The following is a 144,179-nucleotide window of genomic DNA, read 5'->3' on the forward strand; positions in this document are numbered from 1 at the left end:
TCCATTCTCTAAATAAAAAATCATAATAACTCTTCTTAAACACAGCTAGATGTCCTTGGCCTAATCTTTCCTAATTAATATGCATTAGGAATATTCTGAGAATTCTCTGCATCTCAGTTATAGTCCTCAACAGGATTTAAATATATATATTTTTATATAAATTTAAATAGTACTTGGGTGGCCTATTAAGAATAGTTTGAGAGGATTTGAAAGGAAACATAGTGGAGTGAGAGACATTCCCAGATCTCCCCTTGAAACAACAATAAGCTGAACATCTAAAACTCATCAAAAACACCCAAACCGCACACTAGCATGTCTGAGTGTTGGATCTGTGCATAAGAGCTACCTCAGGTCAGAACACTGGGTGTTGGGCAGTGGACTGAAAGAAATAAAGAAGCTGCCTCCTGCAATGCCAGAGCTCCCTGTAGGGGGAGGGGAAAGAGAGAAAGAACAGTGAGTTCCCTAAACAGCCATGCCTGGGAGTGCTGTGAGCTCCACGCAGCGAGCGGAAGGGCTCAGTCATCATGGCAGAAGACAGAGAAGTGGCCGACAGAGAAATAGTTGATTTTTACCAGCCAGGGTTGCAAAATTGAGGCTGAGATGCAGTTCCAAAGCCCCAACCCAAAGAACCTGTCCCTCCATACCCTCCAAAACCTAACACCACAGAACCCCAGGGGATTCTGAGCAAACACTACTGAAACTGTTGCTCACACTACAGGGACTGAAAATGAAAATAGCGAGCATGATTAAATATCTACAAGAAAATAAAGGCATTATATAAAGGCATTATTAAGGCATTATATAAAGCAGGGATCCAAGAGGTTTAGACGCCAGCTACTGGAAACCAAATGAAAAGCGTCTTCTTTGCAGCAGACTAACGAGAGACCTTTATATAATAAATCTACTTTTTGGAAAAACAGCAGAATACATTTCCATTAATGCTCAGGTGGAGAAATAGTCCATTAAACACTATAAACAAGCAAGGTGACAAGGCATCTCAGAAAGAAAGAGAAAAATCTCCAAAAAATAAGCTTACAGACATAGAAATATGCAACTTAAATGACAGAGGATTCATGATTGTACTTCTGAAAAAATTCAGTGAGTTCCAAAATGAGTCATATCAACAATTTTAAGAATTGAAAAAACAACTAAATGAGCAGAGCAAAGAGATTAAAACCCTCAAAAAGAACCAAATAGAAATTCTGGAGATGAAGAACACACTACAAGAGTTGAAAAATAAAATACCAAGCTTGGGAAATAGAGTCGACCAAATGAAGGAAAGGATCAGTGATATCGAAGACGGAAATCTAGAAATAAATCAGAAGGAAGAAGAGAGAAACAGAAGAATAAAAATGTTAAAAGAGAAATACAAGAACTAGCTAATACCATCAGGAGAGGAAACATAAGAATAATGGGCATTATCAAAGGTGAGGAAAAGGAGCAGAGACTAGAAAGCATTTTCAGACAAGTAGTAGATGAGAATTCCCAAACCTAAGGAATGAGCTGGAGCTTGGAATTCAAGAAGTCAACAGAACACCCAATAATCTCAACCCAAAAAGGCATTCACCTAGACACATTGTATTAAAATTATCAAAAATCAATGACAAAGACAGAAATCTCAGCACAGACCTTACAAACCAGAAAGAAATGGAATCAAATATTTAAACTATTAAGCGAAAGGGACTACCAGCCTAGAATAACGTATCTGGCTAAGCTCTCTTTTAGATATAAAGGAGAAATTAAGACCTTTCCAGACATACAAAAATTGAGGGAATTCTCCACTATGAGGCCTGTGCTATAAGAAATACTGAAAGGGGTCAGATCATCTTAAAAAAAAAAAAAAGAGAAAAAAATACATAATTAGGAGTAAGGTGACTATCAGGCAACTAGAAGCAGAGGAGTGCAATTCTTACTAAGAACAGGGCATTATAAGCTTAAACAATAAAAAGAGAATTGCTATAGCAAGATAGTAATGAACATTCAGCATACATAGGGACAAACTGAAACAACAATGATTGAAAAGGGGAGGATTCAAAGATCCGAAAGTGCAAAGGGGAATGGAGATAAGTCATGAACAAAAGAAAAGATTCGACTATATATATATAGCTATCCTTCACATATTCGTCATGGTAACCAAACACAGAAGATTCAGAACTGAAGGATATAACATAAAACAAGAAGAACCAGAGGTAAAACCCACAAAAGCCAACCAAAATAAAGAAGACAGAAACACAAGGACAAGTGAGCAATGGAAACCCCGAAATACCAGAAAGCAAAAGATAAAATAGCTATATAAAGACCTTATATTTCAAGAATCACCATAAAAGTAAATGGATTGAACTCACCATTAAAAAGGCACAGAGTTGCAGAATGAATTAAAAAACAAAACCCAACCATATGCTGCCTTCAGGAGACATATCTCAACTCCAAACTCAAATATAGACTCAAAGTGAAAGGGTGGAAAATGAAATTTTAAGCAATGGCATTCAGAGAAGAGTGGGAGTAGCGGTATTGATATCGAATGAAATAGACTTCAAAACAAAAAAAGGTAAAGAAAGATACTGAGGGACACTTCATAATGATAAAGGTAATCATGCACCAAGAAGACATAATACTTATTAATCTATGTTCCCAGAGAGCCCCAAAATATGTAAAGTAATTACTAACAGAACAAAAGGGAGAAACAGACAAAAACACTATCATAGTAGGGGACCTACATACCCCACTGTGGAATATAAACAGATCATCTAAACAGAAAATCAATAAGGAAATAACATCCTTAAATGACACATTAGACCAACTGGACATAATTGTCATTTACAGAGTCTTCCATCCCAAAACACATGCTTATACATTTTTCTCTAGCACGCATGGAACATTCTCAAGAATTGACCCCATACTGGGACACAGAGATAGCCTCAAAAAACATAGAGGATTGAAATCATACCAACCATACTCTCTGATCATAATATTTTAAAACTAGAGATCAACTGCAAAACGAAAGCAGGAAGAACTACAAATACATGGAGATTAAACAACATGCTACTGAAGAATAACTGGGTCAGAGAAGAAATAAAAAGAGAGATCAAGAGATACATAGAAATGAATGATAATGATAGTACAACATATCAAAACTTTTGGGACATGGCAAAAGCGGTCATAAGAGGAAAGTTCATATCATTACAGGGCCATCTCCAAAAACAAGAACGAGCCCAAATAAACGACTAAAGCTTCATCTTAAAAAACAAGAAAGGAAGAACAAATGAAGCCTAAAGTCAGCAGAAGGAAAGAAATAATAAAAATGAGAGCAGAAATAAATGAATTTGAAAACAGGAAAACAATATAAAAAATAAAAGCAACAAGGAGCTGGTTCTTTGAGAAGGTTAATAAAATTGACAAATTCTTGGCTAGACTCACTAAAGAAAAAAGAGAAAAGACACAAATTAACACAATCAGGGATGAAAGAAGGGAAATTATGACAGACACTGCAAAAATACAAAGGATCATAAAAGAATACTGTGAAAAAGTATATAACACCAAATTTAAGAACCTAGAAGAAATGGACCAGTACTTAGAAAAATACAACCTTCTTAGACTGAATCAAGAAGAACTGGAAAATCTGAAAAGACAAATCAGCATTATGGAAATTGAAACAATCATCAAAAAAGTACCAAAAAGTAAAAGTCTAGGACCAGATGGCTTCATGAGTAAATTCTACCAAACATTCAAAGAAGATTTAATACCTATTCTCCTCAAAAAGTCAAAGAGGAGGCAATACTTCCCAACTCATTTTATGAGGCCAATATTACTCTGATACCAAAACCTGGTAAGGATAACACAAAAAAAGAATACCACAAACCAATATCTCTCATGAGCACAGATGGAAAATCCTAAATAAGATACTAGTGTACCAAATACGGCAACATATTAAAAAGATTATACACCACAATCAAGTGGACTTCATCCCAGGGACACAGGGATGATTCAACTTATGCAAATCAATTAATGTGATACATCACACAAACAAATTAAAAAAATAAAAATCATATGATTATATCAATAGATGCAAAATAAGCCTTCGATAAGATACATTTATGATCAAAACACTTAATAAAATCGGTATAGAAGGAAAGTACCTTAACATAATAAAGGCCACGCATGACAAACCCTCAGCCAACATTATACTTACTCGTGAAAAACTAAAAACCTTCCCTCTAAGATCAGGAACAAGGCAAGGCTGTCCACTATCACTACTGTTATTCAATATAACGTTGTAGGTCCTAGGAGTGCAATCGGGCAAGAGAAAGATATAAAAGGCATCCAAATAAGAAACAAAGAAGAAAAACTGTCACTATTTTCAGATGACATGATTCTCTATATAGAAAACCCTAAAGACTCCACAAGAACACTACTAGAAATAATAAGCAAATACAGTAAAGTTTCTCGATATAAAATCAACGTTGAAAAATCCATAGTGTTCCTATATTGTAATAATGAAATGTCAGAAAAAGAAGTGGAAAAAGTAATTCCTTCTGCAATTGCAACAAACAGAATAAAATATCTAGGAATAAATTTAGCAAAACAAATGAAGGACTTATACAATGAAAACTATAAGACCCTATTAAAAGAAATCAAAGAAGATACAAAGAAATGGAAAGATATTCCTTGTTCTCAGATTGGAAGATTCAACATAGTTAAATTGACCTCATTACCTAGGGCATTATACAGATTTAATGCAATCCCCATCAAAATCTTATCAGCATTTTTTAAAGAAATAGAACAAAAATTCATCAGAAGACCCTGAATTGCCAAAGCCTTCCTGAGAAAAAAGAATGAGACTGGAGCATCACTCTGACTGACTTCAAATTATACTACAAAGCAACGGAAATCAAAACGGCATGGTATTGGCAGCAAAACAGACACATGGAGCAGTGGAACAGAATCGAGAGTCCAGAAGTAAACTCATGTTTACATGGGCAAATAATTTTTGACAAAAAAAGCCAAAAACATACAGTGGAGAAAGAAAACCCTCTTCAATAAATGGTGCTGGGAAAACTGGAAAGCCACCAGCAAAAAAATGAAACTAGACTGTTGTCTATCACCACATACCAAAATTAACTCAAAATGGATTCAGGACCCGGATATAAGACCTGAAACAATAAAACGCATTGAAGAAAACATAGGAACTAAACTCAAGGACTTTGGACTTAAAGAGGATTTTATGAATTTGACCTCAAAGGCAAGGGAAGGAAAAGCTAAAATAAATGAATGGGGCTACATCAAACTAAAAAGCTTCTGCTCAGCAAAAGAAATTATTAACAAGGTAAAGAGACAACCATCCAAATGGGAAAATATATTTACAAGCAATGCCTCCGATAAGGGCCTAATATCCAAAATTACACAAAGAACTCATACAACTCAATAACAGCAACAAAAAAAACCCCAAATGATCCAATCGAAAAATGGTCAGAGGACCTAAACAGACTTCTCCCCAGATGACATACAAATTGCCAACAAATATATGAAAAGATGCTCAATATTGCTAGTTATTAGGGAAATGCAAATCAAAACCACTATGAGGTACCATCTCACACCTGTTAGAATATCTATAATCAACAGGACTAGTAATAATAAATGCAGGAGAGGATGTGGAGAAAAAGGAACCCTCATACACTGCTGGTGGAACTGCAAATTAGTACAGCCACTATGGATGACAGTGTGAAGGTTCCTCAGAAAACTAAGAATTGATCTACCATATGATCCAGCGATCTCTCTACTGGGTATTTGTCTGAAAGATTTGAAAACCCATATCCAAAAAGATATTTGCACACCGATGTTCATAGCAGCATTATTCACAGTGGCCAGGACATGGACGCAACTGAAGTGTCCTACAATAGACGATTGGCTAATGAAACTGTGGTACATATATACAATGGAATATTATTCAGCCATAAGAAGAGATGATATACTGCCATTTACAACGACATGTATGGACCTTGAAATAATCATGCTAAGCGAAATAAGCCAGACAGAAAATGTTAAAAATCACATGATATCACTTATATGTGGAACATAAACCTAAAAGCAACAAATGAACAGGACAAACAAATGAACAGGATACTCATGGATATGGACTATAGACTAGTAGTTACCAGAGGGTAGGGGGTGAGAGTGGAGGGGTTAGGTAGATGGGGTAAAGGGGGTCAAATATAGAGGGTAAGAGGAAGGGTAAAGTGAGTAAAGTGGATCAGATATATGGTAGCTGAAGGAAACTGGACTTTGAGTGGTAAACACACACTAGAATATACAGTTGTCAAATTATAATGTACACTTGAAAATTATATAATTGTATTAAGCAATGTTATCCCAACAAACTTATTTTTTTAAAAGAACAATAGTTTGAATATATAAGATGGAAATTTGCAGATAAAATATTGGAGAAACCTCATTTTTGTTCTCTTTCTTTCTTTCTTTCTTTTTTTTTTTTTTTTGTTGTTGTTGTTGTTGTTGAAGATGCAAACACCTGCACGGCCATCACAGAAAATGAAAAAGCAATGTGAAGTTCTGAAACTTATACACATTCTCCAAATACTGTATCACAAAGGTAGTTATATGTTACAATATATAGGTAAGTAAATTCCTGTACTACTCAATTATAATTTTTTTCAAGTTCATGACCATCTCTTTCTGAAACAGATCTTTACTCAGGAAAGCAGAGTTAGACTTAAATTTTAACAGGCTGATGCTTCTTTGTAGATGAGACTGAATGGAGAGTGCCACTCAATAGGAATGATGAAAATTAGTTAACCAGTCTATTCACTCCAAAATATGTGTTGGAAAATGAAGACTAGAGTGAAGAAATAGAATCAAGTAACTATAGTCAAGCTGTTAAGTCAAGTTGATATATGTTGAAATGATTCTTTTCTTGTTTTAACTAGCCTGGGAACTTAAACTTATGAACTTTCTGATTCTATGTCAATGCCTGGCTATACATCAAACCTCCAGATAACCCTCTCATTAACCCCCTGAAGGACCAAGAAAAGAACGTTCATGTAACAAGACCACCTGGCATCATTATCCAGACACTGGTCATCTAGAGGATCACCATCTCAGACCAGTCCAGAGGCTTAGAATGTAGGACTTTTTCTCAAAAATGCACTTTTTACTATAAGAACTCTTAACTTTTCTTTCTTCAGAAGACTGGTTATCTCCTAGTTGTTTCTGGTTTGCAAACCCTAAGACCCTTGAATAAATTTCTATTAGTTATTTCTAGTAAAGCCTCCATATTCTTTTTGAATTTTTTTAACAAAAGTAATGAGAGGAATGGCCAATTAGGAGAAAATGAGAAAGAAATAATTGCTGAGTGATTTGGTAATGTGGCATACAACCGCAGTCCTCATTAGATGAAGAGAATAGAAAAGTAAGGTATCCTAAGAATTACAACTGGTTCACATTAAGTTAAAGACTAATTTAAGAAAACAATTACTTTGTTTTATTTTTCAGTACTAATATATGTTTACTAAATATATATTAACATCTACATAATGAATCAGAAGAGCACTTAAAGCTTTCATCTGATCACCTGTTTAAATTTTCATTCTTCTATAAATGTGGTTCTCCTATTTAAAATATTCTTCCCTATTCATTATGGTTGATATATATCACTCAGAAAGAAAATCTCAAATGTAATCACCTTCCTAAAGATTAGGATTTTCAAAGCAGGGTTTAAGGATCTTCCCACCAGATTGAAACTACATTTACATAGCTTGTTCATAACATACATCACATTATGCCATGAGTGTTTAGCGGGAGGAGAACCTGTTTGGTTTTTATTTTATGTCAAGTACTATAACACTTGATATACATGAAGTGCTAAATAAATGTTGGTTGATACATGTCCAGATCAAGTATAATTAGAACATAAATGTGTTTACTCTTTACTAATGTAAATTTTATTCAACATTTTTGAAAGTAATATTAGGGTACATTTCTAAATTTCATATTTGATACTGAACTTTAAAATCTTAAACTGTAGATTAGAGTGCTGATATCTTTAAGATCCTGATGTTCACTGAAACACTATTTACAATATCCAAGATATGGAAATAACATAAATATTTATCTATGGCTGAATGGTTAAAGAAGATGTGATATATACATACAATGGAATTTTATTTAGCCTTAAAAAAGGAAGGGAATTCTGCAATTTGGTACAGAATGGATGGACCTTGAGGATATTATATTAATTAAATAGCCTAGTCAGAGAGGGACAAAGGCTACATGATTCTTTTATATGAGTTATCTAAAATAGCTGCCAGGGGTTGAGGGAGAGAGAAATGGAGAATTGCTAATCAACTGGCATAAAATCTGTTAATTGAAAAGAATAAGCTCTAGAGGTCTGCTATACGGCATTGTACCTATAGTCAACAATACCATTTGTATGCTTTATAATTTTGTTAGGAGGATAAATCTCTTGTCAACTGTTCTTACCAAAAATAAAATGAAATTTAAAATGAAATGAGAAATAAAAAGCTATAAGTTAGAAGATAATCATTATTTATTTAAACAATACTTTTTTTTTGCTTTAGAAACCATGTCAGTTCGCAGCAAATCTTAGGCCAAATCACATGTAAAATTGCTAAAAATCCACATTAGATTCAGCTGGGAACATTTTGAAGTACAATATAGTTAATCATCCACAAAGATAATGACACAAAAATGAATGATTGCAAAGGTATAAAGTGAATAATGTTGTCATCAGTGTAACAGCTAAGTGATCTCGGAATGATAGTCTAGTCTCAACTAATTCGGCTTCACTTGGTAGGAAACATCACAGGAAAACATATGGTCTTTTGAAAATTAATCTTCAGATTCACTCATAGCTTGTAATTCAAATACTCTTTATACTTTACACAAGTTCTTCTTGCAATATATGCAACACAGGCTTCGATGTTCAGGTCAAGTCTAAGCTGTTCAATGGGTAATCTCTACTACCTTCTACTCTCGCTAACATCTCTTTTTCTCTGAATTATTGCACCATGTGTGGACATATTGTTTTAAATTTGCTCAATCCAGCAGTTTTTGGTGGAATACACTATTGAGCATATAGAATGTGATTTAACAATTTTTGTTGATTCTTTTTGTAAAATTTTAGGAACAAAAGGTCATGCTAATAACATATTAATGCTATACTACTACTAAAAATACAAAACCATTTAAAAGGATTGAGGTAGAAATCAATGTCTGTGATATTATATCATCCCTTTTTTAACTAGCCTCAGAAATAAATGTAGAAAAGCTTAACTAGTAAAGAAAAAGAGGAACCTATAGAAGTTGATATAACTCTTCACCTCTTTTTAAATAAAAAACATTCTATATTGTTAGCAGAAACAGTTTTTCCAACTAAAAAACTATGTTTCTCTCCTCTGTCAACATCTCCTCCTTCTCTTCTTCTTCCTGATTTTTTATTTTTATTTTTGGTCAATTTAGTAAAAATTTAGTATAATGGAGCATTATACAGTCCTTTCTTGGTATCTGTCAAGGATTGGTTCCAGGACCCCCCATGGGTACCAAAATCCATAGATACTCAAGTTATATAAAATGGCATAGTATTTTCATATAACCTATGGATATTCTCCTATATACTTTAAATTACCTCTAGATTGCTTATAAAACCTAATACACAGTAAATGCTATATACATAACTGTTATACTGTATTGTTTAGAAAATAACAAGAAAAATTCTGTACATGTTTAGTACACATACATTGTAAACCTAACTACATAGTACACATCAATATAATGTAACTTTTTTTTCAAACACTTTTTAAATATTGATTGAATCTGTGGATACAGAGGACCAACTGTGGTAGGACCAACTGTCGCTCTGTCAGACAAAAATGACAGAGGAACAAAGGAATAGGCGCCCAGCCTAGATACCTCCCAAAGAACACCCCAATGGTAGTAAAATTCTAAGTAAGCACATGTACATGGGCAGAGTTGTATAGGAGCCAGGTGTCAATCGAAATGACCTCACTTGCCAATTACCTAGGAATGCTTTTAGAATCACTCATTTCAGCCCAAATGTAAAGCAGACATTCCCACTTCTGAGTGCTTTTTGCCCTTCTAGGCTCCTCTTTTTGCCCCTTTTTTCCCTTCTGGGTTCTCTCTCTTTTTGGTGGCCTTTTGTGGGCTTTTTGACTTTTTGTGGCCATTTCGGCCCCTTTGTGTTAGTTACAGCGCTGGGACCATGTGCCTCCTTGAGGCATACTTTGTCTTTCTCCATGTGCCTCCTTGGGGCATTCTTTATCTTTCTAAAATATATTTTTAATAAAACTATTAAATATCAATGACCTATGATTTTTCATTGCTCTCATCTGAGGAAGAACCAAAGGAAATGCTAATTACATTTCTATGCCATTGTTATCCCTCTCCCTCCCTGCTACCGTTGAGGTGACACCAAACTCCAAACAGCCCCAACAGTGACAACTGTATTTAGGAATACTTCCTGAAGGTGAAGAGGAAGGTGACTGGTTCATCTGCTTTGTATCTCTTTCCAGTTGCCATTTCTTTTCATCTGCATGAAATATATGGGATTGCTGAACCGCCATGAAATCATGAGGCAAATCTAAGGGAGAAACCATCACTAAGAAAGGCAGAGTAGACAGGAGAAAATATGTCTCATTGATAAAGCTATTACTAGACTCGAAACATTGACTTCATTTTTTTTTAACTTGGAAGAAAAAATAAACCTCTAAAATATTTAAGTATCACTAGAATTACCAGTGAAATGTAATTCCTAATTGGAATTACATCATGTACAGTTATTAGAACTAGAAAATGGGAGAAAAAAATGTTGCATTTTAACTTTCCACTTCCATTCATAACTCTCATATATTAATAATTTGTTAAGTATCTTAGCTAAGGTCAACCTTGACTCCGGGTGCATTGGGAGACTATAGGAGAGAAAACAGAGCATCTCAGCAGGTAGAATCACATTTTTCTTCAGTTGGAATAGTTCTTGGAGCAGTCCACAGAACTATCCAGAAGTGATTCTCTATGACTCTTCAACTGATTAATTCAAAGAAAAGAAATAAAATTTGCCAGGCAGGAGTAGAAATAATAATATGAAGCTACATGGTTCTCAGAACCCAATAACTCTCGTGACAACTTCATAAACAGCTTCAAGGTTCCTGCATGGGACATATCAGTTACAAAGATTATCAGGTTAAAAGAAGCCCAAAACTATGATCTATCTGGCATTTTTATTTTTCTGAGTTCATATACAGACTGACAAACTTGGATTATTTTTGCAATAACTATGGCCTAGTAGCATAGTTAACATCTCATTTTTATCAAGTTCCAAAGGGAAAAAAAAGATGAAATACTCAGAAAGAATGAGACATGACTACTTTTAGTGATTTAGCCACAAGACATTATGGTAGAAAATAATAGTTGATTTTTAAAATGAGGAGATTCTTAAATACTAGAATAAGGAGGTTACGATGTATTCTGTATACTCTGTTGACCCATGGAATATTAAACACAGTTTTAAGAAAAAAAAAAAAAAAAACTGAATCACCTGACGTATGTAATTCTGACCTAGTATAGAACTTCCCTGGATTTAGGGCTCTAGAAAATTAAAAAAATGTCATTTTCACATGTAACTTTAAAAGTGTTTGATCTTAAGACTTGACTGGACTAAGGGATGCCTAGATAGCAGGTAAAACATTATTTCTGGGTGTGTTTATGTGAGTCGTTCTGAAAGAGATTAGGATTTGAATCATTAGACTGAATAAAGATCTCTCGCCAATGTGGGCTGGCATCATCCAATTCATTAAGGGGCTGAATAGAATGAACAGACAGAGAGGAAGGGTGAATTCGCTCTCTCTACCTGAGCTGGGACATCCATTTCCTCTGACTTCAAGAATCAGAGTCCCTGGTTCTTGGGCCTTTGGAGTTGGAAGTAAACACACCATTGACCACTCCCCAACCCCAGTTCTCAGGGTTTTAGACTCAGATTCTTACTTATGCGATTGACTCTCCTGATTTCCAGGCTCTCAGACTCATTGAATTATGCCACTGGCTTTCCTAGTTGTCTAGTTTACAGACTGCACATCATGAGACTTCTTGGCCTTTATAATCATGTGAGCCAATTCCTGTAATGAATCTCTCCTCTCTTTCTTCCTGTCTCTCTTCTTCTCTCTCTCTCTGTATATGTACATAGATATAGATAGATATAGATATAGATAGATATAGATATAGGTAATATAGATATAGATTTAGACAGATATACAGATATATAGATATATAGACCCTATTGATTCTATTTCTCTGGAAAATCCTGACGAATACACATTCTCTGCCCTTCTCTATCCTACTCTCTATCCCGGAGACTGACCTGTCAGATTGTAGCAAAGGAATCCCTCTTGCTCTGGCTTCTGACAGAGCTCAGCTAACTAGGGCACTTGGCAGGAGACTGAAGGAAGAGAGAAGGGTGAGGTTAGATTATGTATCTTTTTGACTTTTTTCCTGATGAGTCGCCATTGTGTAACTGTATCCCTTGATTGAAGGTCATAGCTCCTCTTAGGTGTCCCTCTGTATATGACTCTCCCTTGGTTTTCAGAAATGACTCCCACTCTCATTCTTTCCAGCCTTGGGTGGTTACGATTCCACTATTACAAGCACAGCAGTACTGAACAATCCTCTGTAGTTTCACTATACTGTGTCTACATTTTTATATAATAGTCCCTTTATTAAAATCTCCCTCTAATTTTCCTTTGTTGAGTGTGTTTCTGGTTCCTGCTGAGACAGGTAACAGAAATCCCCTACGCAAATACTCTATTTTGTCTATACTACTCTATTTATGATGATGGGGCCATTTAAAAACCATCCTCTCTCACACGATATAGGAAAACAGACTTCTCCATATTTTATATGAGTTATCCCCTTAATAACAGGAGGTTAAGATAATAGCTTTTGCCCTAAAGAGTGGAAGATCATTTTCTACCCATTTCCTAGTTCAAATTATAATAATACCAAATTTCAAAAGATTTTTATATTATTTCATCTTGTTTTCAGGGGAAAAAATAAATTATTGAGAAATCCTACGAATATACCAGACTTTCATTTACTTCTTATAAATGGGAACACAAATTTAATGAATAATTAAGTTGTTTCTCAAGGAATAATAAATACGATGGTAATCCTAAAAAGGTTAAATGATTTCAATATTTAATAATTTCAGCTTCCAGCTATTTTTTAACATATCAAAATACAAATACATGTATATGCCATGCAAATTTATATATAAAGTAGTAAAAATGCAATTTTAGTGTAACATTGGCATTTATTTCATAATTAAAACACATCCATTTTACTCTTTGTGCTGTGGAATTTTACTTTCTTGTTCTATGTTCATATAAATTCTCTAGCTTACAAAATTACTGAAGTTTTTCTAATATTGGCTTACTATTTATAGCTTTCAATTAACTGCTCAGATTTAAATGATTATTTTTCTACCCCTGGATGAAACTGTACATTTTATGCTTTTAGTCATTTTTTTTCTGATGATGTATGCTTCTTACTTCCTCCTTAATTTCTTTAAGGAAAAATGTAGAGTCCTCATAATTTTAAAAAATGCCATCTTAAAAATAATTGTTATGCTTCATTTTATATAATTTCCTTTTTGTAAATCATGACATAGTTTGAAAATAGTAGATTATGCTCCTTGAAGTAATGAATGAAATTACATAATTTAATTTACCACATTATAATATAATGTATTTGACTAAATTTAAAATCATTGTTTTCTGAATTCACACACTGCATTTACTTGACATGGGTTAAAATACTGATTTTCTTTTACTTCAGTTCTAATCTTATCTGTTTCTAAAAGTGAATTCCCTTGCACAGTCTTGTTTTTGACAGACTTTCTCCAACTAACTTTCTTTATCTTGCTAATTCTTTTCCATTCAATGGTTATAACTATTCTCTTTTTGTTTGGAAACAAAAAAAAAAAATTATTCAAAGACCCCATCCATTATATCTATATTCACTGATATCTTTTTTCTTTATATGTTCATTAGTTTTCTTTCGTGAGCACTATTTATTGTTCTTTTTTCTAATACAGTATACACTGCTTGCTCTACTTTCTTTTTTTTTTTTTTACTTTATTTTTCACTTTCAATTCCAATTTTTAAAGTGAAGAACAGACAATCTGGAGTGTTTGTGAATGCCTACAATTTTAAATTTCTGAAATGTTACATTAGAATAAGATTTATTTCTTATGTATTGTTAATAATGAACTAAAACCTAGGTTTTACTGAAATTTCATATGAAAGGAACTACTTTATAGTTATTAATAGTTGATCTTATCTGAATATGAATCCAATGGAAGTATCACCATTTTTGGTGGAAAGAATAGTTATTCCTTAGGCTTTGATTGAATGTCATATCAATTGAAATGTAATACTGTACGATAAATACTGTTTTATAATATGCACCATTATCTGTTTAAAAAATATAAATCTGAGTACAAATGAACCTATGTATATTTGCTTTCAATAATAACCAAATGATATAGGATTTTTTCTTGTATGTTTTATGAAGCCATAAACAGCAAACTGAATAAAACTGAGTTTTCACTAAGTTTCCATGAAGAGAATGATAAATATTAAGTGGTCCCTTTGCCAGAAATTAAGAACTTAAGAGATACCAGGTGTCTCTACCCAGCATTTTTGGCTGAGGTAGAACTAGACTGCCATCTGGAGACTATTTAACCAAGATGCATCTTAAATGGCTTTTCTTTTTTATATAATTAGGGCATTGCTATTATAGTTTGTGTCTTTATTTTGTAATTGTATTTGTCGTGTGTATCTCATATTTTGCTGATCATGCTTTTGGTAATTATTATTTATCTTTAAAAGAAACATGGAATTTAATAAATTTGAGCACTATAAAATTTTTAAAGTATCATTTCCAAACTGATACATAAACAATACCTACTGTACATCATGTGATAACATTTAATTCTACAGTCAACGTGATAGACTTATGCATAATTTACTAGAGAATGTCATTCCATTGGCTACAACGATTGGTTTTATGTAGTTTGTTTCAATTGTTGAATAATTTAAATTTATATTTTGAAATAAATATAGAAGTTAATCTTTCACATATATGTTATTTTCTAAAGTATACAGTTCTTTACAAATCTTACTCTGGTAATAGTGCTCAAGTTCAATGAAAAGACCTTAATTAAATTTGTATTTATTTAGCACCATTAAATATAATTCCTAACATCAAAATGCTTACAGTCTATTAATATAACATGAATCTATGTATGCTTTGTAAAAGGCAAGTAGTTGCCTTTTCACTGTTTATGAGCATTTTTTGTCGGAAATTTGTTTTTAATTATAATCTAGTTAAATTGATCTATCTTTTCCTTTATGTTTTGTGCAGTGTCTACTTTAACAAATCTTTCATTACACTGATATTTTGCAGATACTACCAATTCCAAAATCAGCAGTAAAAAACTAATTAATTTAATTTTTTTTTAAGAAAAAAAAAGAGAAGTATTTTCCAGAATCACCAGAAAGGTGGAGAATCATGGAAGCTCTAAAATATTCCCAACATTTTCCTTGGGTCCCATTTATATGTTTTATTTACCTAATTTTATCACTGTGATTCTCTTTGACATTGGTAGCCAAAATCTATCCCTCAATAAAACAGCATTTCTCTCTATTTTGGCTGTGCTATAAGAAAGCAGAGCTGATTGGGTGGTAGTCACAACTTTTAATCCATTTGGATTATCTTCTGATAGAAGTATTTCACATTTGGATTCTAAACCCTTCAAGAAGCAGAGTCTAGAGTGACAAAAACGGATGTCAGAAATGTTGAAAATAGACAAAGTTGAAGTTTTTCCCTTCTTTCTTGTAACTCAGAGTATATGTTGGCCACAGTATAAAAAGTAATATATATTAGTCATTGAGTCAGAGAATACTTTGAAATCATTAGAAAAGCACCACATATTTTCAAGATGTCCATTTTTTTTTCTGAACTGCTGCTGTAATGAGCTTTAATAGATCATTACAGTCTTCTCTACAGGCAATGGTTTGGGGGATAAGGGAAATAGAAAACTATGGGCTTTAATTGATTGTATTTAAATTTAATTAAAAATAATTTCCTTGGAAAGAAGTAATACTATTGTATAAGAAGCAATAATAATGAATAAAAATATTTTTAAAAAACTCAAAAATAATGTATGTTTTTAGATAAAGAAAATATAAATCTAGACTAATTTTTGATTCCAATGGGGACAAATATCTGAAACTATGAAAAGTTTCAAAAGTAACCAACTTTCAACTAATGCTAGTTCTCCTATCATGTGGTTCCATATTGGAGTGTAGGCTTAAATGTTGATGCTAGTTAAATGAAACATCAGCAGTAAAGTGATTTAGTTCATGTTGGGTGGTCATTTGTTGTCTCAGGTATGTTATTTACTCTCTATTAGGTTCATATATCATGTTTCTCAAAAGTGATACATTTACTTGCCTAAAAGAACTAGAAACTCTACTATACTTGTTTTATTAGTACTTGCCTCAGGCTATGTCTGCCTTCTCATTTGCTACTGTCAGGTCAACCTCCATTGATTCTTTAGCTATTAAGATAATAAAGTTGTATTGCAGCCTATATTTACTAGAGAGACCTTTCTTCTAAGCACCATTAAGAATCGATAGGCTTTGAGTCAATTGTGCAGTGGGTAAGAATGGTTTACATACATATTACATACAAGCATGATACACTGAAAGGCATGGATGATTGGAGGCCAGCTGTTCGACTAGTTACCTGACTAGCTATCAGTTTGAAATTTTGGTTTTGCTTCATCCTTGCCTCCTCACCAATGATATTTCGAAGTTCTGGCTTTAGTTAGAAATCTACAGATGAGAGACAGTATTATGGTACTTGAATATAATTGAGTATGTGAAACAGAGAGGAATTTTTAAGACAGTGAAAATATTCTGAATGATGTGCATTAGTGTATTCATGACACTGTCCATTTGTTTCTGTAGAACTTTATAGCACACACACACACAAAAAAGTGAAGCTTAATATATGTATGTTAAATAAAGATCATTTAAGAGATCTGGGGATCCTGGGAGGGAATGAAGATGGTGACAAAAGAATGTTACTATTTTTCTAAAGAATGAAATAACCTCACTGAAGAAGGTGGGGAGAAATGTGCTGACTTAAATAAATGTGGAAATAAGTGAAATCTGTAACCCTGAAGGCAAAGCAACTGGATATAAGCACTGTGTTCTAGTTGATAAAGTTGTTTCCCAAAGTGTAAGAGTTAACAATTTTGACACCATTATACTGAAACTAAGTATATTGAAACTGAACAATTAATAAATGGATAGCAGTTGGTGGAAGCAGATTTCTTACTGTTGGAGTGAGAAGGAATGGAAAAAAGCCTAGAATGATCTATGTGGTAATAAATTAAAGACGGTAACAGGATTGTGCTTTTTAGCTGATTCACTTCTATTTAGGAAGGCTTCCCAGATGTCCGACATAATCTTTTTAATCGTATTTCACAGGTATAAATTTATTTACTTGACTACTTAGCTGCAAGGAAGGCTTGCATGTATGTTTAGCTGTAATCTTTGTCAAATCCAAATAAATTCAAGATTCCCTTATTGAGGAAGAAAAATATAATTTATATTGAATCATACCAAATCCTCTCTACCATAGATCACTTACTCAAATCATACAACAAATAAATTCTAAATTACTTAAAGATATAATTTAAAAAGACATAAATGAATAAAAATATAGATTACTATTTTCCTAATTTAGAATTGGTCACATACCTTTTTATGTGTAAAATAAATAATTTTTTTTTGTAAAACAAAGGCTGATAAATCTGATTACATAAAATTTAAGATTATTGATGCTCCAGCATGTTTAAAATTGATAGTAAACACAAATTAGAAAATACTTGCAGTATGTGTAAAAGACAGAGTATATTCAATATGCTAAAAACCCTGAAGAATTACTATAGAAAAAATATCAATAGAGACTATTCCAAAAGACTTGGGACTCTTCTGAAGTTTTAGAGATTCTATAGCATAGCATCTGGCATCATAGCACTCATCAGATTCATTATAAAATATATAAAAATATACAGAATTACTAAATAATGCTATATTCTTCACTTACTGAAAGTAGTTCCTCTTTTGTTATAATAACATGTTTTTATTCATTTATTTATTTATTTAATAAAGATTTATTGGATGTCTATTATGTGGTTCGAAACTATGGGTTGATTGGGGAAAGAAAAGTTGAGGAATTAATCATAATGAAAATGGATTAAGAAATCCTAATAATATGAAGTCACATTTTCTCATAATGTTGGGAAAGGTGTGCAGAAAGATCACAGATCATCTGAGAATAAGATCTAGAATTATAAATTTTCTCCACTTCTCATGTTACATTAACATGGTCATATTATATTTGATACTCTTGATTATTTCATATATCTAAGTTCTTTCGCTTATCTGGATTTCTTAACTTTCACTCTTCAAAATCATGACTTCTGATTTTTTTGTTTAATTGTTTTCACGTGCTCTAAGTCCTAACTTTTCTTATTTTCTCCTTCACTTTTGTTTTCCATCATCTTTCAAAATGGTTAAGGCATAGTTTGCACCAAACTTTCATTAAATGACTTTATTGACTATGTTTCCTCCTTAAAGCAAAGAACTACAAGCTAAAACAAACAAACAAACAAAACAAAAAAAAACTATACTTTCTCAAAGCAGATATTTTTCCTATCTCACACAATTTAATAAGAACATCTTTGGAGTGAGATCAATGACCAAGATTAAATACTGCGAGAAAAAGATTTGTTCAACATTGTTTCATTAAAAAGATTTTGTTTTGTTTTGTTTTGTTTTGTTTTCCTTCGGAAACATTTGGGTCTTTAGTAAGAAGCCCAGGATAACAGAATATGACGTCTTTTACATTTGTGTAACACTTGTAATATAGAAAAGAGGCATGAGAACTACACAAATTAACTAAATATTAAACCAGGTTTATCTAGAGACTGCTCTATGCTGCTTGACATGAGAACCTGGGTGAACAACATACAGACAGAGAATTTACAGGAAGATTCCTGCTGATATTACAAACAATTCCCTATGCCTTCAAGGCTATATAACCATACCATGAAAGGAAAACAGATATAAAACCAACTCCTCAAACAGTAGGGGTCTCATTCTCCGACTTTGAGAGAAGACCACTTCTCTTTCTGTGGAGCTGTTATTCCTTCTCTAACAAACTTTCCTTTTGTCTCTAACTCAAGCTTGCTCTTGACTTCTTTCTTTCTCAGAGTCAAGGACCCTCTCTCCTGTGGGAGGAGCATGAGTCCTCACTTGGGTTCACACCATCTTGCATGACTTCAACAAAATGTCATTTTTTTGACATAAGAATAGTATATTAATAACTTTTTTATACTTAAATAATTATATTTGTTAGTACTGTGATAGAAAAAAAATGAATCCACATTATGTAGCAAAAATAAGCTTTAAGAATGATCATACCTCTCACAATAAAAATATACAAAGATTTCTCTCACAGCTAACAAATTTTCAACCTAACGACAATCTTCAGTTGAAGGTAGAACTGAAGACAAGTACTTTAAATCAGTTATGCACTAGACTCAAGAAAGCAAGGACATTACCATGATGCAAGCAGCAAAAAGCTGTTTCATTTTACCATGTTAGAAGTTAATTTTATTTTGTGAATTAGAAAAAGTAAATCATTAAATCAAGAAATCTCATAAACCAAATATGGCCATCCCCAAAAAAAGCCAACAGAGGAAATGAAACAAGGCATTCCCATAGGTGTGCTGTGTATAAAAAGAATAATTACATAATATATACATTAATGACTAGGGTAATAAATAAGTGAGATAAAAGTAACAGTCATTGGAACAATTTATTTATATTTCACCACTTAAGAAATATATTGCCACTAAGTTTCTGTTTCAAAATATGAAGTAATACAATTTAACTAGCATCTAAGACTGCATATTTTGAGTATATTTTCTTTGGATCCGCTTCTAAGATATTAACTAAAACTATTAATGTTAAAATTTGACTGAATATAAATTATCAAAACCAAATATGACACAGTTGTTATTTAACTTCCATTTTGTATCGGCACAGTGGAAATGCGAAACTAGGGGAAAATGATGAAACAGACTGGTCAGAATTTAAATTTCAGACTAATCCATGATAAAAATCTAGAACAGAAAAAAAAAAGCAAAATTTACTAAACAGATATAACATGATAAACTTTCTATATTCAGTAGTCTACCACACAGCAAGCTCTAAACAAAATGATTATCTTAAAAGTAAAAGTAAAAAGAGAAAGAAAATGTAAATATCTTTGAGCTTCCGTTGGAGTTAATGTTCTGAAAGAAGGTTGTTATTAGCTGGAACTGCAACGCTTTTTAAAAATAGTATCTTTGTTTTATTTAGTTATTAGTAAGGGTTAAGAGAAAATAATGATAAATTTAAAAACTGTGAGTAAGTATATATGGCTGTTCATGAAATACATTAAACTAAATGAATCAGTTGGATCAAGAATTTCCTACCATGTTATTGTTTGTAGCTACCCAGCAAACAATAGATGTCTACTGTTACTAATAGCAGTTTTAATTTTCTTTTTTACTTTCTTTTACCCCTTGCCAAATAAATAGATTAACTATCTGACAGGAAATTTCATTTTGCAAAGTCTTTGTTTCGATTACTGAAAAAGTGATTTAAAACACAGATGTATCTGCTAAACCTGAGATGATGGTGCTAACATTACTGTTGCAGCGATCTGAGTTCCAGTAACACACAGGTCCTTATCACTGATGAAGAAATGAATTTGAACTCAGTGAATTATGAGAAGTATTTGTTTATTAAAGGCACGTTATGAGGTACAAGACAGGTCGAGCCTAAAATTGGCTAACCATGTGGAAATGGGGATACTTACCGGGGGTAGGGGGTGGGCACGGGTTATAGCCAGGAAAGATAGAGAGCCGTAATAATCTAGAAGTAGGAATGTCTGGATTAAAGTTGGACCATGATGAGTGGTTCCAAAGGCATTCCTAGGTGATTGGTATGTTTGGCACTTGAGGTCATTTTGCTTGACATTTGGCTGCTATATAACTCTTTGCCTAGTGCGTATGTGCTTACCCAGAAGTCAATCTGTTATAATTAGATTCATGAACTTCCAGGCATAAACATGATATTACAATGATGGTATAATGAGGTTTAGATTGTGGGCAAGTTAGAGTAGTATCTTCTGTGCAGGAATCTGTGGCTGGATTAAACCAGCTATGGATTATTGTCCTTCCTGTCCTTTGTCTCTGGGGATTCAGGAGAGAGTCTCTAACTACCAATTGGGTGTTCTTTGGGTGGTCTCTAGGCTGGGCCTCTATTCCTTTGTTCTCCTGTTGTTCATATCTAACTAGCTACCTAACAGTAATGATGTTGATGCTGTTGCTGCTGCTGCTGCTGCTGATGATGACGGTGATGATAAGAAAACTAAACCTAGAAGTAGGTATTTTTGTTCTGTTTTAGCTTTTGTTTGTGAGTTTTATTATACTTTTGTTTGTGTTGTGTTGTGTTGTGTTGTGTTGTGTTGTGTTGTGTTGTGTTGTTGTGTTGTGTTGTTTTAGGATGCTTGGCAGAAAGAAAGAATAGTCAATATCAGAAGAAAGACTGAGATCCAGGAAACAGCTTCCTCTGCTGTTATAAATTGGTAGGGTTTTATTTCTGCTTTAATTGCTAAAGTGTTGCAACAGATAAAACAAAACATAGAAACACAGTAAAAAAAAAAAAAACAACCTTGTTTTTAAAAATTAAAATTTTTTTTGTATATAAAATTTTTTATAAGAATACATGATTTACATCTTGGGGTAAAAAAACACTAAGAATTCAAATCTCTAAAAGAAATTAATTGATGCTACGTAGAAATAAAATGATTTTTCTATTTCAAAACTGTGAATCCTTGCTAGTAGTATTAGGTGGAATCAATAGCATTTTCTACTTAGAGAATCATATCATCTATGAATAAAGGCAGCTTTACTTTTTTTTTTTAAGTAGATGTATTGAGATATAATACCATAAAATTCATCCATTTAAAGTGTACAATTAAAAGATTTTTAGAAGATTTGCATACTTGTGCAACATTACCATAATATAATTTTATTACATCTCCCTTTTAAATTTTATGCCACTGATATCTTTTTATTAACTTACTGCACTAAGATTTATAGTAAAATATTTAATAGAAGTGGTGAGACCAGTCATCCATGATTTATTTTTGATCATTGGGAGAAAGAGTTTAGCCTTTTACTATTAAGTATGTTGAACCCTATAGTTATTCTTTTTAATATCTTTTATTAGGTTTTTGATTATGTTGAAACTTTTTATTACAATAATTTTAATATTATAGATAAGAACCATACTCTAAAAATTATTCATCAATTCTCAGAATATACTCAGTTTTGTTCTTTTTTAAAAGAGCCTATAATTTTACCATTGACTATAGAAGCACAAAAAGAAATACAACCTTGTCCCATGAATATTCATTTATATTGATATATGCACATAAATTGATTTAAATAATGTATAAACTTGATGAAAAATATTGCAAATAGGCTAATAATGAAAACAAGTGTGCCTTGGCCCCACACTACCTAGTAAGAAAATATTTTAATTTTTAAAGATTACTTTATTGAATTTCTAACTCCTAACCATATGCTTAAATCACTGTTTCTTGACTTATTACTTTTAGGTATATTCTATTAATTTTCTGATATAATAGTTGAGGGTTTCACACCATCTTTTTCTTCTACCTTCAGACCATTGTTATAACATGACTTTTAATTGTTCCATGTGCTTTACCTGAAATTACAAAATTTAAAGATTTATTTATTTTTCCATCATTTCTTAAAAAATGTATATGAACTCTTTATTTATTAAGTAAGCTTATTATTTTTCTTTTGTTTTATATGCAACCCTGCTTCTCAATTGTGAATTCACTTATTTCTGCTTCTACTTTTAATTTTCAAGCTTGCTATCATTTATATTCATTTGTATAATATTAGTTAATACTTAATATTGTTTGTTTATGGGTTACTACTAAGTGTTCACAACACTTTTAATGTGCTCACAACACATTAAAATACATGTTTTTGTGGTGCAATGACATTTTTAATATTATTCACTGCACAAGTAATGTGCTATGATTGCTTCCCTCACCATCCTCCTCGCCCCCAAACCATCCCCCCTTCCTTGACACACACACGCATCTGCCAATACGGCAATTTGCATTTTCTAAAGTTTTGGATTCATATTCTTTTTAAAAAAATTAGAATTAACAACTTTATCATCTTTTTAAGTAGTCTCATATTGTCAAGGGTAATATAAAAATCTCTAGACCCCTCTTTGTTCCTTGATTCTTACACCGTGGTACCCTAAGTATTTCTGTTTCTATCTGGTGCAATTATTCCTTATGACTGCTAAACATCTCTTAGGAATTTTCCCCCTACATTTTGTGTCTTCTTCTTTCTCAGTTTAAATTTTGCAAAAAAAAAAAAAAAATCCTTAAACTGTGGGAAGTGAAATTTCTGAGATCTTGCATGTCTGAAACACTTGATTAATAGATTAACCTGGTAGATTATCCGAAATCTAAATTAAACTTCCTTCAGTCTATTAAATTTATCGTTCAACTGTATGCAAAGTTTCTGAAGGTTATCCCTTTGTGGATCATTTACTTTCTGGAACTTTTAATATGTTTATCATTGATGTTCTGAAAAATTCTAATATGTCAATATGCTGATATTATTTAATTTGGGGGGATTAGGCCTTTACTGAGTTTATTATAGTCTAATACTCTCATCCTTCAGCTCTAGAATTTTTTTTGCTTTTTTTGAAAATTTAATCCCCTTATATTCCTGTTTATTTCTACCAAGAAATTCTGTGAGTCAGAAAGTAGACCTTTAAATTGTATTTTCATGTTTCTTACTTTGGTTGGATATATTTGTTTCTTTTTTTCTACACTTAAACCATATATTTTGCCAGAATTTTAATTTACGAGATATGCATATGTTTTTTGTTTATTTTTAATACTCTTTACTCTTTACAGATACAATATTTTCATTAATATTAAGATTGTCTTAGGGGTTTTTTTTGTTTGTTTCTCTAGAGATTTTATTTTGTTTATTTTTGACTATATGTTTTGTATTCCAAGCTTTTCCTAAATACCTTACTTCCAGTTTATTAATCTTTTAAATAGCAGTGTCTGCTGATGGTTTTGCACCCCTTTACATTCTTGTGAGCTTATACGATTAAAAAGATTTCCATATTATCATTTGTGATCTTTGGAGACAATTACCTACCATTTTGAACATGAAGTTAAGTGTTCCTTTTTAAATGGAAGGCTTTCCTTTTATAAAAAAAAAAAAAGCCATAATTATGTAAATAAAAATAAAAACACTTTATGACCATGCTGTACACAGACCAATGTGGACATTAAAAAATATTAGTAAGTATTAATGTCTACCCACTCAATGTTTCTGGTTATTACTAAGATTTTGATTAGTTATATTTCATCAACTTCTTTGGATCCTGTATGCTTAAACACTTACTGTAAAGAATGCTACTACTCTCAGCATATCTTAATGGTTAAAAATATATTTATATAAAAAAGCAGAAAGTATCTGAAAAAAATCATCTGGTTCAAGCAGTCTGTCTAATGAAAATTTCTGAGTAACAAGAGCTTTGATTTACTGAATATGTTTTGCTATCAGACCTGTTTCGTGTTTTACATTTATTATCTTATCTTAATTTTTGTGGTAATCCTGAAATTAAGAAATATTATTCTTATTTACAGATGCACAAAATTAGCCTTAGATAAACAGCTTTGCAACTTCTATCCATAACCACATCATTATATTAAAATGCATTAAATTCAAAGAACAACATTTAAGTAAGCTTATAATTAGTTTTCTGAACTGATAATCAAAATTCTAAAACAGTATGCAATAAAGTATATTTTAAAAATGACAAGTTAGTAAAATATAAGTCATATGTTGTTTTTTATCTTCTAATTGAAAAGATATCTTTACACTTAATTATATTTACTATGAAACTCAATTGTCAGTCTTTCTATCATCTATCCACTTTCAAACACATAACCATGAACAACATAAATATAAGACAATTAAAATATTTTATTTAAAAATCAGACAACTACAAAGATACCAAACAGAAAAATACATGTGTCTGTTATAAAAGAAAAGATACCGTGTGATTAAAATAAAGATAATAAAAATTCCTAAAAATAATAGGAATGCATTCACACACTTACATAGTAAAGCCATCAGTTCTTGTTCATTAAAACAAATAATGGTAACAAATTTTGAAAATATATAACTAAAAGTTTATTATTCTAGCCTATACCACAAACATTCATAGTAACACTACTTATTTCAGGAACTGTAAATACATGTATAAGAAAATAAAGTAATTGGACAACGTAGTAACTTGATGCTGAACACAGTCATGTTGGCATTTTTCATGACATAACTACTGAAGTATTGCTTTGGAGAACAGACTTTTCTGCAAGTGATATGTCATGTGGCAAAAAGAATGGGCCCACTGAAAAATGCTCATTCTTTTTGCATTCATTATATCCTGAGATTGTTGATACCTTTAAGGTTTATTTTTTCTTATTTCCACTCGAACTATGCTCTTTTTTGTAATGCAGCTACATTAGCAGACACAGTTTCACACTCTTCATGCTGACAGGGATGCCGAAAATATTGTTGCTAAGCAACTAGATGCTGCACATTGAAACTCTATTTTTTCCTGATGAAAGTGACAGGAGAAAGCGACATCAATAGGTTTCTGATTTTTTTTTTTTTAACCTAACAGCTGCAGTGAAAAGAGAAGATGATAGGCACAATGAAAGAAAAAGTCAGAGGACTTAAAAAAGAGGAAGTCTGGACTTAAAAGAACTATGAAAGGAATCCTATGAGAAGATTTGATTTGTGTAAATGGGTGAAAAAGTTTTAGAAACTAATCCAGAAAACTTAATGAGAACTGTGTATGTAGAAACTGTTTTTATAAATTAGATGCTCTACTAAGGAAGAAAAGCAAAAATGAAGTACAAAGTTTTGATCCTGAAATTGAATTAGTGCACTGAAAGTCTGTAACCATTCCAAATTCCACCTCTTTTCTCTTATATTATGCTTCTAGGTATGACTTTTATTTTAGAATCAGAAAATATGTCTGAAGTGAACATTTTTGGCCTTTGAAATTTACCAGATGGTAAAAAAATGAGACTCTGAAGGAATAATGAAAACGTAGCAGGGATAGATAGCTTTGAATCTCTCCAAGGAATTGAAAATCTGCACTCTTATTCAGCCCAATGAAGAGAGACCATCTAAGTAAGAATGGCCTAGAAAAAAGAAAAGGAAGGCTTTAAATGGTTTTGAATGCAATTGGACACGTACTGAACTGCAGAAAACGCAGAAGTGATGATAGATGACTCTTCTTTCATTTCAACTTGAGTGATTATAAAAATCAAGCCAAAGTTATAAAAAACATTTGACATAAATACCACTAATGGTAAGATTGTAATATAATAAAAAACTATACATTTATCCATTTGGTGTATTTTAGGTATGTATTCAATTCTTAGTTTTAGAATTTCTGTGTGTTACTTAACTTTTCTGAACTTCAGTTTACATCTCTGTAAAAGGGCAATGGCACCTAATTTTTAGGGTTTGAGGTGTAAATGAAATATTATGCCAAACACACCTAGCACATGCTCTGATTTCTTATACCAAGAAGTGCAACATACTCAGTAATGCTTGTAGAACAAAAATTGACTGTGAAATGTGCCATTTTTATTAATTTAAACCATCAGTTGCACATTCTACCACTGTTAGTTCTGCTGAGCTGCTAAGAAAAACTATTCATTGATAATCTAAAACTGTAATTTTTAATGAAAAGCTTCTTCCCATTCTTCATTTGGTGAAAATGGAAAACAAACGAAGAGCTAAAATTTTCATTTATGAAATACTACATGCCCAACTCCTAGATTTTAAATGGCTAAATTATAAAGGTGACCTGGGAACTTTATCCATTTAGTCGGTACAGCCTTGCCTTGCAACAGTGATTGGTCCATGTCTGTGTTAAGGTGAAAGAAAATTAGAAACTTAAGGAAGGAAAATAGCAAACTATTGATTCCATTCTGGTTGTCTTTGTGCTAGTTAGTTTCTGGCCTGGGTTGGTATCGATTGCACCTTGTGCTAGTATTGTATGTTCCTGAGACACGACTCCTTTCACTCAAGAGAAGATTCATAGAATTAGGGAATTTAATTCTGGAAGCCAGATTCTTTGATTGGAGGTTCATATGTTACTATAAATTTAAAAATTGTCAGTTTCTTCAAGTTAAGGCTTAGAAATATACGATGAACAAGAAAAAAATAGAAAAAGAGGGGTTAGCATAGGTACAAAATAAAAATAGCAGACTGAGAAGATTTTAACATTTTTTCATAATTATTTATAAATATATAATTCATTTTTGCTAATAAACTAAAGGTAGGAGTTACATTAGGGCCCTGCCCCAGAGCCACTAAAATGAAAAATATCCTTGAACAATAGCTTTGATGTGGTGAAGCAGTTTTGTGGTTTAAAACTTTCTACTGAAGTGTAAAATCAAGGGGATAGGGAAAGTTCTCAATATCAATGCTCAGGACAGCTGTTGTGACCTAGAATTCACCTTTGCTTCCTTATGCAATCATTATAATAAATCAGCATTGCAGTTAAGGCTATACCCATCATGCACCTGATGCCATGCCAGTTCTGAAAAGCACAAACATGGCAAGAAAAGGGACATCTCTTTGATTCTGGAAAATACCATCTTCTTTCCACAAAGGAACCACCCCAAATCATGAATATTCCATTTCTCGGTTAGATTAGTGGATAAAATCCCCAAATCCACAACTGGAAGAGGCAGCAGCTCTCTCCTGAGCCTGCTCGCTCCTCCGTCTGAGTATACTTTCACTTGTACTTCAAGGCTGACCACTCTTGGCAGCCTACTCTTCCTCCTAAGGTGTACTTGCACTTTCAATAAAGTTAGCTTGCATGCAATTGCTGGGCATCTGCCTTCAATTGTTCATCGACTGGTCACCAAGAACAGAGGTCTAAGAGTTCCAGGACTCCCCAGAACTAGTAACAGTATAAGCTATTTTTTATTTTTACTAAAAGACAAGAAAGAAATCTAGGGAGGAGACTGTTTTCTGCAAGCCTTTACTTTTCTACTTTCTAAATATGCTTTGTTTTAGCTTGTGTTACTTCGCTTTGGTAGTTTGTGGGGTGTTTCCCCCCTTGCCCTAAGATGTAAAAGCAATTTTTTCATGTATCAATTAACAAACCATTTACTTTGCTAAACAAAATCACTGTTCTCAACTCATTCATTCTTCATATCACCCCCTCCAGATATAGTAACTATTGTTACTGTCAATTGATAGAGAAGTAACTGATAAAGTAACTCCTCCAAAGTCACAGTTAAGAGGAAAAAGCAAGAGAAAATTCATATAATCTGCCACCCTAAAAATGTTTTTAGGTATTCTAAATAGCAAGTTAAGGAGTTGCCATAGCTAAGATTTTGTAAATTTCACAGTCTGCTTTTCAAATCTCTGATGCTATACATATTTTATTTCTATTCCTTTTGATATCATAATATAATCAAGAGGTTGTACTTGTTTTCATAAACATCAGAGATTATTTTCCTTTTGTGTAAGTAACTCTCTCTTTTATATTAATTAATGTTAATAGTAATGGCAGTGAGTAAAACAGTAGCACGTAAGAGTGCCTGACTCTGTTACTGGAATACAACATGTACTCTTTATTCTTGTTTCCATCTGGTCCATTTAATCAAGTGCATCCTCTACCTAATTTGCTCACGTCTTTGGGAATGTGAATTAGAATGAGTTCCTAATTTTAAAGTACTCCTCAGTTTCTAAGGGACAATAAATTTGAAAGCAAATAAGTACAGGAAAGTGATACTGGATTATAATCATTGAATATATGAATATAGTGATAATTTCTTTGTCAACTTGACTGGGACACAGGATGCCCAGATATTTGGTTAAATATTTTTCTGGGTCTGCCTCTGAGGGTGTTTCTAGGTGAGATTAACATTTGAGTTGGTAGACCAAATAAAGCAGATTATACACCTCAATGTGGGTGGGCTTCATTAGATCTGTTGGAAGCCTAAATAGAACAAAAGGCAACATAAGAAAGAATGCTCTCTCTGACTGACAGGTATGGCTGGGACAGGTCTTCTCCTACCCTCAGACTGGGACATCAATGTTCCTGGTTCTCAGGCCTTCAGACTCAGCCTTGAACTATACCCTTGGCTTTCCAGAGTCTCAAGCTTACAGACAGAATATTGTGAGACTTCTCTGCCTCTATAACTGTATGAGCCAGTTCCTTATAATAAAGCTCTTTATTATATATATATCTACCATTTGTTCAGTTTCTCCGGAAAACCCTAAGTAATACAATGGAAAAGTAAGAACACAGAAAAATAGAGGATCAAGTGTAAATCTTGGAGAATGGTAGAAAATTATAAGAGTGGTCTTTATGGAAGAAGGAAAAAATGAATTAAATTTTAAAGCTGAATATTTATTGTCAGAATTCCTTTCATACATGTTTGCCTTTTTAACCTTCCTTCTTTCTTTCCTTCCTTCCTTCATTTCGTCTCTCCTTTTTCCTTCCTTTACATTGACCGTTCCTTTGAGTTTTTGGTAAATCACACCATAGTGGACATGCCCTAAGGTGAGTCCAATGAGTTAAAAGGTTATGTAATCCCCTCCTCTTTGTGAAAACAAAAACTGTGATTTTCTTCTAGCCAATAAATTATAGTAAGGGTGATGGATTTTGAAGGTAAAATGAAAGTCTCAAATCACTTGTTTTTAGATCACTAAAAGAAATGCTATCCTGGATGAGCCTATCTTAGTCAGGTGAAAAATTTTTAAGAGGGCCAGAGGCCCTGCCTGATGTCAGAGGCCCTCTTGGTGGCTAGATGTAAAGGAGCAAGCCACCATGTGTTCTAAAAACAACCTGAAGAGCTTGAAAGAGGAGATTTCCCCAGCCAAACCTCTAATAAGAATACAGCCTGGCTGACACCTTGATTGTAGTCTGAGGAGACTCTGAGCAAAGGATCCAGTTAAGCTGTGCCTGGACTCCTGACCGACAGATGCTGCGAGATCATAAATTGATGTGTTTGAAAGTACTGACTTTGTGGTATTCTGTTACATAGTAATAGAAAACTAACACACACACTTTGAAACAAAGCATACTCTTACATGTGCAATTTAATTCAACTCTCAAGCCAGTCATTCTTAAATATTTTCCTCTCTCTCTCTCTCTCTCACAGAAGTCTTAATTCATGTAGGAAACTACATGAATGGACACTCCAAAAAAACAAAAGAAAAAATATTAAGATTTAATAAAATATTACATAAAAAGAAAAAATAATATTCAAATTTATTGTAAATATTATTATTTGACCTAAAATCTAATTCACATTTTAGCACTATTGATTTATATCCTATTTTATAGAAAGGGAATAGTTAAGATACAAAAATCAAAATTCTTATGAGTCTTAAAATCAAATCATTTTTCTGAATCTTTCACACATCCCATAGAAATAAGAAAATGCATTCATCATAATTGGATATGCAATTGCTAACAAGAAAATTAAAATAACAGGGGTGGCTCTATAGTGTAATGGTTCACGCTCCAGGTGGAGCCATGGACTATACTTTGGGTGCGCCAAGCCCCAGGTGCGCCAGGCCCCTCAAGTGCGTTGGGAGTGCCAGGCCCCCAGGGTGCAAAGTGAGAGCAGGGGAAGAGACGTCCAGCCTTCAGAGGTCCAGTTCTTAAGAGGAGACAGCAACATCCGTAGGTCAGGGGTGGAAGGGGGGCAAAATTAAAGAGAGGGGGGAAGAAAATTAAAATAATGTATTTTATTTATTTCAATAAAAAAATCACAAGTCCCCTTTCGAAAAGCTGGAGGAGAGATTAATGTAAATATCTATCAGTGTTGCAGGATTCTTTTTTTAAAGTGACATGACCTCCTCTTCATTCAAGGAGTTCCAGGTCTGTGAATTGACAGTTTGAGAATTTATTGGAACTATGACTCTATTCTGGTGATATAAGCCAGATTTCTGTTCACTAGATCTAGAGGTTATCTGCTTAAATACATTAAGTTGGACTTTGGTAGGTTGCCCAACTATTTATTTCTTAGGATATCATTATCAACTAGTCAAAGCCAACAGTCTCTGAAAGTCAGATTATTCTAAATACTTCCCTGCTTTGTGGAAATGAAAGACCAACCAAATGAGAAAGGCAAAGTATAGTTATTGAGGACTTACTAGAGCAAGAGAGCCACCCATCATCACCTGTTTTGGCAGACTCAAAGGTAGGCAGAGGAGTGGGAAAGCTTTATAGTGGAAAAAAAGAAAGGCCTCAGGTATGGCCTGACTGGAGACTATTGGCATGGGGACTCTGGAGGCAGTCTAACCAGATGCAGAGTGTTCTATATAATTTGTAGGAGCGAGTACTTTGGTTGGTCCTATGTTGGAAGCAGAAACAAAATTAAGGGAAGCCGTCAGGTATTAATCAAGTCCTCACAATTTGTCTCAAATTGGGGGCCATTTGTCTCAAAAGTTATTGTCTAGCTTCCTGGATTGTTATTAGAGATAGTAATCTACCTTTCCGCAAGTTTCATTTAAAGCAAGTTGGCTTCCTGGGCTATTTATTATAGATAATGGGTTGGTTTCCTGGGTAGATTGCTGCTCAGCTGCAGGTTGTGGATCAGAGTTCTATTTTTATATATGATCTGGCTATTGTCCATTTGTATACTTAGTTTCTCAGCTTCACTGTCCATTATGCTAAGCAAGCTCACATTTTCCTTAATGATTAAGTGAGGTCCTGACTACCCCAGGATTCCATCATCCCTATTAAATTCAGGGATCCCAGTGTAATGGAAGCAGATCCCACCCACTACAATACTTGGCCTACAGAAAAAAAAGCCGCCACAGAGGTATAGAAGAGTTCTGGGGCTCCCCTAAGGAATTTATCACAGCCTTGATGAAATGAATTCTCTCTGGACTTTCCCAGAGGACATAGTGAAGCAATAAGTCGAACAGGTTTTGTATGATAAATCAACTTCAGCATTCCAATCCCTCTAAGACTTTGGATATCTTTCTAAGTAACTCCTGACATTTTCATTTCTTCTAGGTAATTCTTGGGTTGGTAATTCAGTCAACCAATCAACAAAACTACTAGAGACATTACCAGGTCATCAAGCCTAGCCACTGAATTCAGAATTTCTGTTTATGATGCCATATTGATAAATAGTGGTGATTTGATTTAAATCCTTACACTCCGATTCAACATCTTTAGCATCCACAGAATGTTGTCACTATATACTGGCAAAGTCATACAATTCTCTTGTTATATAAAACATCTTCTCAAGGGTCACATTTTGTAACTCACTCCTTAAGGCATGCTGGGAATTTGGTCTAGTTAAAGATACAGGAGCAGGAAAATGAAGTGGGGATAGATCCTGAGGAGGATTAGCAATCTCCTGTAATAAAACCACCACTGCGGAAGCTATTACAAGTTCTTCAGGAAAGCAGAGAGTATGGAAGTTCCATCAGTTTATGTCCCTGAGATAATTGGTGGTGATTTTCATGCATGGCCTAAACTTCTAGGTTTCTTGAAGGCAGTGTTTTGGCTAGCATATTTGTCATTTCCAATGGTAAAAATAAGCCCTTAATTCTTCCTATTAAGTGGTTCCCTCTGTTTTCACTTCTACTTTTCTAATTAAAAGATTGGCTGATATTTTAACATTTTATAAAATACCAGTCTGGAAAATTTTAAAGTAATGAATATAAAGTCTAACATGTACATGTTTCACAAAAACCGAGATAGAAAGGTTTCCTTGAAAATTTTTCTCTACCTGGTAGGGATGTTAAAGGTCTAGAAATTGCCTCAGCCAACAATCTGATGGCTGGTTCTGTACTCTTCATGGTCAGAGATGAAAACATAGCAATCACCATTTGTATAGACCTTTCTTATATTTTCTCATACCATCTAGATTGGCTCTGTTCAACACAGGAATCACCAGTCACATGTAGCTATTGAGCATGTGAAATGTAGCCATTGCAAACTAAAGTATATTTTAAATATAAAATACACATTGAATTTTAAAATTTTAGGACAAAAAGAGATCAAAAAAGAATGTAAATATCTCATTATTTTTTTTTAATATTGCGTTTGTGGTGAAATAATTTTGATATAATTGTTCTAATAAAGTATATAATAAATATTCATTTCATCTATTTCTATTTTAGATTTTTAAGTGATTTTATGAGAAAAAATCTAAATTATGTATTTGACTCTCATTACATTTCTACTGAATAACATTAGTCTAGACTTCGAAGGTCAAATATTTCTATTATCTATACAATGATTTCTAGAGACTTTTTCATTAAGTAATCACCTTACCAAAGTTCCAACAGTTTTTTGTTACTTCTTCTTAAATAGAAATTTTTAAAAGATTTATTTATTATTGAATGTAAATTAATATTTACATATTTCCACAAATTCTATAAGGATGTTTTTTTTGCTTACTTAGTTTTAACACTGACCAATTTATTTATATATATGTACATATATATATATACACACATACACACATAAATGTGTATATATACACATATATACACACATAGCTGTTATGTTTATAGAGCATTTAATAGAGATAATATTTGATATTTTATATTAGACATCCTAAAAATTGCTATTCTTCAAGGTTTTATTAAAAATAAGATTAAAGATACTCAAGGTTGGATTTTATGTCTAGCGTTTCAATATCAGGCTTTTAAAATGTAAATTTCATTCCTTGTCACTCAAAAATATCTTTCAATGTGATTTAAAATTTATGACTTTCAAATTTGATCAGATGGCTGAAATTGTTTCTTATCCTCCACTGAACTTATTATAACTCCATAGCAGAAAGTTAGTGATATAAATAATCGATCCAATTTCCTCTCTTTCTCAAGCACATTGGCCTATAACCTATGTGCTAAAGCCCTTCAAATTTGAATTTTGCTAAGAATATAGTGCTAGGAAAAGAGGGAATAATGTAAAAAGTATCTGTTATCTGATAACAAGTGATGAAGTCCATGAAATCATTTCCAAATCTTTTGATAATACTATATATGTGATTTATATCATGTGTATGTAGTAAAACTATTGATAATTTTTGAAATTATTCTAATGCTGGATAGAGATGAACATATAAACAAATAATCTGGGCTACTAATAAGAGTATCTTCTAGAAAACAAAACATTCAGTAAGTTTTATTTTTCTATGATATTTTGCTTTTCAAATTATTTTCACATATTTTCATAAATAATTCACTTTTAAAAAGCATTTGCAAAGAGATAATAGATATAATAATTAAAAACAAATGTTCATGCTTACTATATGATAGGCATTCTTCAAATTAGTTTATATGTATTAACTCATTTAATTCCCACTATAATTTTAGATATCATAATTATCTATTTTACAGATGAAGGAACTAAGGAACAGAAAAGCTAAATAATTTGCTAAAATTTTCCTAGCTGTAAATAATAGAACTAGGATATAAACCAGTCAATTTAGCTTTGTGGTCTATGTTCTATCTAAAATGACACTAATTTTATAGAGAATGGTAAGTGCTTTGATAAAAATCCTATGATTTATAGGTATAGCCATGACCACAGGACTGCAATCCAGATTATCAGAATTAAAGTTTACTATTCTTTTCATTACATGGGAATCTATAGTGAACAAAAGATGGAACAATGGAAGGAGCAAAAGTGTAAACAGTTTGAACAGTATAATATTACTATACAAGTGCTTACATTTTTAAAGTTTTCAACATCAGTACTGTACTTCTTTTTTAAGCTAATAATTAAGATATGAATCAAGTACATACAACCTGGATAATTAGGTTTAATTTTAAATTCTATATAATATCTCGAGTAGAAATGAATTAATATTACATTTGCAATTCATTGTCTAAGTGGTGCTGTGGATTCATCCAATTTAGCAAACACAGTGTGACTGGAAATTACATTGAAAATTTACTAATTTCTTCTTCTGTCACACCCAATTATTGAGCTACCCAGTGAAGTTTTCATTGGGGTTACTGTAGCTTTGATTCTATAATTAGGCTCTATATTTCTATTTTTTGCTAAGATTTTCTATTCTTTTACTTCAAAAGTGTTTGTAACTGTTAGTTAAAACATTTTTATAAATGGTACTTAAAATTTTTTTTAGATTATTTCTACACATGAGTCATTTAGTGTTATTTTCTGTCAATTGTCTTTTAATTCAAGTTGTGTGTGGTTTTTTTTTTTTCCTGGCTCTTGATATATTATTGACTTTCAGTTGTTTCCTGGCCTTTAGAGTATTTTACTATGAGACTTTGGACTCTACTTAATTTCTAGTTTTAGCAGTCAATCACCTTACTTAGTTATTGTATTCAGGTCCAGTTGGGGTGGCTGTTCATCTCCCGACTATGACCTTGGCACCAATCCAGCAAAATTGTAACATCGAAGTAAATATATTGACTCATTACACATGGGTGAATATAAGGTGAGGTCCTCCTTAAGTGTCATGGATACTCTTCGGGTAAAAACAGGGGAGTCACTTGCCTCCTCGTGACCATTATCTCTGAATGTGCTGGATGTGAGCTCAATTTCTCTGCTGAGATCTGCTGATACAAGATGGGGGATGCTTGGGATGGGGGGAACAGGGCCAACTTGCACTGCCTCATTGCTGTTTATTTGTGGAGAAGAGAAGGAACTTTTTTATACTGATACAGCTTAGGAGTCTTTGGCATGACCCTAGACGAGTTAAAGTTAAAATGAGCTATTAGTTTAAAAGATAGATAAGAATTCGTGGTTACTAAACAAGGCAAAGACAGTCAAAAATGGGTTCAATTCTAAGAGTAGGGGTGGTCATGAGGAAGGAGAAGCCAGGGATCTTCCTTTATATTGTGTGATAAGCTCTCTCTATAAAGGAAGGCATAACTCTTGGGATAATGAGCCTTGACTCTAACAGGAAATGTCTGGTTATATAATGTAGCTAAGGAAAACTTATGTAGACGGAAGAATGCCTGCATCTCAGACAGGCAAATGAAGATAGATATATTCACCGTAAATCAAGTATTGACCCTTTCTTGTATAACCTAGCTAAATCAGGCACTAAAATTCTAAACATTGTCTTACCATTCTAACAGTCATAATCCTTAGTATTCACCCAACTGATTTAAAAACTTATATCTGCATATATATATTTACTCTGTTTATAATAGTTTTATACATAATCGCCCAAAACTGGAAGTGATCAAGATTTCTTTTAAGAGATGAATAGATAAAGAAACTGTGGTACATTCCTATAATAGAATGCCTCTCAGCAACAAAAAGAGATGTCACCAAGTCATACAAAGAAATGGTTGTAAATGCATTTTGCTATCTGAATTTAGTCTAACAAGGCTATATATTTTATTATTCTAGTTAACATTCTAGAAACAGCAAATACAAAGACAGTAAACAGATCAGTGATTGCCAGGGTTTTCTTCAGCAGGAGGGATTGAATAGTGAGGCAGAGGGGATTTTTTAGGGTGATAAATCTATTGTATATGATACTTTAATGGTAGATACATAAAACTATTCATTTGTCAAAACTCATAGAACTTTATAGACCAAAAATTAGACCTTAATGTGTGCAAATTTTAAAATGGCACTGTGGTGGTTGAGCGACACCAGAATGGAATGCAGAAAGTGACACAAGAATCTAATTGTTTTACAAATATATGAAATTGCCTCACTGAAGTGCGTAGAGAAAAAACTGCTTATCTAAGCATGTTTGGAAATGAATAATCTGTAAGACTAAGGGCAAAAGGAACTGTACAAAGGAACTGTACTTTAATTGATAAAATTGTTTCCCAAGAGGTAGTTTAACAATTCAGTTGAATTGAATTCAGTTGCAACTGAAATATAAAAGAAAACACAATGCATTCATACTGGCATAAACAATTAATAAATGGAGGGCATGAGCCAGATTTCTCATGTTGGATTGGTCGGTTACAGAAAAAGGAGGATAAAAGGCTAGAATGATTCATGAGGTAATGGAGTAAAATGGGAGACATCATTATGAACTCATACTTATCTTAATGTAGATACAGGTTATTGCATATAGAAATATTTATGAATATGTGTATCTATAGGTATTAATATATATACATATATTTTCTTATTCTGTCAGTTGCAGTGGCCTAAAAGAAATACACTAAAGTAGCAATAGGCACTCCTACACCCGGATTTTGGTTTCCAATGCCATTCTCCAATAAAAAGAACCTGGGTTTCTTGAACATATGGGATATTCTAGAGCTGGGACATATACAAAATGAACATGGAACATTTTACAGTGCCAGCAAGTAAGAGAATATTAAAAAAAACAAAAACAAAAAAAAACCATACAATGATAGGTATTACAGAAGGACACAGAAGCTAACTGAAAAAGCTCCCATTTGTTGTGTTACATAAGCAATTAAAACCCAATATAAAAAAGTCTATATGATATAAAGACTTTTTTACTGAATAAATAAATAAGTGGGGAAAATGGACAAATCATCCATGCAGAAGGTTTCCAAATAATTGATGTAGTTATTCCCCCTCAAATCAGTGACACATAACTCCCCCATTCTGTGCATAGTAACTTTCTTCCAAAGAGTACAGTATAGCAAGAGTGAAAAAAGAACGACAACACCTCCACAGCCACATGATCAAGGTCAACATTAACAGTATCAATCATGATGAGTCATGTTCATAGTATGTATCCTTGATATGATGTGATTAAAATGACACTTTACCTCTGTTGTCTTCTCCCCAAAAACCCATAATCCCAGTGTAATTATGAGGGAAACATGAGACCAGTTTCAATGGAAGGTCATTCTACAAAATATCTATCACTCCTCAAAACTGTCAAATCATAAAAACAAAGTCTTAGAAATTGTTATAGCCAAGAGAAGTAAAGAGAGACATAAAGAATAAATGTAATATTGTATTCTGGATCAGAAAAAGGGTATCATGATAAAATTAGGAATTCTAAATAAAGTACAGATTCTAGTTAATAACAATATATCAAAATTGGCTCATTACAAATGTACCACACTAACGTAAAATGTTGACAAAGGGGAAATTGGATGTGGGTTATACGGAAATTCCTTGTACTGTCTTCAAGACTTTTCTGTAAACATAAAACTCTTCTAAAAATAAAGTTTATTTAAAAATAAAATTACAGTGACACTGTTCATAGCATTCTTGTGCTGTGTGACACTTAAAAATATAGTGTACAGGTCACAGAGATTCTATTCATTTCATATCAAATCCATGATAACATACTTTAAAAAACTGAACATTTTTCTTCATTATTAGATTATGCACACAAAATTAGTATAGAATTTTACCTAACTGTATTTATATATTTCTAACTTTTAAGTGATTTAAACATTAAGATTTAGTATTAGTTCTTTCGATTTCTTTTTTATTCCCAGTTCTGACAACACTTTGAAATGAAGCTTTTCAATTGCTATTTTCTGTCAATGGTTCACACAAGAAAGGATTCCATCATCCATAGCAACTGCATAGAAATGAATGTCAGGCACTCTTCCCACCCACTTTCAAGGTGATCACCGAATGAGGAGGGTATATTTGTTCTCATTTTAGTTTTTTACTCAGATTCCATGTCTCTGGGAGGAAATTGATTTTGACTATGTGGCTGAATGATCAGAGAATGGAATTTATAAGACTTTTAGGGAAGCAACTGAAATATAAAAGATGATATACTAGTGCTTTACAGCAAAACTCCTAGCAACGTAAATTCTCTAAATAAATTACAAATGCCTTCTTATAGAGAAGCAATTAAACTTTTTTAAAAATCATGTCTATGGTTACAAGGAAATGTTACTGATAACAAATGATATCATAGATTTCTCCAATTTAGCCACAAAACATATTAATGACGATAATAATTAATATATAATACCATTAAAAAGACCATGAAAAAATTCATGAAAATATTTGGTAAACTGTAATACACTATAGTAACAGATGCTGAGTAAGAGTTTTCCTCTTCCCCAGAAGTTACTAGGACTTAAAGCTGAGAAGAAAGAAGAAAGTACAATTTGGAGTTTCCTCTGCTCAGCCAGAGGCGGAGCAAACTGGCTTAACAGATTTCAGTAAAAGGCAGAAAAGAATGCCTGAACATTGTCTGCAGTGCCAGTTTTACTGTTCTCCAAAGTAAGCTTAGACTTAGATAAATGGAAAGAGTAGGCATTGTTGGGGTCTTGGGGTCTTCTTTAGCACACAGTGTTGGGGGTTTTCTCTCTCTACTGCATGAGGAGGAGCAAAAGTTGTTCATTTTTCAAGGGACAAGTTGAACATTCTTAACATTACTTGTAAAGATCCACAGTTTGTATATTAAGAAGAGAATAGAACCTTGCTCCACTGTTAAAATTTTATTGGGCTCTTGAACTTCTAAGTCAGGGTTTCTCATAACCTTGGCAGTACTGACATTCTTTGAATGGATCTTTTTTCCTGTGGAGCTGTCTTATGCACTGAACAATGTTTAGTAGCATCTCTGGCATCTACCTCTCGATACCAGTAGAACTACGTTTTCCCTAGTCATGACAATCAAATATGCCTCTAGACATTGCCAAATGTCCCACGGAAGAAAATGTCACTCCAGATAAAAAATTGCTGCTCTTTTTCCACCACAGTTCTGCCAAAGTAGCATAGTTCAAAGTTTGAGGGAGATTAGGAGGTCGTAAGCGAACACAGACACAAGTTGTCTGTAAAAACCAATATCACTCAGGAATATAGATAAAGATTCTTAATTAAAAATAGTAAATGATATCCAGCAATATATGAAAGGATGATACAAAATGACCAACTCTGGATGTAAATTATTTCAACATATAAAATTAATGTAATAAATTACATTAACAGATTAAGAGATATTAGATAAGCATTTTGACAGATGTAAAAAAAATTTAACAAAATAGAACACTCAGTTTTTAAATGTTCAACAACCTAAGAATAGAAAAAAATTTCCTAAACCCGACAAAATGTATGGAAATCTCACAATATGCATACTGGTGAAATATTGCGTGCTTTGCCTCTAAGACAGAGGCCAATACAAAAATGTACAATCTCACCATTTCTATTTAACATTGTACTGGAGGTCCTAGTCAAAACAATAAGAAAAAAAAAAAAAAAAAGTCAAATAAACTAGAAAGGAAGAAGTAAAACTCTCTTGATTTGCAGATAAATCCTAAAGAATTTACAAGTCTACTAGGACTGATAGATAAATTCAACATTATGTAATTGACATATACAAATCAATTTTATTTCTATATACCAAGAATTAATAATTAGAGTATGAAATAAAATGCTATCTGTAATATCATCAAAAACTATAAAACTTATGGAGAAATATAACAAAATATGTGCAAGCTCTTTACATTAAAATCTGTTAACACATTCCCATAGTCATAGATTGGAAAACTCAGTATTTTTGAAATGTCGTTTCTCCTCAGATTTGTATATAGATTTATTGCAATCTCAATCACAATACCAATAGAAATTTCGCTCTAGAAATCAATAGAATAATTTAAAAATTTATACAAAAATGCAAAAAAAAAAAAAAAAGCCTCCAAAGTCCAAAAAAAGCAACATAAAAAACTTGTCCTACTTTACTGCAAGTTTTACTAAAAGGTATGCTAAACAAGGTAGTGTGACATCAGTAAAAAGATAAACAAATAAATCAATTGAATAAAGTAGAAAACTCAGCCACTCATGTATGATTAAATGATCTTTAACAATAATGCCAAAACGGCTAAATAGTATGGTAAAATCTATTTCACAAAAGGTGTAGAAACAACTGAATATATGCATCAGAGAAAAAAACCTTGGTCCTTACCTGATATCATACACAATATTCAGCTGTATTGTCATAAACCTAAATGTAAAATCCAAAACAATAAAGCTACTACAGAAAAATACGGAGGAACATCTTTAAGACCCTGGGATAAGTAAAATTTCCTTAGAGAAAATACAGATGGCATAAAACATAACAACAACAAAAAAAGAGAGAATAAATGGTCTTCATAAAATTTAGTAGCACTATTTACAACACATATATCTGAAAAGGGACTTGTATTCAGAACATAAAACAAAAATTATTGCATTCAAGAATAAAACATTAAATAATGAAAAATAGGCAGAGCACTTCATCAGACATTTCCCAAAAGCTATACAAATGCCCAAAAGCTCATGAACAAGTGCTTATCATAAATTATCAAGAATATGCAAATTAAAATCATAATGAGATAGTGCTATACACCTACTAAAATAGTTAAAAGGAAAAAAGACTGTAAACACCAAATGTTGGAGATTAACTATCATAATTACTAGGGGAGTGAAATAACACCCACTTCAGAAAACTGTTCAGCAATTTATTAGAAAGTTAAACATTGACTTCATGACCTAACAATTCCTATCTTGAGCATTTATCTAAGAAAAAAGAAAACTTACATCCACAAACAGTCTTGTAAAAAATGTTCATGTTAGCTTTCTTTATAATAACCAAAAATTGGAAACACCTGAGATGCCTATCATAATATGGATATTTATAAAATAAACTACTAGAAAGCAAAAAAAAAAAGAACTCTGATACTTGATACATGCAAAAACATGAATGAAATACTTTTAACATGAAACATATTATGCTGAATGAAACAATGCAGATACACAAAAAAGGCTATATAATTCCAGAGAAATGAAATTCTAGGATGGGCAAAACATGACCCATCTGCCTTCTCTATTAAAGGTCGATCCCTCCTAGTAACTTGATCCTGGATCTTATCAAAGCTGTCCCCTCATTGACTCCTGTCAGAACATCAACTACTTTCCTAAAGTGATTGTGTGTGGTAGACACAGACACGAGCCACCCAGAATTCGTGTCAAGGAAAGACCTCCTGCTCAGCCCTCATTCAATAGCTTTGCCTGCACAGCCAGCTTCCAGTTATTACTTCTTTTATGGTCACCATTGGCTGCAGAGAGTCTCCCCAGAGCACTCACCTTAGCCTGGGCAGCCTGCATGGTGACTGAGTGAAATAGGTGTGTTAATGCTTGTACATTTCTTCCACTGTGGGACATTCTGATAGTTCAACATTCAGTCCAGAGCTCCCCACCAGGTTGGCAGAGACTTCATAGGGCCTACTCAAAAGTGCGCCTTTTCCCTCTAAACAATCCTGCTTCCTTCCTCTTCCTTTCATGTTGTTGATCCCTAAATAAACATCTCAGATCTCAAGTTTTGTCTTGGCATCTGCTGCCAAAGAATCCAAAATCTTTCTAGTGATTGCTAAACTGTTTGATTATGCAGTAATTTGTTGCCCAGATGTAGAAGAATAAATTAAATATATATGTATATATATATTTATATTAAATATATATGAATATATATTTATTTAATATATATATATTTAATTTATATATACATATATAAATTTAATTTATATATATTTATATGTGTGTGTGTGTGTTAAATGAGTAGTATGGTGTCATACCAACATTTCTATTTAACTATAAAAATTTTTAGAGTAAAATTTATATGATGCTAACCAATACAGTTAATTTGTGTTCTAACACGATTGGTAAATGCTGACACCTAAATTGCCTTTTCTATATTAGTAGTTGTTGCTGAAAAATCAAGACACACAATGGATTTCTCACAGTAACACAGTCACCAGGAGATAAATATCTCTGTTATTTAAAGATTTTAGAAAAAAATGTGCTCTAAAAACAGATACAGTGAGAGCTGACTTATTATCAAATCAGACCCTTTTCTCAAAAGCATTTCTCCCTGTCTAAAAAAAATGTTGAAGAATGTGATTTGTGATTCTGTGTTATGTTAGTCATCCTTTTCTGTATTTTTAAATGAATATATTTCTTGCCAAAATTCTGGTTTGTCATACCTTAGGTATATGAATACAACAAAGTAGAGGCTGTTTCCACATGGCATGGCACTGAGATTTGCCAAACTGTAATGGGTACTTCGTGTTTTGTCCAGAATTGGATAAAATACGTATTTAATGAATAGTAAAAAATGATGAGTATTAAGAAATCACTCAACATTCAATACCAAGTGAGAAAATAATTTTCTCATAAAATAGATCTACAAATATAACTTAATTTTGTCTTTGACCAATAGATGTAAACGTGTTATCCATCATCACAGAGAATATGAAGATGCCAATAATTATATATTCAACAAATAACTACAATTCAAGTTCAAACGTTTATTGTATATAATACTAAAATATGGCTATGTATGCTTAGTACAGTAAGATAAGTTATGATCTGAAAGTTATGCAGCCTTCCAGCTAGCAGAATATTGGTACATTTGCTTTTTCCTTCTTAATATTTATTTATTTATTTATTTATTTATTTATTTATTTATTTATTTTTGTGTGGTGACTTTGGTTAACGAAATCCATTTTCATCTGTACACTTTAAAAGTATATATACACACCACCACTTCTTTATCCAATCATCTATCATAGGACACTTTGGTTGCTTCCATGTCCTGGCCTCTTTAAATAATGATGCTATGAACATTGGTGTGTAAATATCTTTTCAAATATGAGTTTCAAGTCTTTGGGGCAGATACTCAGTAGAGAGATTGCTGGATCATATGGTAGATCAATTCTTAGTTTTTTGAGGAACCTCCATACTGTTTTCCATAGTGGCTGTACCACCAGCAGTGTATGAGAGTTCCTTTTTCTCCACATCCTCTCCAGCATTTGTTATTACTTGTCCTGTTGATTATAGCTATTCTAACAGGTATGAGATGGTATCTCATTGTGGTTTTGATTTGCATTTTCCTAATAGCTAGTGATGTTGAGCATCTTTTCAAATATTTGTTGGCCATTAGTATGTCCTGTAGGGAGAAGTGTCTGTTTAGGTCCTCTGACCATTTTTTGATTGGATCGTTCGTTTTTGTTGTTATTGAGTCATATGAGTTCTTTGCATATTTTGGATATTAGGCCCTTATTGAAGGCTTTGCTTACAAATATATTCTCGCATTCGGATGGTTGTTTTTTTACCTTGTTGACAATTTTTTTTTGCTGAGCAGAAGCTTTTTAGTTTGATGTAGTTCCATTCATTTATTTTAGCTCTTCCTTCCCTTGCCTTTAGGTCAAATTCATAAATCCTCTCTAAGTCCAAGGTCCTTGAGTTTAGTTCCTATGTTTTCTTCTATGAATTTTCTTGTTTCAGGTCTTATATTCAGGTCTTCAATCCATTTTGAGTTAATTTGGGTGTGTGGTGATAGACAACAGTCTAATTTCATTCTTTTGCAGGTGGCTTTCCAGTTTTCCCAGCACCATTTATTGAACAGGCTTTCCTTTCTCCACTGTATGTTTTTGCTTTTTTGTGGGAAATTATTTGACCATGTAAATATGGGTCTACTTTGGGACTCTCGATTCTGTTCCACTGCTCCGTGTGTCTGTTTTGCTGCCGATACTATGAGGTTTTGACTACTGTCGCTTTGTAGTATAATTTGAAGTCAGAAAGAGTGATGCTTCCAACCTCATTCTTTTTTCTCAGTATGGCTTTGACATTTCAGGGTCTTTTGTGCTTCCATACAAATCTGATGATTTTTTGTTCTATTTCTTTAAAAAATGCAAATGAGATTTTGATGGGGATTGCATTCAATCTGTACAATGCTTTAGGTGACATGATTATTTTAACTACATTGATTTTTCCAATCCAAGAACACAAAATATCTTTCCATTTCTTTGTATCATCTTCGATTTCTTTCAATAGGGTCTTGTAGTTTTCATTATATAGTTCCTTTACATGTTTCGTTAGATTTATTCCTAGGTATTTTATTCTTTCTGTTGCAATTGCCAAAAGAGTTATTTTTTTCATTTCTTTTTCTGACAATTATTGGAATATAGGAACACTATGGATTTTTGAACATTGATTTTGTATCCAGAAACTTTACTGTATTTGCTAATTATTTTTAGTATTGTTCTTGTAGAGTCTTTAGAGTTTTCTATATAGAGAATCATGTCATCCAAAAATAGTGACAGTTTGACTTTGTTTTCTATTTGAATGCCTTTTATATCTTTCTCTTGCCTGATTGCACTCGCTAGGACCTCCAATGTTACATTGAATAACAGTGACAATAGTGGACTGCCTTGCCTTGTTTCTGATCTTAGAGGAAAGGTTTTTAGATTTCACCAATAAGTATAATGTTGGCTAAGGATTTGTTATATATGGCCTGTATTATGTTCAGGTACTTTTCTTCTATAACGATTTAATTAAGTGTTTTGATCATGTTTGCTGTATCTTGTTGTAAGCTTTTTCTGCATCTATTGACATGATCATCTGATTCTTATTTTTTAATTTGTTTATGTGGTGTATCACATTAATCAATTTGCAAATGTTGAACCATCCTTGTGCCTTTGGGATGAAGCCTACTTGATCATGATGTATAATTTTTTTAATATGTAGCTGTATTTGGTTCGCTAGTATCTTATTTAGGATTTTTGCATCTATGTTCATGAGAGATAATGGTCTATAGTATTTTTGTTTTGTTTTGTTTTGTTTCTGTTATTTTTACCAGGTGTGGTATCAGAGGAATATTGGCACCATAGAATGAGTTGGAATGTATTGCCTCTTCTTCAAATCTTGGGAAAATTTTGAGGAGACTAGGTATGAAATCTTCTTTGAATGTTTGGTAGAATTTACTGGTGAAGCCATCTGGTCCTAGACTTTTACTTTTTGGTACTTTTTTGATGATTGTTTCAATTTCCATACTGCTGTTCCGTCTATTTAGATTTTCCAGTTCTTCTTGATTCAGTCAGGGAAGGTTATATGTTTCCAAGAAATTATCTATTTCTTCTAGGTTATTAAATTTGGTGTTATTTACTTTTTCATAATATTTTTGTATAATCCTTTTTTGCTGTGTCTGTCATAATTTCCCCTCTTTCATCCCTGATTTTGTTTGTGTCCTTTTTCTTTTTTCTTTAGTGAATCTAGCTAGGGGTTTGTCAATGTTATTAAACTTCTCAAAGAACTAGATTTTTGTTGCATTTATTTTTTTCTATTGTTTTTTGTTTGTTTATTTTCAATTTTGTTTATTTCTGCTCTAATTTTGATGATTTCTTTTTTTCTGCTGACTTTAGGCTTCATTTGTTCTTCCTTTTCTAGTTTTTTAAGATGAAGCGTTAGGTTGTTTATTTGGGCTTGTTCTTGCTTTTGGAGATAGGCCTGTAATGATATGAACTTTCCTCTTATGACTGCTTTTGCTGTGTCCCAAAAGTTTTGATATGTTGTACTATCATTATCATTTATTTCTGTGTATCTCTTGATCTCTCGTTTTATTTCTTCTGTGATTTAGTTATTCTTCAGTAGCATGTTGTTTAATCTCCATGTATTTGTGTTTCTTCCTGCTTTCTTTTTGCAGTTGATCTCTCATTTTAAAGAATTATGATCAGAGAATATGGCTGGTATAATTTCAACCCTCTTATATTTGTTGAGACTATCTCTGGGTCCCAGTACATGGTTGATTCTTGAGAATGTTCCATGTACACTAGAGAAGAATGTATAAGCAAGTGTTTTGGGATGGAAGGCTCTGTAAATGTCAATTATGTCCAATTGGTCTAATGTGTCATTTAAGGATATTATTTCCTTATTGCTTTTCTGTTTAGATGCTCTGTCCATATCCGACAGTAGGGTATTTATGTCCACTACTGCTATAGTGTTTTGATCTGTTTCTCCCTTTTGTTCTGTTAGTAATTGCTTTACATATTTCGGGTCTCCCTGATTGAGAGCATAGATATTAATAAGTGTTATATCTTCTTGGTGCCTGGTTCCCTTTATCATTATGAAGTATCCTTCAGTATCTTTCTTTATCTTTTTTTATTTTGAAGTCTATTTCATCCGATACTAGTACCGCTACTTCTGCTCTTCTCTGAATGCCATTGCTTAAAATTTCATTTTCTACCCTTTCACTTTGAGTCTATATTTGTGTTTGGAGCTGAGATGTGTCTCCTGGAGCCAGCATATGGTTGGGCTTTGTTTTTTAATTCATTCTGCAACTCTGTGCCTTTTTAGTGGTGAGTTCAGTTCATTAACATTTAGGGTGATTATTGAAATATGAGGTCTTCTTATAGCCGTTTATTTTATCTTTTGCTTTCTGGTATTTTGGTGTTTCTATTGCTCACTTATCCTTGTGTTTCTGTCTTCTTTATTTTGGTTGGCTTCTGTGGGTTTTCTCTCTGGTTTTTCTTGTTTTATGTTATATACTTCAATTCTGAATTTTGGGTGTGTGGTTACCTTTAAGAATACGTAAAGGATAGTTATATATATTTGCAGTTTTCCATTTTCTTCTGCACATGCCTTATCTCCATTTCCCTTTGCAAATTCAGATCTTTGAATCCTCCCCTTTTCAGTCACTGTTGTCTCAATTTGTCCCTATGTGTATGGTGAACATTCACTACTATCTTGCTATGGCAATTCTCTTCTTATTGTTTAAGCTTATAATGCCCTGTTCTTAGTAAGGGTTGTACTCCTCTGCTTCTTTTTTGTCTAATAATCAACTTACTCCTAATTATGCATATATACATTTTTTTTTGTTGTTATTTTGTTTTGGGTGAGCTGATCCCTTTCTGTATTTCCTGTAGTGCAGGCCCCATAGTGGAGAATTCCCTCAATTTTTGTATGTCTGGAAAGGTCTTTATTTCTCCTTCATATCTAAAGAAGAGCTTGGCTGGATACATTATTATAGGTTGGTAGTTCCTTTCACTTGTAAGGACTGCACTGAGAAGTCTGACGATAGTCTAATGGGTTTTCCTTTATAAGTTAACATTTTCTTCTCAATGGCTGCTCTGAGAATCTGTCTTTGTCATTGATTTTCAGTAATTTTAATACAATGTGTCTTGGTGAATGCCTTTTTGGGTTGAGATAATTGGGTGTTCTGTTGACTTCTTAAATTCCAAGCTCTGTCTCATTCCTTAGATTTGGGAAATTCTCATCCACTATTTGTCTGAAAATGCTTTCTAGTTCCTGCTCCTTTTCCTCCCCTTCAAGAATTCCCATTATTCTTATGTTTTCTCTCCTGGTATCAACTAGTTCTTGAATTTCTCTTTCATTATTTTTCACTCTTCAGTAAACCTCTTGGATCCTGCTTTATATAAAGCCTTGATAATGCCTTTTTTTCCTTGTAAATGTTTTATCATGCTCTCTACCCTCAGTTTCAGTCCCTGTCAATGTTAGCAACAGTTTCGGTAGTGTTTGCTAGATTCCCCTGATCTTCGCAGTGTTCGGTCATGGAGGATATGGGGGAAGGGGCCCTCTTTGTTGAGGAATGGGTTCTTCGGCTCAGCCTTGGTTTTGCAACTGGTAAAAATCAACTGTTATTTTTCTGCTCTCCTGCTTTTCTGCTTTCTGCCCTGATGACTGGGCCCTGCTGCTGACCGTGTGATGCTCACAGTTTTCCCAGACAGGGCTGTTTAGGGAACTAGCTGCACCTTTTCCCCTCCCACTCCTCCTACAGGGAGCTCCCATGGCTGCAAGAAGCATCTTCTTTATTTCTCCCAGTCAACTGCCTGACACTTGGGCTTCTGACTTGTGGTAGCTCTTATGTGCAGATCCCATGCTCAGACGTGCTGGTGTGCAGTTTGGGCATTTTTTGTTGAGTTTTAGATGTTCTGCTTATTGTTGTTTCAAGGGGAAAGATTGGGGACGTCTCTTACTCTGCCATGTTTCTTCATGGATCTGCCTTTTCCTTTTTATTTAGCTGATTTTTTAAAATGTTCTATGCTGTTGAAAATTAAAAGTCAATGAGAGGAAACTAAGAGAACCCTTAATTTTTGTTTAATCTTATTACCCCAGGTAATAGCTAAAGGAACTCATTTATTTGACATAAATTTGTAGAAATTGTTAAATTATGTGAAACCTGTGATTTTCATGTGACAATTCATTGGTGTAGGTATACACATTGAATATAATACTAGACTTTGTGGAATTGCAGCTGAAATGTTTTTATTACTTATAAAAACAAATTTTTACAATATTAAAATTTCATAATATTTCTCCTGCAACTGTCCTTTCTGTTATGGTAACCTCCAGGACTATAGATGAACCCTTTACGTTTTGGTAAAAAACATCAATGTTAATGTTTTCTTGTCTAATAAAACTTTTCAGTTTGATAATAAAATAAATGAAATATCAAGCTTTCATTTTGTAAATAAAATTAGACAGACTTTCCACAGAATGAAGTCCAGTGAAATCAGAACCGTCAAGATGCATACCCATTTCATTGGGCTAGGAAGTTATATCATGGAGAATTTAAGGTTTTTAACTATTTCACATCAAATGTTTTCAGTTATTGTAATTCAGGGTAGATAGGGAATAAATCTAGTCTGCCTATTTTGAAAGTACTCTCAATATTCAAATTACCATGCTTTAACTATTTAATTTGCTTTCCTATTTCAGATTTGATTGCAAAACAAAAAACAAAAAACAAACAAACAAAAATTTCAAAGTTACTTATCCAGTTCAAAGTACATCCCAGTTTCTACTTAGATTAGATAAATGAATACTCTCTCATACGTTAGTTAATATATTCAATATTTGCCAATAAACTTTAAATAACAGATTAAAGTAATGCATTTTATAATTCTAAGACAAAATTATGTTCTCAGAAACTATCACTTGGCAAACATTATGACATTATTGAAATTTTTTTTCATAGTCTTTTAAGGAATTTTCTATATTCTAAAAATTAAATGAGACATTTTGTGTTATGTTGTTTAACATGCTTTCTGGTTTCACTAGTTTCTAGTAGGATTATAAAAGTTAACTTAATTCCTTTACCTTGACTCCTGTGATAAATAAATTATTGCAGACATAGCTTAATGTTAGAATTAATGTGTAAAAATTTCTCCATGATTCTGGAACTGTTGTTAAAAGTTTAAATATATTTTTATGTTAAGATTTGTGATTACCTAGATATTATAGCTTTCTTTTATTGTGCTACAACAAAACCAACAGCATTTATGAGACAAAACCTAATCCACACATTATCATTTAAAATATTTAGCAGAAAATGAAAAAAAAAATTATAAGCTATGAGATAGCCCAGAAAATATAATCTAAAATCAAGGGGGGGAAATATCTTTATTCATTTCAGTCCATTTGTGCAAATATTGTAATCAAACTATATATTGCTTGTCTTGGGTCACTTTCTATGAAAAGCTCTCCCTGCTGAATATATTTTTATAAGTTACCTCACATTTCTAAACCAGTCTGTTTAATAAATCTTACCATCACAATTAATTTTGGGAAGATGTAATTTCTTCAATTAATAAAGTCAATTGTGCTTCTTTGGATGTTAAGACAAGCTATTTGTTATTACTCTACAATATATCAATTTCCTAAAATACAGTGACTAAAATATAGCTCTCCTTCCCCCCCTGAAATCCTAATAATTCTATTATTTAAGAACTAAAAAGTCACACTATAATTTCCCCAAATCAAATAGACTTTGCTCTCACAGCATTACTCTTTACTTAATGTAAATGGCTTGAATTTATACACCAATGTTGAGATCCAGATAGGGAAATAAATTTTGCTTCTATTCAGAGGAGTTGCTTAATTCACAAAAATACTACAGATATTAATATTTCATGTGTAAAGAGTAGAAGAATTTTCAAAGACCATTTGAGGAGGCTAAATCTTTAAATATTAGTATTTATATTTTTCAACATTTATGAGGCAGAAATATATATTTACATAAAACCATTTGAGTTACTTAAAAACTCAATGGCTAACATCTAAAGCTATTTATTACATTTCTTATTTTATTCTGTAAAGTGCAGCATATAATATTACAAACAGAATTTCCTTAGTATGATTAGTTACACAATATATATATAAAATCAATTTTAGAACACTAAAATAATCAGAACATTTTCCAACATTGCTGAAAGTGTTTGCAAAGAATAAACAAAAATAAATTCTATCGTGAAAAGCTGATTAAATACAAATTATTCTCCAAAATATGTGAAGAATAAATGAATTCATCTTTCAAGCCACCACTTATGCAAGAATGATTTATCCAAATATGATTTAGTTTCTGTTTTTCTGTATGTTATAATACCATCAACATCATATCATTTCTATTACTTGAAATAAATATAATTGCATGATTTATGGGTTTTATAAATTTTATTATAAATAAAAGTACCAAAAAAGTAGAAAAAATGATCTTTTAATGTTTTTTGAATACAGAAATACCCAGTGGATTAAAAGTTTTCCTACCTAGATTCTTCTACAAAAATAGTCATCAAAATTGTAATCAGTAACTGATGAGTTATTATTTAACAGTTTACAAATATATATTGAGGCAGTTCCATAAGGATAATACTAAATAATAACTTTCAAACAATGGAAAAAGGAAAATTCTACTATTTCTTAGATTATCTAAACTAACAACTTGAATGTCAATCATTTAAAAATATTTACAATAATTTTAGAAAAGTAGTAAGAGAAAGTGTTTTGCTGACAATGTGATGAATCATATGAAAGAAGTACAATATGGAACGAGAAGAGAAAAATCATTCACATTGTAAAGATTAGTGAGACTTTCACAGAAGCAACTTTTGAGACCTACCCATTTTCTCACATTAAAAACCAAAACCCAAACCATCAAACAAAAAATAAATTTACTTTTTTTTGTGGTAAATTATGTTTTGAAAAATCCAAGAATTCATTTGAAGAAGAGCATTTGATGCACAGAAAAGCTATTTAGGGATAAAATGTTTCTCTGTGGAACGTAAATATGGATGAAGTTGCTCTATATATTAAACCAGTAAAGACAAAAGAGGCATTTGGCTGTTGAGTTCAGAAGTTGAGAAAGAAGAGTGAGGTTGGCAGCATGACAAAAAGGATGGCGCTCACAATGTGTTCCAAAAACTTTAGGAAAGTTACCAAGACCCCAATAAATTTCTTTTTTTATGGAAATGAGTAATAGTGTTGGACTCTGAACACAGGTTCATTTTGGTAAAACAGAGCATGTATCCAATGAACAGAAACTGGAGTTGAAGAGAAACTATGTGTCAGAAAGCACAGAGAGGATACTAAATGTCCCAGGCTTTAAGACTTAGTTATGAACCTAATTGTATCAAATATCTCAAAGTCAACTTCGGGTTAAGAGAGGTAATCTTTCCTCTATCACTCTATTTCTACCATCTCCCATTCTACCAGGATTTTCTCCGCATTAATTGTTCTGTTAATTACTTAGATATGAAACCTGTTAAACTAATCAGGCCCAAGGTGTTGCCCTCCTAAGCTCCATGTCAACAAACCAAAACATAACTAAATTTCTATTCTAGGCTCTCCCAGAAAAAAAGGCCAAAATCAAACAATTGGCATTTGCTTGCTCAATACAAGTTACCTGGCCCTGTTCTAAGAATTCTTTTTGCTCCATATAGGGAAAATAACCTTGCTTTGACCAATTTGCTTTTTCCTAGTATGGCTTTCCTGTTCCTGCTTCCTTCTGCCTATAAAAATCTTTATTTTGTACTACTCTTCAGAACCCCTTTCTATCTGCTAGATTGGAAGCTGCCTGATTCATAAATCACTAAATAAATCCAGTAGAATATTTAAAATTTATTCAGTTGAACTTTGTTCTTTAATAAGTCTGTAAGGTCTCTCGGTCTAAAAATAAAAACAAAAAATTGTCCTTAACTTTTTGTCTGTATTTCCTCCTTGATCTTACTGGCAAATTTCTTCAATATTGGCTGCAAACAGATTTAATTACTTCATTTGGACTCCTTAATTCGCAGCAATCTTTTCCAAGTTTAATCCTTACTAGCTGCTATAAAAAGTGATGAACGAATTCTTCTTTTATAAAATGTAATATTTTCTTTTTAGTGTTTTTCTTATCTTATTTAATCTCTTTAATTTGATACCACTAAACATTTCCTATTTAAATGATCTATTTTGATTTCTGCCACATTATTTTATTATGCTTCCTTTGCTCATTCAAAATGTAATTTGCTATCACTATTTCTCCCTCCGTTTTCTGAAATATTGATGTGAATTAGGGTCCTCATCGCTGCTTTTTCTTTACTCTCTTCTTAGGTTTTCTATTCACAAATATAACCTCAGTTGTCATCTTGAAAATGATAATAAAAACGATACTTGTTGACTACTTATTAAAAACATCCTATGATAAGAATTTTATATGCATTTTTAAAATTTAATCTTCACAATAACTTTGGGAAATAAAAACTCTAATGTGCAGATGAGGACACTGAGGCTAGATTAAAGTAATAATACGAATAAGGTGACGCAGCTAGTAAATTGCAAAAAAAAGATTCACAGTGAAGATTCTCTGACACTGAGTGTTAATCCGAGTGTGAACTGGAGCTTCTTCTTTTAACCAGCTTGGCCTCTTGATCAAGTTCATACCCTGACCTTAACCTTGCCAGGTCATGAAACACACAAACAAATGTGTATCTGAGGTTATTGCCGCTTTTTTGAGAGCTGGGTTCATAATTATTTTTCTATTAGAAGAAAGTGAGTAAGTAGAAAGGAATGAAAAGGAAGGAGAGACATATAGGATGCATTAGGAATGGATAAGAGGAAGGGAAAAGGAGAAGAGGAAAGGCAAGAGTGGTATGGAGAAAGAAAGAAAAAAGAACAACTTTCAATTATGTAATATTGATGCTTTGACATGCATTAGCATGTTTATCAGTTTAGGATTCACAGTCCTGTCAGTTTGACTTAATTATCAATGTTCTTATTGATGAGGTATTTGATTATTCAACCCAGTACATGGCAAACTAAACTTATTAATTAACTGCCAAAAATATCCAGTTAATGGCAACCTCATTCATCCAAGTACACAAAATAGAAAATTCAGAATTGTATCTGACTCATTGTTTATCCTATTGCCCATAGTCAATGTTGTGAAAATAAAGTTGACAGAGGAGATTAAAATGATATCATTTACTATTATTTCTCATTCAAGAGAGAAAAAATAAAACAAAGTGAATAGAAAGATAGAGAGGAGTGAACCAACTCCCCAGTTTTCTTAGGACCTGGAAATTACATATGCTCTTTATGTGGAACTAATAAGAGAATCAGCCTTCCAACTTTAGTAAGCCAAGAGTCTCTCAAAGAAACTACTATTTATTTGTGTTTGAAAGTCTCCAGACACAGAGAATTATTGAAAAACATATGTTGAACACAAGAAGCTGTTGATGCAGGATCTGGGGCATTCTGCATTAGGAAGACTGAGTCATCAATTTGTCCTTTTGAGCTGCATATATAGTGTAGTTGCTAATGTAGTAGACTACTTTTTAAAAGCTGTAAGACTACATGTTAGAGTGATAGATGAAGATTGTGTCTGGAAAACTGAAGTCCATTGCTCCTAACCACCATGATGATAGAGGGGATATTGGCAGAGGGGAAGTAAACTGATGGAGAATTCCTGTATTCATGAGCAGGAAAATAACTATAAGAATAGAAAATTAAATATGAACTTTCCTGAATAGCATTAGCCCAGAGGTTTTTAAAGACTATATCACAAACATTGAAGTCATTTGAACAATATCTTTAAATATTTCAAGACTGTAAAATTCACTATTTAATCTATCTGTAGTGTTTATCACAGGGCAATCCCTTTTTATCTAGGTTAGAACTTCTACAGTACTGCTGAGACCTAGATATTCCTTTTTAGGATTTGAAATTTATCTCATAAATCTTAACTTCTATGAATACATATAGCTAATTTTAACAACTGTTTTTAAAAGATTTGTGAATAATGTTTAGTTTTATTTACAAACTTGCACACATTTAGCCTTTCAAAAGCTACTTTTATAAGGTAAGTGTCATGTTCATGGAATTTAATTTCTTATCTCAAAAACAAAACCATCCAGAAAATTAAATACTTCTTATAGATCCAACAAGTTAAATAATAAATAAAATGATGCTAAAATAATGTTAATAAATTTAGTAGATTTTAATTTAAAACAGTGTCAATGAATTACTCAATTAAAAATTAAGTTGGAGTTATAAGATTATAAATTGCAGTCAAAATTATGCATTATGAATATACAAAATATCAAACATGCAGTGTCTCTCAGTAAAAAATATATATATTCTGGTACAAACAAGACATGTCTCTATTTAACTTTTATCATCATTTATTTGTCTTTTTTTTTTTCACTTTTTCCCCAGCTTTATTGAAGTATAATAGACAATTAGTTGCTCATATTTCCATTATACAATTCAATAAGCTTTTTCAATTATAGTTGGCATATAATAATATATTAGTTTCAGTTGTACAGCACAGTGATTAGAGATCTATATAACTCATGAAGTGGTAACCCCACCAAATCTAAAACCCCTCTTCCCCTTTACATAGTTTTTACAACATTGCCAACTATTTTCCTTACGCTACACTATATCTTCAAGATTATTTTGTATCTATCTATTTGTACTTCTTAATCTCTTTGCCTTTTTTCACTGTCTCCCTCAACTCCCACTCCCATCTTGTAGCCCTCAAAATATTCTCTGTATCTATGAGTTTGTTTTCATTTTTGTTGTTTTTATTTTGTTTTTTAGATTCCACGTGTGCGAAATCATGTGGAATTTGTCTTTCTCTATCTGACTTACTTCATTCAGTGCAATCAATATCCTCTGTGTCCATCAAGGCAAATTTTTTTTCATCCCCTTCCTTTTAGTCTGTGCGTGTCTTTTAATCTGAAGTAAGTCTCTTGTAGGCAGCATATATAGGGGTCTTGTTTTCTTCTCCTTTTAGCTTCCGTATCTTTTGATTGGAGCACTTAATTCTTTTCCATCTGAGGTAGTTGTTGATAAATATGTAGTTATTGGCATTCTTTATTTCTGTTTTTGATACATGCTTTTTCTTCTTAAAGAATCCCCTCCAACAATTCCTGTAATACTGGCTTGGTGTGAATGAATTCCTTTAACTTATTTTTGTCTGGGAAGCTCTTTATCTGTCCTTTGACTCTAAATGATGGCTTTGCTCGATAAAATATTCTTGGTTGTAGATCTTGTGTTTTCAACACTTGGAATATTTTGTGCCAAGCCTCTGTCCTTCAAAGTTTCTTTTGCGAAATTGGCTGCCATTCCTATGGGAGCTCCCTTGTAGGTAACTAACCGCTTTTCTCTTGCTGCTTTTAAGATTCTCTCTTTGTCTTTAAACTTTAGTATTTTAATTCTAATGTGTCTTGGTGTAAGCCTCTTTGGGTTCATTTTTTTGAGATACTCTCTGAGCTCCCTAGGGTTGTATGTCTATTTCCTTCACCAGGTTAGGGAAATTTTACATCATTATTTCTTCAAATATATATTCAACTACTTGTTCTCTCTCTTCGGGTACCCCTATGACATGGATGTTGTTACCCTTAATTTTGTCCCATAGGCTCCTTAAATTATTATTATAGTCTTGGTTACTTTTTTCTTGCCATTCTGATTGTATGTCCTTGGCTTCCCCATCTGCTATATCGCTGTTTTGATCCTCTTCTTCCTCCACTCTGCTGATTCCCTCTAATACATTCAGTTCAGATAATGTATTCTTTATTTCTGACTCATTCCATTTTATAATTTCCATTTCCATTTTTATGGGTTTTTTTTTATCTTTTTGTTAAATTCTCACTGAGTTCATCTACACATCCCTAAGTTCATTGAGCATCCTTATAACCAATGTTTTGACTCCATTATTCCTAGATCTCTGTTCTGTTCTCTCATATGGTTTCTGCTTCTTTGTCTTCCCATTTTGGCTGCCTTTCTGGATCTGTTTCTATGTACTAAGCAAAGCTCCTAATTTTCTTAGTCTTATTAGCTGTGCCCCTCCAGGGTCACCTCTTAAGATTCAGCAAAGAATCCACAGATACTATGCTTATAGTTGCCTCAAGAAGCCACTCCAAAAACCAAGGTCAGCTGTCACCAGTGTGAGTCTTTGCACTGCTCAGTAAGTGACACAGGTCTCGCTGAGTACACAACTGATATGGCTCGGGTGGGGCTGTGGGTTGAGAGAGGCAGAATTTCAGGGAATCCTGTGGGCAGAGCAAACTCTGTATCCACTTTGATGACATCCCAGTTATGGTAGAGCTGAGTCTGCACACTGGAAGGGGCAGGTCTCAGCAGAGGAACAATGCATAATGCCAACACTTCTGCACGGTAGAAATCCTCGCCTCCAGCTCTCACTCTGACAACTCAGCACCCCCCTGTAAGTCCCCAGTGTCCCTCCTATAGCTGACCTGGTTCTGGTGCTCAGAGCAAGCAGATCTGTCGCCAAGAAAGTTCGTTTGCAGACATGGATGGCCCTTTTAAGAATAATGTCAGCAGCTCCTGGCTGCAGCTGCCATAGTCTCTGTCCCACTCAGTTGCTCTGGACTAGGCAGCCTCATATCTTGGCCCCTTGCTACCTCCTACTTCCTACCTCCTACCATTGCAGGGTGATTTCTTATCCCTCTCTCTAGTTGTAGGGCTTCTGTTCATCTAGACCCCAGATGACTCTGCTTGCTGTTTGCTCCGTGTTTCCATCACGACTTCGATGTGGTCACAAGGGAGGAATGAAGCTTCTATTATCCACATCACTTTGCCCCACCATTTATTTGTCTTTAAAGAATTTGGCTACTATGTGAAAACTGATAATTTTATTAAATTTTGCATTTAAATTTTTTTAAATATTATTTTTTTTCTAAAAATAGTAAACAATAGAAACTTACAGGCACATTTATCTTTTTATATGACCCTTGAACTTGATAAAATCTTGAATTTTCTTATAACCTTAGGGTGATCTAACTCACAGATATTTAAAATAGTATTCATTTGAGACCTGAACATAGTATGTAATTTTTTAATCGAAGTCACAATATATGAGTCATTCAATTAGCTTATACCCTTGAGACAAAAAAATATTGTTAACTTAACTATTTAACATTAATTTATTTCTAGATTCCACACTGACCAAATAAATGATTAAGAAATGTGGACATGAGGAAACATGATAGAGTGAGAGATGTCCTCAGATCTCTCCCCTTGAAACAACAATAAGCTGACCATCTAAAAATCAACAAAATAAACACCCAAATTGCACACCAGCACATCTCAGCATAGGATCTGCACATAAGAACTACCACAGGTCAGAACCCCGGGTGTCGGGCAGTGGACTAGGAGAAATAAAGAAGCTGTCTTTTGCAGCCTCCAGATCTCCCTACAGTAGGAAGGGAGGGGTGAAGGGACAACGACTTTTCTTAATAGCCCTGCCTGGAAGTGCTGGGACTCCTATGCAGCTGGCAGCAGGGCATAGTCATCAGGGGAGAAAGCAAAGAAGTGGACAGGACCGCAAGGAAACAACAGTTGATTTTTACTGGCCCCGACTGCAAAACCCAGGCTGAGTAACAACCTCCAACTCCCAGCCCAGAGGAGCCTCCCCCCCTACATCTTCCGAGACCAAAAACCACGGAGCCCCAGGGGAATCTGAGCAAAAGATGACCAGACTAAAGCAAACTTTCACAACATCTTGAGCTTCCTGCAGGAGGAGGGGGAGGGGAGAAGGTGTGGTGACCTCCCTGAATAGCCCTGCCTGGAAGTGCTGGGACTCCTACGCAGCTAGTAGCAGGGAATAGTCATAAGGGCAGAAAGCAGAGAAGCGGGACTGGATGTAGAGAAACAACAATTGATTTTTATTGGCCCCGGTTGCAAAACAGCCCCCAACTCCCAATCCAGAGGGCTCCTCCTCCCATACCCACCGAGACAGATCACAATAAGTCCCAGGGCAATCTGAGCAAACACCACCAAAACTGTTGCTAACACTGACAGAGACTGAAAATGAGAGCAGCAAGTGTGATGAAATATCTACAAGAAAATAAAAAAAGACATTTAGGCTTTATATAAAGCAAGGATCCAAGAGGCTTAGACCCCACCTACTGGAAACCAAAAGAAAAGCACCTTCTTTGCAGCAGGCTAAAGAGAGACCTTTATATAATAAATCCTTTTTTCTGGAAAATCAACAGAATACACTTCTTTTAATGCCAAGGTGCAGAAAAAAGTCCATTAAACACCATGAACAACTAAGGTGACAAGGCATCTCAGACAAAAAGAGAAAACTCTCTAGAAAATAAGCTTACAGACATAGAAATATGCAACTTAAGTGACAAAGAATTCAGGATGGTACTTCTGAAAAAATTCAATGAGATCCAAAATAACCCAAATGAACAATTTCAGGACTGAAAAAACAATAGGTTGAGCAGAGCAAGAAGATTGAAACCCTCAGAAGAAACCAAATAGAACTTCTGGAGATGAAGAACACATTGCAAGAGTTGAAAAATGAAATAGCAAGTTTGGGAAATAGAGTCAACCAAATGGAGGAAAAGCTCAGTGATATTGAAGACAGAAATCTAGAAATAAATCAGAAAGAAGAAGAGAGAAACCGAATAATAAAAAATATTGAAAGAGAAATTCAAGAACGAGCTGATACCATCTGGAGAGGAAACATAAGAATAATGATCATTACTGAAGGCAAGGAAAAGGAGCAGGAACTAGAAAACATTTTCAGACAAATAGTAAATGAGAATTTCCTAAATCTAAAGAATGAGATGGAGCTTGGAATTCAAGAAGTCAACAGAACACCCAATTATTTCCACTCAAAAAGGCCTTCACCAAGACACATTGTATTAAAATTATTGAAAATCAATGACAAAGACACAATTCTCAGGGCAGCCAGGGAAAAGAAGACAGTAACTTATAAAGAAAAACCCATTAGACTATCATCGGATATCTCAGTGCAAACCTTACGAGACAGAATAATGTGTCCAGCTAAGCTCTCTTTTAGATATGAAGGAGAAATAAAGACCTTTCTACAAAAATTGAGGTAATTCTCCACTACGAGGCCACTACAGGAAATACTGACAGGAGTCAGCTCATCTAAAACAAAATAACAAAACAAAACAAAAAAATACATAATTAGGAGTAAGGTGACTCTCAGGCAAATAGAAGCAGAGGAGTACAATCCTTACTAAGACCTAGGCATTATAAGCTTAAACAATAAGAAGAGAAAGATATAAAAGGTATCCAAATAGGAACGAAGAAGTCAAATTGTCACTATTTGTGGATGACAATTCTCTATATAGAAAACTCTAAAGACTCCACAAGAACAGTACTAGAAACAATAACCAAATACAGTAAAGTCTCTGGATACAAAATCAATGTTCAAAAATCCATAGCATTCCTATACTCTAATAATGAAGTGTCAGAAAAAGAAGTGGAAAAATTATTCATTTTTAAATTGCAACAAAAAGAATAAAATACCTAGGAATAAATCTAACGAAACATGTAAAGGAACTATATAATGAAAACTATAAGACCCTATTGAAAGAAATCGAGGAAGATACAAAGAAATGGAAAGATATTTTGTGTTCTTGGATTGGAAAAATCAATGTAGTTAAAATGACCATATCATCTAAAGCATTAAACATATTTAATGCAATCCCCATTAAAATCCCATCAGCATTTTTTAAAGAAATAGAACAAATAATCATCAGATTTGTATAGAAGCTTAAAAGACCTCAAATTGCCAAAGCCATACCGAAAAAAAAAAAATGAGGCTGGAGGCATCCTTCTGCCCAACTTCAAACTATACTACAAAGTGACAGTAATCAAAATGACAAGGTATTGGCAGCAAAACAAACACACAGACCAGTGGAACAAAACTGAGAGTCCAGAAGAAAACTCATATTTATATGGGCAAATAATTTTCAACAAAAAAGCCAAAAACATACACTGGAGAAAGAAAAGCTTCTTCAATAAATGGTGCTTGGAAAATTAGAAGGCCACCAGCAAAAGAATGAAACTAGTCTGTTGTCTATCACCACACACCCAAATTAACTCAAAATGGATTAAAGATCCAAATATAAGACCTGAAACAAGAAAATACATAGAAGAAAACATAAGAACTAAGCTCATGGACCTTGGACTTAGAGAGGATTTTATGAATTTGACCTCAAAGGCAAGGGAAGGAAAAGCTAAAGTAAATGAATGGGACTACACCAAACTAAAAAGCTTCTACTCAGCAAAAGAAACCATCAACAAGGTAAAGAGACAACCATCTGAATGGGAAAATATATTTGCAAGCAATGCTTCCAATAAGGGATTAATATCCAAATTATACAAAGAACTCATACAACTCAATAACACAGAAAAACAAATGATCCAATCAAAAAATGGTCAGAGGACCTGAATATATACTTCTCCCAAGAAGACATACAAATGACCAAGAAATATTTGAAAAGATGCTCAATATTGCTAGCTATTAGGGAAATGCAAATCAAAACCACAATGAGATACCATCTCAGATCTGTTAGAATAGCTGTTATAAACAAGGCAAGTAAAAACAAGTGTTCAAGAGGATGTGGAGAAAAAGAAACCCTCATACACTGCTGGTGGGACTGCAAATTGGTACAGCCGCTATGGAAAACAGTATGGAGTTTCCTCAAAAAACTAAGAATTGAACTACCATATGATCCAGCAATCTCTCTACTAGGTATTTACCTCAAAGACTTGAAAACCCATATCCAAAAAGATATTTGCACTCTGATGTTCATAGCAGCATTATTCACAGTGCTCAGGACATGGAAGCAACCGAAGTGTCCCAGGATAGATGATTGGCTAAAGAAGCTGTGGTACATATATACAATGGAATATTACTCAACAATAAGAAGAGATGAAATACTGCCATTTGTGACAACCTTGATAGACCTTGAGATAATCATGCTAAGTGAAGTAAGCCAGACTGAAAAAGTTGAAAATCACATAATATCACTTATATGTGGGATATAAACCTAAAAGCAACAAATGAACAGGACAAACAGAGATTCATGGACATGGACAATGGACTAGTGGTTACCCGAGGATAGGGAGTGGGGTAGGAGGGAAGAGGTAGTCGGGGTAAAGCGGGTCAAATGTAAACGGTTGGAGGCGTGTGAAGTGGTTAAAGGGGTTTAAATATATGGCACCTGAAGGAAACTGGGCTTTGGATAGTAATCACACAATAGAATATATAGATGTCAAATTATAATGTATACCTGAAAATTATATAATTATATTAATCAACGTTACCCCAATAAACTTAATAAAAAAAAAGAAATGTGGACATGAATAAGATTTAGAGTAATAAACTCTATTCTGTTTTATAATAATTTTTTTTATTTATCTCTTTAATATATCATTGTCCTTTTGCTGATTAAATTATTATAAATTTGGACAATGTGAGCCTTCTTTTACTTAAATTGCTACATATTTTTTGACATGATCTCCTTATTCTATAAACTCCATGCTTCTGGCATACAAGATGTCCTAGGATCATCTTGTATATTTTCTATCTCAGACATGGAATGGACTATTTCTTTAAGGACCTTACTCTTTCTGTGGAAAATGGTATATAGTTGCTGTGAGAATTGAGTTAAAGTTAAAAAGATATTTAAAAATAATTATACAATCTTATCATTAGTAAATGGCTTCCCTGTATACGATAATCCCTTCAAAACTAATCGCTATTCTACTTTGTGGAGAAACATAAATGATAAGTACTTCTCATTTCACTATTATTAAGTTAAATCCTTTGCATTTTTGTTCCCATTTTGGCTAGTAAAATTAAACTCTGAAAATCTGAATTTTGCTTCTATAACAAATAAAGGTTTAGATAAGACTTTAATGTATAACTCTTTATAATTACCAAAGAGGGTGTAAAAAGAAATAATAGATTTCTTACCTTTATCATAGATAGAAATATTGGAGTGCATTTTCAACTAATTTAAGTAATCTAATTTGGTAAATTGTGAAATAAAAACTTTTAGAAGACTATATTTTTGCATTACAGGAAGTTTGAAAATTTATGTTTTCCATTAATACGAAATTTCTCTGAAAGTTTAATTTGGATACAGGGGTCTCATTTGACTTCTAAGATTTTGAAGTTATTTCTATAGATTGATTTAAAAAAAAAACCTCAGAAATAATCTTGTATATAGTTCTAGGTTTTGTATAACCTGATAACCAATTATCATAGTAATAATACTGTAGTCGATATTTCTGTATTCCTAATTCATATAAATACTTGTAAAATCATTTGTTAAACAGGAAAAGATGGTGGCATTTTCCACACATGATAGAAAAATAAAGGCTTATTGTTAAGGGTGTGGTTCTGGGCATAGATATGCTAACGGCCAACTTCTGCTTCTGTAATCTGCTTGCTCGTTTGATGATTAACTAGGGTGTGGTTAATCTGCTTGCTTGTTTGATGATTGATTAACCAGGGTGTGGTTAATCTGCTTGCTCGTTTGATGGTAACTACAGTGTGGCTAGGCTTTATAAACTGCCTCTTTTGGGAGCTCGAGGCTGATCTCGAACCCTGCGTGGTAGAGAGTCAGCCGCTGGCCGGCTAATAAAGGCTCATAATTCATCTCAATTGACTCCGTGGGTCTTAAAATTGATTGCGCCACAACGAAGAGTATTTACTTGCATGTGATAGAGAAAAAGACAGTTATGATTTCATTTATTTTATTTTATTTCAAGCTTTATTTTGTTTTTCCATCTCTAGAGGGCTTTAGACATCGTTCAAAATCTTCGTTCCATGCATGTCCTTAATTACTATCAAAGACTGACCCTTCTCTGCCTGCCTTTTTTGTTTCTTTTTTTAAAAAATCTTATTTATCTCCAATGACTAAATTAAAACATCATCTCTTTTATAAGCCTTACTCAACAAAACCCTCAGACTACCTTTTACTACCTTCCTAGCACTCCTGTATCAGTTAGAAGTACTTTTTACCACATATCTCAAAACAAAATAAAACAAAATATTTTGAAATTTTATTTCGTACTCATAGAAAACTGCCCTGAGAATAAGTCTGACTTGCCAGAATGATGGCTCCATGGTCATCAGGACTACACACTTCCTCATTTTCGTACTTTTAAATAATGGCTGCTTTTTAGTGATTTTTTTTTTTTTTGCTATTTTGCATACTTTAATTGAATTAATATGGCTTAAAGATGTGTATGTGAGAAGGAGAGAAGGTATTGACTGAAAAACAACAGGAGCAGAGGCTGGGGTTTGAGAGGAAAACCCAAAGCTCCCTTGGATAGCGCAGTGGGGATTAGAGTGTATGTAGAGTTTCCAAGAAGGGAGTAAGAGATGAATAAAGGAAGAATCAGAGAGGAAACCTGGTTAGGAAAAGAGAATGTACAGATTGATCTGCTACACATAGGAGTTTGGGCTTTCTCTGGAGTGCCATTATGATTATAGTATGATAACATACATTTTATTAAAATAACTATGTCGATAATATGAAGAAAAAATAAAGCAATAAAATATGTGAAGATTTAAATAGATTAAGAAATTCATCCTGATTAGAGGGGATGGAGGCTTAAATTAGGGCAAAGGCAGTGGAATTGGATAAGCTTAAATGAGATTTTATATTTTAAGTTCCATTATAGAAGTTACCTTCTCTTCCCAATGAGTGGTTTATATTCTTACTGCCTCAGGGCAGTGCTATTTGGTTTCCTTAATGAGGAGACAAAATATTTACATGTAGTGGAGAATTAAGATATCTTTGGCTGCTTCTAATATAGTTTCTGTGGTCTTAACATTTCTAAGGAAATAAGAGTTTCAAAGGCAGAAAATGAATGAAGATATAGACTAAGCAATTATACTGACGAGCTTAGACTTGACTATCAAATAAAAATGCATGTAACCACATGAATCAAAACAGTAGGATTGAAATTGAACCAACAAAATTGTTGAAAGACATCTAAGAAACTTCTCTGTAAATATTTTATTTTTCAACTTGTGTTTTATATTCATATTTTATATTTTATATTCATATTCTCCTTTAAACACTTCCAATATTACTATGGGTCATAAGTAGGTGTAAATAGAAGAAAACTACATTTTCATTTCCTTCTAATTTATTGAACAAAGGAGACCCAGGGACTTCAGAAAACTAGATGAATTTAATGGACTTAAACTGTACAATTTATTAAATAAACATCAACATTTATTTCAAAAATTATTATTGAGAGTAAATATATATACTGTATGTGACAGAATACATTTTCCTTCCACTCTTTCATAATAATAGGACCCATAACTTGAGTTTGAAAATGGTTTTATAAACTTTTACATACATATGTAAGTATGTAATTATGCAACATATGTAAAGCATTACATATAGCCAAACTAGATATATGCGAAAACTAGAATAAGCTCTGAAAAATTTCGTAGGTCCATTAACATAATATATGAATTATCATACCAAGTCTGCACCATTATAGTCTCAAATCTGATAAAAACAAAAAAAATGTATATATTAGATATGAATATTCTGTTTGAGGTTAGACTCAAATTCTAAGGGACATCACTTTCGATATAATCCTTATATTTGACTGCAGTCAAATAAAAGAAGGATTTGTGTCTGAATCATTTTCCTCTTCTAACTCTACTCCAAATACCCATCATTTCTCTTTAATTATAGTAAGCTCTTGGGAAATTATATTGGGACTTTTAAGATCTCTGTCATGCTTGAGATTTTATGATTGGTAAAAAATATGTACTGTTAGAAATACATATACGAAAATTTTCTGGGGTTTATTTCTTTAATGATTTAAAATTAATCATACAAATAATACCATATCTAGAGTTAAATACATGTAAAATTTTGAATAACCACACCACATAAAGAGGAGCCTTTTAGTTAAAAATAGAAAAATGACTACATGCATTTATTTCTTTCCTTCCAGAAAAAGCCACTAACAGGACAATAAGAAAAAATGAAAGAAAGTATTGTTTATATAATGAACATAGAAAAAAATAATAAGTACGCAATTTCAGTAAATTTTGGAAAAAGGAACAAATGGCAGAATCTGTTTTAACTTATGAAAGAAATTACATACAATGTTTGGAATAGGAGAGACAAGTAAAAAAGGAAACAATATTACCTGCCACATCCTGATAGGCTGCCAGTTGGTGGTTCCACATACAAGGCAATCAGTGGTCAGAAAAGGGGCTAAAAATCAGGAATTATGTAAAAGTCTTGTGTTCGAATAGGACCACCTATTACCCCTTGTCTTCCAAGCAGTTGATGAACTATCACAAATAAACTTCACATATGTTGCATACAAAATGCTGGTAGTAAAGTGTCTTGAAATTTCAATGAAAGACAGTAGACTTCTGAAACTAAACGGCTAAACAGAATTTATTTTTGAAAATGCTGATTACTGAGAGCATCTCACTGGAAAAGATGGCTTGCCCCTTGTTCACCCTTCATTAAAATCATGCACTTAATAAACTCATCTCATGGCAACATCGATTCCGATCCATGCTTAATGCCTTACTTTTAAGTATAAATGCTCCATCAGAAATTACCAGACATTTGAGAAAAAGCCTCCATCTAAAAAAGAAGAAACTAAAATAGACAAAATAAAAAGGCAGGAAATGGGGATGAAACATAAAAATGTAGATAGTGAAAAATGTGTTTTTAAAAAACATATCTATAATTGGTATCCTTAGAAAGATAAAAGAAGGCATTTTGTTCAAAAACAAGATGATAAAATAACAGAGAACAAGAAAGAACTTCCAGATATCAAAAAGAGAATGCCTAAAATTAAAAAAAAAAAGTAGGAGGATAAAATTAAGAAAGAAAATTAGAATAAAAAGAAGTTTTACAGGAAGGAGTTCCAAAAAGAAAGAGGACAAGAAACAGAAAGAAACAACCTATCGAAGAAATATTACCAAAATATTCCCAAGACTTGTGGTGTTTGCATAAGTTTTTGGTTCTCTTTCAAAGTATTTATAACTTGATCTTTCTCACTGCTATAAAGTGACAAAAGTGTTGTGAGGATTGGGGGAAGAGGAAGGAGAATGGCTAATGGTAAAGAGAACTATATTTCCAATTATATTTCCAATTATATAGACATTTATTTAAATTATATGAATCAAAAACAGCAGTGTAATATAATAAGTAAGATATATTGAGGTAAAATTTTAGAAAGCTAAAAATGTAAACATTGTCATTACAAATAATAGAGAAGATGGATAGGATTTGAGCAGAAGCAATTGCTATTTTTCATTACAAGGTATTTAGTACTAGTATATCTTCAATCATATACATTTATTACTTTGATAAAATTTAAATTGGTTTTTAAGTAAGAGTTTATAAGAATTGTAGGCTTCATTAAGAGTTTATGATCAAAATATTTTGCAACTATTGAGAACTGATTTACATATCAAAGATCCAAATATTTTAAGAAGTAAAAGAAAATAATTGAACTATATGGAAGAACTTTGACAAAATAATAAAGTATAATAAAACCTTAGATGAAGCAGATATAAAATTAGAACATATAAAAAGCACCAAAACAAGAAAAGAAAGACTGCAGAAGCAAGAAAGAACAAAAACTATCAAAATTAAGGAGAGAGATTAATAAATAATTACTAGCTTATAATAAACATAAAAAAATATATAGAAAATATATCCTACAATTCTGAATATTATAGAAAAATACTGGAGACAAGAGTTAAACACAGTTTATAAATATGACAGTACATAGTCAATAACTACTAAAAAATTATGAAATAGCATATCTTGAATAATATAGACCTTGTCACAATTTTGTAACTAATAACATTTGTGGCTAACACACAACTTACTATTTTTAGAAACCTGTTTCTAATAGGAAGGTGAAGTATAAAGAACTGAAAACATGCTACTAGTAAATATGTGACTAGATTTTAAAACCGTAATGGAGAATGACTCTTTTTCTAAGAACTCTAGGCCAGTTTCTAAAGAGCCAACCTAAAATAGCAACTTTAGTTCCCTGCTGAATGCTGACTAGATTAATTAAGGTGGGTAGAACTGACTACTGTAATTGAATTACAGTCTTTTCTAAAAGCAGTTGTTGCCTTATTCTCTGTATTTTATTGACTCTTTTATGAGTTCTACCGCTAAATCAATTCTAATCACCGCATCAACTGGAAAAATTCTCTTTCCACTGCCAGATCAATTACAGTCACACAATCAATAGCTGGTACTTCAGTCTTTTTGATTAAAAGAATGTAAAAAACAAGAAAAAGAAAAAAGAAAAAACTCTACTAAAACAGAAAGTGAAGATAATTCTATTTCTGTATTAAAAGAAAAGCAAAGCTAATTTAATACATAAATATTTACACTGAATATAAAGTTCAACAACAAAAATTATTTGCATTGATATAACATTTTCAAAGTAATTATTTAATCTATTTTGATTAATCCTTTGTGAATTATTTGTCAGTTTACAAGAATCTCTTGTGACAATTATATACCTCAGTTTGGAATTATTTACAATACTGAGATATCACATTGAGCCTGGGATCTATTGGCCCCACCCATTTTTCATCATTTCTTTGTTGTCTTTGTTGTCTCTTCAAGAATTTTCTCTTTTGAAGGCCACACGACCTTTTCTTTTCCTGTTAAGAAGCAACCTCTAGGATGCATTCCCACTATTCTCAATAGTTTTTAAAACTTACTTGATAGTTTTAATTTCCCTTAACTTTCATTGTCCGAAATGACAGCAGTACCACTTTAAGGCACTAATAATGTATTTGTTTTAAATGTCTTTAATCTCCTTAAATATAATGACATTTAATTATATGACATAATTATAATTCAGAACACCTGAGGATTCCAAGTACACAACAAATCAAATTTTGTATTTTATTTTATATATTATAACTTTAAATACCTTACTGTTGTGTTTTCCTCTCCTCATTACTATTGAGAATTTCTTTTCAGGAATTTTGTTCATCTCAAGGTGATTTTTTAAGCTATCATTACTTTTCTAAATAGCTTGACTCCTGGAGTAGCCATAAGCCAGTAGAATTTCTTCCTTGATCTGTATTATTATGATGAGGCCCTGGTAGCACATTTTCAGTTCTGATGATAAAAATAGTATATCTACAAAGAACAAAAGAACATCTCCCCATCAATTGTGTTCCCATAGGGTCTAATGCTGATTAGAGCACAGTGTGAACATTTTTGCAGCATACAAGCAATTCTTAGAGGGTTTCCTATATTACCACCAAATAATGTCCAACTTCTCTGGGTTACTGAGGTTTAAAGAGACAAAGAATTAGTGAAATTCTGTGAATTGTCTTGGTTTAGGCTTCCCTTAGAGTTTTGTAAGGAAATCCCTTGCCATTTAGAGTTGTTGGTGAGATTAGGATATGTTAGCGCTGAAGGTATTGCTCTAGTACTTACTGGATACACTCAATGTAGGGTGGCATATGAATATTAAGTAGTAGGTGAAGACATGGAGTCTTGGAGAGTACTCAATAATTTCTCTTTCTGCCATTTTGTCATACATTGTCAACATATATCCTATAATCTCCCATTTAGCAACAATATAAACTTTTAATTGAATATTTTATTTTTCAAATCTATGAGTAAGTTTGCACAAAAGAAGAGACATCTTCACGACTGTGTGGAAAGCAGAGTAACAGCCCCTAAAGCTATCCATGCCCTAATGCCTGGAATTTCTGAATATACTGAAGAGAGAGTTTGTCACTGTCATTAAGGTTATGGACCTTGAGATGGGGACATTATCCTGTATTTTCCATTTGGGTCCAATCTGATTACACGAGTCTTTAAAAGCAGAGAACCTTTCCTGGCTGTGGTTAAATGGAGATGTGATGACGTAAGAAGGATCAGAGGCCTGCGATGTTGCTGGCCTTGAAGATGGAAGAAGAGGGTCACAAATCATGAATTCCAGTAGCCTTATATAGATAAAAATAACCATGAAATGGAGACACACACCCACCCCCCAAGAGTCTTCAGAAAGGAATACGTACATCCCTGCCGACACCTTGATTTTAGCCCATTGAGGCCTGGGTCAGACTTCTGATCTCCAGAACTGCAAGATAATAAATTTATATTATTTAAGCTAAAACGTTTATGGTTATTCCTTATAGTAGCAATAGAAAACTAATACAGTCAATAATAAAGCGAATGCAAAACAGAAACTGCTGACTCCACAGGATACTTTGAGGATACCTACAATATATAGGGGATTAAAGTGTTGGTTTCGACAGCCATGTAAAGAGGATGAAACAAATACTTGAGTCCCTGCAGAGTAGATAAACCAACCAACCAAACAAACAAACATTTCAAATCTCAGATTAAGAAAGATAGAAAATCTTTTCTTTTTTGTTTTTTTAAGTAAGGCTTGGCTTTGATTTGAAGTAAAATGGCATCCTCCTTTGGGGATCACTGGCCATAGGCCAGCCATTGAATGGATGGAAAAGCCAATTTTTATGTTTATAAAAATATATTTTTTTAAAAAAGCAAACCACAGTACGATCTTAAAATACTTTAGATATCAATATTATCAGATAGAAGACATGCAATAAGTAGGCTTAAAGAAATACAGAGGTAATAAAAAATATAAGTAGGAAAAGACTACTAAAAGTACCACATTTAATTTTAAAATGTAATTTCTAAAAAAAAAAAAAATAACATAATACTTGAAATTAGACCTAAATAAAAAGAAAGATAGAACCAAAAAATTATACCAAATATAGACACAGACAAAGTGAGGAGATATATGAAAGAGAAGTCCAACAATTTCTAATTACAATTTCACAATAAATATAAAGAAATATTGAGGGTAGAGACAATATTTGAGGAGATAATAGTTGAGGATATTTTCCAGATTGGATACAAGACTTATTTCTTCATATTCTTATTGAAGCACAAAATATTTCAATGAGGATGAATAGAATATTATCAGATACATTATAATAAAAACACAGAATGCCAAAGATATTGAGGCAATATTAATAACAGACAGTAAAAACAACAGTAGATACTAATAATACAGATATAAATAATATCTAAATACTTCAAGTGTCAAAGAAGAAATTAAGATAAAATGATATGTAATTGAATGTCAAAGAAAATATGACATGCCAAACTTAGTATGATGCATTATCATCTGTATTTAGTGAGAAATATATAGCATTAAATGATTATATTAGAATAAAGAAGTGCTAAAAGAGAAACCAACATAATAGAAAGCAAATTAAAAAGAAAATGAAAGTAAATAAATGGAAAAAAATAAAATTAAAATATTACGGTAATACACATAAAGGGGTCATCCAAAACTTGATTCTTTGAAAAGATTAATAAACTTAACATAACTCTGGGAAGACTTACCAAGGACAATAGAGAGAAGACTTCCCCCCAAAATTTATTTTTGGAAAAAAAAGTGTGACATAGCCAGGCATACAATAAAATTTTTTTAAATAACAAGGTAATTCAGTGGACTAATTTTCTTTCTCTGAAATCTTATGAGACATATGGAAATTTTTTAAAGAGAACAAAAATTATAATAGGTGTAATACAAATTATTTGATTTTACCTACTAAAATTTTATTTTCAATTTAAAATGCTGTGTATTGAAAAATGGGATTGTAATATAACTAATATACGAATATCAGCTTTTTAAAGTATCTTTTCTTCCTTCACCTGCCACAGAGCACAAGTGTATATCACATTTAGACTCATTCTCCCAATTTAATGGATTTAACACTGTAGGTGCCGGGACCAGCTGGTCCAAGGTTTGGCTATAATCCAGGCTCTCAGCTAGGAATAGGACCCCAGATTTAGAATGTTACATTAGTGTAGTAGGGTGCCTGTGCCTAAAATATGTAAACATGCTTCAGCTTATTGTATCATGCATGTGTGGCTGAATGCCACTATTGTACTCTGTTATATGTAGAGCCATGCAGTTCCCTGGGGAGCAAAAGGGGAGCAGAAGTATTCGCGATACTGCACTCCCCGCAATAGAACTGCACTCCGTACAATAAAATTGTTGCCTGCCGTCTTATTCTCATGTCAGCCTTTTGTGCATTCTTCCAAATGGGCGTCTCACCATGGAACCTTCCCTTCTCAATCAGCTCAGCGCTGACGAACACTCATCCACTTTTTCAGTAAGAAATCCAGTCTTATCCTTGCTGTTCTCCTCACTACTCTCCTGAGGTATTTCTAAGTGACCCAGGTAGGAGGGAGAACATGTACTGTACTTAATCCTTGGCCATTTCTCTGGTCCCATTCCTGATGTTCCTCATTTTTGTGCTCCGCTGCCCCCTTGTTCTGCATCATGTAATTCGCTCTCCATATCACCTTCTGTGAAAAAGTCTTTTAAATTATGAAACCCTTTCCTTTCCAGTTAACAACTCTTTCATTGGCTTTTCTGAAGCGATATTATTGCTCCATCATTCCTTCATTTCATTCTTTTCTTTATTCCTCTTCATTTATATTACCAACCCTCTATTTAATATAATTATCAACTCATCACTAGACTAGTGTATAGTGATAACCAGGTAGCTGTTTTCTCCCTCCCTCCCCCAATGTCAATTCCAATCACTTCCCATGGCCAAATTAAATCTGCCTGTGATGCCAGGATAATCATATGACCCTCTTATTCTAAAGCTTCAATGGTTCATTATTGCCTAAAAAATAAATTCTAGACATCTTGTTCTGTCTTCAGTCTTCGCCTTAGAATTCTTCCTCTTTTTTTTTTTTTTTACAATTGACATTTTGATAGCACTAATTGTTCACCGTGGAAGTCAGGGAGGTGTCATGTAAAAGACTGTCAACTTCCAAATCAGAGCGACCTCAGTAATATATTCTTCCTGCCTCTTCCAGCTATTAGACACTAGCATATTTGTATCCTCAGTTAACCCAACTGCAAAATGAAGACAATTGTACTTAAGCCATAACATTGTTTTAAACATTTAAGGTAAGTTTATGGCCATCTGATCTCAGAAGCTAAGCAGGGTTGGGCCTAGTTAGTACTTGGATGGTAGACCACCTAGGAATATCAGGTACTGTAGGTGTTAAAAAAATAAAAACTAAGCAACAACAACAACAACAAAAACACATTTAAGGTAAGCTATAAAAATATACTGCACAAAATAAAAATCTAATTTTAATTATTCTTTATTATCAAAGCTTATTTTCGACTATCTTTTGACATCAAATTGTTTCATCTTTATATAATTTAAGAATCACATGAAATTTGGTACATATTATCATCCTCATTTTCCTACTTGCATTATGTTATGCCCAATCAAAATCTCAGAATAGGTGGAGATAAAGGAAAGTGTAAAATTTTTTTAAAATCTCAGGTGCAATAGCTTTGAAAACTTTGTAATTTAGCAATTTTTATCGTAATAAATAAATATACAAAATTAATAACAACACAAAAAGTATATTTTCATACATTTAAAGTCACTAACGAAGAAGGTTAACATGCAGAATCTCTATTTTGGAGAGAGGTTGTTCATAGTAGTGCCAACAATGATGCTCGAATGATTGCATCAATGACAGAAAGAGTATATGAAGAAAAAACTAGCTCTTGATATAGTCAAATATGATGAGTTTTGGTTGTAAAAGCAACCAACCTGGGGAAAATAGTAATCTTCACTATAATAAAATTAAAAGTTATCAGTAAATAACAAGATAGCTTTCAATATATTTAAATATTAGGTTGTTACATCAATCTGCCTACTACTTTTTTTTTTTCAGTTTCTTAGAATGGTAATAATATATTTCTTCTAGCCTCCATTTAACTTTTATAAGCTCAATGATCTCTGATAATGTGCATCTTCATTGGTTTACCAATTGCTTATTTTATATTCTATCAGTAAGCATATTTTGCATTTACTAGCAATAACTCTAAATATTTCAGTAGCTCATGTCCATTAAATACAATTAGTATAAAATGTCTGCATATGACAAAATGAGAAATTAAGTTATTAGTAAATCAATCAAAGAATATTGCAAGGATAACAGAGTAGGATTATAGGTCCATGGTGGAGAAGCCCTTGTCAAAACAAGTGTGTTTGATGGTTTTAACAATGGAAGATAGGGAACTCTAGAATTACAGGTCTGTTCTTTGATGGTGACTTACGTATTAGATGGCATTTTATAGCTGTAGAATAAGATAGTGTAGACAAAAAACAGGCCATGTACTAAACCTGACAAGCTCAGGGAGGGCCAGCATGGTAGGATCTAAAAACTCAGAGACCATTATAGGATTAGAAGGCTTCTCTGTGGAAGATGTACTTATTTCTATTAGGATAATGTCTTTGGGGCAATAAAAGGGCTGATTTTCGGAAATTCAGATCTCTTCTTTATGAGCTTTAAAACATACCTAGCACAATATTTGTAACATTTCATTGCTTATAATCCTTTCAGGTAAAACTACATAGATAATAAATATCTTTTTTTTTAATAGAGTGTATTTGATGTATTTCCTTTTTACTAACTTTCTATTATACCAATTAAGTCTGGCATTGCAACTAATCATTGCTCTCCTTTTATTCCTTTTAATAATCAAAGAGTTTATAAAAATCCCACTAGTCTTATATAAAGGAATGCTCTGTAAACTTTTTAATTCTATGTTAATAAGTGTAATGAATATTTGTATGAACATTCTTGCAGAGAGTTGAATTCATTGGTAAGTGCTTTCCCTTTGAATGGCTTTATAGCTGTGGATATGTACATATGTATCTGTACACATACATAGGGACACACACTATTATTTATTTGTATCTTTTTCTGCTGCCAAGTGATCAGACACAAAATTTTGTTTGACTCACTCTATCTCCTCTAAATCACATGAAATCATTAATCATTTTATAGACACAATGATAGTAATTCTAACTTCCTTTCACTTAATCAAAGAGATTTACTAATATTATATGAAATGATACAGATTACAAAATAGTATGTGTACCGATAATGAACTTTTGGAAGCTTTGTCAGACTGTTTGAGAACTCAAGAAGAGTTCCCTCTTCCTGATATCTACATAGGAACTTAAAGCTAGACACATCTCACCTCCAGGAAAATACCAAAAACAAACAAGCAAATAACTATATAGGCTTCCATTACAAAGAGAACTTTGCTCAGTAGTTGCCTGTGGCATCTGAATGACTTTAGAAGCAATGATCAAAGAATTATCCAAATATTTCAGTGAATAATATATCCTTCTACTTTTTTTTCCTCTTTTTGCCAAGACAATGCCCCCATATTTTTTAGATCAAGAACTTAGCTGTTTATCCAGTTATGAAGTCCAATTTAAGACTATAACAAACAACAAATACCTTTAATAGGTAATTGAAATGATCAAGACTATGTTGAAATATCTAGGTTTTTGTACATGTACAATCAATTAGTATCACTAAATATTTCATCACAAGCAAAACAATTAACAATTGTAAAGTGCACTGATATGCATCTATTAAGAGAAAAAAAATGCCAGTTATAATTGGCAGATGTCACTGTGAGAAGGAAATTGCCTTCAAAAATGTTAAAATATGAATAAAAACTAAGATTGGATGATTCAAAAGAATGAATGTTACACCTCTTATGAATAGGAAAATATACTTATGTAATACATAGACATATATGATTCACCTAAATGATGCACGGATTATAATTGGATATCATATAATGTATGAGATACTTAAAATTTCTTGAATATTAACCTTACAAAATTTAAGCTCAGCAGATTCTTTCATGGTACATTTCCTACTTAAAGGATATCCTAAGGTGACCATTTCATCCTATGTTGCCCAGGACTTTTCCAGTTTTAGCACTAAAAGTCCTGCACCCCAGGTGTATCAATCTGCTAGCGCTGCCATAACAAAATACCAAATTGAATGCCTTAAATAACAGAAATTAATTTGTTTAGTTTTGGAGGCTGGGAAGTCCAAGATCAAGGTTCTTGCAGCGTTTAATTTCTGATGATAGCTCTCTTCCCGGCTTGCAGATGGCTTACTTCTCACTGCAACCTCACGTGGCCTTTCCCTGAGTGAGAGCAGAAAGAGAGAAATGACTCTATTTCTTTTTGTAAGGCCACTAATCTTGTCATATTAGGGCCCTTCCCTTATGAGTTTATTTAACCTTAATTAACTCCTGAGAGCCCTCTCTTCAAATATAGTAACATTGGGAGTTAGGACTTCAACTAAAGAATTTTATGGGGACACAGTACTCTCAGTCTTGGGCAAACTGTAATGATTGGTCACTAAATTATATTTTACTACACAAAAGATTAAACAGAAAATCTATTTATTTTTAACTTTTGCATAAAACAATTTAGAAATTAATATACTCAACCATAGGTAAAATAGTTCTGCACAACTTATTTTTTTCTTTGATGAACTGGTGTGTAGTTATTTAAATACACAAAGGAAATTTTAAATTTTATGTGTAGGGTTGAAGATATAGAACATCAGATTGAATGATCACTGACCAAAGGGTAAATCATTGTTCCAGGATGTGTGAGCCATTATTTCAACACCCTCCTGTTCTGCAGGGGCAAGAAGCCTAGAATGTACATTTTACAGACTCCATTGCCAGGCAGGGTTCTAGTTGAGGTTTCTTTCACAACAAAAATACATTACACATTTGCAAACCAGAAGAAAATAAGACGTCATTAACACCTCTAGAAGTTTATACCAGTAATCTCCAGTCATCTGTTGGAAAGCACACACTTCTTTGTTGCAGGCACCTGAAATTATCATGAGTTTTCTGGGATTCCTGTTTCTTGCTTTCCTGCACACTAACAATAGTTTCTCTGACCTTCACTTTTACAATCTTTTAATTCTCTCTATCAAATATTCTTTTTCTTGAAATAGCTAGTGATTTCTACTATACTGATGGAATTATAATGAATAAAGTGATGTAAATTGTGTTCTAGAAATAATTCTGAAATAATTTGTTTAGTTATTCAATTTTTCTTTTCCTAATAAAAAGTATAAGAAAAAAAATGTGAGTTAATCCATTGAGGTTGAGTTTGTGATACCAGAAGATTAATTGTTTTTTCATACCACTTTATTGCCTCCCATGTTTCCTGAGGTAAGTAAAAATGTGAAGTTATCTTTTTAAATAAGGCAATGGATTTTAAATAGAAAGCAAAACAATCATTTCCATCATTGCATTGAATATAGCATAATCTCCTTTACCTTCTTAAACCTTAGAGTTTTATCTTCCAGAAAGAAAAATTAAATTAATTTAGATCTTGAAAAAAAAACTCACGAAACAAAAATAGGTTTCCCCTTTACTTCACCCCATCATCTTTTGCTCTGGGAAATAAAATCTCCATCTAAATATCTTAGAAAATGAGGCACTAGCTTACAAAATGATGAAGAATCATATTGCTAGAACTACGTATTTATATTTGATTTGCATTTAAAAGTGTTTTAAGTAAATTTATTACCATTTGAAAGAATCAAGTCAAAGGATCCCTCACATGAGTTAGGAAGGTCAGTCCACTGCAGTAGGTAAGTAATCTTCAGCAGTATGTCTGTTTGTTTATATGTAGAAATGATACCAAAATTTCAAAAAGAATTTCAAAGTATTTCAGTTATAATCTTATTATCTCCTTATGCCTATTCCCCCTCAAAAAAGAATTTCCACCCCAGAAATGAAGATTGTTTTTAAAAAATAAAAACATTAGTCAAGATAAATTGCTTAAAGAGGAAGTTCTTTTTCTAGATTTTGTCTTGTCAGCATCAAATCAACTCAGCCAACACAGCAGTTCCACTATTTAGTGTTGAATCATTTTATTTACTTATCATTAGTCACTTTGGCATTGTGTAGACATGTTTGCATTCTAACGTGTTTAAATTAATTCAAATAACTTTATAGACTCCATAGCTCGTAATCTTGTTGAAAGAATCTTTCCTCTGGTTATCAACATAGATCATGCCATTACCTTTGTAATATAAATATATATCTCAATTTAGTTTGATGTTTTTGAATGTTACACCAAAGGTAAGATTAATATTCAAGATATAATTATGATTGACTACTACATGCATATCTGTCCAGTAGTCCTCTATAAGCTACTGGCTTGTTTTGAAAATTACAAATCAAAAATAACAATCAGAAAAACAAATTATGTTTTTGAAATGGAGCCAAAAAGAAGCTGGATAATTTTATTCTATATTATTAAATATTCTGGCAAGGATTTTGTAATTTCTGTGTGTGTACAATTACAGATCACTTTTACACTGTTGGCTCTTAGTTAATGTTAAATATGGAAATCAAAGATATAAATAGGTCGAGAAAGTTTATTCTCTAAATATCATATATGTTTTACTCTGGAATTTGCAATGTGACATTTCAATGCATCACTTTCCTAATCTCATTTGTATAGACTAACATAATCAGAATATTTGAAGCGGCTACAATACTAATTTGAATGTCTCCAATATCAGTTATTTCAAAGCTAAGGCAAGCTTTAATTTGGGTTACACTTGTATAAAATCACAGTTTTCCAGATATGCCATCCTATCCAAACTTAAGCATGTTGTTTTTCTGCTTGCTGGGTAAAATGTACATATTTAGGGGATTACTACAACATCACAAAATATGGTATAAAGGTCAGGTAAACAGAAAAAGTCTTCTTCCTTTATATAGATTACCTATATATATCATGGAATTATAAATATCTGTTCTCTTGTACAAGTGCAGAGAACTAAACTGATGTATAGATTAGATTACAAATATAAGAAACTATGAATATATTTTATATAGTTATTATTTTAATATACTTCATGTTGACATCAATTCTCTGAAAAAGATTGTTGTCATTGTTTAAAAGACAGGAGGCCAGTTGACTGTAAGGATACACAAACATTTGTCAATTAGGATTCATCAATAACTGATTGGTATGCCCTCACCAAAAGGTTACACATGCATCTTGCCCAGACACCAAAGCTAAATCGAGTAGACTACTTTCTCATGGAAACTGTAGAATTCTAATAGTTACTTTCTCTTTTTTAATTTTAATTTTTTGAGGGAAGGACATGTGAGACATAGGGAGAAAAAAATGTTAGATCTCTTACTATATTTTCACACAATTTTTCTCATTCATTCTTTAGGTCTGATCATTAGGAGAATATCACTTAACTCTTACTTAATCGAGGTGTTAGACCAGCCAACACCACTAGCCCATTTCTAGAAGCAAAGTTTTTATAACAATATTAACAGTAACAATAATTACTAGCACGTGTTGAATACCTGCTGAAACGCTAATCTTATTAACGCATTTGCATGTAATATCTCTTTTTACTGTCTCAGAAATCCTGCCAGCTAAGTGCTATTATTATTTCCATTTTACAGATAAAGAAACTAAGTAATAAAAAGATAAGAGAAAGCAAGAAGAAGTGCTATTTATATAATGTTCAACTTCAGAAGCTGGGTTCTAAAACTTGTAATAAGCAATGTCTTGAGAGTTTATTCATCATGGCAGCAATATATCTTCCTTAAATCATTGTGCCTTTCTTTGTTATTCCTGAGAAAGTAGAAATCAAGTACCATCAATAAAAATGCTATCTTTGATTAGCTTTAAGATCTTAGCAATACAGAGCAGGGAATAGTTTTAAAATGCAGGCTTTGTGGAGAGAGGGATTTCCAAATTCCAAATCCCAGGTTTTACCAAGACATGCTTGACTAAACTTTAGACAGGCTTCTTTGGAAGATAGGCCTCCGGTGTCTCTTTTTATGATGTTAGCTTAGAAACTTGAAATTATAAATTCTTTCTCTGCCCCTTTGCTGTGCAAATCTTCTACAACCCAGGACCATCTTTGTCAAGGACCTGGGAGCCATCCTTTTGATACATAATCAAGAAAGTTAGTTCTCTGACTCCTACTTTCTGTGAAAGGGTGGAAATATAACTTCATTAAGTGATGATTATCAAACACAAATGGCCTAATACATTGACCAACCTCCTCCCTAACATACTCTAGTACTCTAGTACTAACATACTCCTTAACTTACCTTAGGGTTTTAAACGCCCCCACCACCTTTTGTTTCAGTCGAGTTCAATCTTTTCTTCCTATTACATTAGTCTTGAATAAAGCCTTCTTTGTTGTTTTTAACAAGTGTGCAGTACATTTTTTCTCTTTTACTTGCTGTACATACCAAGGACCAGGTCATGAAGTCTGTAACTCAGTTATTATTTTCTCTTCCATGTACACAGAATGTGGATAAGGCTAGTGAGATGAGAATTACATCACATAGGGCCTTGTCAACTCCATGTTAAGAGTGTTGGTTTTTATTCTAAGAGCAGTAAGCATCCACTAAAGTTTTCCAAGTTTGGGGTGCAGGGTGAATAAGAAAAAAAGAGTTGACTGTGACATGATATAATTTGAATGTTGAAAAAAAAGGAGTCCAGAGTGGTATAAGATAATTAGTATGCTGTTTGATAAACCAGGGGAGAGAAGATGGTATGTCGAAATAGGCAAGAATTCTAAGTATATAGCATATATGTAAGAGATAACATTGAGGAGTAGGTGATGCAACTGAAAATGATATGAGGGAATCAATAGATATAGAAAAAGCATTTGACAACTTCTAGTATCCAGTTATGATAAAAATTTCAGCAAAGTGGGAATAGAGGGAATGTACCTCTAAAGGCTCTATGTGACAAACCCGCAACTAACATCATGCTCAATGGGAAAAGCTAACAGCATTTTCCTTAAGATCAGGAAGAGGACAAGGATTCCACTTTCACCGTTTTTATTCAACATAGTATTGGAAGACAAGAAAAATTTTTTAAAAATATATTCAAAATGGAAAGGAAGAAGTAAAACTGCCATTAATTGCAGATGACACAATACTGTATAGAGAGAACTCTAAGGATTCCACCCCAAAATTGTTAGAACTAGTAAATGAATTCAGTAAAGTAACAGGGCACAAAATTAATATTCAGAAATTGGTTGCATTTTATACATATAATGAATTATCAGAAAGAGATAATTCATGCATCAAAAAATAAATAAATAAAATACCTGGGAATAAATTTAACCAAGGATGTAAAAGACTTGCCTTTTGAAAATTATAAGATATTGAAGAAAGAAGTTGAAGAAGATACAAATAAATGGAAGCACTATGCTCATGAATAAGAATAATTAACGTCATTGAAATGACCATATTACTCAAAGCAATCTATAGATTCAGTGTAATACTATCAAAATACAAATGATATTTTTCACAGAACTAGAACAAATAATCCTAAAATTTATATGGAACCACATAAGATACCAAATAGCCACAATAATCTTGAGAAAGACAAAGTTGGAGGTATTATGCTACATGATGTCAAACTATACTACAAGGCTACAGTAATCAAAACAACATGGCACTGGCTTAAAAACTGGCTTAAAAACAAACATATAGATCAATGGAACAGAATAGAGAGCACAGAAATAAACTCATGCCTGTATGGTCAAATAATCTATGACAAAGAAGGCAAGAATATACAATGAGATAAAGACAGTTAATAAATGGTGTTGAGAGAACTGAATAGATACATGCAAAAAAAAAATGAAGCTAGACCACTTTCTTACACTATATAGAAAAATAAACTCAAAATGGATAAAGACTTAAATGTAAGACCTGAAACCACCAACCTCCTCAAAGAAAACATAGGCAGTAAACTCTCAGATATTACTAACAGGAATTTCTTTCCCGATATATCTCCTCGGGCAAGGGAAACAAAAGAAAAAATAAACAAATGAGACTACATGGAACTAAAAAGTTTTACAGCAAAGGAAACCATCAAAAAAAAAACAAAAAAAAACAAAGACAACTTACTGAATGGGAGAAGATACTCACCAATGATATATCCAATAAAGGATTAATATCCAAACTATATAAAGAACTCATACTTTAACACTAAACAAAAAAACAAACAAAAATCTGATTAAAAATTCAGCAGAAAGACTTAAATAGACATTCCTCCAAAGAGGACATACAGATGGCCAATAGACATATGAAAAGATACCAATGTCACTAATTATCAGAAAAATGCAAATCAAAACCACAATGAGATATCACCTCACATCTGTCAGAACTGCTACCATCAATAAATCAACAAATGACAAGTGTTGGTGAAGATATGGAGAAAAGGAAACCCTGGTGCGTTGTTGATAGGATTGCAAACTGTTGTGCCCACTATGGAAAACAGTATAGAGGTTCTTCAAAAAATTAAAAATTAAAAATAAAATTACCTTATGACCCAGTAATTTCCTTTCTGGATATTTAACCAAAAAAATCCAAAACACTAATTCTAAAAGATACACTTATCCCTATCATTTATAATAGCCAAGTTATGGAAGGAACCTAAGTGTCTATCAATAGATGATCAGATAAAGAAGTAATATATACTTCTTTATCTGATCATCTATTGATAGACACTTAGGTTCCTTCCATATATGCTATATACTTAGAATTCTTGCCTATTTCGACATACCATCTTCTCTCCCCTGGTTTATCAAACAGCATACTAATTATCTTATACCACTCTGGACTCCTTTTTTTTCAATATACAGTGGAATATTACTCAGCCATAAAAAAAAGAATGAAACCTTGCCATTTACGACTATAAAGGTGTAACTAGAGGGTATTATGCTAAATGAAATAAGTCAGAAAAAGACAAATAACATACAATTTCACTTATATGTGGAATCTATAAAACAAAATAAACATACAAACAAAACAGAAACAGACTCATAGATACAAAAAACAAACATGGTTGCGGGACTGAGTGAGAGAAGGTGAAGGGATTAAGAAGTATAGATTGGAAGTTACAAAATAGTCACAGGGACATAAAGTAGAGCAGAGAAAATATTGTCAATAACACTCTAATAACTATGTATGGTGCCAAGTGGATCCTAGACTTATTGGGGGAATTAAGTTATATAAAGTTCTATCAACTATGCTATACACATAAAACTAATATAATATTAAAGGTCAACCGTAATTGAAAAATAAAAAAATAAATTATTTTTTTTAAAAAGTATGAGAAAAAATTAGATAAAAAATCATTTTGAAATATAGTCTCCATCTCTGGAACACATTCATTTAGTATTTCCAAACTTGCATGTTTTATATAAATGTGGATGATTGATAAGTGTTAGGCAATATATTCTAAAAATATTACATATGAATAAAAAAGTTAATTTCTGAAAAAGCTAGCCAGATAGCTAACATTTAATCAAATCCATGTCAATATTTGATTTTTTTTCAATTTCACAGATATAGATAGCATTTAACCCAATAGATTTATGATTACAATTTATCCCATGAACAATTTTTTAAATTTCTACAATAAATCTGAAAGTTGCTTTAGTATCCTTACAAGTCTTACAAAATATAAATATGACTCTGCCACTATCATAACAATTATCCCATTTTCCCCATAGATATGTATGTTGATTTCTTCAATATTCAGAAGTATGAATAATAAAGTGAAATGGATTATGAGGTTATTGTTTAATGATGGAATGTGTGATCATCTGAATCAAAGGAAAAACACTAAGAACAAAACATCAATGCACATTATTATTCATATTATAAAAGAATGATAATTTGAATGTAATTAATATATTTTAAATATGAAGGCTGTGACTCCCTTATGCTTTCTTTCTTCATGGAATTTTTATATAAATAACCTTTCATGATCTTCAAAGAAAGAATCTAAAATTGAAAATATAATTGTGAAAAATTAAGAAAGTCCACTATCATTTCTAACACAGGAAGACTGAATACTCTATCAAAGTCATTTAGGGATCCTTTTGATTTGAAATAACATGATCATTGTTCCACAAATGACCCATGCATACAAATCAATATAGAAGCCTGTCCTTCCCAGAGTTCTATGAGGAAACTGCATTTGTAATTGTACATAACATAGTAAATTTTAAAAACGAATAAATCAGTATTTAAAACATTTATATGGTTTCACTCACACCCACCCTAGTTTTTAATCTCTGAACACCAGGTTTCATCCCTTCCAGATATTGCACATGTAAATTTAGTTCCAATGATTCTAAAATACATTCATATTCTTTCCTTCCTATATACTTTATCACTGTTCGTTAAACCACCTTGCTTCTAGCAATTAGGCTATAAAAGCATTGATTCTCTTAGATATTTCTTCAATCTTTAATATTTTATCAATCCCAAAATTCTGTTGAATTTTCTTTTTCACATTTTCGTTCACCACCATTTCGTCCTTCTCTCTCTGAAGACAGCATATTAAATGAAACAGAATCAGGTCCAAATTACTGAATGAGCATCTGCTATATTAGTCACAATTATGTGTGTGTGTATATGTATATATATATGTATCATATATATATGTGTGTGTATGATACATATATTGGAAAATCATGTTCCAGATTTAAATATGTAGGATTGGAAATCCAGGAGGTTGTTGTACTGATTGATTTGCCACTTGATAGGTCTTTCCTTTCAAAATGATTGGGTTTCTTGTAGAAAGAGTACATAACCATTTCCACTGGAAGAATTTTTTTTTTTTTTTAAAGGAGAGGAATAAAGAAGATAGAGTATTTGTCTGCAATGCTTAGGAGGACATGAAGCAATAGACGATGGGAGAAAACAGACAATGAAAGAGGGAAAAAAACAACATGAAAAAGAAAGGAAAGAGTCAGTGTTACCCATTGGAGTCTCTGAAAGCTTCCTGAAGTAAATGCAACAGAAAAATAAAATGGCTTTTGAAACAACATTTCAGCAAGAAAGTTAAGTGGATCATTATAGAAAATAATAATTCCAATATAAAATAAGACAAGAGAGCGCTGCTACACATCTAGACAGCTGGCCACATCTTTCTAATAAACTCTTTTGTCAGTTCTCTATGTAAAGAGGAAATAATAGGTTTAATGAAAACTGCAAAATCTAAGGTATTCGAGATTTCAGAGGTGTAGTAAATTAGGAGATACGAACAATATGAATATTTAATCAAAAGATTAATCAAGTTTGATTTAATCTTAACTAAATAATATGTGCATTAAGTTACGTTTAAATTACTATTTTAAATTAAATCTCCATTTAATATTGATATCCAATGTTGATTTGATTTAAGTCAACTGTTAGGCACTGATTGGCTAGAAGAAGGATTGATGGAAAGTCATGGGTACAGATTCGATCTCTCTAAGGTTGGTTCCCCTCTAAGAAATTATAGAGTTAATAAAGTCCAGGCAAATTAATATCTATCTTATCCACATATTTCCACATAAATTCTTAAATGTATTAATAATTCCATGATCACTGCCCTACCTTTTCTCCTGAAGATCTACCTACATTGTAATAAATCTCTCTTTTTTTTTCACCTTAAGGGGGTAAATGATCCTAACAAAGAACTGAATACCCAAAATATTTTAAAGCCAATGGTATTTATGCAGGACTTCTTCTTTTTTCCTAAATTTTAGCGTATTTTCTTTCACAATAAGTAGCATATGCTTAAATGTGTGCTTCATGCAAGATTCACGGAGGCACACAGTGTGATCGATCTGAAGGCCTGCCCGGTACCCACAGTGGCAGAACCTCTTCCTACACTATTATTAGATTTTTTTTATAACTTTTATTTTTTCTATCTTATTCTTTTACAAAGAGGCACTAAATGGCTGGTGTGAACTCTAATTATTCAAAATATTACAAAATATACTTTTTATAATCCCACAAAATCTCTCTTGAGAGGATTTATTTAAATAAAAACTAAAACAAAAATTAACCCTTCCCATGAAATAGTTATTCATTGTAACTTTTGGTTTTATACCAAAAATGAAGCGTTTTAATATTTAAGAAAAATAACAAGAAATTTTAAAACTGTAATTTATTCAAAGTTCTCAACATAAAATACTTATTCGACTAGATCTGTCTAGCATGGAATGTTCTTTTCAATCTAGAGTTGTGTAATAAGAGAAGGTGATTTGGATCCCTCGAGGCCCTTTTCATGAGTTAAAATATATTCTTCTGCATTTAAGATTTCCTTCTATTAGGTATTTTATAACCCTACTATATGCTTCACACAGTTGCCACATCTGTTCCACCACAGGTGATAGGGGCAAAGCTTCCTAGGAATTGCTCAAACATTCAATAAAGCAGTTAGGCAGATGTCTTTAAGTTTCTTCGGTGCACAGTTTTGTTAGATTTCATGCTGACAATGCAACAGACAACTGCTAAAAGTATGCAATGGTGAAATATTATTGGCTACATTTTGAAAAGCTAAATTTAAATTTCACATCCTAATTATACAGCTGCTTACACAATGTGCCCAAAAGAGAATAAAGGTTGAGAGACTGACTCTTCCATGAGCTGCCTAGAAGAAAAGTAGATAATCATGTAAGTGTCTTATATAGCACCTGCATATTATTAGATATGTCAGTTCTTTTAAAATGTGGCTTCACACTCAAACATGTACCATTAAAGAACAGTGGGACTTGATAGCTGATGTTGGTCTGTTTTTACCAGCTAAGATAAGAGCAAGATAAAGGAGCTAATTAAAGTGTCTCCCTACTCCCCAAGCTATCTTGATAATGGACCAATTGTTTAACAGACCAATTGTTTCCCTTTAGACTGCAAAAGCTTGGGTAATAGCTTAGGGTTAGGTGAGCAGTATCACATTCTCTTACTCTGAGTTATTCCATATATAACTAAATGGATAAATGGCTTGGTATGAATGCCAACATGTTTTTAATAATATCAGACATATTAATATAGCCTTACTTCGAGGGGTTTTAAATTGTCTGTATAGTATTTTGAAAGGTAAGAGAAAATCATTTTAAGAATTTTTATTTTTAACGTGATTGTCTTTGCTCTTACCTTCTAAAGTGTGCCACTTGAACTTTAGAGAAATGAGGGAAAAATTCTTCCATCTCATTTGCAGATATTATGGATTGAAAATAGTATTTTATAAAACTACAAAGTTGTTCTATTTTTCCTTTCCTTGTGATTTGGTAGTGCTAATGATATGTAAACCAAGGGTTCTATTTTTTATTCATTCAAAATTCAATAGTTATTTTCCCTTTGAACATTCTATACTCAAGAAAACTAAAACAAAACCTTCACAGAGAATCAATAACCATGATGTAATAAATTAATTAATTCATTTAACAAATATGTATTAATCTACTTTGCTAGTTACCACTCTAGGAGCTGAGAACATACTAGAACAAAAAACCCTTTTTCCATGAAACTTACATTTTAGTGAGAGATGACAGATAATAAGTATATAGAGAGATATACAAATTATATATATATTACATTTATATATTACATATTACTTTTAAATAACTATGTTTATAAATTAAATTTATATATTTTAAATATAAATATCATGGTAAACAGCAGTGAGTACAATATAGAAAAATATAGAAGAAAACAGAAGGCATGTCAAGGTAGGAAAACTGCATAAAGATAATTTTATTTTGGAGTCAAACACTTTTGTAAAAATAATTTTGAAAAAGAATAATGCCTCTAACTAGACAGTTATGTTGTATACGTGTATATAAATAAATAAATAAATAAATAAATAAATAAATAAATGTTCCTTTAGGCTTTATTCAGTATGAATGCCAAAAACATTACTCTTCTATTTCTAGAAAAATGTTTAAAAGACAATACTTTAAATGAAAATCAAAATACGAATACAAAAAAATCAAAATACAAGTCAAATACTATGAGGTTAGAATTTGCCTTTTTCTCCTAAGCTGCCTGGAAACGTGGAACCAGAGTTAGAAGAAGAAATACATGGGGCTAATCTGTTACTAATAAATTTAGATAGTGGAAAAGTGAATTTAGAATCTCTGACCTAGGTGAAAGTAGGTTCAATATGAAAATAAATAAAGAATCAAGCAAGTCTAAGGGAGCAGACTTAGTCTATGAACAAAGCACAGGGAAGACAGATAAAACAGGCTAGAGAGAGTCCTATCTGGTTTCCATGGTCGGAGCTTCTCTTATGCCACATTCACTTCAAGGTCTGGCTGCTGGCTAGTAAGGCACAGTGCTGGTTGGAACTTTAAATACCAAGATTTATCTGTATGATAGCTCTAAAAGATTCCAGAGCAGTACCACAGGGTTATCTTGGAACTGAGGGAAAGTTCCTTGAGCTACCACCCTGGCCCAATCTGGGAAACTGCACTTCTATATTTTTTGCTCATTTATCCTATATTCTTTTGAAATGTATCTGCTAACATTGCAAAATTGCATATGTAAATTAAAGCTAAAATAAGCCAAAAGAATATGTAATCAATCAAGTACAAGTTTTAGATATATAGTTAAAAGTATTACGTAATCAGAATTTCTATCAAGATAGGTGTTCTAAATATTCTTACAATGAAAAATACATGCCAATCTTACATTCTGTCTCGTAACAAGTCATGTTCTGGAATATATTCATTAAAGAGAATCTAAAATTCTATTTCTGCAATAAACTCCATATCAATTTGATATCAATTTTTATGGTTATTTTTCTACTTCATGGAGTGAACATAACTTTAGCGATTGTAATAATACTTGAGGTTTTCAAATTCAGAGTCCACGATGGTATATCAAAAAATCAGGAAATTTTATATTATCTTTTAAAATCAAAAGGATGGTTACAAAGAATATGATTATATTTTTGCATATACACATAACACTCACACATAACATACACACATAATGTTCAAACATGCATGTGCACACACTACAAGGAGCTAGAAGTCTATACACTATTAAGTTACTTCCCTTAGTGAATGTAATTATGAATATTTTAATGTCATGTTTTATTCCTTTGCGTGACAAATTTTTTTTTTTAATTGAAGGAAAGAAATAATTTAAATGGTGGAGGTGGGGAAATGCAGGGAATTTACTCTATAACAAAAGTACAAGGTGTTACAGTCTCAAAATTACTATGAGACAATGCTTGTCTGTTTCTTTGTTAAATGGCCCATATGACACAATAAATGCGTGGCCTTAGAAGTGACTTTGTTTCCCGACAGCAATAATATGCTGTCATTACTATGGCATAATTATCATTATAGAATAAAAATTCTCATTTATTTTCTCCACACCAACTAATCTCCATTTCTCTCACCATGTATCATATTGATTTCTTCTCAAAAGTCTAACTAGAATCTTCATTTTCATGTCTTTTATAGTTGCAGGAATAACTATATTTTTGTTTCCAACCACTTGTAAAAGTTACCGATTATTTAAATATTCTAAATTGTTGAAAAACAATAACCCCATAAAACCCTAGATAATAGCATCAAAAAATTTTTTATTCCTGACATGCCACTTTCTTTCTGAATATTTTGCCACACCATAGCAGACAGTATTTAAGTAAACTACTGCTCATATAAACTTTTATTTTAAAATACTTATATATTCTTCCTAAAAAATAACTTGATAAAGTATTTTAGAACAAATTTTGAGTTATTTTCAATAGATTGTTGGGGAAATTTAATTAATGAAAAACTCGGCTTTTGCTACAATGATATCCTAATAAAGTACACTTCAATAATTTAGAAGTGGCTCAAATACACTTGAAGCTTGCATGATTTTGTTTCCAAAGACTAGTGACCTTAGTATTAATAAACAATGCGAATCCTTCCAATGTTCAGTAAATTGGCTTTACAGAAAAATGTCGATTTTTCACATTAACAAAATAAAAGTCATGTAAAAAGGAAAAAAGGTTCGCACTATCTGAAAGGGCTCTGAACACACATCCTCATTAGTAAACTAAAAAGAGAATCCTAAAGGGGATAAAACTTCTGTTTGCATCAAACAGGCACAATTTATCACAATAGAAGACAAGTTTCCAAGGGTGTTTCCGAGAGAATGACAGTTTCATAGTGTTGCATTCTTAAAAAATGAAATTACTCCAAATAACTCAACTGTTACATAAACATGATATATTCACTCACTGAAGACGTTTTATCACTTCTGTGTAGAAAGCAGAACTGAAGCAGACAGCATGAAATTAAGGTCAGAGTTGGATCTGAAACTGAATAGCATATATAGGATTCTTGTTCCCACTTTTCAGGGTAGAAAATTTCACTCATAGGCTTTACTTTATTATTATTTTTGGAAGATTTAAGGCTTTAATATCATATGTAAAATGATATAAGCTATAAATAAAGTTTAGTGTACTATTATTTCAAATAAGCCCCCTCAAAGTTAGGTGAATATGTAACTCATAAATTTGCAAGTACCATACAGAAAATCTGTTGCTACAGTACAATATGATTCTTTCAAATATATGGTGAAATATAATTTATGAAAGCAGAATTTGTGGAAGTGTTGTCACAGATGAAAATATTTTCACAAATCAGTTTTATTTCTATGTATCCAGTTAGAAAAAAATAGAAAATTCTAAATATTATTAATAATGTTCAATGTTCCAAAAGATTTTATCTTTGCTCATAATTATTTGATATGTTTTATTTTTGGTATATTATATCCCCCTTCCATTTTATATGACAACAGAATTTTTAACAATATTTTAAAATAATATTTCTATAAAAATATGTGGAATGATTTTATTTATCTGAAAATATTCAAAAAACTTTTTTTATTTTCATTATGTTGAAAATATAATTCTCCTTACATATTCAAAAATATCTAAATTCAAATAAATATATTTTTGAGATGTAAATAAAAGACTGACTCATCAAATAGGGGTGAAATGCCCAAATAAATAAAAGACTATAAGAGTTTATAAGAATTTATTCATGTATTTATATAACAAAGTCTACTAAGGAAGACATAAATCAGTGTTGCCTTTATTTTTATCTTACACAACTGGTTGTTAGTACAAATTTTAAAAAAATATTTGATAAGCTCTATCAAAGTGTTTCAAGCATATTTCATATATCTACCTATATTACTCACAGAAAAATTGAAATTACCTTGAATTTATCTCTGAATTGTTTATTTATATTTGGAATGTATCCGTCATAGCAAATACCTTCATTGTATCACATTAACACCATTAGTTTGTCACCTATTTTTTTATTATTATTTTCCAAGGAAAGGAGTAAGGGACTATGTCTTGACTCATATATTGAAGCAAAATTCAATCAAAAGCTGATTAATAAAAGGATACATTTTAACTTACATAATTAATTTAATGAATTTTTATCGATCACCTACTTATGACTAATTTATAGAGCTAATCCAGACTGACTGAAGAAGGGCCAAACATAGCCTGAAAATACAATATGTGGCCAATACAGCATTCTAAATTTCACACCGAATGCCCTATTATGGCGCATATATGTTTTATTTTCCTATACTCCCGACCATAATCTTCTTTTATGATACATACTGCCTTCTAAATATAGTAACATATTTTCTTTACATTCTTGGTCCTTGACAGCATTTGAATTTTTGATACTTACACCAGAATCTGGGGCCGCAAGACTGATGAAGATACATGTAGGCCCTTAAGGATTTACAATCTTATGTAAGTGACACAAACAATAGCTGATAAGTTAGGTGAGAGGAACAAGGATACGGTGCATGGACAACTTACTCAAGCATGGAAATCTGGAACATCTTCTCTATGAGTGCATGAGATCTAGGGTCAAAGTATATCAGGAGTTGGTCACATACATGAGGTATAGGGAAAAAAAATATAAGCAGAGGGAAAAAAATTCAAAAGCCTTAAAGAAACATGTGGCAAGTTGGGAGAAATGTATGCAATTTAGAGTGGTATGAAAAGAAAGAAGAGTAAGAGAACAGAAATGTTAAGGGAATGGTCCATGAGCTATTCAGTTTGCAAGGAAGTTTGACTTTAGTTTGAAGGCAATCAATGGTTATGGTATAGTCAAGAATGGGGATGGGATATGGTCATGTATACTGAAGTTTATGTAGGGGGAGTCCATGCTTTTGCAAGATCATTTTGACAACAGGTGAAGAATAGTCCAAGAAACAAGACAAGAAAGAAAAAGAGAAGTTAGCAAACTCTTAAGAGTTTCAGGCAAAAGATAATGATGGGGGCCTTAATAAAGATAATGACAACCTGAACATATTGGAAAGATTCAGGGAAAATAGAGAAGCTCAACAAGAATAAGTGATTAATTCTATATGTCAGGGTAAGAGAGAGGTAGAAATTCATGACTAGATTTTAATTCTAGCTTGGAAAATTCACAATGTCATTCACTTAGAGAGAAGTAAGGTACAGTAGGTCAAATAGGATATTTGTTTTAAAATGTGTCTGATTTCTACTTTGAAGCTACTATGGGGCCTGCAGTAAAACAAAACAGAAATGTCCCTAGTCAATCGATTGTCCTGTCTGAAGTTTAGGAGGGACACCTGGGGCAGAGATATCCACTTGGGAGCAAATGGTATACAGATGGTAAGTGAAACTATGGGGGTAAGTGAGTAGAATAATAGAATAAGAGTCACTAATGTAGATAAGCAGAAGAAAAGCAGCTCATATAAAAAGATAAAAAATGAGAGGCAGAGATATAAGAAAATTCTTTGCACTAGGACTCTCTATTCATTGGCTTATTTGAATTACTCTCTAGCTCATAGTCTACTCTTTAGATTTTCTGAAAATGATAGCAACAAATATAAACACCGGTCACTTAAACAAGAAAAGATTGATAGCACCTTTCACTGCAGGTGCAGAGCAACACAGATATAGAAGACCATTACTTACAAATAATCTCATTGGTATTCTATTAGCTCTTTAAACATCTCTCAACTCATTGATCCCTTTTTAGGTATTCAACCTCCAGATGCAGTCAGAAAAGGATGCCAAAATTTATTATATGGATCTAGTCTTCAACCCTTTAGATGCCACCTAATTGATTTATATGGCTCAGTTATATTATTGGAAGTCTTAGGGTTGGTATTCCAAAATGCCTTTAAAGTCTGAATTAGTTTCCTGGGGTTACTGTTACAAATTACCACATATTTGGTAGCTTAAAACAACAGAAATCTATTCTCCCACAGTTCTCAAGGCGAGAAGTCCAAAATCAAGGTGTTGACAAGGCCACCCTCCTTCTAAAGTCTCTACTGGAAAATCATTTCTTGCCTCCTGCAGTTCATAGCAGAATCAGGTGTCTCTTGGCTTGTGGCTGCATAACTAATCTCTGCCTCCATCTTCAAATGGCTTTTCCTTTGCTGTCTTTTCTCTCTTGTGTCTTTTATAAATATATTTTGCTGTTGAATTTAGGACCCACCAGTATAGCCCGAAATGCTATCATCTGGAGATCTTTAACTTAATTATATTTGCAGATCTTTTTTTCCGAATAAGATCATAGTCACAGGTTATGAGAGTTAAGATGTGGACATACCCTTTGGAGGGCCACCATTCGACCTACTATAAAACTCTATATATTAGGTCAAACCTGTCTGACAGTGTGGGCCGCTTTTCATTGACTGGTAATTTGAAAGAAGGCTAATTTTAAGAGTGCAAAGAAATCCTGAAATGCCAAAATTGGAGAATGGCTTCACTAGCCTCATGGAATGAATTGGGAAGTTTCATGAGATGGATATTGCATGAGATGAATAATTAACATATTGATTTTCAGCCTTTTATCTTTTTCAACATACTTATTGTAGGTCATAACTGTCAAACTAATTACTGCTTTTGGTGCAGCCAATATATTTTGATGTGTAGTAGTTTTTATATCATTTAGTTCAAAAACTTTTCCCATTTCAATTATGATTTCTTTTTTGATATATGGATCGTTACATAACATGTTTTTAAATAACTGAATATGTGCACATTTTAGGTTGTCTTTTTGTATTAGATATCTAATTTAATTCTATGTACTACAAAATAAACAAAATAGAGTGCAGTCCTTTGAAATTTGTTCACACTTGATCATAGCCAATTATTTGGTCATTTATTCTAAATCCTCTTTATGCTTAACAAAGCATGTATTTCAAATAAATATATTCCTTCGATATATAAAAGCCTTTAAATATTTCATTTCCATTTACCCATTTATTCCCTCCAGGAATATCTTTACTATATTTTAGGTCTTTTTTTATTTTGTTTTATGTTTAACCTCACTTGAATTTATTACTTTTTTAATACAATTAATCTTCAATCATATTGTTTATATATTCACAACTTTCTTTGTTCATTATTCTGTTTTTATTTTGGGGCGTTCCTTCTGGAATCACTTTTCCATTCCTGAAAAAATACTGCTTAGAATTTCCTTTAGGAAAAGTTCTCAGGTGACAAACTCAGAGTTTGTGTGTTTGATAAAACCATTATTTTCACTTCAGTTTGAAATATTTTTTTCTGATTATAATTCCAGGTTAGTACTCATTTTCTTTCAGATTATTAAATTCATTATTCCACTGTTGACTGACTGCCACTGTTGCTACTGAGTAGTGTGCTAATCTATTGATTTTTTTTAATTTCCTCTATTGATTTTAATATTTCTTTTTAAAATTTTCATGTAGCTTTTTACGATTTGTCTTGGTGTATATTTAATCTCTACTTGTTATGTCACACTCCTTTAATGTATGGATTGCAATTTTTCCTCTTAGTCCTTAACTCTTCGAATATTAATTCCAAACCATTCTCTCATTTCTTTCCTTCTGGAATTCCTATCAAACATGTTAGATTATCTGATTCTCTATTTGATATCTCTGGGTCTTCCAACTTGTATCTTGTAGATTCCATTTTTTTTTTTTCTGCTTATAGCTAATGTCATCTGATCTATCTTTCAAATCATTCTCAATTCTATTCTCAGAATCTGCTGCTAATATATATCCAACAAAATTTAAATTTCAGTTATATTTTCATTTTTTTAAGTTCTACTTGATTCTTATTTCCACATGTAAGTTTTAGTTTCCTGTTTCCTAGAGGTATTTTCAATTTAATGTATTTTAAAACAACTTATGGCTGGTTTAAACTCTATTTTGATAGTCCTCTGAAGGTATGTTCTGTGTATCTATTGGTTTTGTGAATATTTAAACATTATTGTGTGCTTGGTAATCTTTGGTTGCTAGACCTTATAGTACTGGTAAAGTTATTTGTAGCAAGACCCTGAAACCATGGATGAATGTGCTCTGTTCTGAAGAGGATTTGCATTTTCCTTGAAGAATAGGGCTCTACAATTAATGGTTGTCTGAAATCAGGTTCAGGTTTTGAGAGTCCCTAACACCTCTAACTATGTGCACCCAGGAAGAGTGTAACTCTCAGGGAGGGGATACATCAGTGGTCATTACATCGCAGAGAAGTTAATATTTTTTGTTTCTTTTTTCTTTTTGTGTTAGTACCCTCAAATCCGCCAAATATTTTTAGTTTGTTTCTTTATTTTTTTTGTTTGTTTTTATAATAGCTTCATTGGGATATAATTCACATAACAATAAAGTAAGAAAAGAAAATTTAAATCTTTTGTACGTGAATATCCACATATCAGTGCTACTTGTTGAAATATTACTGTCTCACAATTGAATTATCTTGGCAACCTTGTTGAAAATCAGTTAACCATAAGTACAAGGGTTTATTTCTGGGCTCGCAATTCTGTTCTACTGATCTATATGTCTACCCTTATACCAGTCACACATTGCCTTCATTATCGTAGCTTTATAATAAGTTTTAAAATCAGGAAATATGAGTCCTCTAACTTTTCTTCTTTTTCAAGATTGTTTTGGCTATCCTCATAAATTTTATAATCAGCTTGTCGATTTCTGCAAAAAGTAAGTTGGGATTTTTGTAGAGATTGTGTTGTTTATACATCAAATTGAGGAGTATTTCCATTTTAGCCAAATGGATTTGTTCAATAAATGTGCATGGGTTATCTTTCCATTTATTCAGGTTGTTGCAAGACTGTTAGGTTTTAAGGCTACTGCAGGCTTTGAGAGGGAGAATGGAATGGAGCAAGTTAATAAGCTACAAAGCTTGCTGTTCTACCAAAATTCAGTAATCGTTCTCAATTAGATATTTCTTGGGTTTTTGAAGGTTTTAATTTCAGATTTCTGAAAAAGTTGATTTTGAAAATTTTCGCTATTGTTCTCATTGCTTTTCCCAAGGAGCAAATTTTTTGCCATTTCAGAAATGCTTCTTCCTTTTATTTTTAATGTCATTATTGCAAGGAGAGAATTACAGTCCAGATATAATGCTTCACACCCTAACATCATTGTCCCCTCTGACCGACCTCATCATAATGAGATTTCTAACAATACTTCCTACCATAAGTGGCTCTGGACACAATTTTTACTATATAGGTAATTGTCTGTGTGATACAACAAATAACTTTAATACTCAGAAACTTCCTTACCTCTATGATCACAGAAATTGGCCTTTGAGTTTCTCATTGTGTTATATTTTATTATCAGATCTTCGATAATATGAAGGACATATTTTTAAAATTAATTTTATACAGCATTGTTTGTTATTTTCAATGAGTACAATAATCCCTAAACTGAATGAGATCTCCACAGGTGAAGATATATGGCAAGAGAATTTTGAGCAGTGAAAATAATATGGGGGAAAAAAGCAAGTTTGAAAAAAAATTTTTTTCTTGGATGTTGATATATAGAGGTGAAAATGCCTTTTGTGCAATAAATAAGAACGGTGGTGGCAGAAAATGTGTCTGAGAGAGAAAAGAGTAAGCTCAGTGAGAGGCTTAGAGATTATGATAATGACACATGCTTTTTATTCCTTCTGTCAGGTAAACTATCATGATCTGCACTATAATTTGCAAATGATTACAAAACATGAAAAACATCAAAATATGCAATTGATTTTATATAAATATATGATTCTTAAAATAATTAATAATTTTCTAGGTCAACATTTTCAAAAGTTGTTCTAGTAAAAAGAGGATTCTTCTGGTAAAAATTATGAAACTCTCACAATGACAATAGCCTATAAGTTAAGGTTTCAAAATTGATTTAGTTACTATTCTAGTTCAATAGGAAAATCTGTTAGGGTCATTCTTCTGTTTCTCTAGGTTTTCAGTAATATATGCATTTTAACATTAAAACAATGACATTTTATTTTGATTTTTAGATTTTATATGACTGTTTATTAATTAAAATTTATTAAAGACAACACTTAGGAGCTGTGTCATCTGAACTGAGATCACTGAATCCTCATGAACAGATGTTATTTGCGATAGTATTATGGTTTTCATCTTGAAAAAGTAATACCAGATCGAGTTTTCTATAGAAAGTATACAAAGTCAAGTTCATATTAAGTTGATGCTCATAATAGACCCACTCAGATACTAATGAACCTAATATACATTTATCTGAATAGGTAACATTTTATAGCCATGTGTTTCTTTAAGCTGAATAAAACACGTTAGTGTGAATTATCATTCCTTTGCCAGTGTTTGAAGGTGTGGAGAAAAAATTAACCATAAAGAGTATTATTATTTTTTGTGTGTGTGTCCAACTGATTTTTTTAATAACATGCAGTAAATTTGACAACTCAATTCTCTACCTACTTAAAATCTGTTATTAAAACACTCGTCTTTGTCTTCTCTTAGATACATGTTTATCTAAGAGAAGATAGTATGAATTTAGAAGTTATGATAATTCTATGAAAGGACTGCTCTGATTCTCATGAATGCCATCTACTTCGAAGAAAATTGGAATAAACAGTTTAAGAAGTAGCAGACCAAGGAAAGACTATTTAAATTCAGCAAGAACGAGAAGAAACCTGCGCAAGTAATGTTTAAGAAAGCTACCTTTAATGTGATCTATAAAGGAGAAATAGTCACCCAAACTTTAGCTTTGCCTCTTGTCAAAGAGCTGAATATGATCATCATGCTTCCAGATGAAAACGTGGACTTGGGAATGCTGGAAAAAAAACTTACTTATGAGAAATTCATAGAATAGATGAGGCCAGAAATAATGGATAAACAAGAGGTAGAAGTGTTCCTCCCTAGATTTAAACTGGAGGAGAATTATAACATGAAGGATGTCCTTCACTCTCTCAGCATGATGGGTGCCTTTAGTCTGGGCAGGGCAGACTTATCTGGAATGTCATAAGGGAGAGACCTGTTTCTGTCCAAGGTTTTGCACAAGTCCTTTGTGGAGGTCAATGAGGAAGGCTTGGAGGCTGCGGGGGCCACTGCACCACCGTGATGTTTTGATGTGTATCATTCCTCTCCAAGTTCTATGCCTTCCTTTTTTTTTTATCTCTCACAGCAAAATCAATAGTATTCTGTTCTGTGGCTGATCCCCTCCCCACAAGGAAATGGTCAACCCTGCATGAAGCCCTACTGACCCAATTTTCCTCTGACACGTCACAATGTGCCTGCAATATAAAGTGACCTTTGATGGCAATCCAAAAATAAAGGGCTTAATTTTGAAACCTCCCCCGTAAAAATAATAATATATAGCTGAGATTTGAATGACTGTTCTTGTTCCAATCAAGTTCAGATTTATTGTACATTTCCTTACTCTTCTCTCTTATTTTTCTCTAAATCAAAGATTATGTACAAATTATATTCATTGAGCTACTTAAAATTAATATTTGGCAATTCTCAAATTCAGAGTGAAAATAATTTAGATAGATGTGCAGTATTTTACATTAATAGATTTTGGATAAAATATCAAGAATATTTTGGAATGTGCTATTTTTAAGACATAGTCCTACTAATAAATAGCTTCAAATAATGTTCTTCAGAAACATATTTGTATAATATTTAATGTACAGGATAGAAATTATGTTTCTTGTGAAAACTGATGACTTTGTTATAAAATCTCTTGGATATTTCTGAGAGAATGAACACAAAGAAGCCATTAAAAAACAATTTGTTTTGTGGGAATATTGTTTTTATCCTCAGACTCCATCATTGACCTTCTCTTCTTATTTTTATTACCTCCTTAAGACTATCTCCCTTTGCTTTTATAGCTATAAGATGTATTTCAAGGCAATCAATTCTATCACATGGTTTAAATGGCCATGTATACATTGATGTAACAAATCATATTTCTGTCACTTCCTTCAGTGTGCCTCTTACTGACTCCTAAATTCAAAATTACTCCTCAAACTTGTCTTGTTTAATGCCTCATTTAAGAGGAACGTTGTGCTAGAAATCTGAGAATTATTTTAAAGCCATTCTCTCTTTTTTATTACTCAGATATTACAATTCGTGTCCTATAGTTTCTCCTTCAGAGTTCTTCGATTTATCTTCTCCCTTCTCTTAGTTTTGTAATCCAGTTAAAGTCTTAATTGTTGTTTGTTTTGACATGTATAAAAACCACCAAATAATTCTATTTGCTTCCAGTTCTTCCTCTCTACAGTTAATCTCTTAATGACTACCAATATTATATTCTAAAATATGGAACTGATTATATCTTTCTCATGATAATTATAAAAAAAGTTTTTAATGGCTCTCTAAAATCTAGAGTAAATCTTGCAAATTCTTAAGCATAGTATATATTATCTTTTATATTCAGGCCCCAAAACTAATGCTCCATACTGATATTTCCCTATCACTCCTTTTCAATCTAACCTCCAACAAGTTCAGAATACTTGCTATGTTTTGGTCTCATATTTCCATGTAATTAATTACATTTAATTTTCTACACAAAATATATTTTACCTAAAAATATAACCCTACCCAACACCTCAGGTCATGCATTATCATTATAAAGACTTCTATTTTATATATATATATATAATTAATTGCCTTTGCGTGTGCTTTCATTGAATTTTGCATAGACTGGCAAAAACACTTATCACATATTAGAGTGAGTAAATTTTGTTTTTTATTTTTGGTACTAGGATGTATATATATATTATTCATATTTATCACCTAGCACAATGCTTACTAAAAAATACAGATTTATTCACATACATTTTTTTATTTAACCTCATGAGAAATTTTGACATCTAAAGGGAGTTGTTATATTTCCATTTAGAGTCATTTTAAATGACAATCAAGGCAAATGTTTGCAGTGAAGAAATATTTGTATTTTTCATTTAGTTAATAAAATCATAGCTATGATCTAAATTATACAGCCCTCCTTGAAGTATCTGAGTATATTTGAATAAATAACTAATAAGTGATTTATTAAAGTGTACAATATTTTGCTATATGCTAACAATGACACCGCTGAGTGAGGGCAAATTGCAAAGGAGTAAGAATAGGGGGACAAAAGAGTCCTGGTGTATGGTTGAAGATTCAGAGTGAGTATGCCTCTAGTTAGCACTCCGGACACAAAATATTTCTGTGTGCTGCCTTTTCTCTGAAGTCTCTTGTTCTTTGTTCAGTTTAGAACACTTTGGTCTTGGCCTCTGTGGCTAATTCAGCTTAACTATTTTCAACGGGAGTACTATCATTATTTTTTTTTATCAATAAAGCTATCTCATTTCTTTCTCTTTATAACAAACTTATGAGAACAAATTAAATTAGATTCAAAAACTTGAATTCTTATAGCATGCAGTAGACAAAAAGAAGAAGTAGCACAAGGGTCCCCTTTTTCCATTTTGTAATATTGACAAAATGTCTTCTTAAGCTTGGCTGATACTAAATATATAGCAAAATAGTCTGACATTTAATATACAAAATTACATATGAATATATTCCATTATAATTAAAAAGTACAATGGGCTTGAAGCAGTTCTGTCACTTCAGAACTTAAGTTTAGATTCTTCTTAAATATTTTAGAATTACAGGATAGATTTCAAATGGATAGGATATTTCCAATAAACCATTTTATGAAAAATGTGAACTGCAATTTACAATCAATGAAAATGTTTTAGTTCTTTCTCTTAAACTATGAAAAGCCTTTTAAGTTATTTTGTATTACTCTTTGTGTATACCATGTTTCAATTTTATATTTATGGTATGATAGTCCAATATATAAGGAGCTCTTAAGCTATTCATATTGTCTTATTACTATTTTCTGTATCTATGACAAGAGAATACAGGCATATTTAACATAGTATTTGTGAGTCTCAAATATATGGTGCAAGAGGTTGAATGAAGTCAAATTCTAAAAGATTTTCCTATCTTCTAAGTGTGACCTGAAAAGCAGTTGAACTCTTTTCAGTTTAATCTTAATGCATTAATTATGATATTGCTTTTTTGTCATATTTTCTAATTTTTAAAATTTGAGAGTGAGCATGTTTTCTAAAGCAAGTTAAAGGGCAGAGAGGAACAAAAGAAGAATTAATAATATCTCTTTATCTCACTTCTCCAAGTCTACTCTCTTAAAGTAATAAATACAACAGTTTGGTTTGTATATAACTATACCTATGCCCTATAGTCATATAAAATATGTACTTATTATCTACCTATTTAACTATCAAAAGAGTTCTTATTTAATGTTTAATGAAGTACAACACACATACATAAGATGTTAAAAATAAATATACAGCTCAATAAATTATCATAAGCAAATACCCATACAACCATCACCCAAACAAGAAATAGAATGTTGGCAGTCCTCAGATTGCCTCCTATTCTTATCAATCACCATCTCTAGCCATATGCCAAGATTATTTGCTATGCCAATTTCTAAGACTACATTTTAACTTTCTCTGAATTTTTGGAAACATCTTGCCATATTTATTAAGTATGTATATTTTTGTGTCTGCCTTCTTTGGCTAAATATGTTAGTGACATATAATTGTTGCATAGAGTACTACTTTATCAATTTGAATTGTTTGTGATTCCATTGTATGATATACTGTAATTTATTATTCTAATATTGTTGGACATTTGGAATGTTTCTTGTTTGGGACTTCTTATAGGTTGAATTGTGCCCCCCGCTCCCCAAATTCATCTGTTGAACTCATAACCCCCTAGTACCTTTTAATGTGATCTTATTTGGAGATAAGGTCTTTACAGAGGTGATCAAGTTAAAATAAGGTCATTAAGGTGGTTCTTAATCCAATACAGCTGGTGTCTTTATAAAAATTGGAAATTTGGATACAGACATACATCGAGAGGTCATGTAAAGATGAAGATGGCGATCCAGGTTACACTCATACAAACCAAAGAATGCCAGATTGCCAGCAAACCATCAGCTAAACTAGGCAGGAGGCATAGAACAGATTATTTCCCATAGCTCTCAGAAGGATGCAATATTGCCAACTCCTGATCTTGAATCTCTGGTGTTTAAATCATCTAGTTTGTGGTACTTGTTATAGCAGGCCTGGAAAACTGATATAGGACTATTATGAATAATATGGTTGTGAGCATTCTATATAATCTTCTTCTACACATCAACATGGATTCATATTGGATATAAATATGAGTTCCATTGGTGTGTCATAGGATATTTTAATGCAGCCTCAGCAGATAATGCCAGTTTTCAGCGTCTATGACAATTTACTACCAGGAATGTGAAAAGATTCCCATTTATATCTTCAATATGATAAGGTTTTACACTGTATTTAATTTTAGCCATTTTGATGGATATTTTATGGTATATCATAATGATTTTAATAAATGTTCTCATAATTACTAGTGAGATTAAATACCTTTTTATATTTTATTGAACATTTAATATATTCTTTTGTGAAGCACTTTTTCATTTCTATTGCCCATTTTTCTTATATTATTGTTTCTTTCTTATTGTATCGTGGAGATTATTCATATATTCAAAAAATGAGCCCATTACCTGTTATATATCTTACAAATATCTCTTTCTCTGTTTTTTTGTAACTTCTAGAACATTATTTTGTATTTTGCATCTAGCTAATTTTTTTCTGTATAGCATACAGTAGTGGTCATATTTCATCAGTTTATATATGGATATCTAATTGGCTCGGCATGGTTTAATAAAAAGTTGATTTGTGGTGACACATTTAATTTAAATCAAACTTCCACATGTGCATGGCTATGTTTCTGGATTTTCTAATTAGTTCCAATTTTCTATGTGTGTATTCTTATACTATAAAAAGCTACCTTAATTACTATAACTTTAAATAAATCTTTATAATAAATCTTGAAAATCAAGTTCTCATAAATGTTCCACCTTCTTCAAAAGTACCACAGATATTCTATTCTTGGCTTTTTGAATATCTACAAAATTTTAGAAACATCTTATCAATTTAGAAGTACACATACACACATACACATACGTACACTCATGCCCTACTGAGAATTTGTTTGCTACCAAAATAAACCATAGATAACTTTGGTAAGAATCAATAGATTCATATTATTGAATTTCCTAATACGTGAACAAGGGTCTTCCTACATTTACTTAGTCGATATTTTTTGTGTAAAGAAATTGCTTATATTTTGCTTGATATATTGGTTGGAACTCTGTGGGTTTGATAATGTTGCAAAAGGTAACTTTATTTTAATTCATTATTAAAATTTATCTGTACACCAAACACAAAATATTTTTATATTCAACCTGCATCCAGAAAATATGCTAAAAATCACTTATTAATCCTAATAATTTAACAGTATATTCATTTAAAAATTACATTAAAATCATGTCATCTGTTAATTGTGAGAGTATTTTTTTGAAAACTTGAATTAAAAAATTTTTTGCCTTCACATAGATTAGAATCTACACTGTAATCAACATCAGTGTTGATAGTGAGTATACTTGTCTTTGAATATTTCTCCTTAAGTAAGATATTTACTACTGACATTTTACAAATATTCTTAATCTGATGAAGAATTTTCTCTCTAATTCTTATGTAGTTAGTAGTTTTAATCATAATTAGATATAAAATTTATTAAATATTTTTCTGCCTCTATTGTCATAGTTATTTGAAATGTTTAATTGTTATCTTAATTTTGTAACTTTGTTTAGATGTATTTTCTAATTTTGAAGAGAATTTCTTTTCCTGCAAAAATCTAATTTAGTTGTGATGTGCTGTGTGTGTTTGTGTGCTTAAATTCTTTATATTTTGCCACATTTGATTTGAGAATATTTAGTTTAGAATTTTTGCATTTATAGTCAGGATTGAGATTGGCTTTTAATTTTCTCCCTCATTTTTTATATCCCTTTTAGATATTGTTTTCAGAATTATATTGGCCTTATACATTACATTAGATGACGTTTTTTATTTTCTATTCTCTGAAAGAGTTTCTATGTTTGTCATTCTTTATTCCTTAAATATATGAAATGAGTTACTGGTGACACTATATGAGCTTCAATTTTCCTTGTGGGAAACTTTTTAATAATGTCTTTAATTTCTTTAATATCTCCGATTTTCTTCACCTTCTTCGTATTATTCATATTTTCTATTTTTTCTTCCAATAGTATTTATCAAAAAATTTTAAAATTCACTGATATAAAATTTTTATAATATCCATTTATCCATTTTTTTCCTAAGGACAGAGATGTCTTATTAATCATTATAATAAAAATATATATCTATATCTACATGTATATATGCAGAAATAAAGAATCAGAGGCTATAAACCCAAGTAATATCTACAGATATTCTCTTTTTGTACCTTTAAGTGTTTTTTCTTTTTTATCTTATATTATTTTTTCTTTTATGCTTTTTTGGAAAACAACTTTTAGATCTTTTTTGTATTATATTATTTTCTTTTATATTATTAATGTCTGATCTTATTTTTATACTTTCTTCTTTTATTATATTAAATTTGCTTATTTTTTTAAACAAATATTAATTTGTTTTAGCTTTTTTTCCCTAATAAATGCCTATAAGCCTTCAACTTTCCTTGAAAGCATAGCTTAGATTCATTACAAAAGTTCTGATATGTTGTATTCTATCATAATTTATTTCAAAGTATTTTATAAGTTCCAATGTGATCTCTTATTAGACATATGATATTTAGAAGTATATTTCCTTTTTAAAACATAAAAAAAATCAGTTTTTAATATTGAGCTTAACTTCACTGTGTACTCATAAGATATTCTTTCTTTTTTCATTCAGTAAAAATATGTTGAGACTCTTTAAAGTGCCAAGCAGTTATTTTATTTATAAGTACAATGCATGAATTAAAAGAATAGGTATTCTCCAGCTGTCGAGCATAATCATAAATGTCATTAGGTCAGTTTGATATTCATTTTTTAATTCTGCTATATCCTGATTTCTAATTTCTGTGTGCTTCTTATACCTTATACCTTAACATATACTAAAATTCTTGGTTCTGATAACAGATTAATCAATTTGTCCTTGCAGAGCATCAGTTCTTGGTTTATGTATATTTGAGCTATTTCACTAGCTACATACAATTTATTTTTTAACTTATTAATTAACTGAATCTCTAGTAATTATTTTCACCTTAAAATATACTTTTTCAGATATCACTCTATATGCAGTAACTTTCTTTTCATTAGCTTTTATATGGCATAACCTTTTACCATCTTTTTAATGACATCTGCTAAAGAGCATGTTGATTGGTTTTATTTTCTATCCTATTTGACTATGTTTGTCTTTTAATTGGATATTATAGTTATGTTTACTTTAATTACTAGTATTTTTGAGGATCAAATCTACAAAATTGCTAGCTACATTCTTTTTGTCCCACACAACCTACATTCTGTTTCCTCTCCTTCTTCCTTTTTTATTTATTTTTATTTATTATTATTTTTTTGTAGTGGGAGGATTATTTTTTCATTACTCATTTTTATACAAAGACTTTCACCTAAGCCTCTGTATTGGCCTATATTGGTCTTCTTCTCGAGGTCTTAGATGTTCTATTTTCCTTCTCTGCCCATAATCTCTTGCCCTCAGATAGCTGTGAGTCTGTCATGTACACATACCACAGTGCCTATCACTGCCTTCTATGGCTTTTAACTTGAAATCCAAACTATGCTGCCATTTCTGTCTGAATTCCAAATCAGACAAGAAAGACACCAATCCCTTAGGCAGCCTACGGACAAGATAGAACATTACAAAAATATTTCTGCTCTGTTCTTTCCATCCCAAGGGAGGGAACTAGAAATGGAACCACTTTCTCTCAACCATGTCATGTTAGGAAGGGAATGGGCTAAGAGCAAATAAAAACATCACAAAAAGTCCTACTCTTTTAAATTTTTTTTTACTTGATTTAATGTTAGCTTGGTTGCTATATATTTTTTATTGTTTTCCAGATGTCCTACAAAGTTGTTTTAGTCAGTCTCTAGTTGTTATTTGATATTTCAATATTGAGGGAGGGCCTGGCACTCCCTAGTCTGCCATTTTGTAGATGTTATATTTTTGATCCCTCTAAATTTTATCCCTTATTTGGGGAAAGCGCTCATTTTTTCTACTCTGACAATATGTTAATAGTAGGTCCAGTCTTGTTCTTTATGTTTATATAACATTACAACTGAATATTGTTTATTGTAATGAGTATTTGAATCCACAATGATTATATAAATTCAGATTGAAAGGATTTACCTAAGACTTTAGTAAAGGTAAAGTGTACAGTATAACATGAAACACACACACACACACACACACACACAAGGCAAACTTTGAGGGCAACTTATATGCAATTTCCATGGCCCTTTCTTAGTCTTGTAGGATAAACTTCATTTCAGGATTATAAACTACTAGAATCTTCATTTAAGACGAACTCAGAGAAAAAATTTTATAAGAATCCTTTATGCCCTACAGATCACCTAATCAAGTAAGGCTGTGTAACCATTTAAACTAAGTATAAATCTTCATTCTATATGTCCCTAAGTAATACAAACAAGGTGGTCCTGCCTGTCAGAAGGAGAGTTTTGAACTTTAAAGAGCATCATATAAATTACTAGCTAGTTCAACTCATTTATACCATGGCCAGCAGTCAGTATCAGACTTCAGACATTCTTGGAATAAGCATAAGACTTTACCTAACATAAGACTTGGAGTGGAGGGAGGCTATTAATTACTCTATCCTATCTCCAGAAATTTAAATTGTTAATAATAGGTTGGTACATACAAAGTCTGAATCATGTTACAGCATTATAGGCTTAAGAATAGACATGGGAAATAGAAAGACAGAAATTATTTCACTGTATTATTAGATCTCATGCATAATTTGGGAGCAATGATTTCTGCCTTTATAATCATCTTCCTCTCATATTCTTCCTGGTTAAAGAAATACCAGATGATAATGACCAAGAAAGTAACTAGGACAGCCAGCGACTAACTTACAATTGATCTATTTCTTCACTTTTTGTGGATGATATTCCATACCTTCGAGTTGAAGTGACCCCAGATCACAATATTTTAGTTGGAAAAACCTTAAGAAATGTGTACAAATTGTGTATATTTAAAATAGTTTATAATTGTTTAATTTGCAATGTAGAGGTTAAAATTCGACTTTTGGAGTACTTTAATTCATGGATTTTTAACTTATTTTTAGAGTAGGATAAGTTATGGGTTTATAAAATAAATTTATAGGAATTACATGAGAGCTCCATAATTTGCAGAGTACAAGAGGAGAAACCTAAATCCCTCAACTTATGAAAGAGCTTCTCCAGTGCCTTAATATTTTTCTACTTCTTAATAGTTTTATCATTAAATAAAACATATAGTATTTCAGAATTGCACAGTAATCATTAATTAAGAGCTCACAGAAATCCATTAGAAGGTTTCTAGGCCTTGCTATTATTTAGACAATAAAGGAAATAACAGAGATAAATAAATTTTGTGCTATTATATTTGAACTCAGGAAACAGAATAAAAGATTTGAAACAGTGTGTCAAGAATGCATCTTCTTTCTGAGAAAAAGTTAACTACTATGGATCAAATGATTCAAATGAATCATTATCTTCTTACAGAAGTTAATGGTCCTGAATTTTCATATTAATTGTTGTACTGAGAACATTTTTCTTGGAGTTATTTGGTGTCATTACTTTCTAATAAAACCTTTCATTCTATTTAATAAAACATTGACAGACCATTAAAATAATTAGTAAATGTTAGCAAAAACTCCAAAGAAGATATTCATTAGACATAGAATTTAATTTATATAAAAGAAGCCCATTAAAGGACATACTTTACCATATAGCTTGAAGTATTCATTCGAATTTGTTTTCTTACCTTTAGCGTTTGTTCTGCTTCATAGACACAATCTTTTTGAAAATTACCATTTTAAGTACTTCCTCATAATCTGTATTTTATTAAATGTTAATGTAATTGCAAAAAGAAATGAACCAAAACAAATTGTTCACAGAAAATGAGGAATATTTGAAGTTTTGTGGACACATTTCACTGAATTTTAAAGAAAGAAGAAAACCTGCAACTTTTCATGTTGTCACAAAACCAGAAAGTATGAAAATATGTATATATATCTTTCATTGTTGAAGATTTTGTTATTCATTGACATTCCTGTTTAGAAATGATATAATTATAGAATAAAGTAAATGTGTCAAGAAGTCATGTCTCTTTCACAGAGATTGACACAGGCGCGGGTTGGGAGAAACTAAAAAATATGAGTATTATATTATTCAAGAATCATGGTAATTATATTAAATACAATTTGCTATTTAAGACTGAAAGAGAAATAACCAAAAATTCTCCAACTTGAAACCAATAGATGAGTATTTAAATAGGCAGAAATGATATCCTTAATTAGAATAATTTCCTTGTTTTCATGTACTGACTAGAACTAGAATGTATAACACTATATCTCTCTCAAAACTGAACTCTCACTTTAGATTTACTATGTAACACTGGAATACATGTTATTTTGAATTTTCAAATATATGGAATTGTTAGGAAGGTAGGTAAACATAAGCAACTGGAGAATGAAGGCCCCACACAAAGACCTCCCTAGGACCTTCCTAAAACATCCATTTTATGGTTATAAATTACCCCTACATTCTGAAGTGCAAAGGAGTGAAAAGCCATAAAATAACTGCTGGTTTGGTCTGATCACAAGCACTTGCACAGTTATTACTATCCTAACCTCTCTGTAATCTTAGCCTCATTATACCATCATTATAATATCATTGATATGCCTGAAAGTTCATGAATCTAATTATAACAGACTGAATTCTGGGTAACTACATGTGCAGTAGGCAAAGGGTTATATAATGGTCAAATGTCAGTCAAAATGACCTCATGTGCCAAGCATCTAGCACCGCCCCTGTAATCACCCATCACAGCCACAATATAAAGTTTACTTCCCGAATCCTATAGTGCTTCAGCTTTCTTTGGCATACATAGCCCAATTCTCTCTTGAAACATGCTTTAATAAATCTTAGTTTTTCTAAATCTTACTTTTTCTAAACCTGTAATTCTTTACTGCATCGGCTGAAAGGACCAAGGACCCCTCAATGTCACTGGGGCAACGACGGATTTTAGATCACCCCAATGATAACAGAATGTAGATAAAATACTTTCAAACATTAAAGAAGAAACATAAGAAAATTTAAGCAAAAGGATAAAATTTGAATTATTTTGATGTCTTCTAAATTAATATTCATACCCATGTATTTAATAAATAAGATAGTTATAAATATACATTTCTATTAAATGCAAATCCCTAGAACTTAATAACTTTTTTGCTCACTCTGGGACCCAGAACTTTGACTTTAAATGATCATTTTAGATCTACCTGAACAGAGTATCTACATATAGTAATACCTGATGTGGTTTATTTTCTTCAAAAAATATGAAAAACACATTGTAAGATTACATTATTTAGTCTAAACTTGCCATCAGTTCTCCCTCCACAAACTAATAATGCATAATTATTATGCCTGAGAGCATAGGTCTGGACAAGACAGGACTTTCATCTCTCTGTCCTACATTATTTTAATTATAACATTTATCTATCTCTATGTAACATACCACTGTCAAACTTAATGGCTTAAAACATTAACAATCATTTATTTTGCTCACAAATCTACAATATGTGCAAGGTTTGGTATGGGCAGTTTATCTTTTCTCCATGTGACACCAGCTGAAACAAATTATTTGGGACTCTCACATTTCAATATGGCATACTTCCATGGCCTACGAGTTAATACAAGCAGCTGGCTGGGACCTCAGCTGTGGCTATAAATCATAGGCATTGGTTCCCACTATTTACTTTTCCCTGAATCATTGTTTTTATATTCTAAGAGCAAGGTAAATGGGTTGTCACAATAAAAATATATATATTTAATTGTATCTTTTTTATGATAAACTTTTAGAGCCAGAGCTCTTAAAGCCATTGAAATTTCCATCATGATAAGAATGATAGGAGCATCTTTTGTTATATATATATTTTTTGTCCCCAGCAACTAAAAAAGCTCCAGAGCAATAACTGAGAGAGAAGAGAATCTTTTCTTATTCATAAGAAGCCCCTTTCAACCATATCTGAGTTTATGCTGACGAAGTGACTTCTGAAAAGCTGCTAAGGATGGGAGGCTGGTTGCCAGGGGAACCAACCATGTGATTAGAGGATTGATACTTTCATCCTCACCCTCAACCTCCAGGGAGTAGAGGGGCTGGAGGTTGAGTTAATCATCAACAGCCACTGATTTAATCAGTCATGCCTATGTAATAAATCCCCCATTAAAAACCCCAACCAAAGAAGTTCGGAGAGCTTCCTGACTGGTGGACACATGCTGGTACTGGGAGAGTGACACTCCCAGAAAGGGCATGAAAGCTCTGCACCCTTTTCCCATACTTTGCCCTCCAAATCTCTTCCATCTGGCTGTTCTTGAGTTGTATCTTTTTATGATATACTGTTAACCTAGTAAGTAAAATGTTTTCCTAAATTCTGTAAGATGCTCTAACAAATGATTGAACCTGAAGAGAGTTCTCAGGGGAACCTCCACTTTGTAATCTGCCATTCAAATGCACAGGTAACAACCCAGACTTGTGATTGGCATTTGAAGTAAGAGGAGGGGGCATTTTGCAGAACTTAGTCCTTAACCTGTGGAATCTGATGCTAACTCTAGGTATATAGTGTCAGAACTGAGTTAAATTGTAGAACAGTCATCTGGTATGGAAGAATTACTTGGTATGGAGAGACTCTCCAATACACACTTGGTGATCAGAAGTGTTAGAAGTGAGATATTTTGTGAGGTGAGTATTAAGAGTAAAGAAGACACACAGGAGTTTTTCCAAAACAACAGAAAATTTCATAAATGAATAAATGATGCAAATTACTTATAAATTTCATCTGATCTTCAAATAATTGATGTTAAAACAATTCCATGAATTGTTTAATCTTTGCATTTATAGAAATTAAAACTTCAAAACTTCATTTTTTAGAAGATGAAATAATAGACTTAATGATAATTCCTATAGTAAATTCAGGTAGAAAGTTCAAATGAAAATTTTGTAGTGAAAATATGAATGTAACTTCAGTATATCTCAGCACCATGAAAAATGCAATGTTCTTACTAAATTAACATATTTTGTATTAGTTGTGGTACAAACATAATTTGTTAAATAAAAATAATGATATTTTGCCACTAAACACTGAAGTTTTTATTTTCAAAATATGAAAAAAATATATTATGTATACATACCATAACTGATTGTTGTGGTTTTATTCTAGTCTTTTGTTTGTGTTAGATATTTAGTCAGGCACGAGGGATAGGAGTGAAAGCCCAGCTCTGTAACCACAGAAACTTCCCTTGGAGATCTTCCTTAAGGGCCTCCCAGAAATACCTCCCTTTTAGGGTTATAAATTACCCCAAATCTTAGAGCACAAAGGCCATAAAAGGTTCCGGCTAAATCAGCTACAAATGCATGCGCAGAAAGTACTACCCTAATTTTCCCCACAATTAAGCCTCATTATACTGTCATTATAATAGCATGACTATTCCTAGAAGTTCATGAATCTAATTATAACAGACTGAATTCTGGGTAAGCACATGAGCAGTAGGCAAGCCTTATATTAGGCCAACTATCAGTCAAGGTGACCTCACATAAGGATCATCTAGGACCTCCCATCAAGGCCCAAATACAAACAGACCTTCCCATTTCTGTGTTGTTATAGCTCTCTTTGCTGAAAACCGGCTTCTCCCTTGGGGTATACTATCTTATCTCTTCACCTCCCAAATTCCACAGGGCTGCAGTGTTTCCTAGCGTGCCAGTCTCCTTCTAAAATGTGCTCTCCATAAATCTTTTTCTAAATCTTGCCAACCTGTAAGTCTTTGCTATGTCAGTGGGGAAGAACCGAGGGACAACACACTACATGAACACTATTGTCATCCTCCCCCATGCCACTAGTGCCATGCCAGATTTCACATCACTCCAAGGGTAACAATCATAATCAATTTTTATTTTTTCCTTTTTTCCTTACAATCTCACTTTTATATTTTAAGTACATAAAAATGCCTTGTTAACTAATTTCTAACTTGTAGATAAACAGTTATTTGATTGAGAGCTCTAGAAATAGACTTCAAAGGAAGCTAACGGTTCCCAGACCATTTGGTGCCCAAAGACTGACTGCCGAATCCTCCCTAGACTTCCACTTGACCAGCTCCAGGTTGCTTATCAGAGCAGGCTGCAAAGGAGAGTTTATCTTGCTTACTCCTACCCTAAAAAAAGGAGCTCCCCACCCCCTCCTTGTTAATTCTTTTTTTTTAATTTGCCATCCCTCCAGGCAGCCTGAGAAACAAGCCAAGGCCAGAAGACACATCGGTGGCTTTGTCCGCCCCTCCCTCCAGGATACAGCCCTCTCCCTGAGGCTTCAGAGTTTCTCCCTGATCCCTTGCCCAGCCCTCCCCCTGTAATAAATCCTGCCTGCAGTGAAGCAGCAGGACAGCTTTTGTGACAGAAATACGCTCTTCTCAGGATGCCGGCTCTTGAATAAATCTGCTTTCCTTCTACCAAACTTTTATCTCTCGAGTTATTGGCTTATGAATTATTGGTTTATGGGCAGCAAGCGGCCAAACCTGAGTTCAGTAACAATAGTATAATTGAACAACAGTTTGTGTGTGTGTGAGAGAGAGAGACAAAGCTAATCTTAATATATATATTCAAGTTAACATCTTAAACTAAAAATAAATTTAAACTATTTTGAAAGAACCACACGTTAATAAGAATTAAGGTGAAATGGTTGTCTCTTTGATTTATTAATATATCTGCTATTACACATCTGAGCGATACCATTAAATAGCTTCTCTATCTCTAACAATGATAGGTAAAAGAAATTCAGGGTCTTAATAAGTGAGTAGTTTCATGCTAAATTTTTGTGGCTTATACTGGCTTTAAGCTCGGTATAGAGATAGTACCTTGTTCATTCACTAACTCAACAGTTGTTTAACTACTAACAGAAAAATAGTAAACAAAATAGATGAAAACCCATGTCTCTGGAGCATATATTCTAATGATGAAGACAGACAAAAAAAAAAAAAAAGCACACTCACACATACAATGTGTAAATGATAAAGTATAGTAGGCAATAATTGTCCTGGAAAAACTAGAACATAATATGGAGATTGGAGTGGCTAGGCAGTGGCAGTTTGCAATTTAAATGGAGAAGTCAAGAAAGAGTTAATGAAATATTTGATATTTTAAGTAAAGGCTTACAAGAAGAGAGGGAGAATTAATTCCGTGAAGATAGCCACGAATGTTCCAGGTAAATTGGAGCAAAATTTTGAGGAAAGAATAAATTAGATGTGTTTAGCCCATTTCTCATTTGCCCTGAGAACACTCGCCTGCTTTGCTTGAGACTGTAGCATTTACTCTCAGATAACTTATGGATTACAGTCCTAACCTTACCTCCAAAGTTTGCTACGAAATATCTCATGTTTTTATTATTTTCATATTGCTCTAGTATATCAATAGTCTTTAGAAAAGAAGACTTCATTCTATTCATAGCATTCTGTTTTTAGTAGTGGTAATTCCATATACAAAATAAAGTAATTCTCGATCACTGAAAATGTCAAATCTTAGAAAACGTAGCATTCCTACACGCCATGTTACATTGTTTTCGAACAGTTGTTAGCTCAAGATTCATTTGATTAATTTATGTACACATTTCTATTTCATTAGGATTAGAGACAAGTTCTATTTAGAAATAACTCCAAGCACAGTGTTTATATTTTATTTTCACATTGAAAACCAGTTAGATTTGCTTTAGCCTCAAAGCATGTTTATGTAAAATTAAATTAATGCTGGTAGCAAGCTGCACTTTTTTTTCTTAACGGGAAACATGTTAAAGAAAAAGGAGAAAAGTGGCTGGAATAGAGTGAGCAAAAGTAGAAGGAGATGAAGTCAGACATAGTCTAGGAACAAAGAAACCGGTTACATGAAAATTGCAAAAATTCAGGTAAAATACCATGAGAGCCTGAACCAAGTTAGTGCCAGTAGAGATATAAAGTGTTTTAATTCAATGTGTTAAGTTTCAAATGTCTACTACATATCTAAGGGAAAAGATCAATGATGGAAGAATCTAGAAGTCAGGGGGAAAGGTCCTAGTTCTAGAAATAACTTTGGGAGTCAGGAATCTATAGCTTGCACTTGAAATCATAAGACCGAATCAGGTCATCTAGTGTAGACAGAACAGATTTAGAAGCTGAAAAGTATAAATATGAAGAGAATGGGAAGAAAAGTCCAGTGATAAAGAAAACAAAGATAATGTGTCTTAGCAGTCAAGTGAAAAAACTATTTCCAGAAAGAAGTGATATTATGCATCAAATACCGCTGATACATGCAGTATGATATCTGAGAATGACCATCTATCTGTCTTACAAATTCGTAAGCCAAAGTTACTTGTCTTAGTTTACTTGACAGGGTAGATAGGTAGATATGAGCAGAAGGGAGAGGGACAGTGAAGGGTTAATGAGACCCGAAGACCAGCTCAGCAGAACATATGCAACAAAATATCAGGTGGCCTCTCTTGTTCCCCCAAGGTCAGAAACTAGATAGGCAGGCAAGATAACCAGCAGTGCCTGTCACCTTCATAGCTTCCCTGCATCCCTTCCTTCATCATCATCCCCCCCCCCCCCAACACCTACACCCACCCACTCCTGCTCACCAGCACTTCCCCGCACTCAGTTAACTGCAGATGACCATTGTATAACCTAACTCTAAGGGAGCTCCACTGGAATAGGCAAAATTAGTTAACTGAGATACTTCCCATCTACAAGCACACACTGTATATGCTAGGGTCAGAAATGGGAGATTCTGAGGGAGGAGAGAGAATTTGAGCCCTTCCAAGTAGAAGGGATAAAAGGAAAACAAAGAAATCCTATAGCCCATATAAACTCAGACTCTCAACCTCTCAGTGCACTCAATTTTTTATGAATCTGCCTGCTTGTATTTTCTCTCAAGTTACTTTACTTTGTTTGCTTTACTTAATAAAATCGCTTCTGTTTGCTACTCTTTGCCCGCTGTCTTCTCTGAGTGTCAGACCTCTATGCAAATCTTTCGTGGGGGATCCAAGAACCAAGCCCCAGAGTCACACAACCTAGACACCTAAGAGGCGGGTAACATACTCTTATGTTGAAAGTTGTCATATGTACTAGCATTCTCATATTAATTTTCTTTAAAAAAAAATGTTGCGAGTAAGAAAAAATGATTTGCATTGTAGTGCCATTGTAGATGTATTTTAATTAAGGTGTATTTTAAGTGTGATGAATACAATTGAAATCTGTTTTTGAAATAGAAGTACCTGTTTATACTAATGTTTATTTTGGCACTCACTTCAATAACTTGAATCTCAGTAAAAGATAGTGAACCACAGTAAATTTAAATTCGCCAAACTTAGGTTCTAAGACAAATGAAGAAAAAAAATTTTTTTAATGTTACTGTATTCACCGTTAAGTGCTGCATGGTGACGAACTATGCCAATGACTTACTAAAAGGAAAGAAAGTCTTCTTTGCCCTCTAAAAACAACTGCAAAAGTATTTCCTTTTGTTCAAGAAAACCACCAGTTATGCAGTTTGATAGGGTTCATAAAGAATTACAGTAGAATTTTTTGCTTTTTCTGTTTATGCTTCTGCAATTTAAACTGGTATTCAAGAAATAAGGATCTGGCAAATTGATAGAAGTCAGTTTTTTCTTATCGCTTAATATTTTCCTCATCAGAGACAAAGACCAATTAAAGAGTTATAACACCAGAATGTATTTTAACTCCTAGTAAATGTACAATGTTAAGTAGTAACTTACTACACTGTATTTGGTTTTGGTTTGGGACAATAATTTGGTAAAAAAAATTTTTAAGGTTTTTATTTTGTTAAGTCATAAAGACAAAAGGTTCTAGAATGATTAAAGATTAATGAGAGGAGAACCATGATGGATTTAGGTGTTTATTAAATGACAAAAATATTTTGAAACACACTTTTCCAAACCGTCCCTTTTTAGCACTTAAAGAAATATATCCAAATGATATTTTGGAGGTAATGATGATTAGGTAAAGAAAAGATTTCAAGTATAATTTTTTCATTTATAACCCACTGAAATAAAACAATATGAACATCTATTTTTAAAAAGCATTAATTTAAAAAAACTTCTGTTTCAAAAGGGGAGATTGTATTTTCTATCCCTATCTCTCCACAAATTTCACTGTATCAACAGTTAAGATGTTCCCCACAAAATTCTTAATAGTATGTGGAATGAAAGAGGACTCGCCCAGGGCCCAGAGGCTGTGATAAAATTCAGAAAATACATGGGATCATACTGTTGAGTACACCAGAGCAGAAGAAGCTACACTGCACAGTGAGAGTGACCTGAGAAGTAAGCGGGAGTTGGGGATATGTGTAGCATTTCCTATTGGCAGAATCCCAGAGGGATGCTAAGTTTGTAGCTGAATTTGGCAATGTATAGTCTAGATGAAGACTCTGGGATGCTGAGTAACTAATCAGAATGAGACTGAGGTGGGAAGAGAAGAGAAATTAATCAGGGAAATTAAATCACACTATGAAAACCAGCTGTTCTCCTTATCTCATTCCCAGGCCCCCATACATGGAAAGATTATCAACAAAACTAAATCAAGATGTATTCTCTCTAAATTTGAAGGATCTGCCTAAGAAAGTCCATACAAGCCTTGCATTATGTACATTGTCATCTTAGAATAACATGTTCTGTATTTTTGCATTTGAGAGACCACTTCCTGACAATATAAATTAAATTGAAGTATGGAAGTTAACACATCACAGCACATACCCAGGCCTTGCTGTCAGCCATTTCATTCAGGGCAGGGACTTACATAAAAATAGGGGAAAATTATAGAGCCACCTGTGTTATTTTATAAAGTATTTTTATTCAATTCAAAAGGTATTTGAAGAAATCCAACAGCATAACAGAGGACCATAGTAAATGACAATTATATTCCACTTGACTAACAGGTAGTATGGTAGAAAAAAACTTTAAATTAACAATTAGTTTACACATCGGTATCTGAGATAATATTACATCTATACAAGAGTTATAAGGACGAAGAAAGACTTAAGTAAGGATATAGTTTTGGTCAATAAATGGAGTTTTAGAAAACAGAAGTCTCTAGGCCTTAAAACTTGGAAATCTTCTTTGATCATTATAAATTAAGGAAACTGAGATTATATTCTAATTTCTATGGGTCCACTCACATTACTTAGTTCAACAGAGAATAATAAAAACTATATTGGTTTCGACTTAAAATAACACTTAAAGATAAAACATGTAGGAAAAAATAGATACAGGAAAAAATTAAATATAAAATTTGACAACATTGCAGACTATTTTTTCCTCCTTAAATCAATAAAACTAAAAAAAGTAACAATAAATCAATAAATCAATAAAACAATAAATCAACAAATAATGTATTGAAAAATAAGAAAGTTCTCTACTAGATTTCATGAAGTATAGCTGAAAGACAAAAAGCATATCATAGAAAAAAAAAAAAGCCAAGATCCAAAAAAATACATAGACAGAGATAGGTAAAAACTATTACAGCAGCCAGTAGAGTCTGAAGTTGTTTCAATCAACTAACAGGTGATTGGTTGTGGCAGCACAGCAGAAGTGGCCAGGGGATCTGCCTTTCTTGGTAATCCTCCTCTACCAGGCAATTAACAGCAATCAGGGTGGTGTTGGTGCAGGAGCAGTATAGAAAGAAGGTAAGATCAAAAAGTCAGTACAGTATCTGGGATGACTATTGATCCCAGGAGAAACAGGCAAAACCTTTATATAGTAAAACCTGATGTCCTATAGTATAACAGCAGTCACTAGATTAGCCCCAATCAATACTAAATAATAAATCATTAGTTATTTTCCACCAGACCAGAATACAAGAAGAAAATCTCAGGTCATAACCAATGGGAAACTGAATAACACCCCAACTTCCCAAAAGGGAGGCACAAGACTCTACTGGTCTCAACCAGTCCGAGGCTACATAGAAAGAAAAGTCTTGCCCTAAAGACAACTTTTTGGCATCACCGGGCTAACAGCCCCCTCAAACTACATGTTAACAACCTCTCTCCCCAAATTTGTACATGCAATCCATGAAGTTATATAAACTGCCCTCATCTGTGCGATAAGAATGCATTATACAAAATGATGTAATCCCAAAGAATATGCACAACTCCCCTACTTTTAACCCTTTAAATCTGACCCAAAAATCTTGATCAAGAAAATAGATTTGAGTTTTGTCTCCCATTTCCTAGCTTGTTGATCTCAAAATAAAAACTTTTCCTTTTCTCAAAAGCTGGTGCCCTAGCATTGGCTCAGTACACCCGGCACAGGCCCTTGCTGGTAATGACGCCTCTCTCACTCACATTGTAGACAAGCAAGCATATATATATGCCTTGAAGCCTCTTTTTGTTCTTTCTATCTATTCAAATTTAAAGAGGTAAAAATGCATTTTAGCATTATGAGCAGAAATTGCCATCATCAGGAAGATTGACAAAATAATTGAGGAAATGTAATGTCATGAAAGAGATTCATACAACTCAACAACAAGAATTACTCACATTAAGAGCAAGTGAGGTTATATAAACACATACAATATAATATTAGAATAGACATAATTATTGTCCTCAGAAAGATGACAGAAGTTATTGCCTCCATAAGATTTAAAAGAGACATGTTTGCAATCTAAAATTTAATGATTAGATTAGCATACTAGTAACAGAACAGATATGGCTGAAGGGCATATAGCATGCTGAAAGTTTAAATTGAAAAAATATTTAAGACAAATAAGATGAAAATAGAGGTGAAAAATTGTAAGAGAAAAGTTAATATACATGGAGAGTAGATCAAGGCATTACATTACTTAAAAGTAGTTCTACCAAAAGGCAAATGTTGAAAGAAGAGTGATAGAGGGAATACTCAAAAAAATGATGGAGTGACATTTATCAAAAGGAATAATTAAGGCATAAAATTTACCTACATGACATTACAAGAAGAATTTTAAAATCGAATGAAACAGGAAGATTGAAAAAAGATAAAAAATACATACTAGACAAATGCTCAGAAAAGGAAAGAAAACAAAATATACTTTAAGATAATGCATTTTAAAAAGAACAAAATAAATATAGAATGCTGGAGAAAAGGCAACTTTTAAGAAATTATGACAGTTTTAATATCCCAGTTGTAGATTATAAGAAGGGAAGGTGGATGAGAGGAGGACGAAGAGTGTAAAGGGAATCAAATATGTGGTGACAGAAAGAGACCACACTTCAAGTGGTAAGAACAAAATAGAGTATACACGTGTCATATTATAAAGTTGTACATCTGAAATTTATATGATGTTATTAACCAATGTCATTGCAATAAATTTAATAAAAATAAATCAATTAAAAAACATATATAAAATAAAAACTGTTAGAACCACACAGAAATTTACACATAAATAATCTAGTTGTGTACAACACCAAAGGCAAGATCCATGAAAGAAATAATCGATAAGGTGGGCATCGTTAAAATTAAAAAACTTCTGCTATGAGAAAGACAATGGCAAGAGAATGAGAAGACAAGCCACGGACTGGGCAAAAACTTGCAAAAGACACATCTAATAAAAGACTGTTATTCAAAATATATAGAGAACTCTGAAAACATACAATAAGAAATTAAACAACCCTATTAAAGAATGGGTCAAAGACCTTAAAAGACACCTCACCAAAGAATATAAACACACAGCAAATAAGCATATGAAAAGATACTCTATGTCAGATATCACCAATGAAATGGAAATTAAAATGAGATGCTACTGCAAAGTATGAGAATGGTTGAAATCCAAACCCTGACAACTTCAAATTATGCCAAGATGGCGAGCAAAGGGAAGTGTCAGTCATTACTGGTGGAAATGTGAAATGATGCAATCATTTTTTAAGACAGTCTGGTGGTTTCCTATAAAACTAAATATATTTTTTCAATACCATTCAACAATTGCACTCTTTAATATTTACTGAAAGGAACTGAAAACTCAGGTCCACACAAAAACTTGCATACAGATGTTTATAACAGCTTTATTCACAATTGCCAAACTTGGAAGCAACCCAAATGTCCTTTGGTAGGTGAATGGTTAAATTAACTATAGTACATTCAGGCAATGGAATATTACTCAGCACTAAAAAGAAATGAGCTATCAAGACATGGAGGAAACTTCAATGCATATCTCTAAGTGAAAGAAGCCAATCTGAAAAGGCTAAATACTGTATGATTCCAATCTATGACATTCTGGAGAAAGCAAAATTATAGAGACAATAAAAAGATGAGTTGTTGCCAGGGGCTGTGAAATGGAGAGAGAGGAATAAACAAAGCACAGATTTTTATGGCAGCGAAAATACTCCATGATATAGATAACATATTATGTGGTATGATATTATAATGATGGTACGATATGATACCACAATGATGGATTCATGTCATTTACATTTGTCCAAATCCATATAAAGCACAACCCTAAGAGTAAATCTTAATATAAACTATGGAATTTGGATAATTATGATGTGTCAATATAGGTTCATCCTTGGTGAAAAAAAAAAAAAAAAGGACCATTCTAGTGAGGAATCTCTACATCTTCCTCTCAAAAGTAGTCTTAAAGTTTATATATATTTTCATAACAATAAGAATGGAGTTTCTACTTATCTTTTTTAACTTCTCCTTTTGATCCTCTCTCCCTTTGGAATCTTATGTTCCAGACATGTAAAATTACTGATATTTCCTGAAAGCACCATTTTATTTCTCTCAGTACTTTTGCAGAGATGCCACATTAACCTAAAATACTTTCTGCTCACTTCCCCACTCACTCACATTCATATGGCTCATCCTTGACTCCTACAGTGTCTAATTATAAAAGAATAATAAATAAATTCTTCTATATTCCATTTGCTAATTCACTTTTTATAGTTTATTTTGGTATTAGTACTCACTTCTACTTGGATTATTTTAGTATAATGGAAATACCTAATACAGATTACCCTAATATCACAGAAATATAGCAGAAATAAATGGGAATATAGAAACATTTATTTAATCAAAGTAATAATTCAAAATAAAACTTCAGATCTAAAAGTGAATATTTTGCCTATTTTATTCAATTTGCTAGCCTGAACTTTAGTTTTGTTCAAGGATTGAAAGTCATTAACATTTCTCCAAGTCTCATTAAAAATAAATTAATCTTTGTGAAGCGTATTTTAACATTTATTTCAAATTAAACCTGAAAACTGTAATTAGTAGAAGTCCAGAAACAAGAGCTTTGTTTACATAATGTATCATTAATAGGACATTTCATTGAAGAATACAAAACAAAATAAACACAAAAAGAAATTAAAGAATCTGATATTATTGGTATGGCTTTGACTCAAGCAAGCACTGAGAAAGTTTTACAACTTTGGAAGTTTTCTGAACTACTGCAGCTTTCCCATTATACTCAATCAATGTAGTCAATTTTTCTCCTAAAAAATAGAAATAATTTTCAAAATATAATAGACATTCGAAACTAAATTTTAATACTTATAAATGCCAAAGAGGAAAAGAATCTTTAAGAGAATTATTATAAAACTCAGAATGACAGAATGGTAGAATGGCCTTTTAAAGACTCAGTTACCATATCAGTTAAGTAACAACACTTTGCACAGCTGGGACAAAACTCTCCAGGTGGCTATATATGCTCTGAATCAGCATCCAATATACAGTGCTGTTTCTCCCATAGCCAGGATTCACAGGCCCAAGAATCAAGGAGTGGAAATGAAAGTGGCATCCCTTACTATTACTCCTAATGACCCACTAGCAAAATTGTTACTTCCTAATGCTTAACTTTAGGCATAGCTGGCCTAGAGGTCTTAGTTCCAAAGGAAGGAATGCTTCCACTAGACACGACAATGATTCCATTGAACAGGAAGTTAGGACTGCCACCCAGACACTTTGGGCATTTCATGCCTCGAATCAACAGACAACGAAAGGAGTTACTGTTCTGGCCAGGTTGAATGATCCTGATTATTAGGGGGAAATTAGACGGCTACTACATAATGGAAGTTAAAAAGAGTATGTCTGGAAAATGGGAGATCCCTTAGGATGTCCCTTAGTTTTACCATAATTTGTGATTAAAGTCAAAGGAAAACAATGACAAGCCAATTCATGCAGGACTACTAAAGGCCTAGACCCTCCAGGAATGAAAGTGTGGATCACTCTCATCCCCATACCAGGTAAAGAACCACAACCATCTGCATTGTTTGTTGAGAGTAAAGGGAATATGCAATGGGACAAGGTAGATAGAAATACATTCTATGACATACGACCAATTACAAAAATGAGGGCTGTAATTATCATAAGTATTTCTTCCTTATTTTTTATGCTTGAGTCTCTGTCCATGTATGTGTGGATCTACCTCTCTATCTAGCAAATATCTTTCTCTTCTTCCCTGTCTTATTCCCTTATATATAACAAAAGATATACTGATTTTATATCATAGTATTTAAGTATTATTAACTTTACACCATAGTATTTAAATTACAGATATCAAGAAAAGTGAACATCATCAAAGGACTTTTTATCCTTTTCTGTGCAAAGGGTTAGATTGTTTTCAGTTGTACACAAGATAATTGTATCATGTTAGGCAGAAGTATGATTTTGTTATTGATCTTAATATGGATGAGCTTCATTCAATCAGTTGAATCTCTGAAGAGAAAAAAGGTGAGACGCTCCTAAAAAAGAGAGAATTTGCCTCCAGATTGGCTTTGGACTTGAGCTGAAACATTAACTCTTCTCTGGGTCTCCAGTCTGCTAGCCTACCCAGCAGATTTTAGACTTTAGCTTCCATAATTATGTGAGCCAATTTGAAAATAATTCATTTTACCTATTTATCTATTTATCTATCACCTATCTATATCTATTTATCTATCTATCTATCTATCTATCTATCTATCTATCTATCTATCTATCTATCATCTATCATCTATCTATCTATCATCTATCTATCATCTATTATCTATCTATCTATCCATTTGCACACACATACTCTACTAGTTCTGTTTGTCAGAGAACCCTAATTAATACAGGAGATTATCTCTATTTTATGGATGAAGAAAGTAGATAAAAATGTGTTGACTGACTTGCTAATTTGCTTTCAATTACCAGTTGAGCCTCACCTCCAGACAAATTACCCCCAAATAAGTTCCCACTCAAAATAGCCATGCTTCTTCATTTCTCTTCAATTTTGTCTATTCTGCTACCATTTACTGGAATATAATTCTACCACTATTTTTAAAGACTAATTCTTGTTTTTAAACATTCAGCTCAAGCGGCATCTCTCAGTATTGTTCCTTGACATCTTCCCCTGTAGTCAAATCTGGATTATTTGCCATTCCTATAGATATTTTGAAAACTGTGCCCCACCTATCCATTATCAAAGTAAATTCTAATTACTTGTTTTATTGTTAGTCTCCTTTAGAGAGTTGTTATCTCACTCAAATTAATAAAATATTTTATTCCTTAGTATTTTCAGTGCTTATGTTATTGTACTATATAAGTACTCATTCTTACAAATGTTGAATGAAAAATAAGCTCAGAAAATGATTACACTCATAATACGGCTCTCTATCCTAACTATAATGATGGTAATATTATATGGCCCCATTTTAATGGACTTGACCTTTTAGCTACCCATGTGTTTGATTTCTTATCAATGAAGTATTGCTAGGTTTTATTCTAGGGTAAGAAAGCATATATTTTATAACATAAACTATTTTGTCTCCAAACCCTGCCATTATAGCTGAACCTGAGTCAAACAATTCATACTTTTCAGAGTCAGGCAGGCAAAAAGCCCAAAGTGACTATTGAATGAAATAAATGTCAACAATATTTAATCACATTTCTGAGAAGGCAAGAATAAAATTGTCTAAATTATCTCAATCTAATGGCTTTGTTCCAATATTGTCTTGGGTTTTATGAAACTGTTAAAGAGTATTGTTTAATAAATATTCTCTGTTAATTGGCCACCTGGTCAGGTCAGTTTGCTCCATTGTAAAAATCATTCTGTTCCCATATGACCTTCTTGTTGTGAAAGCATTAAATTTCCTTGAACATTTGTTTCATACATCTTCATGTTACTATTGGCAGCATTGCCAGAGTAAGTGATGGTAATAGTGAAAAATTCAGCATTATTTTAAAGAAGTAAAGTCATAAAGAATATAATCTCTTATCTTTTTACTTACAATCAGAGAAAAACAAACATAGATTAAAAATAATTCTATAATTTTAGGTCAAGTTTAGATAACAATTATGATATTGCAGTAATTAGAATTATAGAGTATTTGGGAGCTTTCACACATGAGTAAATAATGTTCCAAATGATTTTCAGCTCTCAGCTCACAATCTGAAGCCACACCCAAATAACATCTAAAATCTAAACTTATTGTGAATCCATATCCTAGTAAATAATAAATTTGTGAAATGAATTTCTCTGTGGAGTGTATTTTTCCTGATACTGCTTCTACCATTAAAAGAATTAGCTTGTAGACTCATTTTCCTTAAAATGTAACAAACCTATAAAAAAATCTAAGAATTAAATTATCTTATAGTGTATGCAAATAAGGTCAGGTAATTTCAGAATATTTAGAAAACTATATTAACACCCTAGATTACATGAACTGGACAAAAATAGAGTCCACTTTTTTCAAGTTCAATAAAAGTAGATAATAATAGATATATATTGGCTATTTACAATTAGTGTACATTTCAAATTTAGTACATTATTTCTGAGATGTTATTTAGTATAGAAACTTCCATAGAGCATATAAACAGAAAATCTAACTCCTAGCTATGTTATCTTTAGTTTGAAAAAGACTAGATTATATCTGAGTATTCATGATTCTATAACATTTAATTAACTTTATAAGATTAGTGACAATCATATCATTGTCTAATACCTTTGTATAGCTATTTTAGAGGGGATATATAAAGCTCTACTCATTTGGGCTAAATACCCCTAGAATGTAACATACCTGAGAGAAGCTGAGACTAATTATCACTTCAGCAGTGTCTAGGACAATCTCTGGATATAGTATAAGCACCAAGTTTATAAATGTTTAATTATAATATTGACTAATAGTATAGTATCAATGGCTATATTCATTTGAAATTATATAATGTTTATGTAAGCATTAGGTAAACAAAATCTAAAGTTTTGCTATAGTACCTGATCATTCTAAGGTTTTTGTTCAGAGCCATCATGTAGAGAAAACTGGAATTGGTTAGAAAGGTAAGGAGCAGAAGTCCTTGTCTATTTTCAACCAGGTTTCCCCTAAAGTGTGTAAAAATAAAAACAAGTATGCTCAAGTCCATTGTTATATAAATTTACTAGTTATGTTTTAAAGAATACTACGTTAATGTTCTGATATCAGATTAATACATGATAGCCCTACTAAATTTCAGAAGTCAAATCAGCGGCTGGGTAAACTTTACAAAATTTTCACTAAATGATACTTGCAATTTAAGTAAATTATACTTTCTATCTATAGCTAACAGGGCAGTGGACATCATCCTTCAATACTACTGTTACTGGAACCGTCTAAATGAGATAAAGACACTAGCTTATTCTGTCCTTCCCTATGTCACAACCAGGACTCCAGGTTCTGAATAATTCTGATGAATAGCATGTATTAAGAAATTACATCCAAATTAGCTATTATATGGACATAATCATTATTTTTTATTTCAGCGGTGCCGCAGATTTTTATAGTATTATAAAGTTATAAAAATACCAGTTGGAATTATAATGAATGATCTATAAATTAATTGTATATTGTTTCTGACTTGGTTAAATCTGACTATCACTCACCTCTTTAGACTCAAGTCTTAACAACTGCCTGAAGCACAATGAACCCTTGTAATTTTCCCCAATAAGTGATGCTCTGTCCTGCCTCAGTGTCTTTCCATATGCTCAATCTGTAAAGATCAACTTATTGTGTTCTATCTGTATTCTGATTATACTTTTAGACTGGGCTCAGATATTGCGATTCTTAGGGACCAGTTCCTATTTTAATTCCTAACTTAACCTGAGTTAAGGGTCCCTCTTTGCTGCTGCCCTTTGGACTTAATGTTTTCCTCTGTCATCGGGGTTTGCACGGCTGTGTTCACTTGCCCCTTTCTCCTGCAATAAGCTTCTTGAAGGCAAAGAACTATTGCATCCACCATTATAGCGAATGTAATGAGCATAGTCTAAGTTCAGCCTACGAATAAAGATCTAGTTTCTGTGCTACATTTTAGATGTGAAATTGAATTCTGGAAACTGTTTTTTTCATAACCTTACCATAATATAGTAGAAATTAATGTAATGTCAGCAATAATTAAAGATTACTTCTCATTATGAGATACTGAGGTTCACAATACTTACCTTATTTAATTTCAGCCTAATATAGTTTAATGTATTAAAAATCACATATGAAATGTAGGCGATTACCATAATTTTTTAATAAAAAGTAGATAAAAGCTAATGCAACTACAGCTTTCACAGATTATTAACATTCCACATGTTTCAAATCTTAACCTATTACTTTAGATGTTAAAGGCCATTCTGTCCCTATAAAAGATTTACCAAAGACCTAAGAATTAGAGGGAAGTCTAATGCAGCTACATTGTAAATGCTCTTAATCTCATTCTCATGACTGTAAAACCCCAACTATTTTTAAAGCCCCCTATAAGAAAGTGTGAAAATAAAATGGATTCAATGTTTTAAAAATAAAAATTTCATTTCCATTTCACCAAACAGCAGTGTCTTACCTAGCCAATATTATGATAATAATTATCCTATAACCTTGATCATATTTTATTGAAAAATCAACAAACACAGATAATCTATAAACAACAACAACAACAATAACAAAAATAGGGAAATAGCTGAATTTAAATAAACCAAAGATAAATATATTTATTCTTATGAGTAAATATTTTTCAGAGTCCCATGGACAAATATGCAAATATAATTTTGCTAAGATCCTAGTTTACATTATATGTTCCTTCCAACTCTATAACTCCAATGCCCTGAAAAGGGAATCATTGTTAAGCTATCCAGTTATATGCAAATTGAAAATAATATTTGATTTTGCTAAAACTATTTTCAAAAAATATACTCCAACTGCCTTTTCTAGACTAAAATTTTTATCGTAGAATATTTTCAGATTGACAAAAAAGTTGAGAAGATAGGACAGAGTTCTCATAGACCCCACACCTAGTTTGCCTATTGTTAACATCTTACATTAGTACCACATATTTGTCACATCTAAAGGATCAGTATTGATACATTATTATTAATAAATAAAAGTCCATAGTTTATTTAGATTTCCTTAGTTTTCACTAAGGTCTATTTTCTGTTAAAGTATTCCATCCAGAATATCGTGTTACTTTTACTTGTTATGTCTCCCTAAGCTCCTCTTGACTATGACAGTTTCCTAGCTTATCCTTGTTTTTGATGACCTTGACAGTTTTGAGGAATAATGTCAAATTGTAGATTGTCCCTCAATTGAGTTTTGCTTACTGTTTTCCTCATGATTGGATTGGGTTTATATATTTTGTATGTGGCGGGGGAGAGACCACAAAGGTAAGGTGTTATTTTTATCAACTCATATCAAGGGAGCATTCTGTCAACATGATTTGTCACTGTTCATGTTGACCTTGATCACTTGGCTGAAGTAGTATTTTGCAGGTTTTTCTACTGTAAAGTTATTCTTTTCTTCCTTCTTTCCATACTGTACTCTTTGGAAGGAGGTAACTATGCATAGCCCAAATTTAAGGGTAAGAAGTTATGTTCCATCTCTTTATGGATGTATTTTCTACAAATAATAACTGGAATTGACTTGAAAAAGAGATTAGTCTGTTCCTTCCACTTACATATATCATTATGGACTCATATTTATTTTATATTTTGGGTTATAATCTAATACGATTTATTTTTAGGGGGAGGATTTGCTAGAAAAATAAGTCTAGTTTGTTGTTGGCCAAGGATTCTTTTTAATGAAACAATTTTTGAATCAGAATTTTGTTTGGAGAGTTCTATATACTAATTAAGGATGCTGCCCATTGGGCCTGAGAAATCTTATTCCCTTCTTTTTCTAAGGAGCCTCTCAAATAAAAAAAAAAAAGCCCAAATTAAGTGCTTCCCACAAATCATTCTTGTTGAAATTGTTATTTAGAGAAACAAAGCAACAATTAGGAATATAATGAGAGTACATATAAAAAACAGATTTTCCCTAGAGGAGAATAAGATTTAGATTTAGATGACTCCACATGAGATAACAATAGTAACTGTAAAGCAATACATGTATACTTTAAATTTTAGTCCTCCAACCTTATCAACAGCAACCTCCAAACACTGTCCTGACAATTTGTAGCTCCAGCATATAGAAAAATGGAGAGATCATTCTCTCTGGATCATAGTGAAGCTCTCAGGACAAACATTTTAGATGGCAAGATAATTTTATTTAGTTATACTGGTGACCCACAGCAACATCTGTTCAAATAGATGCTGGTTTGATGAGAACTACAAACTCACCAGCCTATAGTCAGCTCCAACAACAGACTTATAAGACCTATGCCTAGTTCTAACTTGTGATTCTCTTCATGATTAGTAACACTGTTAGCACAAAAACAGAAGCACACAAGAGCAAAAATGGATGAAAAAAATTGCTTAATTCTACAATAGACGATAAACAAATAGAAACTAATAACAAAACCTGAGTATCAAAATGAGAATAAATAGCTAAGGTATTTAATGCAGAGTGTGGAGTTCAAACCTGGTGCTTACTTTGTATACCCAAAGGGGCTCCACAAGCCATAAGCAGCAAGACACTAGCAGCCTCTTTGTGCCTGGTTGAAGACTAGAATCCACAGCAATGGGCAGTGCAGACTGTATCTTCATGGAACCTTTAGGAAAATTATGAAAATAAACAAAGACCAATTAAATGAGAATAAACAGAAGCTATTCATTCAGAGCTTGCTATATCAAAGGGGTTGGCCACCATGACTTAGATTTGGCAGAAACCAAAGATAAGCAAAAGAGTGGGAAATCTTTATAAAAAGAAAGAGAAATACACACACATATGTATATGTATATGCGTGTGTGTGTGTGTATACAGAAAGAGAGAGAGAGAAGCTTCAGGTATGCTTTGATTGTAGGTTGCTCATATAAGGAAGTTAGAATTGGGCTAATTAGAAATGAGGCATCTTATGTAATTGGTTTTGGGAGCATATTTGGCAATATCTGATTGGTCCTGAGTTGGAAGCAAGTGCAAAGTTGGCACTTATTGAACAAGTTCTATCTATTCTGGACCAGTCAATACAGAGATTGTGATTTGGCTTCTAGAGCTGATTGCTATATTTACCCTCTCTATATATTTTTTTTCCGGATAAACTTTTGTCAAATTTAATCATATTTCAGAATTATTTAACTATAATACAATTAAGATGTATATATTTCTGGAGTAAATTAATATCTTTGTAAACCTAAGCATCCCTGTAGCAAATCGATCAAAGTTTTCCAGAGAGATAAGACCAGTAGTATATATAGGAAAACACACACACATACACACGAATTTATTTCAAGGCTTATGCTTAAGGATTGCCTACAAAATCCATAAGGCATGCCAACAGCCTAGAACTCTTGGGCAGGAGTTGATATTGCAGACTTGAGGGAGAATTTCCTTTTCCTCAGGAAAATTTTAGTTTTGCTCTTAAGTACTTTCAGCTGATTAAATGAGGCCCACCCATACTAGAAAGACAAATCTCCTTTACTAAAGTCAACTGATTGTAGATGTTTACCACAGCTACAAAATACCTTCACAGTAACACCTAGATTAGTATTTGATTGAATAACTGGATACTATAGACTAGCAGATTTGACACATAAAACTAACCATCACAATCCACAACCAATAATATTTCCATTTGGTCAATTTTCTCTTTAAAATGATTGTTTTATCATTTTAGGTGAAGTTTTAGTATTTTTTTGTAGATTTCACTTTTGCTATGTAATTTCTTTTTAAAATGTAATAGAGTTTTTAATAAAGTATATATTATGACTGGTTATTACAGTTATATTGGACAGCAATTTTAATGTAATTATGTTGAACCAGCCACCTTATTGGAGAAGCAACTTTTCATAAAAATATTTGTCTGGATATGAAAATGCAGGTGCATCATTTGCTGTATTCTAACATTTTTTGTTATATAAAGAGACATTAAGAATTTAAATGGGGACAAATGCATTTAAATACCATTAATCTTATCCTAAGCAGAGACAAAACTGCACATGAGGAATTTTTGTTAAAATTCTAGAAATCTTTTTCTCTTTCTGACTGCTTTTCATTGTATTTTTGTGTGTGTAAAAGGATGTAGAATAATGGAACTGATGGTGTTCTAGAAGTATATCAAAATTTAAATTATTACAGACGCTTTTCTAAGTTAGAGTATTAAAAGCAGGTGATAGGGTCAAAGACAGAAGGATACATACCATTTCTGAATATCCTTGGTACCAATCACAGAAGATTGGAATTTTTCATAAGGCAATGAGACTGCACTGCACTCTACATAGTAGTTTAATTTTGTTGATTACATTTTAATTACGAATAACAATAACTTATTTTTATTTATTTTTCTCTCAGATTTCCCCATATTTTAGTAGAATATGGATAAATTACTCACATTCAAATTTCCCCTCAACAATTTAAAAATAATTCTAAAGAACTGATTTTATTTTTGGAAAGGAGGAGACACAGTAAGGGCCAAAGGGTCTACAGATGGAAAAATAACTTAAAACGTCATTTTATTTCCATCGTAAACAACCCAAATTATTGAGAGAACATGTTGAGATTTTTATAGTGCACTTGGGATATATATTTACTAATCATTCCTCTAAAAGTACAGCTCAAATTCATTTACTCCCTTTCAATATTGTATATTACTTTCCACAGAGAGACAGTTCCTGAAAATAACGTAATTCTAGAGTTATCTAAATCTTAGACAAACTAGAACAATCCTCCCAAAAAGACAACATATCATAACAAAAATCTCCAAAATTAGAACTTCATTTTGCATTATCGTTATTTCTGCATGGTCTTGATAATAATACAAAAGTATGACCCAAGGTGGAAGCAATATAATCTTGCAACCTACATAGTTTAAGAAAATATATTATGATGGAAAACAAGATAAGTATTAAGAATAACATGTGGCAAAAATGTTGCGTATTGTGGTAGAGAAGGGGAAGGAAAGACAAATATATGTGGCTATATATATTTTGGAGTACCGTAAGCAAGGTGCCATAGTAAAGAAGGGAAATTAAAACTAAACTTGTTGTTTGAGTGCAATTCTCCAAATAAATGGATTTTTCAGTGTTATTGGAGTGTTCAATTTATATGGCCAAATCGTTTATTAAGAAAAGAATTGGAAAAGCTATCTCTTCTACTGGAGCCAGATGAAAAAGAATTATGAACAAAATACCCATGAGAACTATTTAACCAATGACTGTATTGAAAGGTACTTGCCCTACAAACAGATATTCTTTATAAATCTATTCTCTCAATGTCTTTACGAAGCTCCTCATTTGCTAAGCTTGGTTTAGATCCTTTATTTTTTTTAAGTTTTAAGTCTTGAATCTGTGATTAGTAGCCAAAGCAAGTGAGCTAAGCTTAATGCCCAAGGCTACAAAGAAACCAACTGTAAACAGAAACACTAAGATTGGCGCATTAAGTAGTACTCTGGCAAGGATGTTTAGTGAGTGGGAGGCTTATATTTCCCGAGTACCTCCTGGGTGATAATGTAAACCTCAGAGAAATGGCATTATACAACCCTAAATCAATCTGTCCCCTTATAACCTTTCCTTTGACTGAGGAACCATTCTGAATAATCTTACCAATCTACAAGATTCTGAAAGCCTTCTGAATCACTAAAGAATAAATATGGATTTCAAATTAGGATTTAGTGATAAATATTCCGTGGTCCTTTGACTATCATAATCATATAAGACAAAGATGGTAAATATTAGAAAATATCATTCTCCAATATTATTTTACTAAAGTTATGATAAACAATAACTTTTCAATTTCAGCTAATTTGCTCTTATTTACAATCAACCCACATTAAAAAGACATACATGAACATGGTCCATCTCAACAATGACAACAAAAACAACAATAAGTAGGGTGTGCAAATATAGACATATTATTTTTAATTTCCAGTTCTCAAATGCTTGTTAAGTAGCTAGTCAGACATGAACTATAGGGGAACAAAGGAATAGGGGCTCAGCTCTGTAACCATAGAAACATCCCTTGAAGATCTTTCTTAAGGATTTCCAAGAAATATCTCCCTTTTAGGGTTATAAATTACCCCAAATCCTAGAGCACACAGGCCATAAAAGCTGCTGGTCTAAACCATCTACAAACACATGTTCAGAAAGTTCTGTCCCTAACTTCAGCCTCATTATACCATCATTATAATATCATGACTATGCCTGGAATTTCATGAATCTAATTATAACAGACTGAATTCTGAGTATGCACATGTGCATTAGGCAAAGATATTGCCTAGTATCAATCAGGTGTCAATCAAAATGACCTCACTTGACAATCATCTAGGAATGCCTTTGGAACAACTAACTCATCACAGCCCAAATATAAGGCAGACATTCCCGTTTCTGGGTCTTTTTGTCCTTCTGGGCTCTACGCTCTTTTTGGTGGCCTTTTTGCCCTTTTGTAGACACTTTGGCCACTTTGTGTTGGTTTACAGCACTGGGTCATACTTTGTCTTTCTCCATGTGCCCTTTTGGGGCATTCTTTGTCTTTCTAAAATATATTTTAACAAAACTATTAAATCTCAATTCACTGCATCATTTGAGGAAGAACTGAGGAAAAATGCTAACTACACTTCTGTGCTGTCTTTATCCTTCTTCTTCCCCCCGATGGGGGATATCAAACTCCCATCAGCCCCAATGGTGACATGCTGCCTTTCTTTAAAATTTTATTTTTTCCTCCTTTTAAACATATTTCTTTTCTTTCCCTATGATACCTTTTTTCTATCTGTCTATATTATTTGTATTCTTCAAATCTTTACCCATATTCCCAAAGGTTTATAACTATTGAGTGACAAATCACCTCTATCTTTGGAGACACAGGTTTGTATATCTATAGGAAGCCCTCCTCCTGCTGATAGAAAAGATAAAATCATTAGGTTCCATTTTTAAAAATTATGTTGCTATGCATCCCGCTGATACAATCTGTTATAGAATATAGGTAGGTCCTGCTGCCATAGCATAATTAAGTGGCAGACTGTAACAGCAGGACTTCTGACAATAGCAATTTAAAATGCTTTTAAATAAACAGATTTCATATGAAAGATGCATAGTACTTTTCATAAAAGAACCATCAAAACACGTGTTTGTCGTGTATCTGCAATACTATTCTGGCTCCATGAAAGGAAAGAGAAAGATGACATGAATTCTAAGTGGCCTATGTGACAAAGGGAATCCTGCAGTCACCTGGTTCAGCATGTTTTCTTATTCTACTAAGAGATAAAACAAAACAAAACAAAAATCAAAGCTAACATCAAAATAAAATCAGAGAGAAAAATTTCTACAATTAAAATTCATGGATTTCACACTAGGCAAAACAAGTGTACTATTAAAAATTTTAGGAGGATAAGGAAGGTGCTACAGTATAATGTTTTTCAGAATATGTACATAAATTTAATCTTAAGGTGTTTTTTAATTGGTAACACTAAAAGTTCCACTTATATTTTGCTTTGCTTTTTTAGATACAACTAATTAATTTTATAGGAGAATATATCCATTGCTTAGATCACATGTGTATGCTTGAATAACTTAAATTATCTATTAAGAGATTTTCATATAGAATATAAATCCTAAAGTCTATTTGCCAGCTTTATCACTGCTTGCCGTTCTTGAAATTTGGGCTGATGCATTCTGATTCTCTCACAGATTACACATCAGTACACTATATCAAATATCTTTTATCATATGTTAATAAGATAGAATAAAAATGATTTTACATATCCAACAGCATAACACTATATTTACATACATATTAATCAATAAATGATTAATATACTAATATAGTTATAACCTTTATAATATAACCAATTTGTTCTATATTTAAGAAGCCAGTGGTATATACATCATGAAATAGAGTAATTTAGAGACTTTTTTCAATATTTAACAATAACTAAATGAATTATACTCCAGCAGTAACAGAATTTAGTTTTTTGAACCTGATCCTTGCCATTTATATCTTTTTAGTGCCCAGAACATGACCAATGTAAATTCTGATTATTTAGTGTTACCCTTGGAGTGATCAGAGTTCCAGTAACACACAAACCTCTAGGTTCTTTTCACTGCCAAAGAAATAAATTTCAACTCAGTAAATATGAGAAATATTTCTTTATAAAAGCACATTATGAAGTAGAAGACAAGTCAACCCTAAAACCGGGTGGCCAAGTAGAAATGAGGTTACATACCCCTAAGGAGGGGATGGGTTACAGCCAAGGAAGATGGAGAGCTATAACCCCAGGGGAGGGAGAAGTCTCCATTATATTTAGGGGCCACGATGGGGTGGTCCTAAAGACATTCCTAGGTGATTGGCAAGTGAGGTCACCTTGATTGACACCTGGCTACTATATAACTTTGCCTAGTATACATGTGCTTACCCAGAATTCAGTCTGTTATAATTAGATTCATGAAATTTCAGACATAGTCATGATATTATAATGATGGCATAATGAGGCTGAAGTTAGGGGCAGTACTTCCTGAACATGTGTTTGTAGATGGTTTAGACCAGCAGCTTTTATGGCCTGTGTGCTCTAGGATTTGGGGTAATTAATAACCCTAAAAGGGAGATATTTCTTGGAGGTCCTTAAGAAAGATCTTCAAGGGATGTTTCTATAGTTATAGAGCTGGGCCCCTATTCCTTTGTTCCCCTATAGTTCATGTCTGACTAGCTACCTAAATTAGTAAAACTTTGGATTAATATTATCTACTCAAGCCAGGGGGGAAAAGCCAGGTATATAAGATAATGATATCAATCAAGTTCAGGAAAATAGGAAAACGAAACTATATCCTTTTTTGGATTGTGAATTTAATATAAGAAATTGATTAAACAGGCACGGAAGGACTTAAGTAACTCATGCCAGTAACTCATGTCTCTAGGTCAGAGAGAACAAAGAGAAGATGTTGGGCTTATTATCATCTAAAAGTTGAAGAAGTCCCATACATCTAAAAAGGAGGTACCTTCTGTTGATGTCAATATAACTGAGGAAGTGCATTGAGACTGCTTTGGGGAATATGAAAATATCAAACCAGGGAACTGGAACCTACTGCTACTACTAAGACTGCTGAGACAACGTTTATAATACTTAGAAAGGGTAAGTCTCTTTTCCCTCTACTGCCTTCCGGCCTCCCTCTCGTGCCTCCTAGTGGCACAATTTAAGAGGAATACAGCTGATCAAGGAGAAAAGAGGTTTACAGAATTGAATGAAATCTAATACATAATAGCTTAGTAAGCAACACTGAGAGAAATTCCAGGGTTTATAAGAAGTTCTAATGTATTCATATTTAGTGTACATTTTGCTCTTAAACATGTCATGATGTGGATAACAAATTATATGGGCAGTCTATAGATAAAGCTATTTATCCAAACTGAATCAAATAAAGCCTCTGAAGTAAATATTTTCTAAAGACGGCCACCCTCAATTTCTTACTTCCTGTTTGTAGTTGCTGCTTCCCACATGAAGAGTTGGGTTCTACATCCTCTCTCCTTGAATCTGGGCTGATCACGGTAATTTGCTTGATGAAAAAAATATGATTATAGTGACAATCTGGGAGTTCTGATGTTAGGGAATAAAAGGTCTTGCAGTATCTGCCTGAGTTTTTTGAAATGCTTGCTCTTGGGATAGAATGCATAATGCAGCCACCAGGCTGTGAGATGCCTAAACCACATAAAGAGACCACATGGAGGTGCTACATGAACTGCCTAACTGAAGTCTCAGCTTAGAGCCAGCATCAAGTACCATATGCAACCATTTCACACATCCAGCAATGGTAAGCCTTCAGATAATGACAGCCCTAGCTGATATCAAATTACCACATGAGAGACCCAACTGCGAACTGCTCAGCAAGGAAGGCCACATTAGCACATATAAATAACAAAGATAATAAGCTATAGTTTTGAGCCACTAAGTTTTAAGGAGTTTAGTTATGCAGCAAATATAACTAGAACAACCTACCTATTTAAATTTTCCAAGGACTTTTTATTAGTGAGTTGTGGCCCACCAAATAAACATCTCTATGTTTATTTTCATCCAACTAATGCTGAATTTATTAATATTTTTTTCCTCACTACAACTTCCTGTATTTTTCACTTAGTTTTCTGAGTAGATTACAAATATCTAAAAGGAAAAGATCATGTTTTATTTTGTTTCTTTATCTTCCACTTGATAACTGATTATTAACTAGGTATAACGTCATATTAACAGTTACTGCTGCATAAGTGCTGAACTCAAAATCTCACATTCATGGGTCAGTAAGGTGACTGAAATTTAACTGATGAAGGCTGGGATTAAGTACACAGCTCTGCATCAGGGTGTGGTTTGTCTGGACTTATTTACAAGTTGTGAGTTGAGTTTAGGTCTTCTCTGCATAATTTTCATCTGTGGCTGAGGCTGAAAGGAAGCAGCTGCTAAGGTAATTCTCTTCTTGTGGAGGAACGTGAGAGCACAGAAGCCAAGCCAAATATTATAAAACCACAGGCCAAGGTGAGTCACATAGTCCATGACATCAAAGAGGTGAGTAGGTCTACTTTGCCTAAGTACTCCATGGTCCACTTTGCTAAGTTGGAGCATGGAAAGTAAATATTTGCTGAACAATAATCTGAATAATTACAAATATCATAAAAAGTCTTATCAGTGATTCTGAAATTCAATTAAAAACCTATAACATTTGCATATGACCATAATAGTAGATTTATAATATTTTAAATACATATCCAGACTTAGAAATTATTTGCAAGACTCAGTGATAAACCTGAATCTGTACTTCATAAATGCACATATGAAATACAGTATTTCAGAGAAAAAAATGTTCATTGGTATGGCTATAATAATTAAAATCAGCAAAGAGTCATTATTTCTCCTCAGTTAAAAATTATGCAAAACATGGTGGAGTGAGATACATCCTCAGTTCACTCCCCTTGAAACAACAATAAGCTGAATAGCTAAAGCTCAACAAAAAACACTCAAACTGCACACCAGCATATCTGAGTGTGGGATCTGCACGTAAGAGCTACCACAGGTCAAACCCGGTGTCGGGCAGTGGACTGAGAGAAACAAAGAAGCTGCCTCTCGCAGCCAGAACTCCCTGTAGGAGGAGGGGGAGGAGTGAAGGTGTGGCGACTTCCCTGAACAGCCCTGCCTGAGAGTGCTGTAAAATCCATGCATCTGATGGCAGGGCCCAATCATTAGAGTAGAGGGCAGAGAAACAGGGACAGCAGAAAAGCGGGGACAGCAGAGAAACAACAGCTGATTTTTACCAATCGTGATTGCAAACCGAGGCTGAGCTGCAGTCCCCATTCCCCAACCCAGAGAACCCCTCCCCCCATACCCTCTGAGACCGATCATTGCGGAGCTCCAGAGGAATCTGAGCAAACGCTATCAAAATTGTTGCTAACACTGACAGGAACTGACACTGAGGGTAGCGAGCATGATTAAACATCTATAAGGGAAAAAAAGGCATTATTCAGACTTTACATATCACAGAGATCCAAGAGGCTTAGGTGCCACCTATTGGAAAGCAAAAGAAAATCACCTTTTTTGCAACAGGCTAGGGACCATTATAAAATAAATCTTCTTTCTGAGAAAAAAAAGCAAAACATACTTCCATTAATACAAATATGAAGAAACAGTCCATTAAACACCATGAACAACCAAGGTGACAAGGCATCTCAGAAAGAAAGAAAAAAAATTTCCAGAAATTAAGCTTACAGACATAGAAATATGTGACTTAAATGACAGAGAATTCAGGATAGTACTTCTGAAAAAGCTCATTGAGATCCAAAACAAATCATATCAACAATTTCAGGAATTGAAAAAACTAGATGAGCAGAATGAATTCTTTAGCAAGGAGATTGAAACCCTCAAAAAGAACTGAATAGACTTTCTGGATCTAAAGAACACACTACAATAGTTGAAAAATAAAATAGCAAGCTTGGGAAATAGAGTCAACCAAATGGAGGAAAGAATCAGTGATATCGAAGACAGAAATCTAGAAATAAATCCGAAGGAAAAAGAGAGAAACCGAAGAATGAAAAATAATGAAAGAGAAACACAAGAACTAGCTAATACCATCAGGAGAGGAAATATACGAATAGTGAAAATTCTCAAAGGGAAGGAAAGGGAGCAGGAACTAGAAAGCATTTTTAGACAAATAGTTGATGAGAATTTCCCAAATCTAAGGAATGACCTGGAGCTTGGAATTCAAGAAGTCAACAGAACATCTAATTATCTCAACCCAAAAAAGCCTTCACTAAGACACACTGTATTAAAATTATCAAAAATCAACAACAAACAGAATTCTCAAGGCAGCTAGAGAAAAGAAAATGGTAACCTATAAAGGAAAACCCATTACATTATCGACTGACTTATCAGCACAAACCTTACAAGCCAGAAAGGAGTGGAATCAAATATTCAAACTATTAAACGAAAGGAACTACCAGCTAGAATAATGTATCCAGCTAAAGTCTCCTTTAGATCTAAAGGAGGCAATACTTTGATACAAAAACCTGGTAAAGATAACACAAAAAAGAAAACAAAGGACCAATAACTCTCATGAACACAGATGCAAAAGTCCTAAATAAGATACTAGTGAACTGAATACAGCAACATATTTAAAAGATTATATACCACAATCAAGTGTAATTCTTCTCAGGGGCATAGGGATGGCTCAACATACACAAATCGATTAATGTGATACACCACATAAACAAATTAAAAAATAAGAATCAAATGATCATATCAATAGATGCAGAAAAAGCCTTCGACAAGATACAGCACTCATTTGTGATCAAAACACTTAACAAAATCTGTATAGAAGAAAAATACCTTAATATAATAAAGGCCATATATGACAACCCCTCAGGCAACATTATGCTTAATGGTGAAAAACTAAAAACCTTCCCTCTAAGATCAGGAACAAGGCCAGCCTGTCCACTATCGCCAACATTATTCAATATAATGTTGGAGGTCCTAGCAAGTGCAGTCAGGCAAGAAAAAGATAAAAAAAGGCATCCAAATAGGAAACAAACAATTCAAACTGTCTTTGTGTGCAGATGACATGATTCTCTATGTAGAAAACCCTAAAGACTCCACAAGAACACTACTAGACACAATAAGCAAATATAGTTAAAGTCTCTGGATAAAAAATCAATGTTCAAAAATCCATAGCATTCCTATACTCTAATAATTAAGCATCAGAAAAAGAAGTGGAAAAAATAATTCCTTTTGCAATTGCGACAAAAAGAATAAAATACCTAGGAGTAAATTTAACGAAACATCTGAAGGACCTATATAATGTACAGGACCCTATTGAATGCATTTGAAAAAGATACAAAGAAATAGAAAGATATTCTGTCTTCTTGGATTGGAAGAATCAACATAGTTAAAATGACCTTATTACCTAAAGCATTATACAGAGTTAATGCAATTCCCATCAAAATCCCATTGGCATTTTTAAAGAAATAGAACAAAAAATCATCAGACTCGTATGGAAGCACAAAAGGCCCTGAATTGCCAAAGCCATCCTGAGGAAAAAGAACGAGGCTGGAGGCATAACTCTGCACAACTTCAAATTATACTGCAAAACGACAGTAATCAAAACGGCATGGAATTGGCAGAAAAACAGACACATGGACCAGTGGATCAGAATCAAGAGTCCAGAAGTAAACCCATATTTATACGGGCAAATAATTTTCAACAAAAGAAGCCAAAAACATACAGTGGAGAAAGGAAAGCCTCTTCAATAAATGGTGCTGGGAAAACTGGAATGCTACCTGCAAAATAATGAACCTAGACTGTTGTCTATCAACACACACCAAAATTAATTCAAAATGGATTAAGGACCTGAATATAAGACCTGAAACTTGAAAATGTATAGAAGAAAACATAGGAATGAAACTCAAGGACCTTGGACTTAGAGAGGATTTTATGAATTTGACCTAAAGGCAACGGAAGGAAAAGCTAAAATAAATGAATGGGACTACATCAAACTAAAAAGCTTCTGTTCAGCAAAGAAACTGTCAACAAGGTAAAGAGACAACCATCCAAATGGAAAAATATATTTGCAAGCAACGCCTCTAATAAAGGCCTAATATCCGAAACAAAGAACTCATACGACTCAATAATAAAAAAATAAACGGTCCAATCAAAAAATGGGAAGAGGACCTAACAGACACTTCTCCCTAGAAGACATACAAATAGCCAACAAATATTCAACATTGCTAGCTATTAGGGAAATGAAAATCAAAACCACAATGAGATATCATTTCACACCTGTTAGAAGAGTTATAATCAACAGGATAGGTAATAACAAATGTTGGAGAGGATGTGGAGAAATAGGAACCTTCATACACTGCTGGTGGGACTGCAAATTGGTACAGCCACTATGGAAAACAGTATGGAGATTCCTCAAAAAACTAAGAATTGATCTACCATATGGTCCATTAATCCCACTACTGGGTGTTTACCCCGAAGACTTGAAAATCCATATCCAAAAAGATATTTGCACACCGATGTTCATAACCACATTATTCACAGTGGCTAGGACATGGATGCAACTAAAGTGTCCTACGATGAATGATTGGCTAATGAAGTTGTGGTACATATATACAATGGAATATTACTCAGCAATAAGAAGAAATGAAATACTGCCATTTGCGACAACATAGATGGACCTTGAGATAATCATACTAAGTGAAATAAGTCAGACAGAAAAGGTTGAAAATCACATAATATCACTTATATGTGGGATATAAACCTAAATACAACAAATGAACAGGACAAACAAACAGAGACTCATGGACATGGACAATGAACTAGTGGTCATCAGAGGAGAAGTGGGAAGTGGCGGGGGGGAGGAAAAAAAGTCAAATGTTAAAAAATAATAATAATAAATTAATTGTTTTAAAAAAATAAAATAAAAATTATGCAAAATAATTGACCATTGATCTTTAGCACATAAAAGTATCTAGCATCTTAATTTTATATTTTTATTGGTATTTGGTATTAGGACTACTTAGAATACTGGTTAAAATTTAAAGGTAAATCCTTTAAAACACTGACAGTATACCTTATAGAAAGTAATTGTGCTGGAAAAAAATGTATACTTTATCGTTGCACCATTTTTCTCCTAATTTTGTAAGAACCATAGTAAATCACCTGATATACCAATGCCTTCAAGATATACCATTAAAATGTACTGAGTTCAGATATTACGGGCATCCATATTTGTCCCAAATGAAGACTTAGAAACACAAAAAGCATGAACCACATATATACAGCATGAATATTATTAAATAGAATAAATCATCAACTACAGATACTTTGTATTTCCTGCTATAAATCACCGATTCATGTTAGAATGATGCATTATTTTAATTCAGAGTGAATTATAGAGGCATATCTGAGATTTATAAGATAGTCCATGATAGATACCTATACTTTCAAGGTAAGGATGAGCCCTAAAGTATGAAAATAAATAACCATGAAAAATGTATTAATTTTATTTCTGTTCACTTTGATTTATACATTTAAGTACTTATAGATTGTGGTTTGTCAAAATATTATCAAATTTTTTAGTAAAAGTATTATTAAAACGTTAGAAACTTTTTTTCTGGCAAACAACTATGTAATTCTGGTCTCTATGTTTTTATTATTTTATTTACATTATGATCTACAATAGGTAAAACTAATCTATCATTAAAAAAATAACAAAAAACTGAGGTTTTCTGGGTGTGAAGCCTTAACTAGAAAGACATATATAGTAACCTTCCAGTACAGAGTAAATAATCTATTTTGTGAAAAGGTGTGGATTATATGGCTATGTGTATATGTCAAACTCATTGAATTGTGTTCTTAAAGGTAGTCATTTGGGATGTTTTCAGTTTGAGTCTATTATTAATACAGCTATTGTGAATATTTTTAATATTTCTTAAAATATATGCATCTATTGATTATACACAAAGAAGTGAAACTGCTGGGAGTATTAGTCTGTCAGGATTGCCATAACTGAGTATCACAGACTGGGTGACTTAAACAACAGAAAGTTGCTTTCTTACAGTTCTAGGGTTTAGAAATCTAAGATAAAGATGCTACTAGAGCAGTTGGTTTCTGGCGAGGCCTCTATTCTTGACTTGCAACATCCACCTTTTTCACTGTGTGCTCATATGGCCTTTCTTCTGTGTGTGTGTGTGTGTGTGTGTGTGTGTGTGTGTGTGTACGTGTTTGTGTGCTCACCATCGCATTCGCACTTCTGGTGACCCTTCTTTTTCTTATAAAGACACCAGTCCTATTAATTAGGGCCCCATTCCTATTGCCTTATTTAACCTTAAATACCTCCTTAAAGACCCTATCTCCAAATATAGTCATGATGGGGGTTATGGCTTCAACATACAAATTGTAGGGGTGACAGGATTTAATCTAGTAACACTGGGTCATGGTGTCTATGTTTTTTGATGTAAAAGAGTTATCTTAAAAGTGCATGAGAGCTTTTTAGATTGAAGTAGACATAGACCCTTACATGCCCAGCTCATGATTTTATGGAAATATATTTTTTGCTGTACCTTATTTTGAAGCTTTTGATTTTAGTGTCTGCCCTGTGCTTTATAATTCAAAATAAAAAGCAACATTTCACAGTACTCTTCAGACATAGATCACCACATACATTTGATAGCACTATCATAACAGCTACAATTGTGCTCCAGTGACTATACTCACGATTACAACACAGTGTGCCTCATTGGTCAAACTCAAACATATATCATTGTTTCACAGTTTACTTTACTTGGAATATATCTATTCAGGAAACAAGACAGCACAGAAGATGCTGCAATCAGCGTTAACCTAGCCAAATGCAACAGAGGTTCTGAACCTTAGCTCAACCAATGGCTGCATAGCAAAATCACTTAGGGAGCTTTTAAAGTCCTTAGGCTCATTCTTAAACCCACACAAATTATATCAGAATCCCTGGAGGTGAAAACCAGGCATCAGCATTTTTTAAAACTCCCCAGGTAATTCTTATTTGCAGCTGAGACACAGAATCGCTGATCTATCACTTCAAATAACTGCAGTTCACATAAGGATAATTTTATTAAGTCTGATTACTCATTAAACGTTATTTTGAGACTCTTGCTATACTTCTTCCTTGCATGCAAAGCACAGTTGCTACTTATGTTAATGATAAAATATTTAAAATTAAAAGTCTATATATGAATATTATACAATTCAAAGAACAAATATGTCTTATTAATTAATGAATTTTAGGTTCTATATAAAGAATGACTCAATCACAAGTGGTGTCAAAAATATTAAACACAAGAAAAATTTGAAAATAAAATTTTAAAAACAAATTATATTTAGTTAAAGTTCTCACTTTCAGAGAGAGGAGATTTATATAAACAAAAAAAGGAAGGTTAGAATAAACCATGTGGTAGATGTGCTATGCTTGCTCTGGGTATAAATTTGAGTCAGGGACATCAGA

At 32.6% G+C, this 144,179-nt stretch overlaps 1 pseudogene; it reads left to right on the forward strand.

The window, feature by feature from the left end:
• Positions 1-30,866: 30,866 nt before the first annotated feature.
• On the forward strand, positions 30,867-98,370 carry LOC120597844 (serpin B6-like; annotated as a pseudogene).
• The last annotated feature ends 45,809 nt before the right edge of the window (positions 98,371-144,179 follow it).

The sequence above is a fragment of the Pteropus medius genome, unplaced genomic scaffold (genome assembly GCF_902729225.1).
Source record: "Pteropus medius unplaced genomic scaffold, Ma_sr-lr_union100, whole genome shotgun sequence".
Taxonomy (NCBI): domain Eukaryota; kingdom Metazoa; phylum Chordata; class Mammalia; order Chiroptera; family Pteropodidae; genus Pteropus; species Pteropus medius.